The following is a 142071-nucleotide window of genomic DNA, read 5'->3' on the forward strand; positions in this document are numbered from 1 at the left end:
TTTGATATTCTATATATACATATAATGTATATTTGAGACATTCATAATTAATGTTTAGTATCTTTTCTATGTACATAGAGATAAGCTCTAAACTGGGTTTAGGAAGATGCATGGAATCAGCATTCCAAGTTGCTGTATATATGAAAGTTTCACTGTAATCCATTGACCTGTAACTGAATTCTCTTTTGTCCCAGTGACTGAATTCCCTTTTCTCCCAGTGACTGAATTCCCTTTTCTCCCAGTCTGACCTATCCCTTCACTTCACCCTCAGTGCTATGAATAAGGAAAACTACAGCGAGCTCCCTTCTAAAGGTTTTTCCAGATGTCTCCAGTTTAGAAACACTGCAAGAGTGTCAAATCTTACTAAAAAGTACCATGAATATACAAATCCTGTCCAGGTTTTGTAGCCTGGAACTGGGGAAGATTCCCTGGCCAGGGAAGGACAGAGGTCCTTCAAACCACCTTCCTGAGCCTTACGTTGTGTCAGTTCTTGTCAATAAGAAGGAAAACAATTTGGGACTTGCAAGCAACTTTGACATTGAAAGAGATGCATGAAGACACATTTCTCCATATGACCCTGTTGAAAACTGAGAAAACAATTATTTCTACCCCAGTCAGTATAAATACTGAAGGAAATACACCACTATTTTGTGGGCTCCCTGCTGCAACCTTTTAATTCAGTGAGCTTAGTTCATCAAGCATTTTTCTTTTAAACTGTTATTTGCTATCTGTCCTTTCTCTTATCCACTGCTCTTCTGCTGATCCCAACCATTCATCTTTGCAAACAAGGTTGTAAACAGGAATTTCTACATTTGATCCTTCCAGGTAAGTGTGTGCTCAGAAATCCATTCTCAGCATACCACTCACATACACTGTTAATTTTATAAAAAAATAAAATATATGTATATATGGAAATAATAGCAGTGAAGTTTTTCAACTGATTTAGCTAATTTTAGAAGCTGTGGAAAGCAGCAGAGTAGCCACCTCTGGGAAAAAAAAATAAGATTTTTTTTAAAGGACCAGATGTTGCATGGAGGGCAGGAGATTTTACTTTTCATATTCAGCATCTGCCTTAATCTTCTTTGACCTGTTGAATGATTAAGCTCTGGCTAGGCTGTTTGCATTTAGATCTTCTGAAGCCTCCTCACACTGGGAAGGGCTCTGCATCTATTAAGAAGGATTTGATTCAATATTAGCATCCTGCAGATAACTCTGCTGCTTCTTTCTCTCCAAGATAGCCTATTCCCTTTCTGTCACCTGGTCACTGCTGTGTATGGAACAAGCAGCCCACTGAACATTAAGATATTTTCCCTCTGTACAACCTTTGCTTGTAAATTTAGGTCAGTGATAAAAAAAACCAAAATCATTAATACACAAACATAAAGACCAGAGCAGGTGCCTGAGATTTTTGTAGCAGAACCTATCTGTCTTTTCCCATTCAGAAGAGTCACAAGAACAGCAGCTGTGCAGCTGGAAGGACTCTGGGTTCTGACAAACAGCAGCTTTTTTTTCCCCTGCTGTGCCTGCCCCAGACCACAAGATATTGGCTGCCATAATGCATGGAGAACCAGGCACAGAAGCTGGGGTAGGCAAAGAGGGCAGATGAAACTCAGAACTCTCCTGTGGTGATTCCTCATTGCCTGCTACCTGGAGCAGCTGTTCAAGCTGGGGCTTGTCAGCTCTGATTCCATGCTACACCCAATTCTGCCTGTCTCACTAAGATGAGCTATCACTCTGGAAGAGTAAATCCCAGGAAAATTCCCTCAGTGTTGCAAAGCTAATTTTGTACATCACTTCTGTACCAAGCCAGCAGCCTGGGGTGTACTGAAACACTGACAGACTTCCCTTATCCCTGACTAATGCATAGACACCACAATGTTACCCTGTAGTTGTAGCTACTCTGACCCAAAATAAACCCAGCCCTGGAGGAGAATTCTGGTGCATACCAGAATTAAACCTGGCTGAGAAAACAACAAGGAATCAGTGAATGATCTTTAATTCCAAATTCCTTCCTCTAAAAATGAAGCCAAGTTGTTCTGATAGATCTGGTTCACTGAATTCAAGATGCTCTAATGCAGCCCCAGTGGCTTTGCTGCCAGGGAACATGTGAAAGCAGTGTAAGAGGGAAGGCATATGCAGAAGATGGCAGGCAACACCTTGGCTGTTTAAATTCAAGATGATTTGCTTGGGAAAAGCTCCATATCACACACAGGGCAGAGACTTCTTCCATCAGAAAGCCACTTGCCAACAAAGTTAATCTTACTCTTGCACCACACTGACCTGATGGTTCCTCTCTTCACATCTTCCCTGGTGCAAACAGTTCAGCTCTCAAGTGAGTTTTGCCTTGGAGTGGCATTAGAGCTACTCAGGTCAACTTGAGTCTGGAGTCTTTCACAGCCTTCAAGAGCTCTTTCTCTTGGAACCAAAAAGCATTCAGTTGTGTCTGGATACCTGTCTGCAATAGCAGGCAGCTCATCTCATTTTAAGTAGCTCTTTGGGTTTAGGTAACAAGATAGATCAACTTTGCAGCATGCTATCAAGAGATTTATTTCTCTGCTATTCAAAACACAGGTCCCAAAACACAAATCATCAGTAAATCAATTAATAAATTGATTCTCATGCAGGAACACTTAGAAGTAATTAGAGCATCAGACATGCAGACTGATCTCTCACATTGCTAACAATTCACACTGCTGGTATCCAGGGGAAGAGCAGAACTCTCCCTTCTCCCCCCTGCTTCCAGCATGTTCCTGGAAGAAGGTCAAAGATTGTTCTACCTCCCAAAACGGAGAAGTTTTGTGAAGTGGGTTACATTTGTCACACAAAAACCTCAGGTCTGTTGACATCTTTCAGTTTTTTTGTTTTCAACAGTTTGAATTTATCCAGTGAGCCTGGAAGATCCCTAAACACTGATTTTGGCACTAATACTTGGGAATGTTTTTTTTTCTATAGCAAGTTAAAGATAATAGTAATTGCACACAAAGTAATGCAGACAGAATATTTTTTTTTTCAGATCAAATCATTCAACATCAAAAATGCCCAAGCTGGGACTATTTACAGAGTCTCCAGGCAGGCCTCCTGGGCACCATATTCATGTGTTTAAGTAACACCTTTGATGTCTCCTCAGGATGCCTGCTTGCTTTGGTGGACAGGACAAAGAAATTGTTTGTAGCAAAGGTGCTGCAAGAAGCTTGACTGACTAGAGCTATACTGCTGTGTTTCTAACCACAAGGTCTGCTGTGCAAGGGCTGTGTGGAAAAGGTTTTCTTTATCTTTGATATAAGCAAACTCAGAGGAGTGCTCTGCAGACAGTCTAATTTAGCTTCCAGACAGAGAGCTAAACTTCTGAAACATTAGTTTCAAGACCACACAAACTCTTCTCTGCAACTCCTACAAGTGTTTTTAGGGAAAGGAGTAGTAGAAAACAACCTGGGAGACAGAGCACTGTCATTTTTTTCCCTTGCCAGGTATTCAGCTCAATTGCTTTAAGCTAGAAATAAATTATTTGGTCCTGCCAATATTCCTGCAAGCCTATGTACAACGATACCAATCACAGATCAGACCCATATCTAGGTCAGTGCTGTCCTTAAGAGGGACCAAAAACCTTTTACTAACATCTGAAGGAGAATAAGATGAGAATTAAAAGAGCAAAAATGCATTTGGTTGAAGAAATACTTCAACAGAAAATAGCACTAATGTTTTTGTCTCTAAAAGTAGGACATTCAGACATAGTGCTGCACTTAGCACAGGGACAGCCAATGCTTCATCTGCAGAGAAGAGGAAAGCACATCAGGAAAAGCAACATTTCAGCTGTGCTAAAAGCACTATTTGCATAAGCCTTCCCCTTTCACATTCTAAAAGCAATAAACAAGAATTAAACATCATTGCTACAAGCTGCCCTGTACTGCACAGGAGCTGAAGTGGAATTTATGACTTTGATGTTGAAGCAATTTAAGCCCAAATCCTTTTGGCTACAAAGAGACAAGTCACACTTGGAAAGGAAAGGGAAAAGCAGGATGAGAAGGAAAAGCAGGCACAGACAAATGAAATTAGGGACATCCATTAATTTTATCTCCTTGTATATTAATTCTTTACAGGATGCCACTGTTTCATTTCTGGTATCTCAGCCTATTTTTTTAAATAAATTAAAGATTTCCCATTCCATTAACTGGAACTTGTGAGTGTGAAGAGTTTTGTTCATTTGGTACTCCCTTTAATTACAACAGTATGAAAATCAGATTTCTTTTGCACTTCTCTGTGAACATTCAGTAATAAAGAACTATCCTCTATAATTGAAACAGGATTATCCTGGGCTCTGGCATGCACTGTAAACTCATTGTTGGCTGCAGCATGTCTTTAAAAAGATGCTCATGTGCACAGCAAAGTTATCCAAGGATACAGTGCCAGTGAGATTTGGGCTGTGAGGCTTTGCCTGTGTGTAGTAAAACAGGGATCAGAGAATCCTAGAATAGTTTGGGTTGGATGGGACTTTGTGGCAGTTTAGGCTGGGTGCCCCCTGCCACTGCTACATGAGATACACCTCTGGTGTCCTGGGTGCCCACCCAGAGGGGTGGACACAGGAAATGGCGTATTTCTACCCATAAATCCTGCGCCCTATAAGGCCATCTGCAGAGTCATTCTCTTCCTCTTTCTTCCCTCTGCTCCCATGGGAGATGTCCTCTCTTATCGGGTAATGCCGGGGGAGTATCCTCAAGGCCTCTTAGGCCTGTCTAGGCCTAATGCCAGGAGGAGAATGGAGGGGGGGCAGTCTCAGACCTGGCCAGCCTGAGACTTGCCTAGCAGTAGGAGGGGGGGGAAGGAAGAGCCCTGAGGGGTTGGGTAGACCCTCAGGTGGGAGGAAGGGAGGACTGGGAAGCTTTTGGGAATTCTGTGAGGGGTTCTGTATGCTTTGGGATACTCTTTGTCACTATGCTTTGTAGCTTGTAGTTCTCTGTAGCTTCACCAATTCGTTTTTCCATTTTAACTTTTTCCACCACTCTCCAATCCGTTTGCATGTGTCATTCTTTTGTCCCTTTCGGGGCAAGAGATGTTCTGGCTGGCCTCAAACCAGCACAGACTTTTAAAAGGCATCTTGTCCTGCCCTCCTTTAGTCCACCAGGACATCTTCAACTAGATCAGAACCCCATCCAATCTGACTTTGAATGTTTCCAGGGATGGGGCATTTACCACCCCTCTGGCCCTCTTGTGCCTGTGTTTCACCATTGTCAAAGGAGACTCACGGCATTTCAGTATTGCAATTCTGTGGTTTTGGGTGGAGGGAGGAAGGCTTTATGGTTTTGCTGTCTGTACAAGAGGCTGGAAAGCTGCCTTTGCAACCTGGTAAACCAGAGACACAACAGGGACTTGAATGCAAAGCCCCTTCACAGTTTTGAGATAAAAAGATAATTTCCATCTTCTGCTCCAGATGCATGTTAGAGGAACAAGTAAGAGAGTTTTTTTCTTGTGAGGACAAGAGGATCTCAGAGGGACAAACCAGCACTTTATTCATCAGTTGCCTTATTGCCCTGCATGTCTCAAAGAATTTAAAACTGAGCTATCTTCTGCCTTCTGGCCCTTGCAAAAGGGGTTTGAGACCATACTGAGAACTTGTGACCATACTGTGTTCCTCTGTTGGGATGATCACAGTGCAATTCATGGCAGCTCAATTTGCTACCGGATTGCAGGGATTCTAAGGCACAAAACTGAAGACAGATACTCATCAGGAGACCTGAATGCAGCTGGCTTTTCAGCTCTGTCCTGTCTCTTTGGTTTTCAGCAGCAATAAAAGAGTTACAGAAGAAAAGCACTGTAATGCTGCTGCTGCCCATGGTAGAAGATCTTCAGGCAATACACAACAGCAGGATATCCATTGGGATAAGAGACAGCAATAACAAGGTAAGGCAGAAGTACTTCTGAAAATGAACAGGTGGAATGCACTAAGTCTCACCTACTTGAAGTTAAGCACAAGCATTTTTCACACACACCCCCCCAAAAAAAAAAAAAAACCACCAAAAAAAAACCCCAAAGAAAACCAATAATATGAAAGGATGGGAGAGCTCCTACAGCAGGTCTGGGACACAGGGTTTGATGGGCAGGGGGGTTGATATGATGTCAGAATCTTGGGGAAGTAGGGAGGGCTCAGAAGGATAAAGTTTCTAGGCACAGACTGAAGTACCCAGCACAGAAAAGGCTGTTCGGAGGCAACTGTTTAACACCCACACCAAAGCGACTCCTTCCTTTTTTCATTCCCAGCTCCCATCAGTGAGATGAGACCAGACATGCTAAGGATGCTCAGCTCAGCCATCTCCCAGGCAGTGAAAAAGGGCTTGCCTGCCTAGGAAACCCATCTGAGGGGAAAAAAACCCCACAAAACCCTCAGCTGTGAAAGGAAAGCACGTTAAGCAATCAGCACCAAGCCCCTTGCCCATGCTGCCAGTCTGGTTTGGCACACTGACAGCCCTTTGTTCAGTTTCCTTCAAGAAAATCAACTTATCAAAAGGCTATTGAAGAATAACTCTTGCAGACCATTTCCACATGGTCACCTCCTTCCATAGCAAGCAGCCAATGTCTTACAGAAGGAAATCCTGAAATCTTCTGCCTTCCAACCCTTGTCAAGAAGGACATGTCAAAAGAGTACCCAGCAACAGTGTTCCTCAGTTTTCTTGAAGAATTCTCTGACTGCTCTAGCAGATAACCCAGCTGCCATCCTGTGCTCCAACACCATAACAAATTCAATTCACAGTAAACAAAACCCAGGATGAGTTTTAACCTTCATTTAGATGAACCTCAGAGTATTTCCTTCCTGTTTTCCCTGCTCATGTATAGCTACATGGAAATTTCAGGGTGGTTTGGGATTTTTTTGTTTGGTTTGGGTTGGGATTTTTTGTTTGGTTGGTTGGTTTTTTTAGGGTGGAATGGTTGTTTTTTTTCCCCCCAAATAGTTTCATAGCCTATTCAGAGGACTTCTTGAAATCTTTTAGATTGGAAACTGAGTATCACTGCTCTATAATTCACTCTGGCTATGCTCAAGCTATTAACTCCTGATGCAATACAGACTGAAGTAGATATGAAATATTCTGGCAACAGACTGCAGACCTTTCATCTGAAGCCCCCCCCAAAAAAATAGAATACATATCACAGAAAAACAATTTGAACCTCTACAAAATAAAATAAGATAAAAGCAAATAAATAGTGATAATAAGGAAAAAAAAAAAAAAAGATTCTCCCAGCATGTTTTTAATGCTCACTGGTAGGTCCCTAGAGCTGTTCAAGGGTGTTTCTCAGATAAAAGAATGCTTTTAGCAGCAAAAACAGCGTGACAGAAGTAGATGAAAAATAGAACTGAACAAACCAAGGATGCAGGGAACAGTTACCACTGAAATGAAGAAATTTGTTTTCTTTGCCTGTCAAAAAAATCCTTGTAATTTGTTACTCCTTGGAAAGTTACCAATGCTTCAGCTTTACAAAGGGTAATCTTGTTCCATGCTCATTTGTTTTCCAGTCTCAAATTTAAAGGCAACTGAAATGTTTCTTTTCAGTACTGTAGTGCTTGTTTAATTGTGTGGTCAGATTGATATCTGAACAACTTTCTGAAGAAAGAATCAACTGAGAACTGCAAGAGGATGGCAATTCATGCTGCTGGCTTCGTGGCAATGAAAAAAATACAGGTTCAAAGCACCCAAGCTATCAGTGCTAGAAGTGGGGTCAAGCCATTTTTAGTACCAGCTGAGAGCTTCTCAGTTAAACACCCATACTCTGATTTTTTTTTGGCTCCCACCACCAATCAGACACCCATACTCTGATTTTTTTTGGCTCCCACCACCAATCAGACACCCATACTCTGATTTTTTCTGGTTCCCACCACCAATCAGACACCCATACTCTGATTTTTTTTGGCTCCCACCACCAATCAGACACCCATACTCTGATTTTTTTTGGCTCCCACCACCAATCAGACACCCATACTCTGATTTTTTCTGGTTCCCACCACCAATCAGACACCCATACTCTGATTTTTTCTGGTTCCCACCACCAATCAGACACCCATACTCTGATTTTTTTTGGTTCCCACCACCAATCAGACACCCATACTCTGTTTTTTTTGGCTCCCACCACCTGGATTCTGCACACTCATGAGCTTTCCTTGGCCATGATGCACAAGCCTTTGAGGAAAGGGGTTAGCAGTCCAGAAAAACAGTTCAAGCACAACATTGACAGGTTCATCGTGTTCTGGACACCCCAAAGCATAATTCTACACTTTTAAAGAAGTATTTTGACTCTGTGAACTGTCTGCTCGTTAGAAAATTCAGTACTGCAGAAGGGGAGCTGGAAAAGCAGCACATAGAGCAGGCTCTGAAAAGTGAAACACTTCATATGAAGTCACATTAAATGTGTTATTCCACCTAAAATGTCAAAAAAAAAAAAAAAAAAAAAGAGGGAGAAGTGTGAAGGAGGAAGATAGAGAGCAATCAAGTTCTCCACACTGCCCACTTCAGTACCATCAAAGTCTGATTGTCAGGCTGGCTGCTGCTCAGGATGGGAAAGCTAGAGGAATATGAAGGAAAAAGAACAAATAAATCCCTTAATAGCAGCATGGTGTAGAGTGGAAGCCACAAGGGAGTTGCTCTGAGGCAGTCTGTGACTGTGAACTGCCTTGGAAGTGGGAGCAAGGCAGATGCTGCCACTGGCCTGCAGACCTGGTGGTGCAAATCTGAGTGTTCTTTCTGAAGAAGCCAGGAAAAAAAAAAGTCTCTGCAGTTTTGCCTCCCCACAGGAGTAAGCTGCCTTGCCCACAGCAAGTCCCTAACAGTTGCAATGACATTAACTTTGTGCCTTTGCTTCAAGCATGATGTTAGAGCAGAGAGCATTACAGTGTGTGAATGTTAGATGATACATTAGAGGGAAAGACTTAAAACAATAAGGCTGTGCCAGTCTTAGCCTGAGGAGTTTGCAGAAGGCTCCAATTTATTGCAAACTTAATGGGAAAATAACTTGAAAAGTCACACATGGATCTTTTCTTCCAAGTGGGTGCTTAAAAGGAAGCACTGGCCAAAAAAAAAAAACCAAAACAAAACCAAAAACCCACAGCCAAAACAATTAGCCTTTTAAACCCCTCCAACATTTCAGACAGTGATATTTATTTATTTATTAATTGTGTTTGGAAGAAATTCTTCACAGAAAGAGAGATTGGCCATTGGAATGTGCTGCCCAGGGAGGTGGTGGAGTCACCATCCCTGGAAGTGTTTAGAATAAGACTAGATGAGGCACTTAGTGCCATGGTTTAGTTGATTAGGTGGTGTTGGGTGATAGGTTGGACTGGATGATCTTGAAGCTCTTTTCCAGCCTGGTTAATTCTGTGATTTATTGTGTATTTCAAAGCACTTTAAATCCGTGAAGAATGTAGCACAGGTTTGGGTTTTGTTTTTTAACATAAATACTTCTGTATTAACTTCACCATTTTTAAGTACTCAGGTGCAACGTTTTGTGAGCAGATAGATTTCAGGCACAGTTTTCATGGTGCTTTATGAATCTATAAAACACTCAATAAATTTTAAATTCTACTTCCCTTACTGTTCTGGAACACCCATTTTAAAAGTTGCAGCACTTTCTCACATCAAACCTTAAAGCTTGCAACAGGTTTTGGGATTCTTCCACTGGTGCCTTCAGGATTCAGAGGCCAAACAGCTGATGGCACACAAAAAAACCTCCTTATTTAGAATGTGCAACCATGATCAAGAGAAAGATGGCAACAAGTGTTGCAAACAGTCTTTGGATTCCAGGTTTCTCTTTTTTGACTTCATCTTTTCGCAAAGGTTCACAAGAGGAAATCACTGCTCACAAGAAGATGCAGGCTGACTGTGCCATTTCTCTTGAGCCTGCCAGCATTTGCTCCCTCCTGACACTGAATTCAGAAGCCATTTACTCACTGATATTAAGTTAGTAGAGAATTAGGGGTTTTTTGGCGTGTCCTTTCAAACTTTTCTGAGTGATTGTAGAACCTGTAAACTCAGAAGTGAAGTAAAACTGCAAGAGATGAAGGTTTACTGAAGTATTTCATGGAATTTCTAACAGTTCTAGGATTTGTATGAAAACAGTTCAGGAAAAGCACCAGAGAAATTGTTCACTTCTCGTGCAAACAAGCTCAGGGCACCTGCAACAAGGATCCCTAACACCCAGTAGCACAAAGAATTCCACAGAGCAACTTCCAATGTAATCCACTTTGCGCAAGGAAATGAAGACACCAAGAAAAAGCCAGAAACCCACTTCTGAGGTATATTTCAAACAAGATGACTTTTTGAGGCAAAAAAGGGAGACTCAGTGTAGTGAAACTTTCATATCATATCACCTTCTTTATGGCATCTCCTCTAGGAAACAAGTACAGACTGCTACCAAGTATTCCTCATCCTATCTCTTGCATTAGAAGTCCTGTTCTCTATGTCCTCCTGAATGCCATGCAGACAAGCAAACAGCCTCTGCTAGACAACCAACACCTTGGTCTTCCCACAAAGGCTGAGGGTGCACAAGATGAAAGTCAAGCATTGCCTGGAACTGAGGAACTGAGCCACTAGACAGAAACCTTTGCCAAGGTGAAGAGCTGCAAAACCACACAACAGCACATGGGGTTTCACTCCACTGAAGCGCAGCTGAGAAAGGACAATTTAAGAAACAGGGGGAAAAAGGTTACCTTTTTCAGGCTTGTCTAGGGGACTCAGCTCCAGCCCTGTAGCAGTTGGACTTGAGAACCTGCTTGGATAGCAGTATTGGGGAAACCTCCTTGAAATCAAACCAATATGAGTCAGAGGTGTTGCCTTTCATCATTTCACTGCTCTGCAGCTGTCTTTGAATGCAGGAGCAGGTTTCTTCACACTCTATCAAAGCTTAATGATTTGATGGTTGCCTGGTGTTGAGAGCAGGTTGGGGTTGGCTGGTAGCTCTCAGGCATCCCACCCTTGGTCAAGTTCCCAAAGCAGTAAATGCAAGGTGAGGAGGTGTGGAGGTATCACACCTCACCATACAAACAACCCTACAGTGAAGTGGATTCCCACTGCTAAGGACCAGTCAAAACTCTGCCAAGCAGTAGATTGCAGGGTAGAGGATCTGGCAATTATACAATTCCCCTTGGAAATATGCCAAGGACATTTTAAACATACATTTTGGAAATGTATGGGTTGTCTGGGTTGGGTTTTTCCCCCCCTCTATTTTTGGAAGAGGTTATGCAGTTTGTGTAATGGAGGTTATAGGTGAGAGTAAAAAACTTCTTCTGTGAAATACATCACACTGTTTGTCTGACAGCCTGGCACAGAGTGATCAGAGATCAGGAAGGGAAGGAATTTAGCTTCTGCTCATCAATCAGTAGAGGAAGATTACTATAATTAATTACTATAACCCAGCTATTTAACAAGGTATGCTGTCATTTATCAGTGCCCCAGAGCACAGCTGGAAATTTCCCATGGGAAATCTCTTTGTCAGAAAGATCTGAAAGGCAAAACAGGAACCACTTGACTTAATGTCAGAATCTTACCAGGTGAATGTACCTTTACATTTTAAGAATCCACATTGCTTGTTCATTCACCTCACAACAAACATCACCAACAGTGACCTCATTCATGCCAAAGATTCTCCTGCTGCTAATGGCTGGAGCACATCAGGCTTGGCTGCTTGCACTGGGACCTTTGGACTACAGTAGTTGCTTCAGAGCATCTGTTCTGCCATGAAACATAGGGAAAGGGTGGTGACAATTTTAAGGTGCAAGTTTTAAGGTGCATGTCTGAGACTGGTGGTAAAACATAGCTAAGAACTACACTCTGAAACTGAAGCATGTCCCCAGAAAAAAGCTGAACACACCAAGGAGGATTAAAAAGGGAAAGACCTGAACAGACTTACTGCTAATGCATGAAAGAGTCATCTGGGGAACACACCAAGCATAGAATCACAGAGTTGTTTAGGTTCAAAGAGGCCTTTAAGATCATCAAGTCCAACCATTAACCCAACACTGCCAAGTCCACCACTGAACCACACCTACATGGCTTTTAAACATCTTCAGAGATGGCCAAGAATCACTCCACCACTTCCCTGGGCAGCCTCTTGCAGGGCCTGACAACCCTTTCAGAGAATGTTTTCCTAATACCCAATTTAAACCTTCCCTGGCATCTGGCTGCTCTCATGCCTGCCCCAAAGTACAGTAGATACTCAGCAGATACTCACCGTTACGTGAGAGTGTCACAAGTGTAGCTCCCTGTGGTCATTTTACCTCCTGAAACATACCCTAAAATGGGCACTACAAATGCATATTTATGTAAATAGAATAAGATAACCATGGGTGTAATGACAAACTTAAATATCTAGCTGGTTAGATTTAGGGATGAGTCAGAATAATCTTTAAATTACCCTGAAAATCTGCTTCATTCAGAATTAAGAGTTTGTCCATAAATCACTGGTTATATTTCATGCCCTTTTTAAAGGACATAAGTAGCTTTAGAGCCCAGTTGCCAAAGAAACTCACATTTCTAATTACCTGAGTTATAGAAGGAAATCTAGATCCACAAACCACCTGGGCATGTTTTGAAAGCATAACCTATTTACTCTAACACACACGCATCCATGATTCAGTGATGATGCTGTTTCTTAACCCAGAGTTGTTGCAATAGGCAGGGATAACCTAGTCAATTTTCTATACAATGCACAGGCATTGCTGCCACTTCTGCTAACAAAATCATGTTTATTTTGACAGAAGCTGCTGGGAAGCTTGTTGCATACCTTAATCTTGCTGCCTATCCATTCCTCTGCTAAAGATTTGGAGAAGTCTGACAACACACAGCTGAAGAACACTGAACATCTCCTCAGTGTAAGAGAGATGTTTAGGTACTAGAACATGTCCAGAGAAGGGCAACAAAGCTGGTGAGGGGTCTGGAGCACAAACCCTCTGAGGAGAGGCTGAGGGAGCTGGGGGTGTTTAGCCTGGAGAAGAGGAGGCTCAGAGGTGACTTCATTGCTGTCTACAACTACCTGAGGGGAGGTTGCAGGCAGGTGGGGTTGGTCTCTTCTCCCTGGTAACCAGCAGCAGAACAAGAGGACACAGTCTCAGGCTGTGCCAGGGGATGTCTAGGCTGGATGTTAGGAGGAAGTTCTTCACAGAGAGGGTGATTGCCCATTGGGATGTGCCGCCCAGGGAGGTGGTGGAGTCACCATCACTGGAGACGTTCAAGAGAAGCCTGGATGAGGCACTTAGTGCCATGGTCTGGTTGATTGCTTAGGGCTGGGTGATAGAGTGGACTGGATGATCTTGGAGGTCTCTTCCAACCTGGCTGATTCTATGATTCCATGATTCTATGATTCTATGAGATGTTTTTCCAGATCAGCTAAATCCTTTTCCCTCTGTTTATCTCCTTTCAGATCTGTTTATCCTCGTCCATCAGAGGAGGTTTGAGGGGTGTGCTCTGTGGGGTTTGAGTGCAGGTCAGGTGAAGACTTCTCCATGTCACACTTGTGATGTGGGACAGCAAGCTCTCCCACAAAGGACTGACCTCTGCTTCCCCTCCATCTCTTCCCTGGGGTCTCTGAACAGGAGGCTGAGGTCCCCAACTCACTCTGGCACCTCAGCAGCCTGCTGGGGCATAGAGATATGGAGCAGCACACATGTGGGCACAACACAGCCAGAGCCTGCTGCACTGAGGGGCAGAGCACCCACCTTGCTGCAGCAGTGATGGGTCATAAGGCACTAGGGTACATTTCTACCCTTCTCCCAGTGCCTCATCCCACCCTGCTGAGAGTCTCTGCTCCTCTTTAAGGCATGATGCCAAGGAGACAAAATACCATTAAGACTAATGAAGGTTGTGGAATGTACGTATCTCCTGAGAAGGAGGGAGGACCACAGCCTTCAGAAAGGTATCTAAATTGTTGCTAATGATTCTGCAACTACATTATCTCTTATTTCCCCATTTGCTCTCCCCTCCTCTCCAAGCTAGCTCTTTATGATGACTAAAACACCAGGAGAAGCCCTCAGTTTTCCAAAGCATCCTGAGCTTCCTGCCTAAATGAGATGCTTTGGCTTCAGCCACGGCAGCTGCCATTTGCACTACTCAGCCTTCCAGGATGGTTTGGCTCAGCAAAACCCACCCTGAAAACAAACAAACAAACAAACAGAAAGGCAGGAGGGAGCAAGAGATGTCTTCCCATTTGATAAATGCACATAGCTGGTAAAAGAAGAGCTGCACCTTGCCTTGGAGAAAAGTTGTGTGCTCTCAGCAGCTCCAGTAACACGCACAAATCTTCATCCAGGGCTCACTGGGATGGAAATATTTTGCCTTTTCACCCCAGAAGTTTTTACAGTGAATGGGTTTCAAATGTCAATTTATTACCCTTGGGTGGTGTTATAAGGCCACTGGGCATACAAATTGCCAAGCACTGCACAGTGCTGATGGTTTCAGTTCCTTTAGGATACCCAGAGGAAAGCTGCTAAGCCACAGCCACACACCACAGGGTCAAGTTTTCTGATGACCTCTCTCAATTTGACTGCCAGCAGGCAGAACCAGTGTAAGCTGTGCAGAACCCAGGGCAGGAGGAAAGGTATTTCACATGACTCAGTTCAAAGACAAGAAGGGTCAGCAGCAAGAGGCTCTGGATATCCACTCAAATTCTGGTTTAGAGTTGCAGCAGTTTAGGCACTACTTTTGACTTTATGTAATTTTAAATTATTGTATAATCACATTTTAGGAGGAGGGTTGAGCTACAGTAGACATTCATAAGAGGTGGGGGGTCTCATCCAGCATAAGAAATGAATAAAAACTGCAGAAAAGCATTGTGTGCAAAACACAAGAGGCTCAGTTGTTCCTGGGTGCTTACACCACAGAGGTACTAATTACAGTCATTTAATGCTGGCCAGATTGTAGCACTCCATCAAGTTAATCAGCTTTTAGCAGGGTCACAAATGATTCTTGTTTCTAGGTATGCTGTGCAGTGTTCTGCTTTCAGTGAAATGATTTTACATCATTAAAATGCCAATGAAATTTCAGGAAAACATTTTGCAGGTGAAGCATGAGAGCGTTTCAGGGAAAGCTCTCCCAAAGTTTCAGCTGGCTGTTTAAAAACACATGCAGTTAATTTCTGTTAACAAACCACACCTAAAAGATGCAAATCACCTCATGCTGTGGACCTCTATACATCATCCACAGCACCAGATTGTGCAAACCACTCTTTGAAGAGTGGAGGAGGCACTCAGATTTGAATGCATCATTTCTGGAGTGCCAGAGAGGGAAAAAAAAAAAAACAACAATCCATACTGATGAATGAACCACCTCACAGCTGCAGACACCAATGGTGCTTTTCATCCTGACTGCTTCCACCAGCATCCCAGTCTCACAGTATGTCAGAGGTTGGAAGGGACCTCAAGAAATCACCAGGTCCAACCCTCCTGCCAGAGTAGGATCACTTAGGGTAGTCTGCACAGGAAGGCATCCAGGTGGGGTTGGAAAGTCTCCAGAGAAGGAGACTCCACAACCCCCCTAGGCAGCCTGTTCCAGTGCTCTGTCACCCTCACTGTGAAGAAGTTTCTCCTCATGTTGAGGTGAAATCTTCTCTGTTCAAGTTTGAACCCATTGTTCCTTGTCTTATCACTGTGAACCACCCAAAAGAGCCTGGCCCCCTCCACCTGACACCCACCCCTCAGATATTGATAGACATTGATCAGATCCCCTCTCAGTCTTTTCTTTTCCACACTAGACAGCCCCAGGGATCTGTCTCTCTTCACAGGGGAGATGCTCAAGTCCCCTAATCATCCTCATGGCTCTCTGTTGGATTCTCTTCCTCACAGATGACTTGTGCAGCAGTTCTTCTGAATCCCTGATACACCTTCCCTGTATAGCCATGTGCATAGTGATGCTCTGCTGCTACCAGATGCAGAACCTCTAGTTACGGAAGTGCACACTGCCTCCATGACAGTCTGTCAAATTAATGACCCACAACCCAATCATTTATGGCACCACAGAGCCCTGCTGTGGGCTTAGGGTGGACTTTGGGGAGTTTTATGGGTTTGATTTAGAGGCTAAGAATCACAGAACCACTACAGAGATCATCAGGTCCTACCATTATCTAATTCTACCAGGGCCATTACTACACCACTTCGTTGGGCGCCATGACTGGGATGTTAATGGTGTCCTCATAGCCACAAAAAAAAGTGATATTGCTTCAGAAAAAGACTTATGAGCAGTTACAGGTATCTTCCATGTGCTTGATTGCTGTAGCAGCCAGAGCACTTCTTTGGAGTCTCACAGAGATGCCAATCCCACAGCTGCAGAAGCTGCTACATCACTCAGCATTCTTAGAACTGTATTCTTGGGCTTCAGCTTTCATTTAAGCCACTGGTACCCCAGGAGAGACTTCTGGAGCTTCACAGTGATGCTGAAACTACTGCAAAGGTAAATTACTAACAGCCATGGCCTTTTCCTAAAGAACAGACCATTTGCATTTTTTTTTCTTCTTAATCACCTGGGAAAGGTAAATGGATGATGCAAATATCATTCTGCTTTTTAATTCCTGTAAGACAAAAATCAGATTTCACTCTACACATTTCAGTTGCAACATTGTCTATGTAGTAGTGCAGAATTCCATGTTTTAACAAAAAAAAAATTAAAATCAGTTCAGAAAGGTGCCTGCAATGTGTGTTTTGCTTTGGTGACTGTGACCTTTAGAAACTACTCAAGCTGCTGTTTGATTTAACATCTCACCAGCAAACACATTTTAATGCACAGAAGACCATTCTCAAAGTTCACAAAGCTGTTTGCATAGACAAAAAAAAAGACTCCAAGATTGTAACTGGGGAAGGAAAGAAAGAAAAATAACTGCAGGTTCCTTCCAAGTGTAGAGAATAACCTGAAACCAGCAAGTTTCCTCATGTGCTGCCTGACAATTCTCATCTCCTTCAGCAGTTTCTAAGCAGCTTGGTGCAAAGTTCACACAAACCACCAGGAAACCCTCCAGCCCTTCAAAGCACTCTTCTGTTGGATTCAATCCTTCTCACTTCTCTGAGGCTTTTTCCTGCAGCTGTGTCAATGAGCAGAATCAGAGAGGATGTAGAAAGGTCTCTGGTGGACCCAGAAGGTACAAATTGCTTTTGGTCTATTATTAGCAATTCCTGAACTGAGGTCTCTTCAGTTAGAAAAAGCAGCAGCATGGAATATGTCAGCACTGGACATATGAGTGCCTTGGATGGCTGCTTCTGAATCTTTGGTGCTGCCAAAGATGAGTTCAGATAGCTCAGGGGCTCAGGTAGACCCAGAGGAACAATTTCATTTTGAGCTTTTGTCTGTCACCAGCAGTGTTTGAACTGAGGCCTCTGCAACAATAAAAGAAGCACTATGAACAGAACAGTCTCTCCAAAATAGTATCAGCTTTGGGCTTTGTGGGTTTTTTCCCCTTTGCCTAAAATACTTCACACACATTACTGAAAATCCATGAGACCCCTCGTGTTTTTCCCAGCACTTGCAATCAAAAGCTAGGTAGGTTGCTCCTTTTTTGTAGGTCTAGTGGTATAATATTCCTTCAAGTATCTCCAGCTGGGCAGCTGCTGGGTTTATGGATGATGTTTATCCTTCTGTGCTGTTGCATTATTTAAACCTTCTGTCACAGACAGTGCAACTCAGGCTAAATAGCTGAAAACCCAAAGAAAAAAAAACCCTTCAAAATACTATTTTGGGAGGCAGGGGAAGGAAAGATTTAAATATTACTGTGGGAGCCAGGGGGAGAGAAGTTTTATCATGGCTGTATTGGGTTTCACTTTTGCAGCAGCCTACTTCACTCTTTATGTTTGTAGACATTTGCAGCTAAAACGAAGCTTCAGGAAAGAATTACTGATGAAATATTGGCAAGTATGCTGGAAGTGGTTATGCTTATTCCAAGAGGGAAAACTTTCACAGCTCAAAATAAAGAAACAACAAAACAAATAAATCAATAAATAAAAACATCTTTGACTTTCTGCTTTATCCTCACAACAGGGCAGCACAAGCAAGTGTGCAATTGCATTCCAACTAAATGCTAATGTGTCAAAAATAGAATGGCAGAAATAGCTCTCTGGAAAACAAGTTTGAATGTACATCATTTTTCCTGCTCCCAGGAAGAACTTTGTCACCATACCTTGCTTGAATGGGTTGGTGTGGAGGCTACCTGACAGCATCTCTCCCAGCTACATAAAGATGGTTCCAGGAGGGCTGAACATACAGAGCACAGACAATTCAGGGGGCAAGGAACAAAACAGACAACTTCCTTGCCTCACAGGTGGTTATACTGCAGGACTCTATCAAAGGATGTTGGAGCTATGAAGAGTTGGGTTCAAAAGGGCCCTGGATGAGTTTGTGCAAAACAAATGGAACTTGATGATTATTAAAGATGGATTTTGGTGCAAACAGAAGCCCCCCCTCCAGAAGTCCCTGAATTTTACTGGCTGCTGGTAAAGCACTTCAGGACATTTCTACACTGTAAGGGTAGTGAGGCAGATTGCCCAGAGAAGTTATAGATGCCCCCTCCCTAGAAGTGTTTAAGGTCAGGTTGGATGGGGCTTTGAGCAACCTGGTCTATTGGAAAGGGTTGGAACCAGATGGTTTTTCAGGTCCCTTCTAACCCAAACCATTCTGTGACTATGATTATCAAGGTTACCTTGTCCTTCCACTGTTCCCTGGCTCTCTGGGGCTGCCTACCCTTCCTGCCCCAAGAGGATTTCAGTCCTTGGTGAGTACAGCCTTCCTCACAATCCCACACTCTTTCTCCCTGCATTGCTCCTCCTGCCAGCTGGTGATGTGCTGGAAAGGCTGCTCTGATAAGACAACAACACAACTGGAACAAAACAAGTCACTAAGGGAGCCATAAAACCACATTTTTATTATTCCTACACCATAACCAAGCAGATCGATCCTACAACAGATCAAACTTTGCTGACAAAAAGCTTTGCTTCCCAGAAAACCCCAAACAGCATCTCTCACAACATAATTTTCCCAGTCCTACTGCCAGGAGCACCCAGATAAATAACTTCCCAATTGGGATGTTTGTAGCACAGTCATCTTCTCACAGCTGTTTGTCCAAAGAATGGGCTTGAAATATCCACAGAGCTACTCAGTGCTTTGGCACTAAGTTACAAATAATTATTGATTTAGCTTTCCAGCAGGCTCAAGTGCTCAACCTGTGCTCTAGGATCAAGGTACAGATCCCACTCTCAAGTCCTGCCGGGAAAGTAAAGGATTGCTACCAAACTGGTTTATGGCTGTTGTCTTTCCCCCATGGCTGCATCAGCAGCCTTCCACAGAGGGATAGACTTTACCCTCCAGTCTTCTACAAACATGGTGAGGCTGGCCAGCACCTCCCTGCTGGACCTGCTTTCCCCCCAGGTTAGAGCTAAGAACAGAGCACCCTCTTGACCCTAATCCAAGCAACTATGTCAAGCCAATACTCTTCCTGCACACCTCCTATGTACACTTTGTGCCAATGACAATACTGCCAGGGGAAGGTACAAGCTAGCAGTGCCAGCAGATGATTTCCCACACTGTTCATCTGATTAACTCCAGCTTTGTGCAGTGCCAGAGCTCCCAATAACAGGAGACCATGAGGGCCAGCTTCATAAACACCTGCTGTACTTTACAAACCAGACTTCCAGAAGAGATCTCAGTGGTAGGAATTCTTTCTGTATTTAAAAACACCTCCAGGATGAGCAAAAAAAACCAGACAGCTCCTTTTCAAACTATTGCATGGTCACTGCTCTGGTTTCACAAGCTCACTGCACCCTGGCCAGACACTCTCTGCATGCTGCATGCTTATAAAGCTATTATCTAAACCCTGTGGTTTACATTCCCTGGGGATTTGTCCCTGTCCATTTAACACAATATTTATCAGCTCTAAGTGCCATAGGGATAGGATTTTTAAATTATTCCAAGCAGCCCCTACCTAAATTGGCCAAATAAATTGCTAGCATTTTAGGTTCAGTTCATCATGCACATCATTTTGGTGTTGTTTTCCACAAAGGCTCTGAAAATGCTTTGCTGGCTGCCCACTTATTAAGCAAAATAATTGGAATTCAATTGTTAGTGTATTTATTTCACCTCACAAATGACTAGCAGTCATTGATGCACTACTGAACAGGGAAAGCTGAAATCTCTTTACATCTCAATTTCCCTTTTTTTATTTTAATTTTGGTTTTATTAACATGCCTTCTTTTAGCCTTTGAAATAATTGGCAGTGGCTCAGCCACAGACACACCTTTCATGCTTTAAAAGCCCACAAGTCTGGCTCTGCTCACCCTCTCCCACCCAAGAGCAGCCCAGCAGGCATTGATTAAAGCTCTCCTTTGAAGTACCATTGTGCTGATGTCATGGACGTTTCTTCTAACCTGGCCTCCTGAGAGAGGTGATAGCTTTTCACTCTTTCATTTCCATGCAATTTAGAGCCCGTGTAAAGCAAGGAAATGAGAAGTTATGTTTCTGAAAATGTGGAAAAACAACCAACCAACCCACAATAAAAAACCCTACAGACTTAGGTTGTCATTCCAGGACATCACCTCCTCTGTGACACCTGTTCCCTGCTGCTTCTGCTTGCTCACAGAGATCTGGGGAACTTGGAGCTCACCTTCCATGCAGAGAAAACCAACAATCTGCACACACTCTAAGGGAGCCTTTGTTTTATGCACCCAGAGACACTGAGCCAGGGCAAGAGGCAGGCACACACAGCATGCAGCTAACTGCTGCTGGCCCTGGGAATCTGCTCTACTTGCAAGACAACACTTGTGGTCCACTCCACCATGCCTTTGCCACAGCCTCCCACTAAACAAACAACTCACCAGCACACCTTCCAGGACCCACAGGGTCTCTTCCCACAAAAAGCCAGGCAGCTCCTCAGGGAAAAGCATACCACAGCCAAAAATCATCAGAACAGGTATTTTCCCTTCCTGATCCTGACATCTACCCCCCAACACACACCAAACTAATCCAACAAATGAATATTTGCCACTGTCCATAATGCCTGGTAATTCATCCTGCATTTTATACACCTAAAGAAAGAGGCCAAGGAGTAAATAACTGCTTGGAATGTGCAGGACAAGAAAACAACCCACTGCACATAATCAGGTTGTAATGATAAATAATACTACTCATATTTAAGCCATTGAGGCTCTGCAGCTAGTACAGCACCTATGGGATGATGAGCCCTGTCTCAGGCAAACAAGAAGATGCTTGTTCGTGCCTAGCAAAAAGGGCAACAGCCCCCATCAGGGCAGGGAGAAATGAATGCAATATAAGCAAGAAGATTTCATTTAGTATCTGAACTCAGAACACATGAAAATAGGCTATTGGGTCTGGGACTGACATTTGAGGTATTGCTTAGGTCAAGAAAATTTTTCTGGTCCTCTTCATTTGCTGTTGCTCCCCAAGAGTCAAACGTTTCCCCCCATCCCATGCTCTCTATTTCTTCTCCTAATTACAAAGCTGGTTTCCTCCAGTCAAGATACATCAGTGAGGACTGTGACTGATGTAATTACAGCAGCTCATTCTAGCTCAAAAGGATGGCATCAGTTAATCACACAACTGCTGCCCACGGTAACAGAGAGGTCCAAACAGAAAATTAAGTCAAATAAATTAAAAAACAAATAACCCTGATGGCCTACTCACAGGCATTTTATGAGTAAACTATCTCAACAAATCCAATAAATTCTGTAGTTATCTGCTCAATATTGCTTCTATCCCAGTCAATGAATTTTTACAGACAACTTTAGGGAGAAACAATAAACTGCTACATTAGAAATCAAGACAATAGAATCTCAGCTCTTCTGCATGCATAAGAGCCATCTCCTACCAGGTGTTAGGTGGATTGAATTATCTTATCACACAAGATAAAATTAAGTTTGCCTGGCTGGATTCAATTTCCAGTCTATTTATGAAGAGCTCCCATTAACTCTGAAGAGCATTGAAGGAACTTAAGTCTAAGCAGGGAAATCTACAAGCCTCAGAATAGTGGTTTGATGGCTCCTTCTGGTTGCAAACACTCACCTACTAATACCTCATCTGCCTGATCTGAAATACCCATTTGAAACCAAGTATCTCTTTCCAGACAAGTGCTGTGACCATCAGCCTGGTTCTTCTCCATCTGGTTTGCTGTATGACTGATTCACTGAGCTAGATACAGCCTCTGGCTTTCCCTGTCTATAATGCACATTCAGACCACTTTGTCCTGCTCTCTACCCCAATATTTAACTTTCTGTGTGAGGTACAAAGTAACCCTTTAGGAGAGAATCTGCTTCCAGCATCAGTCCCACTGTCTGGAGCTGGATACAATCTAGAGCCATCAAAAGAAACACAGAATGGGGAGGGGAGGGTGGGGAGAGACCTTTAAAGGTCATCTAGTCCAACCCCCCTGCAGGCAGCAGGGACGTCCTCAACTAGAACAGGTTGCTCAGAGCCCCAGACTGCCTGACTTGAATGTTTCCAGAGATGGGGCACCTACAGCATCTCTGGGCAGCCTGGATCAGTGTTTCACCACCCTCATGCTGACTGTAATTTCATACTGGGAATGCTCCAGCCTCCAGTTCCTTCTCTTGGAGAGACTTCTGCATCGTTAGCTCAACACCTATTCATCATCTGCTTCCAAGGGAAGTGCTGAGGAGAGTTGGTAGCATGCTCAGTGGTTACCAAGAACTAAGCTGCTGAAGTATTGTGGTAAACAACTCACCAACAGCTCATCACTTCAACAAGTGGTGTAAAAATAAAAACATTATGAAAGTCGAGCTGCACGAATAATTAGCCTCTTAAACTCTGGAAATGTTTCAGGGCACTTCAGCCCAGGAAGAAGACTGAAAAATCCTCTTAATTAGAGCTCTTTACGCAGCTACACACATGCAGAAACAGTCCAGGAAAACATGCTAGAAAGCTTAAGTCATGCAAGCAGAAGCAGGAGTTAAATTCTTTGTAACTCCAGAACTAGAGAAGGCAGAAAAACTTCATCCTCTCTGCTTAACAAAATTAGGAATGCATGAAAAAAACATTCACCTTTACATTCAACAATCTTCTGAAGCCTCTACAAGCTTTCCTAGGATTAGTTATCCTGATTGGAAACACAGATGGTGCTCGTTTGCTGCAGTCAAGAATTAGGCTACACTGGCCCACGGTTGGAGATGCTGGGCAGGGAAGGCCAAACAGAGTGACTGAAATGGGGGAGGACAAATAAAACCCAAATCCTGTTGCCCAGTTTTCATATGGACCTGAAGTGAGCCAGCACAGCAAAGGCAGTGACACTGCCATCAAGGATCTCTGATTAATAAGGCAGCACAGAATTCTCTCTGATTGATTGTCTACTTAATGCTACAGATTTCCCCCTCATGCCCTCAACTTGCTATGCACCAAAGAGATTATGAAGCCATCCAAGGTACTGATGGAACAAGAATACCTGTGTGATGTTGACAGAACATCATAGCACAGCAGAAAGAAACTATTCAAAGAACAGCTCTGGGGGGAAAGATTTTGAGGCAACAGAAGTGACTTCAGGAAAGACTTCTTTCCTGTGAGGGTGTCAGAGCCCTGGAGCAGGCTGCCCAGAGGGGTTGTGGAGTCTCCTTCTCCGGAGATTTTCAAAACCCTCCTGCATGTGATGCTGGGTAACCTGCTTCTGAGTGTTGGACTAGATGATCTCCAGAGGTTCCTTCCAACCCCCCACCCTTCTGTGACTATGCTTCTGTGTGATTTTCCCTATTACCTTCAAGAGAACATCACCATGGGAATGGAGTAGTTCATTAGTAAATAATAGCTGAGTGACTTAGGATGGCCAAGGGGGAAGTGAAGACTGACATATTTGACCACAGAGCTCTGCAGATGCAAGGGGAAAAACAAATCCAAGTAACAATACCCCAAGAAGTTGAGAGTCATAGAGCAGGTCAGAGGGCAGGTCACTGTGTGTGAAAAACAAGCCAAGCCAGCAGCCTAAGCCACCAATAATTGCCAAGCACCATGCTTACAAAGGCAAACAGAAGAATAGTTGTGTGTGTAAACAGCTTAATTAAGGCATTTTTTGATTTCAGTATAACCCTGCAGCCTGCCCCTCAAAGCCACCAGTCTGACCTGGCAAAGACAACAGAGACACAACACAGAAGTTGGGTAATTAAGGCTCCAGCTCATTAGCTCTGCCTTCAACCCTCAGGCTTAAAGTTTCCCTTTTTGTGAGGAGCCATCAGCTCCATTAAAGGTAACAGACAGCCCTTGTCTCATAGACCTGTTTCTCTTAACACTGATGTGAGGTTCCTATCAGGACTTTCTAACACCTCTAACAATATCAAGGCTGTGGTGCTCTTGACTCTCTGTGTTGTGACTCAAGGAAGAGAGCAGACTTGGCAATACTGTTAGACACAGGTCACAGTTTCAAAGTGATTTCTCTCTAAGTGACTTCAGGAGGTGGCTGGGGGAGAGTTAACTGCCATCAGAGGTTAAGCAGCTGCAGCCCAAAACTAAGTTATAATATCCTCACCAGAGCTTCAGTGATTTTGGAAGCAAGGTTGACAAGACATTAGAGTGGGTTTCTGGTCCAGTCTCCCTACAGGAAGAGCAGGAGCAAGAAACACAACTGGTGCTAAGATAAAGACCATATCACAGCCTCTCAGAATGAGGGCCAGAACCAACAAGCCAGACCTTTGCTGAGCTTTCCTAACTTCTCCTATGATCATGAGACAATGCTCTGTTTCCATAAATTCAAGGATTCACAGCCCCTCAGGGATACCAGTTACACCCTAGGAAAGCAAAAAAAAGACACACCCCCCTCCTAAAAAAACCCAACAAACAAAAACCCACAAAAAACCAAACCAAACCAAAAACATACAAACAAACAAACAAAAAAACCCACCAAAAAAAGGGGACTTGATCTGGGCTTAGACTTGCTGGATCAAGAGCAACAAGATAAAACTCTTGACTCTTCCTAAAAATAAGACACATTCCAATTCAAAGTCTGTCAAATAAGGAAAAAAAAGGTAAAACATAGGACAGAAGAGACAGAAATAATACTTTCTTCCCAGAGAAAAATATTTTTTTCTAAACATTTCCCTTAGTCTAAGTCTTCTCTAGCACCTGTTTGACACAATGTATTTCAACTGGGGACTAATACTGATTTTAGGAGGAATTGAGAGGTAACACAGAAATAATTAGAACTAAAATAGTACAAGAGGTGTGATACTCAAAACCACAAGAAAAGGTACAGCTTGTTCACAGTAGGAGTTCTTCCTGTAAAATGACTTCAAGTGAAGACATCCCAGATGGATTTCAGGGTCTCACCAGTGGCCTCATGCCCATACATTTGGCTAGGAAAGGACCAGCTCAGTTCAGCATGCCAGCTGGGGAAGCCAGGCATCAAGTCATTCTTCATAAATGCTTTGAGATTAAAACATGTTGTCATCTCCTAGCTGAGAAAGAATGTTGCAACACTACAAAAAACCCCAGTCTTGAAAGCAAAAAACCCCAACAACCAAAACCACAAACAAAAACAAACCCCAAAGAACATTTCTAAAGGTTATTTCTCTGTTCAGTAAATTCAATATTAAAATTATTTCATCTTTTTAACTGAAGACCAAATCAATTGCCCTATGCTTGCACACCCCCACACCCAGACTGTCAGCTGTGATCCCCACACTGGCAGCCTCATAATCCACAGCTGTATATCAGGCACCTGAACCTGACAGAACAAGCTGGTTTGGCAGACTTCCTTTTTATGGAGGTTATCTAGAGAACAGTGACCTTTAAAGCAAGCAATTTATCATGTTTCCTCCTACAAAGTAACTCAATACTACAGCAGTTCTCTGACTTCCCAATCAATAGGTTGTAACTATCAGCACCACAATCAGCTGCCCAATCTTTATTTTTTTAATTTTTTTTTGCCCATTTTGTGGCAGAGCTGGATGGGTGCAGCCTTTTTAAGATAGTTTGACAACACTGAAAATGTTTTCAGCTTGACAGTTTTGTCTCTGTGCAGAATCCAGGCAGGGCAAAGAAAGTGCAGAGCCTTGAAAACAGAAACCACACCACCAATATGCACATAGTGCCACAAAAGAGGACTTGTGGAAATCTTGGTTCCTCCTGCAGATTTAGTTTGCACACAGAGGGACAAATTGTGAATTCCTGGGGAAAAATCTTCCATGAGAGGATTCCTGGGAAGTGTCAGCTATGCCTCTGTTGTCCCAAGAGGACTGGAGCAAAGAGGAAGGAGGACTGGAGCCCCTCTGATGACTTGCTCTGTACTATCCAGGCACAAGAGGTCCCTGTGGGCTCTCTAGAAATTTCTAGATTAAAAAAAATTAAATAAATAAAAGACAAATCTGTAGCTCAAGCTGTGTGGTAAGTCTGTCAGCTTGTGTTTGTGGTTTTATTTTCTTTAATAAATGCTGCCTGAGTTAAAGAGGCTGAGACATTATATTTCATAACATCTCTGCTAGCCCAGTCCATGGCAAGGGAGTGACAGCCATGAAGTAAGAGTAGTTAAGGGTTCCCAGGTGGTATAAATTGTGATTGCAGAGGGCTTAGGAAGGAAGTCCAGAGTTTAAGTAGCATACTTAGATAACAAAACAGTTCATCCTCTAATTTCTATATTGAGACATTCAAATTACCTGTTTTGAACATCAATAAATAAGATGCTTACTGTAGCTGAGTTAATACAACTGCAGAAAACTCAAGGTCTGAAGGTTCCTAGAGGCTGAAAGCCTGATTTGGCACCATAAAAATGTAAAGAATTAACTCTGGTCCTTAATATTCTTTAGAAGTTTGTTTGTTTTAAATAATAAATGGGTAGGATTTCTTTTTAAGCTTTAAAAAATTGCTGCAAGCCTGTGTTATACCAAAGTGTTCAGTGAGTTCCAGGAAAAGTAATGTGAGAACTAAGGTTTCACTCACTAAGAAGATTTGGCTTCAGGTGAGACAAGAACATTTCTTACCTAATCCTTTTGCTCACACCTGAAGGGAGTTAATGCAAGCAATTAATAAAACTAAGTGGGAATTTTTGTTGTCATGTGGAAAAATCCTACATTTCATTTTCTCACCCTCAATCACAAAGAGAAAATAATGAATACAGACCCTACTTCCTTCCTCTCTCTAGGCTTTTGGCTTTAATATGTTAATTCAAGTAAGAGGTAGGCAGTTGAAATGTTTTTGTTGAAATTCAACACTTTTTCATGCAAATCACCTTAAATATTGATTATTTTTATTTAAAGGACATCAGCTGGGAGATTCTAACAAATAGAGATGTGGCTGGTGGTGGTGGTGGCTGCTGTGGTGCAGGGCACCCTGCCTGCCTGCCGGACTCTGACCCTGAGGTGAGCCCATGGCTAGCATTGGCCAGCAGCCTTGCTGGAATATTCAGTCCAGTTCTGGGCCCCTCAGTTCAAGAAGGAGCTCAAAGAACTGCTTGAAAGAGTCCAGCACAGAGCCACAAAGATGCTGAAGGCAGCAAAACATGTGCCTGCTGAGGAAAGGCTGAGGGAGCTGGGGCTCTTTAGCCTGCAGAAAAGGAGCCTGAGGAATGAGTTCACTCCTGTTTATAAAGATGTGAAGGGCAGTGTTGGGAAGACACAGCCAGGCTCTGCTCACTGATGTCCCATGATAGGACAAGGGGCAACGTGTGCAAGCTGGAGCAGAGGAGGTTCCACATGAACATAAGGAAAAACTTTTTCACTGTGAGGATGACAGAGCCCTGGAACAGACTGCCCAGAGAAGTTGCAGAGTCTCCTTCTTGCAGCCATTCAAAACACACCTGGATGCATTCCTGTGTGACCTGCCCAAGTGCTCCTCCAGTGGCAGGGGGACTGAAAGGGATAAGGTCTCTCCCAACCCCCAACACTATGATTCTTTTCCTCTTCTCATACCCAGATTTTTTTTAGTGTAGTGTCTAACCAGAGGGAAGTACCCCAGGCCCCAGACAACCCTATCCCTTTGACTTTACATACAATTTTAGCAGTGCTTGTAGACTTGGTATGTATTTGAGTCCTGATAATCAATAATCAACATTTCTCAGACTATTGCATTTCCTACAGAACACTAAGTAAAAGCTTTATTTACTTCATAATTTAATTATGGACATATAGGGACTACTTGCTTTTCTGGCAAAGTGTGACAACACTGATAACTCACTAAAATAAGAGAATAATTCTTCTAATTATACCATGGAATGAATATCCTTTAATAACATCCTTTATTATGAGAATAAATACATAAAACAAATGCAATATATTAGCCACATTTCCTCATATACATTCAGAATAGAACAGGAAGCTAACAATAGGCATAATCATCAGAACTAGTTGAACAAACCGATTTTTACTAAGCCAACAACACTGGAGGACAGCTGGAAAGTTTAATAGCAGGCAAAGAAGATGGAATCTCAGTGTCTCCTTCTAAAGACACACTGAAGGTGTGAACTGATGGAAGTTGCTTAGCTCCGTGCAGTGGCTGTTTGAGGTTGTTCTGACTGCAGCTGCTTCCCAAGGTATTCCCTGAAATGCAACAAAAATTAGATTGAGAAACACTCCATGGAGCACTGGAAGTAGGATAGTGTCGGGAAGGAAGGAGAGAAAGAGGAAAAAAACTTGAAGGTTGGAGTTATTCATTCAAATAATATCCACTGTCAATAGTCAACTGGAGCTACTCTGAGAGTACCTCTCTGAAAATATGGTAGGAACCAAACATCAACAGCACTGTCTGGAAAAAAAAAGGCCCAGTAGTAACCTTTAGAAGTCCTGACAACTGTAACAGCACACCCACAAAGCACAGACTGTGCTTGCTGACTACAGATACTAGAAGCTGTGGCAAAGCATTTAAAACAATCTCTTCCCAAACTCCATCTGCATAAACACAAGCAGTACCAAAAGACACACTGACAGCTCAACACATAGGCTTAGCAGAACAGTCACTGACTGAAGAACTCCATGCTTAAGCTGGAAAAAAGAAGAGATCACAGAGTCACAGGTTAGTTTTGGATGGAAAAGACCTTTGAGATTGTTACATCCAACCATTAACACAGCATTGCCAGGTTACCAACTAAACCATGTCCCTCCACATCACATCTACATGGCTTTTAAATCCTGCCAAGGATAATGACCCCACCACTTCCCTGAGCAGCCTATTCGAAGGCTTGACATCCCTTTTGGGGAAGAAATTGTTCCCAAAACCCAGTAAGATATCCAAGCCAGGCCCACTGTACACTAACACTTGAAAGCATTTCCTCACCTGCATTTTGAAGCAGACTAAAGTCTCTTATTTCATACCTATCCTCTTGACACAGGAAGAAACAACCCACACAACACATTTGCCTTGAGCAACAAGGTCTGAATTCTATGGAAAAACAGTGCACAACTCTTCTGTGAAAGCAGCTCACCATCCCACAGAACCACAAAGCAGCTCTTCAGTACTATCTGGGCTGCTGCTTGTTATAGAACAGCTTCAGCAATTGTTCCACTGCATCAGCTGAAGGAGAGGTCTCAGGACCTGTGAGATGCAGGTGTTCTTTTTCCATTGCTGATCCCACACTTAGCACCACAGTTTCTCCTCACTGCACAAGTATTTCAACCTACACAGGTTAAACATAAGTAGCAGTTCAGGGAAATTATGTTCAGAATGAAGCCTTTAAAAAGAAAGCAACTCAAGGACTATGCACTTGGCTTTATTTATGAAAGAAAAGAAAGGAAAAAAAAAAAAATCAGTTCTTGCTGCATAATTCAAAGCCTAGTTTCCAGCTCAAAATCCTGTTGAACAGCTGTTCCCTATACATTACAATTCCTGATGCACAAGGAGGTTTAAAATCACAACTGTAGCACCCAACAGCACTTCTCAGCTGTTATTAAGTATTCAGAAAAGCAACATTCCTATAAAGTAAGAATACTAATGTCAATCTTCACTAGCAAAGCAAATAACACAACATCAACCCATCCTTATCCAAAGCAGATGCAGCGGGCCCAGCCAAGCCTGCACTTAGAATTCACTGCATGCAGACACGAAACAATTCAGTATAAATTTATGAGAGCACAAAAATACTACCTCTGCACTGCAGAAAAGTGTCAAAACATGCAAGTGTGGTACATCATTTCTGGGAATAACTATGAAATCCTCCATTTCTCAACTCAAATTCAGGTCAACAAAACTTAAACCCCCACATTTCTCACTTCCTTGGTCATTCAGAAGTCTGTCAGTGAGGGGTAAGTAATTTCCATTTGCAAATTAATCTTTTCACTCATACTTGAATAACCAAGTGAGATTCTTTCCCCCCCAGCAATTTCCTTTTTTTTTCCCCAGGCCTATCTTCAAATACACATTCTCTGTGGTATCCAAAGTGGTTTTTTCCAAGAAGAAAACTTCAGAGGTGTATACATGAATTTGTTACATATCAAATCATTATTCCAGTTCATTGCCTCATTCTGCTTAATTTAATTGGTGAAAGACATTGACACCCTCAAGCTAAGATATATGTAGGAGTCACAGTAGCTGCAAAAAATGCTTGAAGGGCAGTTAGGAAAAGGCACAAGGAACTGCTCCAACACACCAGCCACCAAATTCAACAAGTATGGAATAAAGAGGTAAGTGTAAGCTGGCACAAGACCCTATCTGAAAAATTTATACTGATTTTCAGCTTGAGCAAAGGACCAATACTGGTAACAGACAGCCTCTGATAGATGGGGAAGTTTTCAGGTACATCCAACACTCTAGAGGGCATGAGCTAGAATGAGCAAGCCTTTCACTTTAAGGAGCTCTCCTTTTAGTATTAAGCTGCAAATTCCAATGCAGTGAGATTGACCTATCCTTTAAAGAAAAGAAGAAAGTTCTTCTTAGCAGGCAAAGGAAGAAAGGTTGAAGCTTAGAAGAAATTGTGAAATTTTGATATTCTTTTTCTAATTACATTTATTTTGAATCCCACTTCCAATTTATTAAAGAACTAAATTACCTAAAAAGGTATTTGATGATCTTGAACATCTCTAATTTCCAGCTTCTTTTAGCAGACTGAGGTTCTTGAGAGGCAGAATCCTCTAAGTCAGGTTTAGGTTGGAAGGGACCTTAAAATTCATCTAGTTCCACCCCCCCTTGCTTCAATCACTATGTCATTTATTAATTTTCTTTCCAATACCATACTTGATCATGCATCAATGATGCATCCTAACATGATGCAGCTCCACATGTCAGCTAGCCCTGATACTGTAACAATTCTTTTACTGCTGACCTCTGGTCCCCAACTCTCAACAGCACTGCTTCTGACAGAGCAAGAAAGCACAGAGAATAGATTAGTTAGACATTAAGTGATGCTGAAAAGATACCTTTGTTCCCTGCCTCATCAAGTGCATGATCAGTTAACATGTGAAGCTAACTGGAATATTTCATCTTAACTCCCCCCAATCTGCAAAGCTGACAGCAGATACTGCTTTTGCCAAGCTAGCTTCACCATCTCACAGAAAGCCTGACAGCCTCATTTATCCTTGATTTCAAAATCCCTAAGGAAAAGCCAGCTGAGCAGCCACTAGTGAACTATTCAAATTACTCGGGAGTGAATTGTCTCCAAGTGGAGTTCTTAGCAGACTAATGACACAGCTGTGCTTTAAGCAGAGTGACACTTCAGCTGCCCCCTGACACTCCCTCACTGCAGGTACCAGAAGCTTTCCTCACTCTGCTGCTCCAGACACAGCACATGCACCAAGCCTCAGCCTTATTAGAGAACCAGTCAGCAAACAATGAAGGAAAAAAAAAAAAACACCACCACAAAGACAGAGCAGCAAGTGACTGTCAACTTCATCCAGCCGACCAGCCCATGAGGTTCTGCTGCTCCAGGAGATGAAGAACAATTGTACTTGCACCCCCTTAAAATATCAACAGAGAAATGACAGCTTAGAGTGGAGGGAAGGACCAAAGCAAAGAACAGTGCAGAAGATTGGTCAGGCAGGTACTCTGCAAAGCAACTGCCAATTAAGTACTCAAACAAGTGCATGCCTAAATTGCAGCCTGAATATTAAACAAGTGAAATAAGTTAAAATACACTGTTGAATTACTCATGTGACATTCAATCATGCAAGGTGAAGCCACTCAATTCAACTGCAGCCAGAACACAAAGGAAAACTAACGAGGATCTTGCACATCAACATCAACTGCAGTCTTACCACACAAAAATGTTAGCCCCCCCCCGAAAGAAACCTCTCTTGAATCCTCTCTCTGCACCCAGCATTATTTACTGTTAGCAATGTGTTAATCTTCACATACCAGTTATGAACCATCAGCTTCTGCACAGCCAGCAGTGCGTTGTAACGAACTTGTTGGTCTTCATGATGCATGTGGTTCATTACCAGCTGTTTGCCACCAAGCTGTTCAATCACCCTGAAAGAGAAGAGAGGAGCAGGTTTCCTTGCCAGCACTTCAGCTTCTGGGTAGATATCCTATCAAACCATAAAAATCCTAGAATGCTTTGGGTTGGAAGGGACCTTAAAGATCAAGTAATTCCAACCCCCATGGACAGGGACACCTTCCACTGGACCAGGTTGCTCAAGGCCATTTCATTGCATTAAGAGGGTAAGTTTAAGTCATTTAATAGTTAGAACTATTTCTTTCCTAATAGATACATCTTGCTGACATATTACAACTGCAGTTCTCTTATACTGCCTACCTGAATTGATATTTTTTAATTTTCTTTCAGGAATTCACAATATCTGGAAGTATTTGCACTGGACTCCTGTTGGCTGCCCACTACCTACTTCCATAAATTAAACAATAATTAATCAAGAAAGAAGCCTTTTTCAGAGAGGGTTATTAGCTTTACTCAGCTTGCTAAACAACTCAATTTTGGCCTGACAGGGTTGGCAGGGTACAGCACTAGCTATTATTTAGGAGGAGAATAGTGTCCTCCTTTCCATAAATGGATGAAAACCAGATCACTCCATTTTTTGCAAGAATAAAGCTCTAATCCATCCCAGCACTACCTGAGCCACTAAAAAAAGCTTGTAATCACACTGTCAGCTATTAAACCACCCACCTGGTACTCCTCATAGTGCTTTTTGCCTTTCAAACTGTACTAGAGCCACAGCTGTTCCTGTTCATGATGCAGAACAGGCTGCTAAGATACAACTTAGAAAAACTCCACACTTGAGCTGCATCTTCCACTGCAGACATCAGTATTCAGCCACAGCATTTTAATAGCTACACCAAATCCCCCATGAAACCCTGATGGAATCTTGTATTCTGTGTGATGAATAGACCATTTCTTGAAAAAAAGGGAAAGCAATACACTTAAAACACACTTAAAACCAGGAAGCCTACAAGAAAGCTGGGAAGGGACTTCTTACAAGGGCTTGTTATGATAGGATGAGAGGGAATGGAGGAATGGATTGGAGCTTGAGGAGGGCAGATTTAGACTGGAGATTAGAAAGAAATTCTTGATAATGAGGGTGGTGAGACACTGAACAGGTTGCCCAGAGAGGTCATGAATGCCTCCTCCCTGGAGGTGTTCAAGGACAGGATGAGGCCTTGAGCAACCTGGTCTAGTGGAAGGTGTCCCTGCCCAGGGCAGGGGTTTGGAACTATATGATCTTTAAGGTCCCTTCCAACCCAAACCATTCTAGGAATCTATGAAGAAGTATCATCATCCAGATGCCTTTGCACACTCACCATTTTGGTCTGTCATAATAGAGAAAGTTTGGAGAGAAACTGCAAGGAATACATAAAGTGATTACTCACGTATGGGTTTTTTTTTTTTATACCTCTTCTCTCACAGGCCACTGAGTAGCTACACTATCCTGTGAGGAAGATACTGCTTGCATTACTCTTCACACCTGATGCTATCCTTCTATTCTAAGCCTCCACTAGCAAACTGCTTTTATTACTGCTCTTCTCCTGGCCAAATTAATGCATTACTCTGGCACAACAGGTGTGTTTTTTAAATTGCAGAACAAATATAAAGATATAACATGGAGAGAGAAAAAAAAAGAAATTCCCATTTAATTTTGCAAGTCATTCAAAACCATCCTGGAGTCCACAGGGAACATGATCCATAGATTAATAGAATGCTTTGGGTTGGAAGGGACCTTAAAAATCATTTAGTTCCAACCACTCTGCCACAGGCAGTAACACCTTCCACTAGACCAAGCTGCTCAAGGCTTCATCCCTCCTGGCCTTGAACATCTCCAGGGAGGAGACATCCACAACCTCCCTGGGCAACCTGTTCCAGTGTCTCACCACCCACACCGTAAAGAATTGCTTCCCAGTCCACACCTCCTCTCCTCAAGTTTCAATCCATTCCTTCTCATCCTAACACTATTAAAACATCTAAGGACATTTCATGCAACAGGACTGCATTCAGAAAAGTACAATTTTAAGCTGGAAAATGCTCACCAAGAACTCAAGTAGTCAGTCATGTAACAGATCAAAAAAAGCCTTTATGCCTGCCTGAGGCTGCCTCACATTTCTAATCATCAGTTAAATATAAAACTACTGCACACAAAGGCAAGACTCTGAAACACAAACAAGAAATTTCTCCTCATCATACACCTGATAAACACTGAATGCTGAGGAACTGAAAGGAGGTTAAAAAAGGCATTAAACTGGAAAGCTCCCTTATGCTAGGAGCATGGAGGAATCAACATGAAATGTTAAAATCCTATAACCACAAATGGTAATTGAGCACTTCAGGTGACAGCACATCACTAAAATTATGGCTGAGAACAGGAAGAGTCAAAGAACAGTGTTACCAGTCTTGCATAATGCTGCCTACTGGTACAAATCTCTTCCCTTCCCTGGGTTTTAGACTTAGAAGACTACAAATCACATGATTCTACTGCTGTCAAGATAGCAGACTACACAAGAAACGTTCATGACATTGCCAACAAGTCTAGAAGACTATTCTCATCTTCTCCATCAAAACCTATGCAGAAACAGACCAGTCTTTCCAACAAAAATTAAGTCATATCTGCCCTGGGGGGACTAATGAGTATGATTGCTGTAAAAAAAGTAAAGTCCCATTTCTGTTTCAGTGGTCTCTTGACCTTTGAGATGCCAATTATTCTAACATCTTAGCACACAGATCTTTAAAACAAAATAAAGCAAGAATATGTAACAATTCCTATCTGTGTCTTTTGACAGGAATTCATAGAATCAAAAAATGGTAGGAGTTGGAAAGTATCTCTGGAGATCACCCAGTCCAAATCCCCTGCCAAAGCAGTATCACTTAAGGCAGGCTGCACAGGAACGAGTCCAAGCAGGTTTTGGAAGTCCGCAGGTTTACAAGAAGCATTAACACTTGCACTCAAATGTGCATTTATGTAGCTAAGAGAAAACATGCTAAATGTAAGCATAACTTGCAGTCCCTATGTAACATCCTTTGATATAAACAACCCAAAAAAGCCACAGGCAGAGTCTGTAGCTAGTCTCAAGTCACAGCATTTTCCTTACCGTTTCCCACGAGGATAGTGTCGGACATATTCTCCCACATCATGAGCAGCCACAGCCAGCACTTGTGGGTCATCAGAAACCTCCAGAAGTTTTGTCAGGATTCTAGGAAAGAATTTAAAACACTCAAGCCCCAGGATTTGTTATGGGTTTTGTCATTTAAATCACTGATGGCTTAAAATAGGCAAACCTGTAACCACAAAAATGCTTTACAAGTCAGCCAAGAGGAGAACTTTTTCCATACCTCAATTGGTATAGCTGTTTCTGAAGGGAAAGCATGAAAAGAGTCACCAACACAAATCTGCATGCAAGTTCAGCTAGCCATACTCCCTCTCACCATCATCAATACATCTTGACCAGTAAAGGCAAATAAACAATTCTGCTTTTGAACAAAATGAACCACACATAAGCAAGGACCATACATGCTAAAAAAGGCAAGATGTTCTGACTTGCTTTCATTCTAGACATTACTTTGTGATTAAATATTAAGCATGTATTAGATACACAGAAAATAAAGAATTGTGACACTCAGGACTTTCTGAAAACTCACTTGAGTAGTTCATAATTCTTCTCATTCAGTCTCACAGCATTCTCTCGCCAAAACTTCTCAGATTTGTGTACAGGACTCCACTCCAGCCTTCCTGACTTGAGCTCAGAACTGTACTCATCAAAGGAGCTGCAATACAAGAAACCTAAATGGAATGTTGGGTAAGCTTCCATGGACAGCTTGAACCACGTGCCAAAGCCCGCCCCTAGCAAAACAAAGCTGGAGCACAACTTGCTATGAGTGTTTGGATGCCAGCACTCTCTGCAGAGCATGAGAACTGTCTCAGAGTTTAGCACTTGGGAAATGAGGAAAGGTGTGAAAGGGAAGAGAAGAATTTTTCAAACATACCCCTTCATCCACCCAAAACACAATTCCTGGGGTCAGGGGGGAAAAAACCAACTACACAACCACAGCATTTGGGATTTTAATTGGCTGTTTTGCCTGGTTTCCAGGTTTCAACTTCCCCAGTCAAGGAGCTCAGTCCTTGCCTTTCATCCCAGTTTGGTGTGAACTACAATATACAGTTCAATTTACACACAGGAGCAAAAGCTAATATAAGAAGAGAACTAACACACTCAGAATTTGAGTTCATCTGAACAACAAACTGTATTCTAATCAGGGAGTCTTCAGCTTAGATCAGAAACTCCTGTGAGAAGTCTCTGAAGTCCTTTAACAATTTATCAGTTGCAAAAAATCACATGTTCAAAAGGGGATTTTTAATAGTCACCTTGTCAAGGATATAAAAGAAGGGAAAAGGGAATTCTGGATTGAAATCCAAATGAAAAAGGAGGTTGGGAAGAAAAAAATGGAGGTTGGAAGAAAAAAATGGTTGGGAAGGAAACGGGGGGCAGGAAGAAAAAATACAAAGGAAATGCTCAGTAGGAAACTTTTCTATATAACCAGCATCTCTGCACAGTCTCCTTAACTAGCATTTACTTATCAATTCTGTATGTTATTGAGCCTTATAAAAGATATCAATTACCAATGTTTAGGTAATTCCATTTTTTTCAGTTCACACTGCAAAGCATACCTAAGGTCCTGCACGCTCTCACCAAGCTTGTCCAGTAGAAATTTGATGTCCTCACTTATGTCTTCATCATCATATTTCTGCTGATCCAAGTTCTCCAGCTGCTTTAAAACTTTACACTGAATCATGGCAAGAGCATATTCTTGGCGAGTTTCTCTCTCAGTAGACTTCTCTAACAAATTCTAGGGAAGTAAAAAAAAAAAAAAAAAAGTATTTATGTTGTTTAATAAGAGGTGACTGTGAAACAAAGGATGCTTAAAAAATTCTTAGTGCCACTTTTCATTAGTACTAAGTGACAAAACTGACCACCTCCCAAAAATAATCTCTCAAAAAAAAAAATCAAGTATGGGTCCAGCACCCAGAGGCTGCTTTACACCTAGATTTAGTAACAAATTGACTAAGACTGGCCTTACTACACAGGAGGACTATTCATATCTGTCACTACAGCAGATGAAGAGTAAAAAAAACCCAAACAAAACACAACAAAAAACAAACAAACAAACAAACACAAAAAAAAATACCCACAACGTAAACTAGAACAACCAAACCTCTGTCTTGCGAGGTAGAAGGGCTGAAAAACACAACCACTACTGCATTCCATCTCAGGTCATTTAGACTATTTTCCTCTTAGATGGCAACACCAGAAAATATTAATTTACCTGCTCTGATCATTTTTCACATCAAATCAGACTGACTACAAAGATTATGCCAAAAAAAAAAAAAAAACTGCCTTTTATCTGAGGTTATCATAGAATGGCTTTGGTTGGAAGGGACCTTAGAGATCATCCACTTCACCCTCCCCACCATGGGCAGGGACACCTCTCAACTAGACTCAGGTGCTCAAGGCCTCATCCAACCTGGCCTTCAACACCTCCAGGGAGGAGGCATCCACAACCTCCCTGGGGAACCTGTTCCAGTCTCATCACCCTTGTACTGAAGAACTTCTTAAGATCCAGTCCAAACCTACTCTCAGTCAGTGTCAAACCATTCCCCCCTGTCCTGTCTCTAGACATGCTTTGAGCTTTGTGCAGCAATGAAAAGCTTAAAACAACACCACCACCACTATCCAAAACCCCCAAACAAACAAAACCAACAAAAACAAGCCCACACAACAAAAAAATCCGAAGTCATCTTTCCAACTCAAGAGTTACCATCTGGGTGAGATCAGCTTCTTCTGAATTTGGGAATATTCCAAGCAGACATTTTTTATTCAAACAGAAGCTTGTTGGTAAGATTGGAACCGCAAGCACAGAATGTAACAATCAAGTTCCAATGTCATTTATTCATTACACTTCCACTCAATTTAATTAGCTTCAAATTATGTTGTTCAATCAGAGCTAGCCACCTGCACTTTCTGATAAAGCTGAAAACATGAATTTCATATAAAACACCAAAGTTCTTAATAAACAAAACATGTGTCCACACAAATCAGCCTTAATAACTACCAGATAGAAGCAATGAAACCATATACAGGGAACATGACTGCATCCATCACATTCATGTTACAGAACCATTACATTTAAGACTCCTAAAACCTAGTGGAAGGTGTCCCACTCCATGGCAGGAAAGGTGGAACTAGATGATCTTCAAGGTCCTTTCCAACCTAAACCTTTCTATGAATTCTATGAATATCAGATGTGGTATTAGTAAGGCAGGACACTGCAAATCAATGTTACAACTTGCACACTGAAAAATCAGTCACATTACTGCTTTTAGTGGCACAGTAAATTAGCTGTAATGTGCCAAAAACCCACCCCAAAACACTTCTATTTCAGCAAGAGAAGTCAGAAGTAATTTTCAGAAAGTAATGCAAAATTAGAGTGAAAAGTGCTAATGAGAGCAAAAGAACAAAGAATGGCTCTTAATAGGCAAAAATACTCCAAGTTCAAGAAGCAGGTAAAGTTTCCAAAGAACTCTTAAGTAAGAGAATCATAAGCAGACATAGAAGCTACCCCAAATACTATTACCCAGCTCAAACCATTGTTGAGATATTCAAGGTTTTTCTAGTGGAATAGAAAGGATATGTCAGAAAAGCAGAAACAGGAACACGTGAGTAAGAATCAATCATAAACGACCAAGTGACAAAAGAAAACAAAGGTACAAAATGAACTACGGGGAGGAAACAAATATAAAAAACAAGTATGAAAAAAATACATTTCAATAGCTAAAGAGAGAAAGTTATTGATTCTACGTAGTCAGAGCACTGGGTTGCTTCATAGAAAGAAATTACATTACATACTTCAGGCAATTAAGTCCCTAAAGAGATGAGACATGTCAGATTAGGAGAAAACGGGGAGCAAAAGAGACATATGTGACTGGTCAAGACTCATGGGGCACACCTTCAGTAATGCACTGGCAGCAGAGATGATTTAGGGAATCATCAAGCAATTCATCTATGACTCCATAAACTGGCCTCATAAGAAAAGGGCTATTTTGGCTTTGCTTCCTATTTTAATTTTGCTTCAGAACTCACAGCTCTCATGTCTAATTTCTAATCTATTATATCCTGGCTGCCACTTTATAACCTCATTTTCACACCAACCCTAGTCTTTAATGTTGGAGAAAGGAAACAGCTAAGTTAATTTCCCCAAAGCCTGTAACAGAAGTGACTTATTCTTTCTTAGTTTTACTTATTAAAAGAACTTGGCTTCATTTTTGTCTCATTTTGCAAATCACACAAAAAAAACCAAGTAGTAACAATTATTTGAATGTCTCCAGAGAAGGAGACTCTACAAGCTTCCTGGGCAGCCTGTTGCAATGGTCTGTAACCCTCACAGAGTTTTCCCTATGTTCCATCATTCCTTATGCTCCAGCCTGCACTCATTGCCCCTTGTCCTATCATTGGCCTGGCTCCATTCTCCTGACATTCACCCTTCACATGTTTATAAACGTAACGAGGTCATTCCTCAGCCTCCTCTTCTCCAAGCTAAAGAGACCCAGCTCCCTTAGCCCTTCCTCAGAAGGGAGATGTTTCACTCCATCTTTGTGCCTCTGTGCTGGACTCTTTCAAGTAGTTCCCTGAGGTCTTTCCTGAAACGAGGGGCCCAGAACTAGACAACGTATTCCACATGCAGCCTCACCAGGGCAGAGTGGAACAGGAGGAGAACCTCTCTTGACCTGCTAACCACATCCCTTCTAATGCACCACAGGATGCCACTGGCCTTCTTGGCAATGAGGGCACACTGCAGGCTCATGGTCATCCTTCTGTCCACCAGGACCCCCAGGTCCCTTTCCTCTATGCTGCTCTCCAACAGGTCAGTCCCCAGTTGATAGGGCTATTCTTTCCCAGATGCAAGACTACACTAGCCCCTGTATTTCATTAAAAGTCTCCCTGCCAAGCTGTCTAGCCCTTTGCACAACTGCAGTCAGACACTCACCCGAAATGCTGCCAGGATGATCCTAGTGACTTTCTCTTTGACTGATTCCTGAAGAATATCCGACAGCACGGGGACGATATTGTACCGACGGAGATATTCACACATCTGAGGGCTGAATGCCAGCAGCCACACACAGAAAATCATCTGATACTGGAGCTGGAAGCCACATTTGTTGCTCAAGACTCCCATAATACTGAAAAAATTAACAGAGCAGACATTAAATTTTTAAATGACTGCATAGATTGTATTGCTCCACCTCCAAATACTAAAAGATGGTTAATAGGAATTTATTGGAAATTGTTGCTGAGGATGAGGATACAATTCCCAATTCAGTGTCCTGCACCAGTATTCATCACTGCACAAGCAGCTTGTTCAGAAAGCCATCCTTTAAGGATAAAACTCATTTCCTCCTTAGCCTTACAGCTACAGAGCAGCTTCTCCTAACGTGAACTGCTGTGGTACTGTATTCATCTCCAGGTTCACCACAACACTTTTCCCAGTAGCATATTTAGAGCATGATTTGTCATTCCAGGAGAAACAGAAGAACACATAAGCTACTCCTTCAGAGTTAAAGCAGTAAACTCCACAAAACCTATGCAAATGGAACTTATTTCCTTAATTCTGCTCTCCACAGGAGTGCCCAAAATGAACTGACGTAGTCTCACTTTAACAAGAGAGTTCTCAGAAAATGGTTTATAAATACAACAAAGCACCACCAGAGAAGCAATATCGTAAGATCTCCAAGAAGAAATCATGCAGAAGCTTTGTTGAGCTGAAGCAATTTACAAGTCCATTTGAGAGAAGCAAACCCAATTTAAAATGAAACAAAACCAAATCCAAACCCAAACATCCCAAACAATTACCAAGATCACTGCTGTCAGAATTAAGACAAATTCAAACCTGTCAGAACACAGGCTTACTGTAATGATTTAATAGTTTATTAAACAGCTTCCTTGGTGAAAAAGTTTCTTTTGATCATGTCACCTTGACACATGCATACACTTTTGAACTCTCACCTCACTGGCAACTTTGATTTCTCTCAATTTCAGAGCACAAGGATTTTTTTTTTTTCCCTTCAAGTGCAAATTGTATAGTTACCAGCCCCAATAGAAGCACACATGGCAAGAAAAGTGATTTGTAGACAGCCATTTTTTAAATAGGATGAGTGACAACATCCTAGCCTCCAGCAGAACTATTTATGAAGAGAATCTGGATAGAATAACAACATACTGGAAGCCATATGTAGCAAAAACAATTAGCTTAGCTCTAGAATGTTTCTCCTTTCACTAATATTTTCAGATAGAAAAACTCCAAACTGAAAGAAAAGGCAAAGCAGCAGCAACTCATCTTGTTAGTCTTTGTCCTACTAAGTGAGAAACAGAGCACCTTGAGCTAGGCAAATGGCTGCATTCCCCTTCAGCTATTTATTTCAGCAGCAATTCATGAGGAGTAAATTAGCATTAAAGCCTCAACATTAGTGCCTATATCTGCAAGTTCAATTTATTTGTATTCATGGTTGAAAACAAATAGGTTTTGTGTTCAAACAGAGCAGCTGTCTTTGCAAGAGAGTTCTGTTCCAGAAGAGCTCAGTGGGGAATGTGTCATTGTGTGTGCAGGTACAGCAATATAAAGTGAAATAAATGCTCACCAATTTACTCCATCTGCTTCTACCCACGCAAAGCGATATTCATTGACCCTGAGCATCAGCTGCAGACATCCAGCAACACACTGGACATACTGGGAACTCTGGGGGAAAAGAGCATTATCACTGCTTACAAAAAGAGTACTAAGTGCTCAAGTTCAATCTTCTCACCAGCATACTTTCCTTCACATTCCTTCAGCACACTTCCAAGTTAAAGACACTCACCCTTATGATGCTTTGTATCTCTGCATTTAAAGAAAAAAAGTCACAAAACAAGGTGGGAAGCAAAATATAAATGAAGTTTTAAATAGGAATGCAGTCTCATGCATGTGATACCACTTTACATTATCTTAGCAGATTTTTACTGCCCATCTGAACACACCTCCTTTCAGCAGCTATGAATTAAGACTGTCTTCTGTTTGATTAAACTGCCAGAGTCCTTCATCCACACCATCAATTTGTTGAACACACCATTTTGTTGAACAAGCTTTGCTAAATAAATCAGCAAACTGGTTACCAAGTTCAAAGAACTTTGCCAGAGGTTATGGTAAACAAAAAAAGGATTCTTGGGCCCAGGTTCTTCCCATTCCCCTCCTCCAACTCAAAGCAGCAGAGTACATCATAATTGTGTGTTTTCATAAATTCATACAATGGTTTAGGTTGGAAAGGGCCTTAAAGATCCCCCAGTTCCAGCCCCCTGCCATGGGCAGGAATACCTTCCAGGAGACCAGGTCACTCATGGCGTCATCCAACCTGGCCTTGAACACCTCCAGGGAGGGGGCATCCACAGCCTCCCTGGGCAACCTGTTGCAGTGTCTCACCACCCTCACTCTAAAGAATTTCTTCCCAATCTCCAGTCTAAATCCCCCGTCTGCAAGCTTCAACCCATTCCCTCTCATCCTATCTCTACAAGCCCTTGTAAAAAGTCCCTTCCTAGCAGGCCCCCTTCAGGGACTGGAAGGCTGCTATAAAAATCTCCCTGAAGCCTTCTTTTCTCCAGACTGAACAGCCCCAACTCTCTCAGGATGTCCCCATAGGGGAGGCTCTCCAGCCCTCTGATCATCTTTGTGGCCTTCCTCTGTACCCACTCCAGCAGTTCCTATGGTGGGGACAACAGAGTATGCCACACAAGTACCATGCTTATCATAATGGGATGTATGCTGATACAAAAGACACTACTAGAAAAGCAAGTACACAAAATCATCCCCAAAGTTTAGCTTTACATTTCAGCTTTTGTCTTCTTTTCCTTGAAAATTGAGCACAGATAAGAATATTAAGACTAAAACTTTCCCACCAAGAAAATGTTGTCAGATACACCACTGAATTCTATTTTCATCCTATAGGAACAGTCACAAAGAATCATTAAATAGCTTTTCATCTTTTAAAGCATCTACTTTATATGTTTCTGTTCAGAAGATGGGCTGCAGTTCCAAAAATGGAGCTTGGTCAACCCACTGGCCGTCCCACTATAGCAACACAAAGATCCCAAGGTACAACAGAAGTGACATTTTCTCCTCTCTTGCTCAGATTCTGGCATTAACTTCACTAATACTCAGATATGTTGCTGATAAAAGTGTTGGAAGTTTTTGTCTTTATAGAAAGGCTTTACTAAGCCTTGAAAGTCTTATGGGGTAGATCACTCAGTCAATGCAATGCCAAACTTCTCAAACATTTAACTGAATTCTTATTCAGACAATCCCATATGAAAAGAGAAAGAGACAATGAAAAGAATTCAAGACAAAGATCAATTATTTTCTGTTTCTCACCAGAGACCTTGACACAAAAACTGAGTCTGAATGTCAAGATTCAAATCATTATAGAGAATATTCATTTCCCTGGGTAGATATTCACACACCAGGCAAACACAACAGCCAGACAGCCCTCCCACCTCAAATAATGTATTAATTTATCTGCATTGCCAGGGTGCTACTGAACTTGGCTTTTTTTTTTTTTCTCTTCTTTTTTAAAGTCTGTCATAAAAGCATTCTCCTCTAACACAATTATAATTGCAATTTCAGGATAAATCCCAGCCTTCATTTCCTGCATCTCTAATTTACTCTGAAATAAATTAGTTAGGATCTGCCTGGAAATCCTGTACAAACTAGATCTGAAACCATAACACTAATGAAGTCAAGACAATACTCAGCCAACTTACATTACCCTTACAACACATCTGCACTTTCAGTTCTACTGCTTTGGACCTTGCAATGGTGAAGTACATCCATGCACTGCTACAGTACACTGAATACAGATTTCTGAGCAAGTCAGCAGTGCTCACAGATCCATACAAGTGGTGGTGTGTGCTGTAGAACCATTTACTCCTTCAAGGTTGCATGACCAAGGGCTGTCAGCCTAACAAAACCTAGCAGTGTGGCACACACAACCGCACATGAAATACTGATGTAGTTCAGCCTCTGTGCTCAGGCCATAATTTCAAACCTTATCCATGGTAAATGAGTAACACTCCATCTTTTGTATTTTAAACCTCAGTCAGGTGTAAGTTTAAGAGGTTTTCTCACAAGGGAGACGTTCCACTCCCTTCAACATCTTTGTGGCTCTGTGCTAAACTTCTCAAGCAGTTCTCTGAGGTCCTTCTTCAACTGTGGGGCCCAGAACTGGACACAATACCCCAGATACAGCCTCACCAGGGCAGAGTGGAAGGGGAAGAGAATCTTTCAACCTACTAACCACACCCATGCAACGTAACTACTGATGCAAAGAGGACCATCCATTTCCCCCTGAATTCAAGCTACTCAGATGTGAAAAGCTCACAGCTTTGAAAGGACTCCTGTAATTTCATTTCACACTACAGAGGGCGAGGGGTAGCATCAGCTTTAAAATCTGATGTGCCCCAAGTTCTGCACAACTGAAGAACCAAAAGCTTCTTAGTCTCTGGTTTCTGATAGTTCAGTGCTAAACAGTCAGTATTGTTCAAATATCAGTTCAAGTTTTCACAAAGAATCCTAGATACATCTTCAGCTCCAACAACTCAAACCAGCTTATCAAATGCATCCTTCCACCGGCAGCATTTTCCGTGGAATCGCTGGTTTAAAGCTCCTTTTGTTTCTTGGCGCCACCACCTGGCTGTCCAACAGTTGTGACTCCAGGTACTTCCCATCACCCCGACCAGAACGTCTCTGCCCCTTAATCCCAGCAGTGGGTATCACCTGCTCAAAACCGCAAATGGACAGATTTCAAAGATCTACTCACATCACTTGTGGAGACTGCTCCTGCTTCCACAGAACCCCCTGAACCACGCAGTTTCTACCACAAAAAGAAACAGGTCAAATCAGAGCTGTCCTCCAGCCTTTCAGGCACTTGTTACCAAATTCCTTTCAATTCTCCCATCTCTCTAGTCACAGAAACAAAAGATTAATCTACTAGATACTCTTCCTGCTCAATATATTGTGATAATATATTGTATTCATTTCCCCCACACAATCATATCTAGCAGAATATGCTTCAGGCTGATCCTAGTGTATTTAGTTTATCTATTTTTTATTATTAAGTGTGGATTTACTCAAGACCTTTATCCATCTTCATCTTAGAATAACAAAACTTTTCTTGAACCTTCCTGAAGTAAACTACAACTTTAAGATTCTTCCTCCAGATTAAAACAAAACCCCATACAAAACCAACAACAAAAATCCCACAGCAACCAAAAAAACCAAACACCACGAAAAACCCAAACACAAACCACAAGAAACAAAAAAAACAACAAAATTTGTTTCTCTCCTCTCCAGAGTCCTCTTCAGCTACAACACTACCTCAGGGAATGAAAAAAAAAAAAAAAAATCACTGGGTTTTACTAAAGATTTAATTATTTGAGATTTTTCCCTTCATACATGGGAGAACAATTCAGCTTTGAAGGACAAGGCAGAAGTAAATGAGCTTATACTGAGCTCACATCAAAAATACTGTCCAGATAAGTGAAGATTTATATAGTTTCAGTAGACAGGACTAAAATAGAAAAGCTTTTTATTACAATAAACTGGAACAATAAAGTTTTGAGATTAGCATTTTTCTCCCACAGGATTTTTATTCCCAGCAACAAGTGCTGAGGAACAAAACAATACAGGGAAACAAAACCAAAAACATCTTTTTAGTGTCAAAAACAAAACAAAAAATGTTAATCAACAAAAAACATGACAAAAAGGCTTATTTTTATTTACATTTTGAGGACTACAATAGAAAATAAAATTTATTGTTTTACATGTTTGAATAAAAGATAGTTAGCTTTAAAAATGACAAAGTAAAATTTCATTTTAAAATGCAAATACAACAAACAAACCAACCTTGTTTGAACATCCTTGAACAAAGTTTCCTAAGCCACTGTAATGTTTATAAACAGCAGCAGTTTTTTACCTGTGAACTGAGCTGAGTTTTAATCCAGTTGAAATAGTAATTCAAGTCACTGCCTTCCATAAGCTCCCTCCCCCAAGCAGCCAGTTTGGCAATAATTCTTGCTGCCTGAAAAAGAATGCAAATCAGATTTTTTTCAAACACAGCAATTTCAGGATTCAGTGAGATGTCCTGCAAGCTCTGGAAACCAATTTCAGGTAAAAGATGGCCCTGTACAGAAACCTCCCTGTTTTATATGCAGGGATCTCTTCATCCTAGTAATTCTGTCTGTTCAGTTTTCTGCTGCTTCTACTTCCTATAACTGATTATTGACTGGGAGCTGTGATAAAAGTTCTTTTCCTAGTTATGTCTTACTGTGCTTAATTCTAAAATTCCTGCTTTCCTGAGTTTTTTAATCCTGTTCTAATCTCCTCCCAAAGAAAAAAGAAAACAGGGTAAATAAATAATGTCACTTTTTTTTCTGGTGCTGAAGAGCAACAAAGCTGGTGAAGGAGAATAAGTCTTACCAAGAGCAACTGAAGGAGCTGGGGCTACTTAGTTTGAGGAAGAGGAGGCTAAGGGAAGACCTCATTGCTCTCTACAATGACCTGAAAGGACATTGTAGAGAGGTTGGTGCTGGTCTCTTCCCACAGGTAATTAGCAATAGAACAAGAGGGAATGGTCTCAACTGCATCAGGGGAGGTTTAGACTGGACATGAGGAAAAAAAAAATCTTTTCACAGAAAGAGTGGTCAGGCATTGGAATGGGCTGCCCAGGGAGATGGTTGTGTTTAAAAGTTGTTTAGATGTGATGCTTGGAGGATATGGTTTAGGGGTCAACTTTGCAGAGCAGGATCAGTGGTTGGACTTGATCCCAGGGGTCTTTTCCAACCTCAGTGATTCTATGATTTTCTATGACGTGGTTAAGGGAAGCTCGTCTCAAAACTGACTCATCTAGATTGCAAGAGGAAAACTTTCCAGTCCAGGTAGTAATTCAGCTTCAAACTCTAACATCTCCTAAAGAAAACTAAAGCCAGCATTTTTTTCCTCTCCAGAGACAAGTCCACTCCAAACTTACCATATGCACAGTGAAAAGATCTTGGCGGTTCAGCATGGGCAGGAAGTAGGACCACGCAGTGTTTTTACCACGTTTTGCATAATCAAAGAAGATAGAAACACGCTGATGGTTCTCCTGTAAGAATTGGCAGAAGTGGAAAGCTGACAGACTTGTAAAAGGACTGGACAGAAAGCAGTTCTTTGTTCCTCTGGCATACATTATCAGAGTGTAGCCTGGCTTGTAACAGCCCATGGAAATTGCTCGGTTTGACAATTGTGGATCATTTCAGCACTCCACCATTAAGGTTCATTTCAGTTCATTTCAGCACTCCAACACTAAGGTTAGCGATTTGGGTGGGCAGAGAACAACAACTCTGAAACAATAAGGTGCAGCTCTGATCTCAGCACTCGCTGAAGTCAAAATGGATGCATCCTTTTGAGCAAGTAAAAGGAGAAATGAGAGACAAGCTAACTATTGTCATTTTCCAGAGGAACACTACTCTTCATCCAATCCATTACGCTTGAATTAAGTCCACACATCATCTTCCATGTATTGCTATGCTCACAGAAAAGCCTGCTGTTGAACTTGGCTGCCTGGGCTACAAGTGACTCTGGAGCATTAAGCTAGCCCTGCTTCTCCATTCCTCTCCATAGCAAGAGAGCTCTTCTCTCCCAGATGAGGCTGCAACTGAGTCAGTAGTTCTCAGGCAACCTGCGTATCTAGGAGAGGACACAGCCACCAGAATTCTGTTCTCCAGGGCTTCCAGGCTGAACTAAGTACCTGAACCTGGGCTCTGTGCACAGTTTCTTCAAGCATTTCACCTAATAACCATTGTGAAATGCAACTGTTCCCACTCCTCAAAAGAGACTAGATAAGAGGCCATGCAAACCTCAAGGACAAAGAGCTCTGCTGTTTCCTAGTAGCCCAGAATAGAGAGAGTCTTCCAGAAAAGGCTATACCTGGATTCTTGCCTTTTCCTCAGCATTTCCATATACTTTGTTGCCTGGTGAACCATACACTTTTACTTTAAAGAGATCTCTTCCCAAGTCAACCTACTACAACCAATAGACACCTCCTATCAAGGAATGCAAAACTGTCTGAAACTCTGCAATTGGGAAAGTCTCATGAGAACAGCATCTCAGACTCTACTACCTAGTGATTTTCATTTTCCAGCTCCCCTAGCTGAAGGGCTTTCCTCCATCGATTCAGCACCCTGTTATTAACTGTATGGACCAAGACTCAGCCAGGCAAGCTTGCTTACTGGGATATGATCCATTAAGCACAAGATGTATCTATGATCCAAACAGTGGCATCTTACTAAGCATCAGATTTCACCAAAAGTACAAAAATTACTGCACGACACAGGCTGCACATTGCTGTCCTGATCACTGACTGGGGAAGGTTGAGTGTCATTAGCTATCTGACAGCCACAGCCCTTAACAGTGATTAATGCCCTAGAAGGAACATGTCAAAAAGCACTCAAAAATCCTCATAAAAATTTTTGTTCAGCCTATGACAAAATTTTTTAAGGTAAGATGTCAGGAACACAGTGCCTTGGCGGAGAGCCTCTGCTCTGTGAGGATGGGCTTGATGAAAAATGGCAGTTTAATCAAATCACAGTTAGCATCCACACTTGTGCTGCACAGTCTGGCTAAAAAGATCAGAAATAACTACGTCAGTGAGTTCAGTTTACAACACAGCTAAGGAAGAGACAGGTCTGGAAGCAGAAAAGCTGAAATAACTTCAACATGGTGCCTGTCAGAAGACTGGTCTGGTTTGCTGCTAAGGTGCTGGATAAAAACAAGGGGGAAGGAGTAGAGAACTGCCTGAAACACCTAGTGCTGTGCCATCCCAGGAAGCTACTGACTACCCCCACAAAGAGGAAATCCTGAACATCTCACATCAACAGTTGAATAATTTAGCATCTTCCACTTCTGTCAAAGCCTAACACAGCTCACTCAGGTGGTACTGCTGCCTGCACCAGCTGCAGCACAGGTTCTTAAGGATTTCACAAGCAACAGGCTGTGCAGTGTGACAAGGTCATTAACCCAGAGAAACTGTTCCAAGTACTTATCATATAAATAGAGTAAGAAATGTTTCCTCAGGGAATGCTAACATTTCCTCCAGCATGCAAAAACTCTCCACCTTCAGTAATAAGCAGAATGGTGATATTTTTATAAGGCAATCACATTCACTTCACTTCTTCCAGCCACCCAAAGAAATCTTTCTTAAAACAATAATCAAACCTGTAAGTACCACTGGTGGGACAACCCTAGACACCTGGGTAGGCTTCTGGGGTGCTCCAGACACTTCAAATGATTTTTATAACCTCACAAGGAAAGCATAAGTAGACAACAGAAGAATCACAGACAGTCATTAGCAACACAGACAAGAGCTGGTTACTGTTACCTATGGTAGTTTCTATAAGTTTCAGCTACCCAAATTAGGTTGCAAATATTCTTTATCTCATGGAACTGCAGCAAACATCCTTGCTCAAAACAATTTCACTGAAAGAATGAGTGACACTATGACAGACTGCATCCTTGAGCACTTTCTCACTTAAAAAAAATCTTTGCAGGTACTGAATTAAGACTACTTGGCCAAAGACAGGAGACTTCACACCCACTGTTGTGGATTCTTCTGTCTATGCAGCCTGCATGAAGCTCAGCTAAAGACTCAATGGCCAATATGCTGCTTTCTGACAACAACCTTACACCCTGAACCTGTGCAACCAAGGGTTCAGAAGGCAGCTCTGACACCATGCTCTACCATGTGAGCATGACCAAAAGAACACCTAAGTCCCATTTCAGCCTTGTCTAGTGGAGACATAGAGGGTTAGGAAGCCCTAGGATGATGACATACAGATGCCTGCACACAAGCCCTTTATGCCAGCAGCAGGATATCCCTGAATAATGAAATCACAGAGAACTGCAAAAACCAGTGCAGCCTTTCAGCTACTGAAGCTAAACTTCTGAAGTGAAAGAAGCATCCATTTCACACAAAAGCAAAAGATACCCTGTGCACCAAGTATTTCCAGCATATGAACACAGATATGCAAGACTAAGTTGCCCATACAACTTCAGGTCAAACATTTAATTTCTGAAGACAAGAACTGAATATTTCAAAGAATATTTTTAATACAGTTTGACAAACACCTGAATTAAGGCCCCGTCCCTGGAGAAATTCAAGATCAGACTTGATGCAGCCCTGGGCAGCCTGATCTAGTTGGAGGTGTCCCTGCTCACAGCAGGGGGGTTGGACAAGATGACTTCTGAGGGTCCCTTCCAACCCAATGCAATCTCTGAATCAGGCTTAGGAAACATTCAAACATGCATTTAAACATTTAAACAGGAGAGATTATTGACCTACTTGCAGCATATCATCAACCATTGTCAGAATGTACTGCACTGTCTGTTCCTTGGAGATATGAGTCATCAAGTTTATAAATGTTTTAGCACACTAGAAAAATAAGAGAGATATTAAAATTAATATTAGCAATTGTCTTCAGTCCTTTTGATAATATAAGGCAGGACTTCATTAATTCACAGTTAAGTCTTACATAAGCATTGAGCATCCCAAAATCTTATTCTACTGCAGTAAGAGATGAATACATTTGACATATTACAAAGAAAATTTTCTGTCACCCTTCACAAATTGTTTTATGGCTTTCAAATGAAATAAATACTCACTAGTGAAAGTCAGCAAGATGTTTTGTTGAAAGACTGATGAGGAAATCTCCATCAGTGTGGGTTTTTTTCCCACCAAGTAAACTGACAAAACCACAGCAAACTTGGACATGGTATAAGAAACTTTCAGCAGGGACAAGAGGTGACTCTCACCCATTCAATTCTATGCAGTGTAGACAAATCTTTGTTCTGTTTTCTGCCTCCTGAACAACTCTACAGTTCCAGTAAATAATAGTCACAACACTACATTTTACACTTCCTCCTTCCCCTTCACCAGTCAACTGAAAGACAAATGGAAGTCTGAACTGCCAGACTGATTATACAATGGCACATAATGTTCACAATTTATACTTTTGTCACCATGCAAATTATGGTCCCTCACATATAGCAGGGCCATCTACCAATCTTCCATCAGCTCTGTCCAGTGCAGGTATCTCATCTCTCACCATGCCTAAAATGACACTAGACATCTATGCAGCAGTCAGTGGACTCTGGTGCTAGAGCTATATGACAATTGTCCAGCTAGCTGAGTGGAAATCTCACTGGCAGTAGCCCACATGAGTCAGTCAGATGACATTTAATTACTTAGTAGGTTTTTAAGAAGAATGCCCACCCTATGTGTAGGGAAAATAAATAAATAAATACATGACCATGATGGCAAATTTTGTATTTTTCCCATAACATCTTAACTGCACGCAGCCAACAATAGGATAGATTTGGTACAAAACCTTCCACCCTCCTCCCCAAAATACAGATTATTAAAAGGAAGTTACTTGATTGCCTTCTGTTTGCAACAACTCCTGTTTTTCTTCTGGATTTCTTTTCTGTTCAAATTTTTGAATAAACTCACAGTCTTCACCTGAAATCATCTGCCCTCTGAAAGGCAAAAATTCAAACTGTAAGCAACATGAACAGTAAGTTATTGCAAACTGTGCTGGGTTTAAGTGACAAGGATCTGGTAGCAGGAGGGCTGCAGGAGTGGTTTCTATAAGAAAACACCAGAAGCAGCCCCCTTGTCAGACAGGTTCAGTTCCAGGGCAGACCCACCACTGGCCAAAGCTGAGCCACTCCTTCATAATAGATTTTATTAAAGAGTAAAAACCTGCTGCATAACAGCAGCCAGGAGAGAGCAGTGAGAATACATGAGAGAAATAACTCTGCAGACACCAATGTCAGTGAAGGAGGAGAAGGTGCTCCAGGCACCCAAGCAGCGATCCTCCCCTGCAGCCCATGGTGAAGACCATAATGAAGGTTTTATTTTCCAACCTATATGAAGCGCTTCAAAGGATTTAACAGCTTTGTAAACATGCTTTTAATCTTTCATCAGTGATTTCATATATCTGATTAATAGTTTTAGGAGTTTCTAATGCAGCCATTTCCATTAATCTCATTTTTCAATTGAAATAACTGATAAAAACTGATCTAAAACCATAAAAACATTAAAAAAAAAAAAGAGTAAAGCAGCCTCAGACAGCTGCTACCTGTTACTACAATGCTATTTTTTCCCCTCACTCCCTCTTCAAAGACTCCTTCAAGCAAACAATGCAAGCAACCAAAACTTCCCCCTTATCCTTCTCCTAACGGCCATTTTTTTTTTTCATTTTCCACAATGTGTCTACACAGCCTTTTGTCAACAGATAAAAGTCACTTGGACTTGAGACACTAAGGCCTGCCTTTGAGAGCACAAGCCACAGGAGAGTAAACTGAACCTATGCAAGATTTAGAAAGCATGATTTTCTAAGACAATCAGTTTTAAAGCCTCTTGGTCTTGAGATGATTCAGAAACTTGTGATTCCTTCTTTTTATTATGCATTTCCTCCAGCAGCTCTTGTTCCTTTTTTTGTTTGAATGATTTAACAGAAGTCATTCTGGAGGTTGGGAGGGGGGTTGTTTGGCTTAATTTGGGGGTTGTTGAGGTTTGTAAATATCAAAATTTGATGGTATCTACAGGAAACATGAAAGCATCATGTCAAGGCATAACTTCCTTTATCCAGGGAACTGCAGTACTTCACATGTACCTACAGGACATTTATTTTATGCAAACAACTGTTTTAACATTACAAAATTAGAACAGCTGAATGTACTTGCTACAAGATCAGACAAATTAAAAACAAAATTAAAACAAAAAAAGCCACCACACTCCCACACACTACAAGTGAGGAAGCTTCTCCCTTTCTTCTAAGGCAAGGCTGGCTTTTAAAGTCCAAGATATTTAACTTGCTTTATAAGGTTCCCCTACTCCTAGGAAAATAGATGTTTGTTTTTTTTTTAACATCAGAATTCACAGGCATTAACACAAAGCACTTGAAGACACATGGGGAAGTAAGAACAAATTATCCATCAGGTATCTCACCTGATTAAATATGAAGTCTTATCAAATGCTGTCTGCCTAGAGAACCTACAGCGTGCTAAGATGCAAGTTGCAGTCTGACACAAGTTCACTTTTTTACTGCCCTTAGAAAGCAAAAATCAAATTTGCTCCAAGCAAGCTAACAGCCTCTACAGACACTGTGACACTCTAAGGCAAAGGCTGAAAGCAACCACACAGGACAACTGCAGAGGGCATCACCACCTCTAAACTCTTAGAAGTGTCAAAATCCAAAGGTCTGTACAGAACTAATGGACTCAACTACATGTAGTTAGACCTACACTTTGCCTTTCACTGTTCCAGATTTTCCTACTTTCTTCTTTCTCAGACAGAAACCCTAACGGGAATTCAACACAAAGTGTAAATTTTAGCATAAAAAAGAAATTCTTTTCCACAGCTGTCATACCTAACTATTTCACTTTTGTGCTAACAGTATACACATAAAACATCCCAAATCATCAGTTGTGTGTTAGCAGCTTGTCATTTAGTTTACAGTTATAACCTTCAGAGATGGAATATATAATATGCCAGTTAATCTTTAGCTTGAACTGACTCCACAAGTCAGGCTACTACAGTCCAACCAACTACTAGCAAGCCATTTGAGTTTGCACTGAAGAACAGAGAGAGCAGAAAAGAACTTCAAAATGCCTTCCCATGTGACCCAGACTCCAATGCTGCTGTGAGTGGTGCAACCTTTAAAGCATCTTATACATATAAAACTGTCACAGACAGATTAATCTCACTAGCCTGTTATTATAACCTGAAACCACTGGAGAAGCAGTAAAACAAGACTATCCCATACTCAGACTGAGAGCTAACAGCTGTACTCCCACTTTCATCCTAAATAACTGAAATCTACTGCTCACTTGCCACTAGGACAGCTCAGGAACAGCTGCTCCTGATTCTCCAGGACACACTTACTATCAGATGGGTAACAGGGCATGCAGTACCAGCAATACAATTTTATTCACACACAAGGCATTTTAGCAACACAGATAACACACCTGTATGACAACATTTACTGCAAACTTTTATTACATCAGTGCTTGCCCAATAAGGATAAAACCAAGACCAATGTTTGAATGATAAGGAAAAAAAAAAGTTTTACCACACATTCATGCAAATATATTTTTTTAATTACAACATCCAGTTCACAGAAGTAGAGTTCCCTTTCTTGTAACAAATCATAAGACAAATTTTCCCCAATCATTTCCATTTAATGCCAACTTTTTCCAATGCTTTCATGGGCCCAAGAGAGAACGTTCCTCGCTGAAACCTAATGTCCCAATGTTACCCAAAAAGTCTAACATTGAAAAAAGAAAGGAGCAAAAAAGGAACAAATTATGAGTAGTTTTTACTTACTGAAGATATGACTGCCAGTTTACTTTGTTTGCCCGAACCTCAGCAGCTTTGGCAGCAATGATGTTTGTTGGGACAGCAGCATCTACAGCACCTCGGATATCCATCTTAACTGGTAATTAAAATGTACCTACAAATGCAAGCCAAATTGGAGACCTCTTATTAAAGAGCAGAATTTATGTCCAATACTTTAAAGGAAAATCTGTTTCAGGTGTCTCACTCTATAAAACATCTCTCCATACTTTCTGAAATCAAAGTGTTATACAGTAGCTGAACTGTGACTTCTCTGAAACAAACCAAAAGTAAGTAAATTGACAACCTAAAGTGTAATCAATTACAAGTTTGCTACAATCAAAGATATACCCCATTACTAAATAACTCCTAGTCTTGTATCTCCAAGCAATCAAATCAAGTTATTTGAACTAAACCCATTTTTCTGCAATGCCCAAGTAGCCCTACAGATAACAGGAGCCATCTTCCTTCCAAATCAGGACTGATGATAGGATTTAAAAATTCAATGTACACTTCCCCAGCCCCCAGTAAATTAGGACTGATTTTGTTTAGGTATTTGTCTAAGAGTCCTTAGACACTTGAACACGTGAACAACAGCTTCAGAAAAGAAATGCAAGTTATATAAACTAAAAAAAAAAATTACATGGATTAACAAGAAAATTCAAATCATCGCTATTCAGAAACCAAACTGAAAACTAAATACAAACACAAGCTCTTCATTGGGACATACATTACCACTCTGACCTTCACCACTTCTCCTTTCTCCTTCCTTCATGGGTTAATCTCCACCTGACTTTGATGCCAAAACAAGAAGTGTGTTTGCAGAGGCTTCAGACCCAGCTGGAGCAGGAATTCCTTACAGTTTAAACTGCACCAAGCCCCTTCAGACTGATTGTTTATGGACTTTTTTTTGCTCCCTTTACAGAAGCAAGAGCAAACTGGTACATTCTGCCTCATCCTTAATAAACATACTTCGTTTGTATGACTGAATGAAAAGATGATTATAACAGGAAAAAAAAAAAAAAAAAAAAAAAAAAAGAAGGAACTACCCTGAACAAATGAAGCAGCAAAACTCTCCTTCCCGTGAATCTACTTCAGCGAGCACACGACCATAAAGACAGCACCCTTTACTATGTCCTTCAACAACCACTGATGATTTCCCAGCTCTTACATGACCCAGACAGAGCCGTTTAAACATTCCTCGGGCCGCAGAGAAGGGCAGGGTAGGTCATACCGGGTCCAGGAGTAGGCAAGCGATAGAAACTAACCGAAAAAGTCGAGAGGCGCCTAGGAGAAAGGGGAAGGGAACAAAACACTTGGCCCCTGTCCTGTCGCTCCCTACACAGGCCCAAAGACAAAATCGCCTCCTAAGAGGGCCCAAACCCTTGACGAAGCCACAGCACCAGACAAAGCCCTTCGTGACGGTCCCGGGCCCAACAAAGCCCCCGTGAGAGGCCGTGCGACAGTACACCCCCACCCCGGGACCCCTCACCCTCCCATGCCCGCGGCGAACAGGGCCGGAGACAGCTCCCACTCACCCCAGGGGCACGCTGGGCGGGTGAGAGCTGTGGGAAGGAGAAAGAGAAGGCTGCGGGAGGCCCGGGGATGCCCGTGTACCCAACGGGCCCCGCCGCCGCTCGCCGCAGCTCTCCACAGCAGCTCCGTAACGGCCGCCGTCATGTGACGCCTCTTCACCTGACCGCGACGGTGGCCTCCGAGGGACAAATCACCCCCGGCGCGCTCCGCCCCGCTGCTGGGTGCAGGCGGCCGTTAGGGTGCGGTTACCGGCACTCCCCAACCCGTGCCGGGCTTAGGAGTTTGGCGTTAGTCGTGTGTGTGCGTGGCTCTAGGCGTTTAGTGGTGTATTCGTGTTTGAATGTGTATTTATACACACACATATATACATGTGTATATGCATGTGTTTTTATATGCATATATTTTATAAACATATATTTATTAACACAAATATGTGTGTTTTCGTTTCAGGTGCACAGATTTATTTGTAGGCACACACACCTGCCTCATCCCTGGAATTATTTCAGGTCAGATTGTCTGAGGCTTAGAACAACCTGCTCTAGTTGAAGTTGTCCCTGCTCGGTGCATGGAGATTGAACTAGATCATCAACCAGAAAGTTGATTTGAATCTGATCTTTATTTCAGTGCTGAGTGACAGAATAGAGACTTATTTTAATCAGTTCCTCTTTTACAAGTGTTTGTAGCTTCTATCCCTGGTATTTTGCATTTCCTGCTTCTGCTCTGCCTTTTTATGGCTTGTCTCACTCGTCACTTGTGTTTGGAGTCCAGCATCAGGCATATGGAAGAAGCACATTCACCTTTTCCACAGCCATTTCAAACCACATTACAAATGATGAGACAAACAAAACCAGAGCACAAAGGGCTTACAAGGAACACGAGTTGCAGGGATTTTTAAATGAGACTTGCAAAATTGCAGAACCATAGAATCATTTTGGTGGGAAAAGACCTTTGTGATCATTGAGTCCAACCAGTATCTAATTCTACTAAGTCTGGTGCTAAACCATGTCCTTCAGCACCACATCTCTGTGTCCTTTAAATACCTCCAGGGATGGGGATTCAACCACCTCCCTGGGCAGTCTGTTCCAGTGTTTGAGAATCTTTTTGGTCAAGAAGTTTCTTCAGTAATGAAGGCATCAAAAGCCTATGCAGTGGTCCTACAAGCCCTTAGCTAAGCTGGAGACACAACAGGCTTTCCTTCATGAAATTTCCTCAATTGTCCACAATGATACTTCTGCCCAACCCCCAAAGTGTCCCAGCACTTACTACTGACAGCATAGTAAGTAGAGAAAAACAAATTCATGGTTTCAGTTTGGTGCCCAGTGTGATCTTTTATTTAGAGCCTGCTTTAGGTCATGTGTTCCTTTTCATAGCAGATTTTTTTTTTTTCTGAATTGTACCACCTGCAGGAGTCCAGCACCATCCATTCAGTCTGGGTAAAAGGACAATTTGCCATTTGCAGTGGAAATTTGATATTACAGCAACATGGTAATTTTTCAAGAGAAAAGAGCTTTGAAAAGCTGTGGTTTGGCATGTTGACTTTGTCATAATGGCAGCCCCTGGCTTTACTGTTCATTTCACAGGTGGTTGAGAGGCTACAGTAAAAAATATTTTCTGTCCCCTTGGAGTGAGGTGTAATGGATGAAATCATGCATTTGCTAAATTGGCAGAAAGAGAAAGGCAAAGAGAGGAGAAATAATTGCAATAGTAATTACATTTGATTTTATTTTAATAGGATTTAGAGGGGATTTTTAAGGAACTACCAAACTGTAAACATTAAATTTGTGCCAGGCAAGTTAATAGAGTTCCTAGCAGAGGAATCAAATTAGTGAGCACAATGTGCCATATTAGAAATGTGAACAATATATTGTTCTCAGATATACCTGGATAATAACATCCTTAATTCACATATTCTTCTTAATCATGTAAGAGAATAAAGAAAACATTACCAAAGTCACTGCAGCTCGGTAAGGGACAGACATGTCTTACACCTCTGCAGGAGCTCTTCATGTGTGTGAACAGGGTTAGTACTTGGAGTATTTCCAAAGGGATTCGGTGAGATGCATCTGCAGGTGCTTAAAAAAAAAAAAAAAAAAAAAAAAAAAAAAGGCAATTCTGGGCTAAAAGGAACAGTCTGTGCATTGATTCATAGCTCTTGAACACTGTATACAACAGAGGGTAGGATGACATGATCAGCTTTCACAGTGCAGAAGGGTCATCAGCTGAGTGCAAAAAGAATCTGGCTGGAGTCTGTGTCGTTCGGAAATGTCTGAGAAAGGAGGTGAAGATAGTGAAAACTCTGCCAGTGCTAGTGCTGCTCCCTTGGCAAGTGCACAGTTAAGCTGTGAAACACCTTGCCAGAAGGTGGTGGGAATGCTGCATTTTTACTTATGCTCTTATCTCCTGTCTGTCAAACACTTGGGCACATTTGACAACTTAGTGTGAATCCCATGAGACACTGTGTTAAGGAATTTCACTGCAAGGGCAGGCTTTGAGAAAGAAAAACATTACCTGGTGATTGCAGGAACCAGTCTCGTGTGCCTGTCATCACTTGGACAGCAAGAGGCAATCCTCAGCAGCCAGTACAAACCCATCCTGTGTCATCAGCTTTAGAGAGCACCTCATGGTGCTTTATTCATGCTGGCTGAATCTCTGAACTGGATCTTTCTAAAGCACTGTAAAAGTGCTATGCTCTTATTTCTGGCAAGCATCTCTCCCTTAGAATTCAGGTGCTACAAACCAGTTCTCATTTAGCTAATTTTGGTCATATCGGTGCTTGTCCATGAACTTCCAACAGCACAGCTTCACTTGAAGTTCCTATATTTAGATGACTTCATTGATATGTGAAACAGGGAGAAAAATGGAAAGCATGTCAGCATGCAGGAACAAAAGTCATCAATTGCCTAGATCACAAAGAATAAAAGTGTTCACCAGTTTAATACAAGAAAAAAAATGAATGCAGATGAGTCATCCTCACAGTAAGACTACAGATAGCTGAATGTTGAGAGCATTTTTCTCCTTTCTTCCTTGTAATAAGAACAATATATCATTGTCTTTCACATACCCTGCAAATTACAGAACTTTGCACACCTGCCATTTCACCTTGCAGCATTCTGTACATCACCCAGCTGTCTCCTGATGTACAGCTGTACAACTTTTTAACTTGTACAGGAGAAATGGCTTGGAAAGGTTATCCAAGCAAAACATACTTTAGAAGTTCAGGACAAGTGATCACACTTCTCTAATTCACAAAATGGTATTGACAAATAAAATTTAAAAAAAAAATTAAAAAGGCAAAATTGGCAGAATTTGGGAAGGAGAATATTTTCAGAGTGGTGTCTGTACCCTACAAAAGCACAGAGCCTGCCCTTGTCTCTACAGAGTCTCCTGAGAACTCAAGCTTCTCCTTTTCCATCCCTCCAGGGTCATGTGGGAAGGAGCAGCATGTACATTGCATCCTCAATAGGATGCAATAACTAACAGGTTATTGTAATAAATATTTTTTTCCCCCCTGGGGAATCATCAGGAAATTGGAAGTACCATGCAGAAACTGGAACAGAAAGGCCAGCACAAAACTATTTATAGCCTTAAAAAAGAAATGCAACTGAGGTTAAAATAGTAGAGTACAGTAGGGAGTAGAGACAAGTGTCCCTGTCTCATGAATATGCATTTCTGTATTGGAAGCTGGAGGATCTCTGAGTCCCTCTTTGCAGCCTGCAGATTCTCTCCTCCTCTCACCATCAGTCTCTGCTGCTTTGTACCAACATCTTGTCTGGACAAGAGGGTCCACACCTAAATGTGCAGAAGGAGCATTCCTCTCTGGGAAATTGCTGCAGTACCAGGTGAAATAAAGCTCACCTCTGGGTTAATACAAATCAAAAATTTTAAAACCTCAGTAGATCCTCTAACTTTATCCTCTCACACAAGAAAAGGCTAGATCAGAGCATTAGCTTCTTGGAGGAAAAGGAAATGCTGAGCTACACAAACAGAAGCCAAAAGCCTGGCAGCCTTCCCTGTAACACTAAGAGAAATAATCTATTAATAATCTACCTGGAGTCTTAGTCTTTATATTTAGTTTGTGTCTATCCACAGACATGGCTGCTGCTCATGTAGTGTCTCCATTGGGGCTGGAAGGATTACCAGTAGGCCATCTGTTCAGTGGGTGAGAAAACCCATGATTGACAAGTGCCACTGACCTAAGACTGACATCTCCATTTGGTGCTGCCTGCAGAGTATAGCTATGTGCTGAGTTGCTTCTTCCTTCAAGCCCTAAATGAAATACCTTCTCCCTGAGGTGATAAAAATGTGCTTCTTGATTGTTCCAGCCTGTTTCTCTCACATGGATTCAAACACTCTGTGCCTGCCTTCCTCCTTTTCAACTTACTAAAATCTGTGGGGTCGCAAATCTAATCTCTAAACTGGCACAGTGCTGAGGCACTGCATATATCCCAAGGCAGATAATCCTGTTTGTCTCCACAGCTGTGGAAGCTGCAGGAAGAACAGGCAAGCTGCAAGAGGCCCTGGCATTTGCCCACCAGGAGAAGGACAAGCCATCTCTATGTTGTTGTCCTTCAGTCCCATGTCTGGGATTTGGTTTTGTTTCATCGTTAAATAAAGGTGGTGCTTTGCCAAGAAAGGTCCTTGTGGAACTGGATTTGGGAACAGCCTTTTCATTGCTCAATGTGGAGGCAAGTTTTGCTCTACTTCAGGACTCACAGCTACCATGCAGATAACTGCCAAGCAAAGGAGACCCTCCAAAATGAAGATGAAGAAGCTATTAAAGCAGCACAGTGGCTTTTCAAGGTAAGGCAAAATCCAGCATTATTCACATGTCCTGAAGGAGGGGGGAAATGGTGCATCTGAAAAGAAGCAGAAAGTGTTCATGTGGTGTACAACAGCCACAGACTGTTTGTCACCAAGACATGGATGTTCAGCTTGTTTGTCTTTATTCCTGAGCCTCTGCCCCCTGTTCCTCAGCATGCTGCAACCACAGTGACAAAGGGGGTGGTGCTCCACCTTCCTCTTAAGTGTCTGCTTTCAAACAACACATTAAACACATCCATCTCACTCATAAAAATGAGTCATACTTTGTGGAGCTAATCTGTGGTTAGAAGGGTGAGGGGAAAACATGTCACTTCATGGTGTTTAGATACTGAATAGCTCTGCACTTTTTACTGATACTACCTCAGATTATTTGTATTGGGAGTTAACCAAAGAAGACATCCCAAAGAAATCAAACACAGCATAATACTAAAATCTATTAGGGGTACTACTGTAAATCCCCTTTACTGAACCTGTGAAGCTGAACAATTTTCTTTAATTAAAAAACAACAATCATGCATCCTCTGCATTTTGTCCAAAGCCTGAAAGCTGCCTGAAGGGTGAACCAACATTGCTGATGATGAGCAGCACACCTCTGTGTAGCTCTACAAAGCAAGGGAGATGGGTGCAAGAAACAGTATCTTATTAAAACTTTGGTGAAGAAGCAGTGCACCCTCATGCATGGTAGGCAAAGTAAGTGATAGCAAAGTCCCATGCTCTTGGAACCACAAAATTTGAGTGTTTTTCAGACTAACTTAACACCAGAATGGAGAGAGACTAAGGCAACCAGTTGAGGTTGTTGGCAGTGTTGGTGCAGGACAAGATGGGGGAAGAAGCCACATTGCATTTCTGCCCTAAGGACATTCAAGTTAAAGCAAGAATTGGTTTCCCCATCTCATCTCCTTAGCCAATGCACATCCATTTCCAGGAGTCCATTTCACTTGAATTACAGGAATACACTCACCAGAAATCCTAAATGGCTTTCACTGCTTTTGCTGAGAGGAAATAGGCAGCTTTGACACTACCAGGAAACTGCTTCTGGTCATGAACACTCCTTTTAGACTTTCAAATCATTCTGCCTCATTATCTGTCCATTTAGCACAAGAGCCTGGGGACTTCTTAGCCCTCTTGAAGGCAGAGAGGGTTTTATCACTGGCACTGTGGCTTCTGAATTTAACCCTTGGTAGTTACAGTTTCCAAAACTCTCAGCCCTTCACAACTTATATCCCCAGTCATGTCCTTTTTAGCCATCCCTTAATTCATCCCAGGTGAATAGTTCCTTTCAGCTTGGTGATCACTTGGATAGATCTCACCTGAAACTGTGGTTTGTTGCAGAGTCTCTGAACACATGGCACACAGGACTGAGTCAGGAACCTCACAGAGGACAACTTTTTATTTCTCTGCTCTCCACAGAAGGACCCAAATGACACTGCAAAATTCAGGGCCACTTACTGTCCACAGTTCCTTAAACACCAGGGTTGCCAGCTTCCCTTCTGCTATCTGTCCTACTTTGTTCTGTGCTAATGTTTCTCATGGCTTCAGCTCCACTGGTGTGGCTTCCTCAGGTAGCAGGGACAGCTCTGGGACAGTCTGTAGCCATTTCATGAGCTCAGCTGAGGTGAAATTGCTGTCATGTGGAAGCTCTTGTGTAAGGCTACATGCTCTGGGGGAACATGTCTCCAGTGCTTCATAAACCATAGCAGCAAATGATCCTTTCCTATATGTAATGTAAGCAATGTTGCTGGCAGTTAATGAGTCCTCAAGGACTGTGTTAGTGATAGGAAGTTAGAAAGCTTACCTGTCTAGAAATGTGTCCAGCCCTAAAGCTGGACAACTAAAATAAAATGCAAGCTTCTTTATCTCACATAGGAAGTCTTTTTTTTACTGAGCCAGGATTTCCTGGCTAGGAAAGCAACTTGAAATTTGTATGGTTCAAGACTGCTTTGTCACTTACACCCCCATACCAGACAAGATCACATTAAACCTTCTCTCTTTTTTTTTTTCCCCCTGGTGGCATTGAAACCTGTTGAAAGTCCAGATTCTTTCTGGTAAAATGTTTCCCTGGGTGACTCTGGTTGCTATAGATAAACTGTGTCCTTAGACCCTTAATTTGTATGTCTGACAGAGTCTTAGATCAGACTGATGCCCCGATGCTCATTAGTTCCCATGTTCACTTCCACCTTAGGTAAGGTTTTGAATCTGGTGCTTCTGAATGTGAGCAGTGGCTGCTTCTGAGAGCAAGTCATTGCCTGATTCAACATGTCAAATAGTGAAAAAGTTGGAAAATCAGTTAAATGGAGATGTTAAAAACTAGACAAAACCAAAACCAAACAAAAAATAGAAGCTGAGCTATTAATTAAATTGAGGTGTTTAAGCAAAACCAAACCAAAACAAAACAAAAAAAAGATGAACTATTAATTAAATTGAGGTGTTAAAAACTAAACAAAATCAAAACCAAACAAAAAAAAAAGCTGAACTATTAATTAAGTTGAGGTGTTAAAAACTAAACAAACCCAAAACCAAACAAAAAATAAGTTGAACTATTAAGTTGAGGTGTTAAAAACTAAACAAACAAAAAATAAGTTGAACTATTAAGTTGAGGTGTTAAAAACTAACCAAACCCAAAACCAAACAAAAATAATAATATTTTAAACCAACTGAAAAAAAAAAGGCAAAAAAAACCAATAAAAAACCAAAAAAACCCCAAACCACCCAACCAAAACTATCCAAACCCAAATCTTTGAAGAGGATTACTTGAATTAGGTTTGTTTATTCCTGAACATGCTTTCAGAGAGAAACCGAATTCCAAGAGAAATGTTTCTGAAAAGAGGCAGGCAGAGTAAAAAAGCCTTTTTAATTCTCTTTGTGACATTTAAATTAACTCACTGAGTTGTTTATTTCCGATCTCCATTTGCATTGCTTACAAAACCTTTCCCTCTGACATGTTTGCCTTTTGATTTATAAAAGTGTTAAAAAGCAAAAAGTGAAGCAACTGCTTTTTTGCTTGTCTGGACACAAAGATACAAGGGCTTCCAGCTGAGTGTCCCTGAAGCAGCAGCCCTGGTCTTGCTGTTCCTTGGCAGGCAGAATCCAGCTCCTCTTGAGATCTGCATTACCTGCCAGGGCTTTCTTTGCTTTCTTCTCTGAGATATGAAGAGAGGTGAAGAAAAGCCTAGCATTAAGTGCCAAGCAAAGGCAGAGAGCAAGTATTAAACCTCCCTGAACATCAACCTGTGATACCTCAGTGCAAGAGCATTGCCTTTCTGCTTGCCAAGCCCTACCCATTTGAGTTCTCTGTGGGAGACCAGGCAGAAACCAACATGGCCCCAAGCACACTGCCTAGAGAAGCAACCTGGGGGAAGTATGGCATCTTCTTCCCTTCACCCAACTAATCCCAGCTCTGCAGAAATCCTTTGGGTTTGGAGGGGTCAAGCTTTATTCCATGAACTCCATGTAATATGGAAGTCGCTTGTGACCTCTCAGAGCTCATCTAAATTATTCAGCAACTGCTGTGAATTGTGGTTTGGTTGATAAGATAGGGATCCATTCACAGGCAACTCCAGAAAGGTCAAAAAATCATATTTGCAAGGGACAACATGCCAGTGACATGACTACACTGCTCTGCCAAGCACTCAGGTGGCTTCAGGTGCTGTCAGTCAGTAGTTACTGTAAAAGGTCCCTCTGAAGTCAGATATTTTCTTTGTCTTTTGCAAGAGTAAGAAAAGTCCTGATATGAGTAAGTACCCTCACCTTCCTTCACTCAGTGTAATCTCTCCCAAGAACATTTTCATGTCAGGAGTGTGTATTTGGTGAAGTCTGTTTTTCATACTTACTCAGGGTAGCATTTGTATCTTAAAGCTTGTGACTGTGTCATGGGGTGTTAGGAACAAGCAGTAACTTATACCAAGAACACATTCTTTCTGTTCTTCTGAACAGGTGTTGTGCTTACTTAAATAGACTGAAGCATGGCCTCATAGTCACATTTTGTATCTACTTTTTATGTCTGAGATGGGCAGGGCATGCAAACTGTGTGGCTGTGGATTCAGTCACTTGACAGCTAACATTCCTCAGCTTTGCCAAAGGAGTTATTCTTACGCAGCAGATGTAAAACCAGAAACGTGTTTGATGTTCTGTTTTATTCAGGAGCAGTGTTTCAAAGGAAGACAGAATTCTGGGACATCACAATGTGCTATTAATGGGGCACCCTTTGGCAGGCCTAGCCCTGAAAAAACACAAAAAGCTCAGCTTGCAGCAGTGCATAGAGCTCATTTTCATCACTTGCTTGCTACCCCTGGGCAGCCTTGCAGAGACTTGTCATGTTTGGTTTGGGATTTTCTTCTCCCCAAGTCTCCTTTGAATGTCCTTAGAATCAAAGAATCACAGAATGGTAGGGGTTGGAAGGGACCTCTGGAGATCATTTAGCCCAACCCTTCTGCTAATGCTAACGCGGGTTCACCTGGATCAGATTGCCCAGGATCACATTCAGGTGGATTCTGAAAGTCTCCAGAGAAGGAGGCTCCACAACCTCTCTGGGCAAGCCTGTTCCAGTGCTCCACCACCTGCAAAGTAAAGAAGTCTTTCCTTGACTGTAACTGAAGCCTCCTATGTACTACTTTGTGCCCACTGCCCTTTGTCTCATCACTGGCCACCACTGAAAAGAGCACAGCCCCATCCTCTTGTTCCCAGAGATACTGATCAGCATTAATAAGACCTCCTCTTGGTTCTCTCCAGGCTAAACAGCCCCAGGTCTCTCAGCCTTTCCTCCTCACAGAGATGCTGCACTCCCCTAATCATCCTCATAGCCTCCATTGGACTCTCCTGTCTCTCTTGAACTGGGGACCCCAGAACTGAACACAGTATTCCAGGTGCAGCCTCACCAGGGCAGAGTAGAGGGGGAGGAGAACCTCCATTGATCTGCTGACTACACTCTTCTTCAATCACCCCAGGAGACCACAGGGTACATTGCTGGCTCATGGTGAACTTGCTGTCTACCTGCACTCTCAGGTCCTTCTTCACAGAGCCACTTTCCAACAGGTCACCTCTCACCAGTGCTGGTGCAGGGGGTTGTTCGTCCCCAGGGGCAGGACTCTACACTTTGCTGAACTTCATGAGGTTCTAGCCTGCTCTCATGGACCAGGCTGCTCAAACCATTAAAAACAACTCCTTTGAATATTAATGTGCTGCAATCTTTAGCATAATACTATGAATGTGAGAACTGGTGAATGTGGCTTATGCAGGAACTACTCTATCAGTCAGAAAATGTTTGCTTTTTTACTGTGGGGGTGGTTGAACAGTGGGACAGGTTGCTCAGAGGGGCCTTGAAGTCTCCATCCTCAAAGGTATTCAAGCACTGCTTGGCACAGTCTTAGGAAGCCTGAGCCACAATCTGCAGAAGCTCCTTGCAGCCTCAACTATTCTGTGAAACAAAGAGCTCTTCACTGTGTCTTTCTTTTTAAACTGTTCTGTAATTACATGGCATAATAATATTTAAAGCTTTTAATTCATAAAAGGTTTTTCTTTTGCATCCAGAAGCTCTGCTCTGAGAATAGGTAGCTACTGCTCAGCGTGGTCTAGGAGCCAATAATAGCTGCAGAGACAGCAGTCGGAGAGCATTCTTTTGTAAAAGTTGTCAAAATAATAATGTACTACACATTAATAGGTGGATTGCTTGCATATTAATGGTGTGCAAATTTTCTAGTCCTCAGAGATAATTTGTCCTAATTTGCAATCATGTGTTTTTCCAATTTAGAGATTTACATATTTTACCTTTTAAATAACCCTAACACTTCCTTTTGAAGCTGTGCACCTCTGAAATGGAAAAATGGAGAGTTCTGGGCTGATTAGGATATTCTGACAGAATGAATTTAATGAAGACAAAAGCCAAAAGATAAACTGCTTTTGCATTAGTTCTGGAAATTTATCAGCATAGCAGTTCCAGGCTGACTGAATGACAGAGGCTTTCATTCATGTAAGGTGACCTTCTTTAAGTGAAACACATAATGTCACACTGGTTAATAAACAACCCACTCAGCTTAAATCTAAATCAAGTCATTTGAGATATGATTTACAAATGTATTCATTTCAGATATCCTTCCACCAGCAAAAATCAGCAGTTGAGGTAAAGAATACATTGAGATAAAGTGGAGAATACAATTAAGATAAAGAATAACAATTCTCTGGAGGACCAAGGAGGAGCTCTTAAAAAGGTGCTAGGTTGGGTGTCTGAGAGTCAGGAGGAATTGGCATTTCCTCTGTGATTTGTCCCTCACACCCAGAGAGGAACGGGAATCTCCTTTTAGGCATTCCTTGCCAATCCTGGAGTTGAGTATCCCAAACAAGCTTTGGCACTCGCACCCTTTGTGCTTTTTGGTACTTGAAACTTGTGCTCAGATTTGCACAGATGTTCAGTCTCCAGCAGGGAAGTGGCTAAGTTGTTCCTCTCTGTCCCTTGGTCCTGTCTCTTTCACTTGCAAATTCTTGTTCCACTTATTTATCCACATTACCCAGACTTCTGCATGTCAGTAAGTGGAACATTTACACCACCTACATATTATATAGGTTCTAACTAAGAGAGTTAAAGGATGTTTCTCAGTTTACATCCAAATCTTCTGGTCTCTTTGGCATGGCATAGCTGGATATTTCCTCAGTCAGAAGACTGATAAAGTGAGTCATAGCCTTAAATGCCAAACTAGCATTTCTTTATGTTCACTGCAAGGTTTGATTCTGAAAGATGGTTGCTATTTTTATGCCAAACTAGCCCTCCTCACTGCACTGTGTTCATCCTGCTCATACAGACCCTGTGCAGATAAATGCATGTGCTTCATTTAAGTACAAGAATAGCATCTGCCTGGATGGTTTACCTCACCCACAGTGGCATGCTCAGGCTATAATACTGCTTCAGGCTCATGAAAAAGCTGTTCTCTGTCTCAGGCATCATACTGGCTTCTAAGCAGGCACATTTTAAACAGAAAGAAAAGCCAAACTCCACTGGATTCTTACCCTCCTTTCCAACTCATCAGGAGAAATAAATTAAAGGTGTTACAAACCAGAGAAGAGAGTCTAGGCTACTGCAGATGGAACGATTTCAGCCCCACTTTGCCTAAAATATTAGGTTCAGTTTTGGGCCCCTCACTACAAGGACATTGGAGGTACTTGAGCCTGTCCAGAGAAGAGTAGCTAAGCTGGTGAAGGGTCTAGAGAACAGGTCTTGTGAGGAAGAGCTGAGGGTTGTATAGTCTCCAGAAGAGGAGGCTGAGGGGAGTTCTCTTTGCCCTCTTCAACTACCTTATAATCTTTAGCAGTCTCTCATTTCCCACTCTTTATTCTTTTTTTTTTTTTTTTTTTTTTTTTTTAAGGAATGATACTGCTTTTTAGCTCTGGTGTCTTGTTCTCCACCTGAGTCTGTGAGTTGCATTTCCTCTCATCAGCCTTTTTAACATGGCTGCACAATTCCACCAATTCCTCCAGTTCAAAATCTGATCAAAAGCCAACGGCAGAAGTCAGAGTGTCTTCCTCAGGGACCTTGTCAAGCTGGAATATTACTGTGCAATTGGGCTTTCAAGTACACTTTGAACTACTCTGAAAACTCAAACTGTTCAGGACCATTGGTTCTAATTTGCCTCATTAAACTTCTTTTTGAATCAGCTCTGGAATGTAACTCCAAATTACTTTCTATACTGAAAAATTGCAGTCTTGCCAGTTTGGGATTCTTTTCTAACTATGTTTACTACTTATCAAGCATTTATGAGCCTGTGTAATAATGAGGTCATGTGTGACCCAGAATATCAGGAGTGTTCCTGCAGGTCATTGTTGGATAGGTAACTCTTGAGTGACATTGATACTATGAAGACATTTTTCCTTTGCTAATCATGAAAAGAGGAAAATATTTGTGTCCTCAGTTTTAGTTCATTTAATATCCATTATGGGCAGAGACCAGGAACCCCAGTAGCAGGAGGAGGAGGAGTTCTTTGGCACTAATCCCTACTCGTTGAGGTTCCCCGTTCAACTTATAGGTGCAGAGTGACACCTTCTGGAAGCTTGTAACGAGAGTTACTGAGCAGCATCCTTTCATGGGCTGGAAAAAAACAGGGTTTTAGATGCATTTTTCCTGGTCAACATTTTCCCCAGACCTTTGCAACAGGTTCTGTGATGTCATGAGGACATACATGAACAGAAAAAAAAAAATGTTGTGATGGTTGAAGTGTTTGGTTTAAGTCAACCCAAACCTGCAGGGTTTTGAAATTATTCCAAATAATTTAAAAGGTTGGGGGGGGGGGGAGGGGGGGGGCGGGGAAATAGAAAGAAAATAGGGGATAAAATGGGAGATGTGTGTTAACTGCGTGATGCCATTACATTTGTAACTGTTTATTGGCATACATAAGGTGAGAGGGTCTGGCAGAATGTAGAGAAGCTTTGATTTGCCAGAGGTGGCAAATGAAACTAATGACAGTTTCTTAATGCAGTTGTACCTCAGCAAAGAGTTCATTTTTGGTATGTGTCATATTGCAATTCCTAATTAGACCTTCTCTGCCCAAGCTGCTGGCTTCCTGGGTAGTCTATCAATCTGCCAGCAACTCTGAGTCACCAAGGATTTTAAGCACGTGAGCTGTGGCACAGAACTCGGTCAGAGGGCTCATGAACCCTGCGGTGCCTGCATGCATCATCTGGACTGGGGCCAGAACGGGGAGCAGACCTGTCACAGAGCTGGCTCTGATCCTCTGAATCCCAGAATTCAGCCCTATTCCTGGCAAATATCTCCCTATTTGTAATATTTAATTCTACATCAAAGATTATTTATCTCTTAGCTTTCTTTTCCTTGGAAGTAGCAAAGATGTGATATGTAGGATTGGAGAAGAAACAGGGTTGTGAGCAGAGACATCAGAGGCTGATTTCAGACTTCCCAAGACTTCAGAGTAGAGCCTGACTGATAGAAATACTGAGGCTGGGAGTTTTGGCAGAATATATATCTGGGATTGGCCAACCCTGAGAAAGTACAGCACCCTAGAGAATAACTTCAGAGTGCTGAAATAATTAGCAAAGTAGTAAGTGAAGCCGTTGACAGCAAATAATTCTGGATACTCTGACATCTAATCCAAGTCCAACCATTACAACAACTTTTCAAGCACTGCTCCTAACATGATGCAATCACAGGTTTTACTGTAGGACCTTGAAGAAACTGAATCCTCCAGTAAATGACTAAGAGAAGCTCTGTGCTTGACATGTGCCACTGAATGGAGGAACTTCCCAGTGTGACTTTCACAGGTGGCCTAACACACAAAAAACTTCTGCTGGTGAAATAGTGCATTGCTATTAACGTTGATGAACAATCAGGCAAGCATCCCTGCATGTGGGACAAGTGAATGCTCTGTGGAGCCATGCAGCTCTATGGTTAGTTGTGCATGTTTGAAGACTCCAGTTTATTCTGCCTCCCATCAACACTGAACCTACATCTTCTGTTTGAAGTCAGTTACTAATAGACCCATCAGGAAAAGTCATCGCCACCTATAAGAAACTGAGGGTGAAAGAATACAAACAGTTAAAAGTTTAACCACACTGTTTCCCCTAATACCCCTGGTGCTGTCCTGAATCCTAATAGTGGTTACTTAAAATGCATCTTTTAAAAACATACATAGATATTTTACAGTGAAAGTTTTTGATGAGAAATAAAATAAAACAAATACCAGAATACTGCTGATATATAAAGAAAACCTAAGTTCAACTAAAGACCCTGAGACCCCATTTTACTTCTGTATCTCCTCTCCCAGCAAAGCCCATCAGTCTTCAATGTAATTTGTAACAAGTGCACTTTCATGTCAAGGAAAATAGCCCAAAAAGGGCTTCTTATTTTCTGTTTGAATTGCTCCCTAATTCACTATGAATCAGCTCCATTCAACAGTCCAGAAATTCTCCATTTCACAACTGAAGTGGGCAGGAAACACTAAAATAGACTAGAACCCGTGAGCTGCTCTACAAACATGTATGACCTCTCCTCGGGCAAGGAGCAGAAGTTCAGGTAGGAGGCTCCACAATCTGTCCTAACACCTTAAAACAAAACAGGCTGCAAAAGGGCCAATATGTGCATTGTGTCACCTCCTGATGTGTGACTGCAAGAGCACTGGAGTGCAGTGTGATTAAAAGACCAATATGTGTTCAGTATTACCCTTCTTGTAACCTGTTCTTAATATTCTCAGGAGAATAAATTTAAAAACAAACAAAACCACCCAAATCCCAGGTGTCATACAAGTTTTCAGTAGTAATATTCAGCAGTAGTAGTAGTAGTAGTAGTAGTAGTAGTAGTAATCATAATAATAAATGCAATAACAGGTTTCCTAATTTCCACAAAGGCAAAATTAGCAAAATATAGTAACTAGGCTGATCTGCATATAAAGAGAGCTCTTGAAGTGCCTCCATTTTAAACCCCATTTCAACAAAGTCCAAACCTTTGTTTATGCAGTTCTGTCTTATGCAGCTGGACATCAGCCTGCACCCATTATTCAGGAAGAAAGAAGAAGATGCCTGTTTCACCAATTTTGAGAGGACTTTAGGCCTCCAAGCCACACAGCTCTTTCAGGATTTAGGTGTCTGTATACATATGCAATGATGCAGAGCTACCTACCTACAGAGCTAGGTAGAGATGTCTACGAACTGGAAGATGCTCGGCTTAGGTGGCTTTGTTTGTCTGACACAATTCATTCTAGGAAGTGTGAGCACCATCTTTTTATACAATACTATGCACTAGCACTATGTCTCCTTAATGCTGAAAAATATACCCATCTTTAATAAGGTGTTATGTGATTATGAACCTCCTGAGGGGAATTTGAAGGATGGAGCAAGGCCACACCTTCCAAAGGGGTTACACTGTACCAGCTTGTTAAACCTGTCCTTTTTCAGACATTCCTGCTAAGATTTATAAAGTCACCCACCTGGGATTGTAGTCTAGAAAAGGATTAGAGGAGTCACATCCACTTAGTTGTCTGAGAAATCATTGCCCACCTAGCACAGTAACTAGGAGATGGGTTCAAAGGCCAGTGGTGTTTATAAATGTTTTGCCTTTGGTTTCATGTAAGACTTGTAAGAACCCTGTTGGTACACTTACTGAGACCTTCTTCCCTTTTCTCTGGCAAGAAGTGAGGGGGTATCATTTAAGTCTAGTTGTCAATCTTGCAATGCTTCCATAGGTCGTGTCTGGACCTTGACAATTGCAATTCTGCACAGAAGTGTGTTTAGGATATTTAACATCCCAGCTGTGTGCTTTGTGCCACAACCAAAAGGGCAGAGATCTACAAAAGGGCTTCTTGCCACTGAGTGGGGGAAATACTAAGTAGGGTGGTGGGGCAGTAATTAAACTTTCTGGTTTTTTCTGCTCTCCTGGGAACATTGTCCAGCTTCCACTCTAGTTCACCTCTCTGAAGAGACCTAGGGGAACTCAGTACTGCTAAGCAACAGCAGTCTCTCCTTCTGTGCAGGAATGGCAGCTTTCCCTATACGTCTTAGCTCTAACAAGCACCTTTCCCTGGCACCACCAGCAGCACAGTTGTGTTCTCCCATAGCAATGGCAGTGGCTTTGGCCTTCAAGGGTGGTATGGTCGCTGTGGGAAGGGCTTTCTTCACACTGCAGAAAAACTTTGTCTCTTTGATGTCAAGAGATCAGTTGTAGGCCAGAAATGTTTTGAGAAGGGCTGGGCTTTGATGAAAAAGAGAACCCAGCAGAGGAACAGGAAAAAATCACTGCTAGAGGAACGGCCAGTGCTATCTGGCCCTGCTTCGGGCTCATGCTCTACTAGGGCGGGTTCTCCTTCCTGGACCACGACACTCACAAGGAAGGGGACGATCTGGCTGCGGTGCCGCGGTTGAGGAACCTGGACAGAGCCGGGCCCTGGACAGAGCCGGGCCCTGGACAGAGCCGGGCCCTGGACAGAGCCTGGCTCGTTCAGCACCCTGGACAGGAACCGCCGCCGCCGGCCCGTGGCGGGGGCGTTCCGAGCCACGCTGCTCCCAACGGAACCCGGCCGCTGTGGTTGGCTTTGGGGAGTCGTGTGGGGTGCGTTTTTGGGGGGTGCTCCTTACGTATAGGCTGTAATCGGCCAGTCTCGTCCCCTCGTTCTTCTGTCCCTCCGGTCAGCCGCCCAAGGGGCACCGGCTTGCTACGAGAAGACTCCTCCAGTCCTCACCTGAGGGGCCAGATTAGAAAAGTTAAAAACACAGCGAGTGCCTGCGTGGGGCTGAGGGGCAGCCCCTAGCACAGACTGGTGAGGGTTCAAGTCCGGTTACCACCACGGATGAGGGCTTGGCGCGGGGCTGGGCTCTGCAGGGCTCCCGCCTACCCCCCGGTAACGCTTATTTTGTGTTTTTCTTTCTCTTTCTCCCTCTCCCCGCCCCGTCCCCCCGCTTCCACACCTCCCCCGCACGCCGCAGCCTCCGAGGCCTGCCGGGCCCCTCGCCCCGCTGTCAGCTCTGCTCTCCAGCCCCTTCCTGCGGCCGCAGATCCCCGCTCGCCGGCCCTGCCCGCGCTTCGTCTCGGCTCCCCGTCGAGACGCCTCGGGGCCCCGCTTCGGCCCCGTGGGCTTGGCGGTCCTGCTGGCCGGGAGCGGGGCGGTCGTCCCTTGTCCGCTCGCCGCCCTGCTGCGGAGCCGCTGGGCTGAGCCTCCGCCGGCCCCCGCCCCGCCGTCGCCGCCGCCGCCCAGCCGCCTCCCCCCGGAGCGCCGGAGATGCCCGGCGTGCCACGGAGCCGCCCCGCCACCGCCCCGCGCTGCCCCCGAGCCGCCCGGCGCTGTGAGTACCGCTCCTGGGGCCGCGTCCGCCCCTTCCTCCTCCCCCTCCCCGCAGCGGGGAAGTCGCTGTCCGCCCACATGCCCCAGTCGGCACCGGCGTGGGAGTCCCGGGGCCCTGGGCGAGAGCCTCGGGCTCCGCGGGCAAAGCCCGCCGCTCCCTGCCTGCCATCTCCATCGCTCCCCGGGTCCGCTGGCTCCAGCACGGCGGCTTCTGCGGCCGCCCTGCTCCGCACCCGGTACGCAGGCGAGAAGGGAGAAGCCCCGACAGCAGGGCTGCCCGCCAGCTCCCCCGGGAACCGGGAGCTCAGCTCCGGGAACCGGGAAAAGCGTCCATGCAACGGATCAGTCTCGGTTTTTCAGCAAGACCGTGCCGCTCAGCCGGGAGACGGCAGTGACACAAACCAGCTGCAGCCGTCCCGTTAACCCTTGTCCCGCCTCTGCGCCCTCCCGCAGACAGCATTTCGGACTAGCCGGGGTATGCGGTGGCGGGACGTTATCGGTGAGATAGTCCGCAAAACGCGGCGGCGTCGGTAAAAGGGCGCTTCTGGGGGTGGGGTGAGCCAGGGTGAGCCCCGAACCCGGCGGTCCCAGCCCATCGTCCTGCGTGGGGCGGGCACACACGTTCCCCGGGACCGCAGCTGGGTAGCATCGTGTCCCGCTGTAACGGGAGAACTAGCTCGGGAGAGCCCGGTGAGGTGTGCGCCTCTGGAAGACAGGAGGCGGCCGGGGAGGAGGGAGGGAGGGCAGTTCTGTCCCTGCGGTTGCTTAAAATGCGGGCGCGCCCCAATCCTGGGCTCTCATTTAGGGCATCTGTGCCGGTTAAGGCACCAGCACAGAGTCCCGCGGAGGCACTGCCGCCTGTCCAAGCCCTTCCCGCTTCTCCCCTCCTCGCAAACACGCTCTTTTCACACTCTCATACCCTCACACCGGGTTTTCTGCCATTTCTCACCCCCAGCACTGGCCCCATGGCTCTCTCCGCGCCCTCCCCAGTACCCCGCCGCGATGCGGGCTCTGCGGTGGACACCCCCGTTGCAGATCTCCCCTGAGTCGCGTCGGCTCCCGCTCTTCCCCTCGTCGGGGGCAGCCCTGTAACAGCCCGCCCCGTCGTGCAGCGGCCGGGAGCGCGGGCTGCCGGCTTAGCTTCCCCCCGGTTCTGGTCACGGCGAGCGAAGCCCGCCCGCATCCGCGGCCGGTACCGTGAGACGAGCTCGCAAGGGCCGGGCGCATGCGCGGGGCTGTCGAACCTCCGTCCCCGGGCTCCCAGCCCGCCGCTACCGGAGGGGAAGAGGGCGAGGACTCCCGGCGCGGCCCTGCCGCCGACACTGTAAGTACCGCTCGGCCCTGCCCGGCGGCTGCCGAGCACCGCGGCACCGCGCCCCGGGCAGCCGCGAAACCCACACGGCAGCCGGTGCCGCCCGGGGATAGCGGGACTGGACGGGCAGCCGCCGGGGCGGGGGAGCGGTCGTGACCGCCCTCCACGAGAGGAACCGGAGGGATCCGGCGCAAGAGGCGCTTCCCCTGGTCTCCGAGAGGATTGGGAGCCGCAAGCCGGTAGTGCATCCCAGGGCAGGGCAGAGGGAGCACCCGACTGCCTCCGCAGCCAGGGCACCACCCCGACCCGCGGGCTCAGTCCCGCCGCCGCCTCCCTCTCCCCAGCGCAGGTAACAGCTCGGCTCCCGCCTGGCGCCCAGGGCCCTTCCTCCTCTGTTCACGAGTGAGGATGCTGATACGGCGGCATCCAGCATCGCCACGGCCACCCCTTCGGAAAGGGGCCCCAGGTTCCCGGGGCTCTCGGCTCCCTTGCGAAGTTAGGGATGAGCAGCAACAAAAGGCTGTTTCCTTAGCGGCTCTTCCAGTATCCGCGGCCGCAGCGATCAACCCCCGGTGGGAGGAAGCTCTTCCTGCGCCCTGTCATTAGTTAGCGGCAGGAGGTAGGAGAAAAACAGGTAATGAAAGTTGGATACAGCAGCAGATACATGCCAGTACCAATTACAGGGATCTAATATCCATGTCACTGACTCGATGCAACCCTTCTATTATCCCCTTTTTGCTGTTGAGAAATGTAAGATGAAAACTTGGGCTGCAGCACCCTTGGTGCTATGGAATGATGAGGGCTCTCCTTGTCCCTCTGTGCCCCAAGCAGAACTTGCAGCAGCAGGTCCAGTGCTCCCTGGGACCAGTCCTGTGGTGCCAGTTACTCCATGGCTGTAGTCCAGCAAACCCAGTACTACTGAGCTACTCACTGTGTGACAGCACTAAGTCTTACAAAATGCTCTAAGATAGAGAACAGTCACTTTATTCCCCCTTGAATTTCTTATCTATCCCCTTCCATCAATACATATTGTGATATCTTCATTCTAGGTCCCAATGAGTTAATAATGGAAGCACCTCCTTGAATGTCACACACCTCTTTAACCCTAGGAAAGAGCTGCATGTGTTGTTCAGGGTGAGGAGTGATAGCTGAGGGCTCAGATTAACATACCAGGAAGGAGGTTTTGGAGTATTAAGGTTTCTGGGTCTCTTGGAGTGCAGGTCACAAGTTGGTGAAGCTAAAGCGCAGGCAATTAGCAGTACTCAGTCACTTACAGACATCCCCCTCATCCTTTTGTCACTAAGAAAAGTTATCCCAAGGAGGCAGCAGGTGTTGGGAACACTGTGGAAGCCACCACAGAAGCAATAGGATTCTGAGGAAGAGGTTCAGGACTCTGAACTTACTGTTTATGAGCACGTTTCAAAATCTGGCACATGCAGGTGAAGCAAAGAACTGCAGCAAGTATTGTGTGGAAGTGTCAGCGTGCTCGGGCACACTCTGACTGGACTTCAGCTTTACACTGACTTGGATAACAATCCTCAGGCTGACACTGTTCCAAAGAGCTCACTAGGCAGCAAGTACCTACACCAGCACCAGCCCTGCTGAGCTGACTGGGCAGGGAGTGCCTACACCAGCACCAGCCCTGCTGAGCTGACTGGGCAGGGAGTGCCTACACCAGCACCAGCCCTGCTGAGCTGACTGGGCAGGGAGTACCCACACCAACACCAGCCCTGCTGAGCTGACTGGGCAGGGAGTACCTACACCAGCACCAGCCCTGCTGAGCTGACTGGGCAGGAGGTACCCACACCAGCATTGTTCCTGCAACAGCAGCCAGCATAGTACAACCCAAAGCGAACTGCGACAGTCGGCATCAATAGGCAGCGGTACATGAATCACTATTTCATGCACTCTGGGGTGACTCATCCCAATTCAAACCAGCTTCCCGACCAGTACAATGTCAGTCAGCTCCTCACATAGTTCAACATGAGTCAGATCTCAGAGTACAATGTGCAGTGAGTCACCAAGTAACACAGCAACTCCATGTGACTCCAGCACCCAGTGCGCGGTGTTGGAGCTGCTGTCTGCTCTGAGTCACTTCATAGTACAGTAAAATGGGCTTTTTGGAGACCATTCATAATTAAGCACAATGCAACCAAGTCCTCAGTAGGAGATGATAGGAGTGAGCAGAGCAGTCTGCTGCATGCACTGGATTCACTGCTTGCATAGTAAAGAGGTTTGTAAAACATTGGGACAAATGATTTTTTTTTCATTTCTTTTTTTTAAAGAGAACTGCATAAAAATAACTAGAAGCAAATTACTCCCTTTGACATGAAAGCCAGCCAGAGCAGGGCTGGAGCAGCAGTAAAACTCCCAGTATTGGAGAAGCTTGGGGGATTTTTTGGCTTATTTTTGCTTCTGAGAGCTGATCAGCCAGTGTGAACTGACAGACATCCACCGGGGCTGACTCCAGCTGCCACAGACAACATGGGATGCCAGCAGTCTGTGCTGTGCAGAGGAGGACTTGACACTGATTTAACTTAATTGCAGTTTGCAGTGACCTGGTTTGTGAAGGGACTCAGCATGGGATGAAGTTACATCCATATTCTCACTCCTGCTGCTCCACTGTCACAAGCAGTGAGCTGGATGGGAGCAACAGGTTGCTTAGGTTGTTTTCTTTTTTTGTTTTTCCTGTGCAACTAGTTAAAAATTCTGTCAGCTCTTTCCCGTATTACAGGGAAAATAATGACAGAGGCTGACCCTGCTAATTGCATGTTAAACTAACATTTTCAGGGAAGTCTCTGGTGATAAAATCCAAAGTAAAGAAATGCTTTACAACACTACCATAGGGCACACAGGGCATCCCTCTGAGAAAGAAATTAAAAAAACAAAAATCCCACTGAACCCCCCAGTAACTACATTTCTTAACAAGAAAGTCAGATTTCACTCAGAATAAGACTTCAGTGCAGAAAGTTTCTGCAGACAGTGGGCTGATCTGGCAGCCAAATGTGCAGCACTGAATACCAAAGAAAGAGAAGCAGGAGACATCAAAGCCTTTCATGCAAAAAGACCTCAGTTCCAGGTGGCATGATCAAAGCACCATTACCTGTTACTCTGTGGCATGATGCACTTTCAGCCACTCCTGAAACATAAAGCCATGCACTCAGCTGGGTGGATGAACCCAGCTCCTCTAGAAGAGTAAGTTAAAACAAACAGGTGAAGGCATTAAATTTCGGGAAATTTTACATGAAAGCATCCCAAAACCTGTACCTGAAGGGGACCTACAAGAAAGCTGGGGAGGTACTTTTTACAAGGGCTTGTAAGTGAGAGGACAAGTGGGAATGGATTGAAGCTGGAAGAGGGGAGACTGAAACTGGAGATTATGAAGAAATTCTTTACAGTAAAGGTGGAGAGACACTAAACCATTCTATGACTCTATAATATGATTCTATGAAAACTGTTACTTAAACTCACAGAAACTTTCTGTTGTAGTTTTATCCACTTAAGCCTTTGACAGACTCAAGTGCAGCAGTGACTTCAGAAGCTGCTTTATTCTGTGGCTGCCAGTCTCCTCTCTGCTAACCTCTTGCATGTGTAACCTCTCCACCACTTCAGTCACCCACTCCACAAGATGCCAAATCTCCAATAATACAAAAAAATCACCTCCAATAGTACAACTTTCACAGAGCTCCTACTTTTAACTCTCTGAGTAGCAATGCAATAACTATGCCTAAAGCATGTGGGGGTGAGTTCATTAACACATTCTAACTCCTCCCTACCTAAAATAGGGCACTGCTTGATGCAGAAAGACTGTGTCAGATTTGTCAATGGAGAAGAAGCGCCAGCATCCAGCTTCCTCTTCACATGTCAGCTGACAAGAACTGCTGCAGGCTTCAGCAGGAGTACACTGCAGCCCCAAATATTTCTGGACAAATAAAACACAGATTCAGAGATTTACTTGGAGCCTGACCTCAGTTGCAAACCTATTATTTGTATGTAAGTACAGACTCTCTTCCTTCCACCTCACTGGTGATCATTACTGGGGGGATCCAAAGAAAGAGTAGCAATGTCAAGAGTTGTATATCACAGAATTGTTTTGGTTGGAAAAGACCTCTAAGACTATCAAGTCCAACCACTGACCTAACATCACCATGGCCACTAAGCCATGTCCTGAAGTGCCATGGCCACAGGTTTCTTGAACACTTCCAGAGATGGTGACTCCACCACCTCTCTGGGCAGCCTGTTCCAATTCCTGACCACCCCTTCTGTAAAGAATTTTTTCCTATCCAGGCTAACCCTCCCTGGCACAATTTCAGGCCATTCCTCTCGTCTTATCACCTGATGTTAGGGAGAAGAGACCAACCCTCACCTCATTCCAGCCTCCTTTCAGGGAGTCGTAGAAAGCAATGAGGTCTCCCCTCAGTCTCCTCTTCAGTTTAAACAATCCCAGTTCCCTCAGCTGTCCTCATAAAACTTCTCTAGACCCTTCACCAGCTTCATTGCCCTTCTCTGGACACGCTCCAGCAACTCAGTGTAAAGCTCAGTGACACCAAGAGGTGGCTTTCATTGCTTTAATGGAGTTGGGCTCAGGCTTGAAGTCTTTCCTGGAGAATAACTGGGCTATGAAGATCCACATCTGTGCACTCAGTGTGCTGGCTGTCAGCTAGTGTTACAGCACTGGGCTTCACAGGCTCTAGGGCTACTGAGAAAGCTGTGGCTACACAGATCAGCCCCAGGGACAAGTTAAGGTTTGCACACCTGCCCAACTGTGATGTGTGCAAGGAGGAAACACTGTGTCCAAGTAATTATGTTTAAGTAACAGAATCCTGCCACTTTGAGCTGAGAAAATGTCATTGTGCTTTAGCATAAACTAAGGATAAAAGTGTGAAGCCATTGTCTACAATTCTTTTCTGTGTATTCCTCAGTCTGGTTTTATTTTTTTTTTTTTTTAATTTGATTGAGGTTTGGTTTTGTTTTTAAACTTGACCTTTGTGGCTTAGGTTTTACATATTCCTCCTCTATTCTCTATTTTCTTGGTAGCCCACCTTTCTCTTAAGAGATAAGCAAATACTATAATAAATGTTACAACTAAGCCAAATATAATCTGAAGTGCTTTTAACCAGGGAAATTATTTTCATTCCTGACCTTCAGCCTCCTTTGTGTTTATAAGGTTACATCCAGAAATGCCTCCTACTCTGAATGTCAGATAGGCACAACTTGGAGTGGAAAGGGTATGGCAGACATGCTTATTCCTCAGCATCACCCTTAAGGCACACTGTAGTTTGTCCACTACTGTCAAAAGGAGCTTTAGAGATGCCTGCTTGAATCCCTGGACTCTGGGTTGTGGGTTTGTTTTTTTTTTGGGGTTTGTTTTTTTTTTTTTAATGACTTATTAGAATTCAGTAAGATGAGCATGTACTTTTTATGTGAATCATAGATGCTGCCTAGCTAGATAAGAAGCAACAACATGTGCCATTATTTTTCCACTATTTTTGGTTCATTGCTTTTCATGGATAATTTTACAATGGAATAATTTGCTGTTATCAGTGCAGGGAGGACTGCTTTCTCCCTGGAAGATCCAGAAACACCACACCTAGACCCCACATTAGATTGACTTGAAACAGTGAACCCACAAGAGCTGGCCTGATCAACTCAAATTCCTACTCCCCTTTCTCACCTATTTGAATAATTGGTGCTCCACATGCTGGATTTGGACAGTTCTGTGGATTCCTCCAGAATATAATCAGGATTAATACTTCAAAACTGAATGTATTAAAATTAAGGTGGAATTTTCTCTCATCATGAGATATGGATGGCCCAAAGAAAACATCCCTGTGTTGATGGACATATTTGTATTTGACTGTCCAGGGAAATTAAACAGAAAATACTTGACACTGGCCAGTGGAAAAAAAATATAAAATCCATTTATAGAACACAAAATTGTTTCAGTTGGGAAAGACCTCTAAGATCAAATCCAAACATTAACCTAAGACCACCATGGCCATTAAACCATCTCCCAAAGTGCCATGTCCACACATTTAGATCCATTCTCTTGAAATGCACTACCCATAGTACTTGCACAGAGGAGTAAATTACTTCCTGTACCTTACCACAGCATTCCTGCTAATACACCACATCCTAATCAGTTTGTGATCCTCTCCAAACCTCTACATACAACCTCAAATACACAATTTGACTGTCAACTACCTCAGGAAATCCTTGCAGGGTAATCATTAAACAGCTCTGCAATTCAAAAGCTTGGGGTTTTCCACATTTTGGAACGAGGGAGGTGATGGAGTTTTTGGAAGCTATATTCTTTTTCTGATTCTCTATTTCTGGGCATTTCAGCATCACTTGTCAGATGAGGTCTACAGAGTTACAAAATGGGTTATTTCTATCTATATTGTTGTTATGTTTTATTCCTCCTGCAAAACAGGTGCATCTTCACCTGCTCAGCATGTCATGTGGTTTTTTTTTTTCCTCCTGGGAGAGTGGGTGGTTCTCACAAAAACAAAAACTACCAAGCTCTAGAAGAGAGAAACAAATTCAGCATTAAAAATAAAATTATAAAATCCCCCAACCCAAACAGCAAAATGTCATCCTGCACTCTGCTAAAATAATCTCCTGTCATCTCCTGACGCTCCATGACAATGTCTGTGCATTCTCCCTCCAGGTACAACAATTGCATTTCCCAAACCTGGCTCAACACTTCAGAAAGGAAGGCAACTTTTAACCCTCCACTGTTTGGCTCATCAGACTGTTTCAAGTCTGATATTCAATGCCAATTAAAAATAAAATCAAAAGTAGGAGCAGCTGATTGTAATTCCCAGACAATTGTCACAGCCTCAATAGAAGGTTTAGCAACCTGCAAAAACCTCCACACAAAGGCATCTCCTGGCACAGGAGGGCAGCTAGTTATGGATCAAAAAAATCAAATACAGTCTAAATGAAGAAAAACTCCTCTTTGTACAAGATGGCATTTCATCTGCAAAAGACACCTGTCACCTAGGCATGGCACAGTCCTCAGCATAACAGGGAGAGCAGAGTGCTGCAGAGCAAGTTTGAAGCTCAAAGAGAGATCAGAAAAGGACAGGGACTTCAAGGGACCTGGCATCTCATTAACACCACTACTGTGCACAATCTGCAGAATTCAGGCTTCAAAAAGGTTTCCTAGAAAAGTGCAAAACCCACAAGCAGTACTTCCTCGCGAAAGTGTTTCATGCTGTCTTCAACTGAAGGAGGTGACCAATGCTTTTCATATTAAATATTAGCATCCAGTCATGTGTGTTCTCCATTAGTAATTCCTCACCCTACCAAAAGCACTGAATTCGTTCTTGAGAATAACATTTAAAAACCCTATGGCAGTCAGAGCTGTAATATGGAAGTTAAGTGTTGGCCCTTCCCCTTTGCTACAGGGCAACCAGCAGGTTTGAGGCATGCTCAGCACTAACTGAAGGGCAGACTTTCATCAGAGCTCAGGTGTCTCATTCAAGCATCACCAAGTCTGTGCAATGGTTAATCAAGAGGGAGAAAGAAAAGAAAGGGTGAAAGAAAAAAAAAAGGCTCTAACTGCCTCAGTGCCATTTTCTTTAGGACTGGTCTCGAAGTCAAGACCTGAGGAAACCCTTTTCAGCTCCTAGGCTTATACACCACTGTGCTAAGAGCTGCAGCTCTCTCAGACCCCCCACTTCCACCTTTTCCACCACTTTCTTCTCTTTGTATTCCCACCCATGTGCAGAATTCATCAACCCTTTGCCTTCCATCACAGCACTTAAATGAGTGACTCTTCCAAAAGTTTCAACTCCGAAGAGCTCCTGCAAGAAAAAAAAAAAAAAGAAAAAAAAAAAAAGCATTTAGCTTTTCAGTTCCTTTGGAGCTGTGTCCTTCAGCACTTCTTGGTAAGACTTTTAAAGCAGAAAGGAAAAAGATGTTTCTTACTTGTCCCTTCTCTTGCTGCCTTGCAGCCCATGGGATCGGAGCGGATGGAGATGGGCAAACGGCAGATGGCTGCGACCCAGGAGACCCCAGGTGCTGCTCAGGCTCAGCACAGCACAGGCAACCGAGGGTCCAACGCGTGCTGCTTCTGTTGGTGTTGTTGCTGCAGCTGCTCATGGTACCTCCTCACATTCATGCCTCTGGGGAACAGAACAGCGCGGGAGGGAGCAATAGCCAGCACAAAGGACAACATAATGGCTCCGTCCCTTGAGTCGCTGGAGGTCAGGCTTGATGGGGCTCTGAACAACCTGAGCTAGTTGGCAATCTCCCTGCTCACTGCAGGGGGGGAGACCAGATGAGCTTTAATGGTCCCATCAAACCCAACACATTCTATAAGCCAAAAAAAACCCCACCTGGGGTGTTCTCAAATCCGAGACTGAGATGACTGTGATCCAGTACTGGACACAACCTTCTACTCAGTTTTGCTGCTTTTCCCCCCTGCCATTGAAAAACTCCCTGCACAGTTACCTCTGTTGTACTTTTGTTGTCAGGACTGTGTAATGGAAAGTCTGTTTCGTGCAGGACTGGTTCTCCCTCAGCCTCGAGCTTCACCAGGGCTTCCAGTAAAAGCTGAAAGCAATACCAGAACATGTCACTGCTTTAGATTTAGGACTGGGACTTAACAAGCAGCACAGGCTGTGTTAAATGGAGTGAGGAGAAGGTGGAAGAATCTGGAAGTCAGAAAATGAATAACCAGGTGCTCAGCACTGTTCTTTTATTTCAAAGGCAACTGCAGCTGTTGTCATTAATTAGTGTTGCCAACTCATGGCATCTGCAACTCATTTGAAGTTAATCCTTAGGATCAGACTTGAAACGTTGTGGGTGTTTGCTGAAGATGAGGAGTGAAGCAGAATGTAGTTCAGAAGAAATCCCAATACAAGGTGCTAAGGAGGAAAATGTATCAGGGAAGCAAAGCAAAAGAGGAAAAGGAATCACTTGATTCCTTAAATTGATGACGTGTTCACCTCCTCTCTCTTATCTGCTTCTCCAGATCCAAGTGAATTCATTCAAAACTGAAGTAAAGCTTCCCATACTCAAAAGTCCTGTATGTTTGGGGCCTGTATCAGTGCTAATTAATGGGTCAGACCAGAACTTGCATTGAAATAAAGGGAAACCAAAACCAAAACAAAACACAGTCTTAAACAGCCACAGGAGTTCAACCAAAACACAGACAGCAAGCTGAATGCTTCTTAAAAATGCACTATCCACCACATTAACCCCTCCCTTCAGAGCAAGCAAACCTGGCACTGAGGTGACAGGAAAAAGTCATAAAGAACCTTGTAGCCCATGCTAGGAATCTATTTCACCATTACTTTTCTCCAACAGCACCAGCTGGTAGCAAATGCTTTGGAGAACACCATTAGAAGGCAAGGGAAGAGCAGGCTGATAGTCCCTTGCTGTTGGTACTCAGCTCCTCAGAAGCTGGGATCCCAGATCTGCCCTCCCTAATGCAAACAGTGAATGTTCTGTAAGGCCAAAAAGCTACTGGGAGCTTTTTGCAAGATGCCAAGTACTCTGGCTCTGATCCTACTAAGCTTTTCAGCAGGTGCGTAGAGGTAAACTAAGGTAGAGTTTAAGTACTATGCCTGTACAGGATGAGAGTTTGCCACTCTGCAGAGCTGAATCTATGTCAAAGCATCCCATAAAAATTCCAGTGTCACCTGAAGAGTTGTCCAGTGCAGCTGCAAGTGGCTCAATTTAGAGCTGCATTACACAAACTTGGACTGGATGCTAGGAACAAGTTCTTTACTATGAGGGTGATGGAACACTGGGACAGGTTGCCCAGGGAGGTGGTGGCTGGGGCCCCATCCCTGGAGATATTCAAAGTGAGGCTCGAGAGGGCTCTGGGCAGCCTGATCTGGTTGGGGGATATCCCTGCTGACTGCAGAGAGGGTTGGACTAGATGGCCTTTGGAGGTCCCTTCCAACCCAGACCATTCTATGATTCTATGAAGCACAGTTTCCATAAAAGCACAAAATAAGGCAAATTTATCTACCAAGTCAGAGTGCATAAAATTTGCATTTTTGTCTTTTAAATTGGTGATAAAGTACTTTTTCTGCCATTTTACCTGATATTTTACAGGATGCTCATTTTCCTGTGCACCTCACTGTTCAACCAGTTCAAAGAAAGCAATTTACTCTCTAGGGTGTGTGAACGTACCCAGATTTTCATGCTGCTTAAAATTCCTATCGGCATTTCAGAATCATCTGGGAAAGCAGCAGAGTCTCCAAGCACAGAGCAGCTTGGTTTAGCTTTAAAATAATTTCTGACTTTATTATTTATTTTCTTTTGGGAGAACAATTGTTTTCTAGTAGCAAGAAATGCAAAACAAACCGTAATTAAGCTATTTATATTCCCTATTCATAGAGCCTTCCCTCAAAATAGCTCAACTGCTTTGAACAGAAAAAAATTATGAATAGGAATAAAAATAAGTCTGGATGAGTCATGCAGCTGAGTTGCTGAACATCCAATATTCAGCATACTCTTAATAGTAGATTTAGAATGAAGAAATGGTGCTCAGAGCCTGTCTTCACTCCCACAGCCAAAACTCAACCTCCAGCCTCTTACTCCTCCAGATCCTGAGCAGATGCAGTATTGCACAAGTCTCTCTTTTTTGTTCCCCTGGACATTTCTAGGGAACAAGCCTACCTGCAGGTCATTTTCTGAGGCATGGCATCTTCTCCTAAGGAAACTTCTGTTATTTCTTTTTTTCCCCCCCATTTTCTCCATCATTATCCTATGTAGACAGTAATCCTTTCTGTTGGACCTGCTGGTCCCCGCCTCAATCCAAAAATACATCTGACAAGCACATTACTTGTGTGAGAAATACATAACAGATCATTTTTTATATTAAAAAAAAGGCCAAAATCACTGATAAGAAGGGGACTAGAAGACTGAGCCCTAAACATCCTGAAAGAATAGAGAACTAATATTAACTACTTTTTTTTTTTTTCTGAAAAGGTGAACTGAAATAGCTAATTGGTTTGAATATGTGGCTCAGATGTGGCAGAAAACCACCCCCATTGTTGCAGGACCTGCTCCCCATCTTAGCAACAGGAAAGCTTCCCTATCTCTTCACTGCATGGGCTGCCTTGGCAAAGAGAGAAGCAGGTCCCTGCAGATGATGGACTAACAGAAAGCAAGAGAAGGAGATAACCAGTAAAGAGTAAAACTGCAAATAAGACAGTTGTGAGTTTAGAAGGCAGAGAAATCAAGTGGTTTTTAAAAACTGCCTTACTAGAGATAGGATCATAGAACAAGTAAGGCTGGAAAAGACCTCCAAGATCATCAAGTCCAACCTTCTACCCAACACCTCCATGATGTGAAGTGCCACATCTACTCTTTTTTTTTGAACACCTCCAGGGATGGTGACTCCACCAGCAGCCTGTTCCAATGCCTGAGCTTGCAGGAAAGAAATTCTTCCTAATCTCCAACTTAACCCTCCCCTGGAACAGCTCAAGGCCATTCCCTCTTGTCCTGTCATTAGTTACTTGGGAGAAAAGACCAACATCAGCCTCACTCCAACCTCCTTTCAGGTATCTGTAGAGAGCAATGAGGTCTCCTCTCAGCCTCCTCTTCTTCAGGCTGAACAGTCCCAGCTCCCTCAGCCTCTCCCCATAAGACCTGCTCTCCAAACCACTCACCAGGTTTGTATGAGATAAATAAGATTCTTAAGGATGAAGGCAACAGAAAGGTCACAACATTAGCATTAGAGCAAACTAAGATACAAATGAAGAAATTATTTATTTTTTTCCCTCTAGAGGTTATAACTGGAGAACCCATTTATGGAAATTACAGTTTATATATATATTTACAATATATATATGGAATATATACTGGAATATAAATGGCAAGATATTTACAATGAACAGAATTCACCAGGACCTTTTCTCCTTGACAAATTTTAAGCAGCTTTATTGAATGTATGTGGTCTAGTGGAAGGTATCCCTGCCTATGGCAGGGATGTCTGAACTAGATGATCTTTAAGGTCCTTTCCAACCTAAACCATTCCATGAATGAATTCTGTGGACAGTATTAGGACTTCATAATCCTTGTGGTTCACTTCCCACTCAAGACATTCCATGAATCATTTTGGTGTCTGCATAGAAGGTCTATGTGATCCAACACTGAACAATGCTCAGCTACACTCAGTTTGCCAGGTGAGAACAAGTGTAAAATGAATGTCAGAGCACAACTAAAGGCAATGTTCTGTCCTTTTAGAGGTGTCTTTTTTGGGGGGGTTGTTGTTTAAGTATCAGAGGAAGAGCATCTGAGGTACATTCAGCCTCTTTCTGTATAAAGCTGACAACAATTTTGTTTGCTCCCTTGCAGTCTTACTGTTAGAAATCAAGAAGAAGAGAGGGCAAGGAGAACATCTCAGGAACTCCAAGCAGAGGGCATTCCAAACTGTGAGGAAAGGTATGGTCTTTACTATGGGTTCTGTCAAGTTAAAATGAAACAAACCCAACAAACCATGCAAAATAAAGTGAATTACCTGAAATTTGTAATTTCTGCTGAATTTGCAGCCATCTGTCTCTTACCTCCTAAGGAACCAAAGGACTGATCTATAATCTTTTACTTTATTTACATGAGGATGTAACCACATCCCCATTTTCATAACATGCCAGATCAAAACCAGCACTGTAATCAGTCTCCACTTTTTTTTCTGAAATAATCTTAAAATATATCCTGTTCCCACCCAGCAGCTATGTGAAGTCAACTGGCAGTGCTCAGCCTTAAAAAAATAATGAGGAGCTTAGATCCTCCCCACCAGGGGTAAGGCAACTGTCTCCAGAATTGCTCCACTAGTTAGGAGCCCCTGTAAAACTGTAATAGACGGGAGGGTACCTTTTGTGGGGTTTGAATCATTGTTGCTGCCCCATGAGGGTGGTGAGGTACTGGAACAGGTTGCCCAGAGAAGCTGTGGAGGCTCCAAGCCTGGAAGTGCTTAAAGCTAGGTTGGATGACACCTTCAAAAAGCTGCTCTAGTAGGAGTTGTCCCTGCCCATGGCAGAGGAACTGGAACCAGAAGTCTTTGATGTCCCTTCCAGCCCAAACCATACTATGATTCTTTGCAGGTACTTTCATTCTGCTTTTAATAATGATTCAACAAAGTATAGAAAAAACACCTAGCTGTTGCAGGGACTTCTTTGTTGCAATTACTTTGAGCAGTAAGCTGCAGTTTCTGCATCAAAGCACTGGCAATCCCCTGCATCTGAACTTTTGATAAGGATGCTTCCAAAGAGCACCTTATTAATATTTACTAGAGATTGTACTTGGTGAGGAATTAGAGCCCCATCCAGGAACCTTGCGATAGCAGATACCTCAGGGCCAGCTGCAAACAGCTTGAGTAACAATCATTCATTTCTCTCTTCTTGTCTTCTCCTTCCTTCTCAAGCCCTGCTCCTACTCTTGAAGAAGTGAATGCCTGGGCTCAGTCATTTGACAAGCTGATGCTTACCCCAGCTGGCAGAAATGCTTTCCGGGAATTCCTCCGAACAGAATTCAGCGAGGAGAACATGCTCTTCTGGATGGCCTGTGAGGAACTAAAACAAGAATCCAACAAAAGTGTCATTGAAGAAAAAGCAAGGCTCATTTATGAAGATTATATTTCTATCCTTTCTCCAAAAGAGGTATATTCCTTTCCCCAATACGTTCTTTGGTGCTGCTTTGCACAGTGAGTTCTAACCTGCTTAAAGCTACAATACTCAGGGAGAACTTTCCCTCCACCATGCTCCACTGCCATCTAGCAGAGATTTAGTGGAAAAAGGCAGACCCATCGTTGAGGTGAGATGGTCAGAACTACTTCCACTGGCTGCAAGAAAGCTCTTCCTATGTTACCCTGGCATGAAGATGTGAAATCTTTAGTTTGAGGCACAAGTAGAGAGATGATCACTTCATCCTTGCTCAACTTGAATTTTGAACAAATGAAGTTTCTTTTTCCTTTGCACCAGGAAAGGGCTGTGTGCATCTCTCCACAACCACAGTAAATCCACAAGTAAAATGTTTACAAAGCACAGAGGGCAGCTGACAAAATGTGGCATTGAACACACACACACACTGACTTGATGAAAAATTTCTAAACCTCTTGTCACTTGGCTGCTAGAATATGCTCCAGGTTCTGAAGACACCTCAGTTCAGCTTGAACAGAGTCCTGCCTAGCAGGCTGGAATTCTAAACCCTTCAATATCAAAATACCAATATATCAAAATATCAAATATCAAAACTCAAATTTCATTGCATGCGGTGCAGGCTGCAGGCTGAGGGAGCTGGGGTTGTTCAGCCTGGAAAAGAGAAGGCTCTGGGGAGACCTAATAGCAACCTTCCAGTACTTGAAGGGGGTCTACAAGAAGGATGGAGAGAGACTGTTTACAAAGACCTGTGGTGATAGGATGAGGGGCAATGGCTTCAAACTACAGAAGAGTAGATTTAGATTGGATATCAAGGACAAGTTCTTTACTATGAGGGTAGTGGAACACTGGAACAGGTTGCCTGGGGAGGTGGTTGGAGCTCCATGCCAAGACATATTCCAAGTGAGGCTCAACAGAGCTGAGTTGAGAATGTCCCTGCTTACTGCAGAGGGGGCTGGACTGCATGACCTTTGGAGGTCCCTTCCAAGGCAGACCATTCTGTGATCCTCTGATTCTATTTGCTTATAAAAACGCTGTGTAAATCTAGTGAGTCTGTTCCGGTAACACTAATATCTTTCTACAGAGACTAAAGCCATGCAGACAAGAAGATGACCTTCCTTGTATAGAATCATTTTATAGCCATAAGTGTGGTTCACATCAATTCACCCTGCTTTTTAACAGAGGGATTTGATTAAGCAACAGCTTCCCAGGTTACAGTTTCCGTCTGCGTCATCCTGCTGACTCCAAATTCAGTCTCCTTGCCACAGCACTAACTCCCAAGGAAACCAACTGTCACAAAAAATTACAAATCCTCTCTACTACAGAGCAGGAGGCTGCTCTGGAAATAGTCCCCCAGTCCCTCAGGTTTCAGTAATAACAAGATTGCATGCAGCCTTGCTCAAAGGAAAAATTGCTTTACTGAGTGGTCAGGCATTGGAACAGGCTGGCCAGGGAGGTGGAGTCACCATCACAGAAGGCGTGCAAAGAATGTGTAGATGTGGCACTTTGGGACACGGTTTAATGGTGATGTTGGACTGATGGTTTGACTTGATGACCTTAGAGGTCTTTTGCAACCTTAATGATTCTGCCCAAGAAAATGGTGAAGTCATGAGGCACTTTGGGATATGGTTTTGTGGGCATGGTGGTGTTGGATTGATGGTGGAACTCGATGACCTTAGAGGTTGTTTCCAACCTTAATGATTCTAAGGAAGGTCACCTCAGCAAGAATATTTCTCTAACTGCACTCAACCATTAGCACCCTCAAATCTCAAACAGTCCTTTTGGCCCAAGTACATTTACACCCTCAAATCACACCAGCTGAAATGGTTAAAAACAATGACTTTTTCAGGTCAGTAAAACTAATCTGAAGCCCTCAGGTGTACCCTTCACCACCACTAATGATGTGATTTTGTATTTTCATACACAGGTCAGCCTGGACTCCAGAGTAAGAGAAGTTATCAACCGAAACATGCTGGAACCCTCCCAACACACCTTTGATGATGCACAGCTTCAGATTTACACCTTAATGCACAGAGACTCCTACCCTCGGTTTATGAACTCTGCCATTTATAAGGACTTGCTTCAGTCCTTATCTGAAAAATCCATTGAAGCATAGGATTTCTTTTTTTTTTTTCTTAAATGTATTTATTCTAAAACCAAACAGAACTCTGGGCTACACCAATCCACAGGGAATTTAGAATTACTCAAGAGATTTACCTGAAAACAACTCAGGCAAGTTTTGAGTACAGACTGAATGATTTAAACACACACAAGGCTCTGACACAATCAGCTGACTACCAGTTTCTGATCCAATTCTGTGTTACTTTGCAAAAGAGAATGAAGAGAATGAAATGAAAGTGGTGGTGGTCAAAAAAAAAAGCAGTATTTTTTCAAAGGCAGCACAAAAAACTCAGGCACAGATCTGAGGTACAAATGCCAAGGGAGCATGACAAACGGGATTTTATTTTCAAGTGGAGTGTTAAGTTTTCTTGAAAACCAAACCAGTTGTCCCATCCCTGCTGTGATCAAAGGAAAACCAGCACTGTCAATATCTGGGTGACACTACAGAGTATTTCACACAGTGTACAAATTGTACCTGGCACAGGCACACTCCACTTGTCTTGCTGTATTTAGTGGGTATAGAGTGTGCCAAAGGCAATCAGTATGGCAGCCTCCAGTTTGTGAGAGCTAATGGTTGAAATAATGCTGCCTACAAAACCCTTTCACTGAAGAATTGTATTTTACCACTAGAGTCTGCTGAAAGTGTTTTTAAGTTCATATTGTTGATGTTTATAAAGTTAAATTATCTACTGAAGAGGAAAAAGAATCTGGGCATTTAAATTCCCAAATAAAGCACAAGAATTCTCACATGTTCTTCTCTTCCCTTGGCAGGTAGATGTAAAATCCCTTCACTATTGGCTCCGGAGAGGATGGCACTGTCAACCACCCTGCTTTTGTACATATTAAATTCTCCCATTACCTGACAGACCTTGTAAAGTTTCTATTACAGATACACACATTTTGAATAACAGATGAAAGAAGCTGGAATTATTCTGTTCTGATCCATCACTATTCCAGGCTGTCTCAGAGAAAAGCAGCAGCTCTATCCACTAATAAACCACATTCATTTGCAATATCCCCAAAGCATTACACTTGATTTCTGGTCAGATCTCAAACTCAGTTATCAACAGGGACTCCTAGGAAGAAAAGAAGTTGAATCTACATAACCTATGTGTAGATTTGTGATCAGACAAACTACTTTATTTTAAATTGCAAGATTCAGTACCTGAAGGGATCCTACAGGAAGGCTGCAGAGGGACTTTTCATAAGGGTGTCTAGCAATAGGACAAGGGGGAATGGTTTGAAGCTGAGGGAGAGTTAGTTTGCACTGGATATTAGGAAGAATTTCTTCAGTAGGAGGGTGGTGAGACTCTGGAATAGGCTGCCCAGGGTGGTAGTGGATGCCCACTCCCTGGAGGTGTTCAAGGCCAGATTAGATGAGGCCTTGAACAGGTGAGTCTAGTTGAGAGACATCCCTGTCTATGGCAGGGAGGTTGGGAGTAGATGATCTCTAAGGTCCCTTTCCAACCTAAGCCATTCTAAAACTCATTACAACTCCACTGTATTAAACTTTGGAGTTTATAGTGGACTTCCATCAAATTGAATGTTTTCCTGCATTTAAGTAGACCAAATGACATGTATAGGTAGGAAAAGAACATACGTGGAACAAAAAGAAAACAAAAGTACCCCTAGAAAGGAAGTACCAAGCACAGTTCAGTGACATTTACTGTAGCCTTTCTAAAACCTACTCTTTGCCTAAATCCAGCACTATGAAAAGCACAAAATGGGGACTTGCTCTGAAAAAAAGAAATGGGAATAACAAGGCAGAATTTAGGAGATCAATTTAATTTTTTCATCTATGGACTCAGCAGGAGCCATGTTCTTCCCTGACTGCATTTGCATTATTAAAGAAATAATGATGAGGGTTTTTTTCATTACACAGTACCACAGGAGAAGACTCAATACGTGGTAAGTTAACAATAGCTAAGGACCAGTTTCCAACATCTCCTTCCAAGACCAAAACACTATTGAACACAAAAACAAGTAAACCAAAAAACTTCAGACAGCAAATCAAAGCCCTTTTGCCCTCTGTACGATGAACAGTAGATGAGTAAATTAAGAGGAAGCCTTTCTACCAGTACTTCAGACATGATCCAGTTAGTGGTCACTGCTGCTGAACATCATTGGTGCTGGTTATCTCAGCTGAATTTCCAATAACTATACCCAAAACGTTTTCAACACCATTTCAGTTCACAAAGTATTACATGACAGACAGTGACTTCAGCAGAACAACTGAGATATGTGGGTGAGGCAGCAACATGGGGGGGGGCTTGCAGCCAGATGCTGTGCCAGTCAGGGAGGGTAAACTGCTCCACAACGACTGAGCTGACAAAGTTTAAGTAGGCCATGCTCAGCTTGCTGGAAATGTCAGATGCATGCATCAAAAAAAAAAGGAAAAAAAAAAAAAAAAGAGGTTCAAAGTGTGTCACTTCATTTCTTTTAAGTTCTCCCTCTTTGCCTGCAAGGACACCTCATTAAAAGCTGGAAGACAGACCCAAGGCTCACACTTTGTACCAAACAATACATCCTACTGTTCTGCAAGAAAAAGGAAGAAGGTGCAATGAAATCAGAGGGGCTGAGAAAACTCCCTCAGTTTGGGCAGCTGTATGGTTCAAGGCAGATTATTCAAAGAGGAAAATAATGACTTCTGAAGCTTATTTTCCAGGTGCAATTAAAAAAAGGGCAGTTTTCATTTTCTGCACTACAATACCCTGAACATTTGCAATGCACTGTTCCCCCTCCCTGAAAAACCTGACTCAATGGTAGTGCTGTGGTTTAGCTTTAAGTTTAAACCCAACAGCAGTGGCAGAATGCTGGTCCCTGGACTCCCCTGGAGTATCTTTTTAACAACTCAGGCCCCCTAAGACAGAGGGGTTATGTTATGTGAGGCTGTTGAATGCTCAACATAATTGCAAGGGGAAGGAAAACCAAAACAACAACAAAAGGAAAACTAGAAAAAAGTAAAGGAAGAAGAAAAAGGAGAGGGGGAAGGTGAGAACAATGGGAGGGAAAAAGGAAAACTGGGGGACAGAGAGAGAAAACTGGGGGAGAAAAAAAAAAAAGGAAAACAAATCCCCACCAGCAAAGAAGACAACTTTTAACCACATTTCATTACTATCTATTTGGTCAACATGCACAAATCTTTCTCAGGCCAAAAGTGAGCTGAACTGAAAAACTTCTGTAGGCAATGTGTTGCATGAATAGCAGGAGAAAAGAACCATATTGACACAAGATATTATTTATAATTCATCAAGTAAGAAATTATCACAAAAATCAATTTATCTTAGCTTGAAAATAAGCCCAGGTGGTTTGTCTTGGCATTTATCTAACTGCAGGATATCATTAAGCTCTAACAACTTTCCAGTCCACTGGTATTCTTCCTTCAATGCCTCCACTTCACAAACCAGTAACTCCCACACTGCTGAAGATTGCTCTTTCCACCAGCCTGCTAAGCACTATTAAAATTGCATGGGCTCCATCAGCCAACACATTGTGCTTTACTCTGACCTTTAAATTCCAAAGTCATTAGCAAGATACAAACAAAGGATAAAAAAAGGCTATCTGTATCTCTATCCTGAAGGGCTCTACTCTCTCAAGATCTATCACACCAACATCATGCACTTATGCACAAAGGATATCTGAAAAAAAAGGGATGAGAAAGACAATGTGAAGGAATTTTCAAACAAGATTGCTCTAAGCAGTACTTAAGAATGTGTTTTCTGCCAGGAAAGGTATCAAGTAATTTAAATTACATTAATGAAAGATGTTCTGTACTAATGTTGTCACTAAACTGATTCCAAACCTTTGAAAATGGTAAAACAAGTCATGATTAGTGATGAAGTTGTCCAGGCTGGAGAAGGCTCTGGGGAGACCTAATAGTACCTGAAGGGGGCCTGCAAGAAGGCTGCAGAGGGACTGTTTACATATGCCTGGAATGATAGGATGAGGGGCAATGGTTTGAAATCAGAGAAGGGCAGGTTTAGATTGGATGTTAGGAACAAGTTATTTGGAATGAGGGTGGTGGAACACTGGAGCAAGTTGCCCAGAGAGGTAGTTGAGGCCCCATCCCTGAAGATATTCAAGGTCAGGCTCAACAAGACTTTCAGCAACCCTATCTAGTGGAGATGTCCCTGGTCACTGCAGGGGGGTTGGACCAGACGACCTTTGGAGGTCCCTTCCAACCTAAACCTTTCTATTTCCAACTCATTTGTTATGATTGCTACCATCACACAAGAAATATTTAACATAGAAAATCTTTTTTGCTTTACACTTAAGGAATTTTTTCTCCAGGAACCACGCACATTCTTACCATCCCTCCATGAATCCTTTATACATTTACAGGACAGACTTCCTCAGCCCTGGGCTTCAATAAATTAAATAATAATATAAATTTGGATATAATGAAAGAATTTCAGCTCTTCTGAAGATGTTGACATGGTTTTTCTTGTAAGCTCATTTGAAAACACCTCTAAACATGTCCACTGTTAAAAAGCAGGCTCCAGTAAAGCAGTTTTGATATCATTCCACATATAGAAAAGACTAAAACTTTGGTAATTTATTCTCACCTGCAGGTCTACGATTCACACTGGATACTCTACTTTTCAAAATTCAATTGATGAACAAAATTATGTCATTTATGTGAAGTGAATTTACTATTACCTCCCCAGCCAATTTCTACTGTGGTGAGCTGGTCAGCTGCTGTTGCTGGCAGGGCTACAACACAATGCCTTTGCTTATTTACAAAGTCTAACCCAAACTTGGTTGTCAAGCACATAAAGCAAAACTGAACACTAAGATTTGACCAACTATTTTAAGACATTCCTAGAAATAGTAGCTACTGTTAGAACATGAACTCCATGCTTTGGGCAATAAAATATATTGCATTGATCAAAGCTGGTTACTTAAAGAAGCTTAACTAACCATTGCGAAAGAGGTCATCATATCCACTAAATAGATTTCCAAACCCCATGACCACAGATTTAGTCCTAATTCAGAAACAGCACAGACAAACTAGAGTTAACTAAATGGTGATTTAGCCAACAGCTGAGTTTAATGTAATTAGGTGAAGTTAAATACCTTTTCTCTTTGCAGAAGTAGGGAACACAGATGCGAGAGACAAATTCCATTTTTACAACTGAACAAATGTGAGTGGTAAAATACAGATGGGAGGAACATGTATGTTCAGACCTCAAAAAACATACAGCACATTATTCACAGAGTTAGAGAAAAAAAACAAGCCAATTAGCAAAATGTTTAATTGGTAAAAGTTTAATGTCAACTTACTTATAAAAATGAAAAAATATTTTAAACATTCACCATACAATTGAGCAACCTGCTCTACTGACTATCAGCTAGAGGAAAGCATTTAAGGAAGTGATGATTGTGTCAAAACAAAAGGCTAAATTCAGGCATGGATACTGCTTTGAAAAAAAAACAATTTTAAAAAAAGGAAAAAAAAAAGAAAAATAAAACAAAGCCAAACCCCCTCTCATTTGCAGGAAGCTAGATGCTTAGCCTAGTTTTTAAAGCTAATTACAAAATCCTCTTTCATACTGGTCCAGATGTCTCGACAATTTCTTCTTCTAACAGAACTGTCAAAAGAAAAGAATTTTTATGAGATCTTCATACAGTTTATTTCTAAATCTTTGCAAGAAGAAACAGAAACATGGCAGCATATTTAGGATATGCAAATCACCAGCTAAAGCATTTGCTTCTATCACAACAACTCCTTCACTCAAGCATCTTTGTAAGGGCACTTTTGTAACCACCACCTTACAGGGAGGGGTTTGAAGAACAAAGAAACTTTCCCCAAGTACTGCACCAAACAATTTCTAAGACTTATAAATTATTTAGGCATCTTGTAGTACAAATTGGAACAACAGCCAGTAATAAGATATGAAAAACAAGGGGTAGCATTTTTTTTATGCAGTTATCTTAATGTATGCTGTGCAACATGCTGAGCTGCAGCATTCTTAACACAGCAGAAAAATAACAGAATGAGGATATCGTGCTTCAGCTTGCCTGCTATCACATCTGAAGTTGTAAATTTTACATGCTTCTCCACTTGATTGGACTACCAGTGTCCCTCAGAATCTTTTATCATTCCTATTTCATCGACTTAAAAAGAATAAAGCAAAAAATAAAACACTTCTCCTGACACAGGAATATGGCAAGAGTCATCTGATTTTTGCTGTATTTTGCAAAATGCATTTCTGAAGGTCAGAAATGTAAAACAGAGACATGGCAGAGGAGAATTTAAAAGGGGGTACCCTTTCTTTACAGAAAGAAACAACATAATGTCTATAAAGGCTTATTCTCATTGAAGCAGTGATTAAAAATAGCTCCAATATTCTTAAGTGAATAAAGAGAAAGCACAGTGATTAACTTGCCACTCATTCGTATAGCAAAGCAGTGTTGTAACTAAATGTCACGAGGCCTCTCGGTGTCCTGACTTCTCTTCCCCTTTGCCACTGTCCTGCTTGTGTGACCTCACACCTTCAGTCAAAAATAGTTTTCTAATCTAAAGCTATTTTGCAATACCAGCACATAGAATCATTAATGGCCTAAGAAATAACCAAAGGTTAACAGAAACTCACTTGCCATTTCCTGCAAACCAAAAGGGAGCACAGAGCCTGGCTGGCAGCTATCAAACACACAGACCAGTCTCACAGTCTTACCTTCCATCTGTTTCCACATTCATTGCAGACAACAAATGTTGTCATGGGTTCATCAGCACTGCGTGTTTGAACCTTTGGCAAAGGCAAGAGCCAAGGGGAAAAAGGAAAATTAGGATTTTCAACTCTTGTTTCTCTGTGTGTTCAATGCAAAGGTTTAAAATCAAAGTTAACATTAAGGGAACATCTGGATAAAAATAGAAGTTAACTTCCCATCTCAATTGAAACCTTGTTTTGTCTAGACACTAAAGTTATCATAAACTTGTGCTGACAGATTCAGTAGCACTAAAAAGTCAATTTCAGCACAGAAACTGTGCACATAGTTCTACGAAAAGGTTCTGCAACAGAACTATAGGTTCAGTTCAGCTTTACATATATTTGCTGATGCAAAGGCTTCGAAGTCTCATGATTGAAAAACATCTTTCTACCTAAAGCATCTGATGCATAGTATCAAATTACAAACACAACTGATCCTATGATCAAAATCACATGCCCTGAAGCACTGTTAAACAAACTAAAGCACTTCTTGCACATATTTCCAAAGTAAACCAGGAAAGGGTTGTAAGAAATCAAGGTCTAAAGTTAAATGGCAGACTACATATTAAAAAATATCCATACTGATAGAACGGTTTGGATTGGAAGAGACCTTAAAGAATATCTAGCTCCAACCTTCTGCCATGGGCAAGGACACCTTCCACTAGCCCAGGTTGCTCAAGGCCTCATCAAACCTGACCCTGAACACCTCCAGGGAGGGGGCATCCACAACCTCCCTGGGCAACCCGTTCCAGTGTCTCACCACTCTCATTGTAAACAATTTCTTCCTAATCTCAAATCTAAATCTACCCCTACCCCAAGCTTCAATCCATTCCCTCTGATCCTATCACTACAAGCCCTTGTGAAAAATCTCTTCCTGGCTTGCTTATAGGCATCTATATACATCTATTTTATATGTACATATCATTATTTTCTGGTATTTATTCCCTCTGTGCAAGAATATTACCCACACAAAAACCAGTAATTAACTGTCCTCCACATAAAACAATCAAAATAAGATGTAGTAGGAAGAATCAGCAAAGCTGAACATTGCCAAGAACCTGACATTTCAGGCTATAAAGCTTGGATTTCCATTAAGTCTTTGGTAAATAAACACAACAAACATTCTCTAAACAAGCACACATCAAACTGCCCTCACATATTTTGTCATTTGATAGCATTTTGTTAAAAGGCGGCTCTGGAATTAAAATCTTTTTTCCTCTGACAATCTTTACACAGGATCTGCACCTTGAAGGGGGAAAACAAGGAGTCTGGGTAATCAGTCATGTACCTGGGTGTATGTACAGTTCTTCTTTTTGCACTTGCCACACGTAAACAGATCAGTTTGGGTTCCTCCTGTCTTAGCCATCTGGTGCTCTCTGATAGCTTCTTTGGTCAGGTTTTTGCGCATTTCTTTCAGCTCATCGCTTGCCATTTCCTGTTATGGACAAAGAGCAGAGAGTTTACTAGAGATGTTCAGTTTCAAACAGGTTGCTATCACTGTGTGAGCCTTTGTCATGTTTTCATTAGAATCCATGAACAACTCTACTGAAAGGCAAAGTCATTTGACACATTTTTCATTTTACAAGACTTCAGCTGAGATATTTCACAGCACAGAAGCTACAGAAAGTTTAAAATGTTGGGGATTTTGTTTGTTCTCTTTTTTCCCCTTATGTTACAGGCCAGCACATTAAGTCCAAGAGAACTAGTTCCAGACCTGTCTTTACTTACCTCTGCTGTCATCTTGGCAAACTTGTCAGGAGGAATGTTCCCACACAAGACGTTTTTCCTCAGGTTAGGATTCTTTGCATCCTTGAGATTCGCTATTCTACTTCGTACTCTGTTTTTGTATTTCATATCAGTGTTTTTTAATTCCTGAAAAATAGGTGCTTTGGATTTAAGGAACACAATAAGCAAGTACAACAGAGCATTATAGAGGATTCCTCTTTTGGGGTAACTTTTCTAAAGCAATGTACTTCTCTATGGAGATAACAACCTGCACTTCATCCCAGCCAGCAGCTCCATTCCCGTTCAACAACAGGGGACTTCACATCCCTCTGAAGCATAATCATAGCTTAGCTCATGGTCCATGAAATGGGCAGTAGGATCTCAATTGAAATTGTGAAGAGTCATCCATATATTTATATCCAGTTCCTTGACTTCATCTGGAGGATTAACTCATTTCATAGATTCATAGAATGGTTTAGGTTGGAAGGATCCTTGAAGATCATCTAGTTCCAGCCCCTCTGCAATGGGCAAGGACACCTTCCACTAGACCAGGATGCTCAAGGCCTCATCCAGCCTGGCCTTGAACACCTCCAGGGAGGAGGCATCCACAACCACTCTGGACAACCTGTTCCAGCGTCTCATGACCCTCACTGTGAAGAATTTCTTCCTAGTGCCTAAATTTCTAACCCAAATAGTCAAACACTGGCAGCTCACTAACAGAACTTCAAAGCAGTTTTTCAACAGAAAGAGGAAATTCCTTAGCAGGAATGGTGACTGACTGCAATTATCAAAGTTAGAATCATGAAGCCCAGACTATTTCTATGCTTAAGAATACCCCTACCAAAAAACCCAACGCAACCCTAAAATCAAAAGAATCCCAGATCTCTGCTCTGTAACTATTGCCGCTACCAGAAAAATCTTTTTTGGAAATCCCAAACTGATTTAGAAATAAAAGTTGGGGGGGGGGGCAGAAAAAGACATTAGAAAAATATTAAAACTGTAAACAAGATAAGATTTAAAAATAACACAGAAGAGCCCAGGATTTTATGTCAAACAGCTTCAGTAAGATATAATATTGCTGCTGCAAGGAAGACATACTGCACTGGAAGAAACCCACACACACTCACCTACACACATTCCTACAGGTCTTAAGGCAAACAATTTAGGTTGAGCTGATTTTTTAAACCCTGTGTTTCTGCACTGATGTTCTGAACACAGTTTGCTAACTTCTATTTCAATATGTAGGGCAAGGTAATGATTTTGAACATTACCAATGCTTTTTAAAAATACTTTTCTTCTAGAGCACGCAGATGTATGACAAAGGATATCTTCTTCAATCTGGGAACCCAGCTCTTCCTCATCAGCACCAATAGCAATGTAATCATCTGAGGAAAACAAATGTGAAAATATAAGCAACCTGAAAGCCCTTTTGAAACTCTGAAACCCAGCAAATTACGAAACAACTGCAGCGAATTTTCCTTTTGTATATGGAAGTTGAATTTACTGTGCACTTATCCTTCCAAAATTTTGTTAACTGATCACCTGGGAAAACAAAACGAGCTAAATGGCAAGTTTACAGAAGTAGAACAACCTTGAATCTTTCACACGAGCACAGGATGTTAGGAGTTGGAAGAGACCTCAGGAGATCATCAAGTCCAATCCCTCTGCCAGAGCAGGACCATAGAATCTAGTGTAGGTTGCACTGGAATGCATCCAGATGGGTCCTGAAAGTCTCCAGAGAAGGAGACTCCACAATCTCTCTGGAGAGCCTGTTCCAGTGCTCTGTGACCCTTACAGTAAAGAAGTTCTTCTTCTGTTCTGTTGAGAACTTCCTGTGCTGCAGTTTACATCTAGTGCCCCTTGTCCTATCACAGGGCACAAGTGAGCAGAGGCTGTCCCTTTCTTCCTGACCCCCAGCCCTCAGATATTGATAGACATTTATTAGATCCACTCTCAGTCTTCTCTCCAGACTGAACAGCCCAGGTCTCTCAGCCTTTCCTCATAAGGCAGTGCTCCAGTCCCTTAATCATCCTTGTAGCTCTCTGTTGGACTCTCTCGAGTAGATCCCTGTCCCTCTTGAACTGGATGCAATATTCCAGGTGGCACCTCACTAGGGGGAGAAGAACTTCCCTCAATCTGCTGGCCACACTCTTCTTAATGCACCCCAGGATACCATTGGCCTTCTTGGCCACAAGGGCACATTGCTGTCCCATGGATCACTTCTTGTCCACCAGGACTCCCAGGTCCTTCTCCACAGGGCTGCTCTCACCTCCTAACCTGTACTGGTGCAGTTTATTATTCCTTTACTATTCACATGAATAAAAATCCTGACATCTAGTTGCAAACACGAGTAGTAACAAAATACTATACAGAAAGATTGTCAATATTCTAATAAGGCTTGGCACACACCCATCTCCACAGAATATCTGTGGGTAGAACTGACTATTATAAAAAGAAAACATTTTGTATTGTTTCATCAATCCTTTCAATCCCCACAATATCAGCATAAGCAATTAATGTTTTGCATGCATTAAAAATGCAGTAATTAAGTAACAGAATCAATATTATTAGACACTTGTTAACAATGCAAAGCAAAGGCACGTCATAAAACATGCAAATTACAAGACATAAACCACAGCAATCTTGAAGACAATGCAATACTTGGCCTAAAATGTCTCCAGATAATTGTTCACTGTTTCTGACCAAAACATTTACTCTCATTTCTGAGATAGCTTAGGAAAAATTACATCCACTACACATTTTCCTCCTCCTCACTTTAACATGGCTGTACTTCACTGAGTAATCCAACCACCATTTCTCCTTCCACCTCATGCAGAAGGCCCCAAAACGAGAAAATAAACTCAGTTTTTGTGAATGACATTAAACCCATGGATGTATGTGCTGTAGAAAGTTACATGACAAGAAGAGGTTTTGAAAAAACAGCTAAAATAAAATAGAATTCTGAATACTTAGATGCAACTTTCTGGTTACAAATTATGCTAGAAGTCTATGAACTACATATTTAGTGGACCACAAATTCATATAATTCAGTCAGTTTTGATTACTCTCTGCATCTGAATTTATGAGAACTAAAAAAAAACAATAAAGGAGTGAGATGGATAAAAAAAAAATTGATCATTCAGAAGTCTGTTTACATTGGGTCAGGTTGAAGTAAGATAAGAGAGGAACAGGATTTGGATCCTAAGTTCAGGTACAAGAGAAGTACATAGAAGAGAAAAATTAGGTTATTCTGAGAAGTCTAACTTATAGTTTGTTCCTTATGTAGAATATAATTTGTCACTTGAAAGACAGCCAAGTGTACATGAGAGGAAAAAAAACAAACAATAAAAACCCAAACCTGAAAACCAAACAACAGAACAGTCAAGGAATTCACAGATAGCCAAAAGGCACAAAAGTAGAGCAATGCAAGACTCTCTCGTTGCAAGTATTTCAATGAAACTTCCAGATTAAATCATCAGCCTCCAAAACCAAAACCTGAAGGCCCAGAGTATCTCTGGTGCAGGAATTTTCACGTGTGGCAACCTCAGAGGTGACAAAAACAAATAGTGGCTTTTGCAAAAAAAGATTTTAAATAGATATTGAGAAGTCAATAACCTTCCTGAAAAGAAGCTCCACTCTGGGCAAGATATCAAGTGAAGAGATGGCAGAGCATGTCCTGTATCACCAGCAACAAAAATGCATGTCAAAACATTCCTGTGCAGTTGAGGTTACTTGCAACTTTAGTGAACCCTCTAGGCATATCCACACAAATGGACATAAACAGGGTTTATTCTTCCCTACGGGGCAGGAGAAAAATAGAGTGGGAAGGACTGAAACGGAGAAGGAGGAAACAGTTAAGCTTGAAAAATGCAGTCTACAAAGCTCACCTCCTGTTCTGAGAGCTGCAGAGAGCATTTCTCTACATTTCATTCGTACAGAATCCGAAGTGCTTGGAGCCCGGGGAAAAGAAGGGATGAAAGAATTTGAGGGAGCACTAGCCTCCTCCTTCCTGCTGCTGGAATTGCTACTTGAACTGCTAAAAAGAAAAACAAACAAACAAACAAACAAACAAACAAACAAAAAAAAACCAAAAAAACCAAAACAAAACAAAAAAAGAAAACTAATATTAGTATCTTTTCCCTCTCTTCAAATAACTTTGTTCCAAGGCAAAACATAGGTCTTTTGCTATATCCATTTGATGGCATTCCAAAGAAAGAAGACAGGCAGCCTCCCTCTTTAAAGCTCCAGAGTCGATACCATTTGAAGTGTCTTTGGAATACTCACCAGGGTATTCCCCACAATAGAGACACAGCAGGTATTTCATTCCATTATGTGGCATGTAAGTTTTCATTCTCAGTTCTCTATATTTAACATAAAATCTTCTCTCCCATGGGCTTAAAAGAACCAGAGAACATCAGACTGGCATTCAGTCTGCAGTGAATACATTGCACTCAGTCTGCTCACTGCACCAAAGCGGTAGCATGGTCACAAACGATTCATCTAGCTTTGCAAACTGGAAACCAAAAAAAGTTTCCAGCTTTGTTGAATTGGAGGTTAAATTCCCATTTGAAAACAGCTGCTGGAAATAGATTCACTAAGCCCAGAAATGTAGAGAAGAAATGGGCTTGGAGATAGTGTTTTGCAGATGAACGTGGGCTCATTTTTCTACTAACAGGTATTTTGTGTTTACCCCCCAAAAAAAGAAGTGCTGAATGAAGTTGTTTACTAAACATAAAAGCTAAGAGACAGCATTAGCGTTCTAAACCTCTAACAGATGCAATTATCACAAAGCTGTGACTGGAAGCTGTTTTACAGTTCTCAAAGCTCAGTGCTGGTACTGAGAGTGGAAGAAGCATCTGACAGATGAGACAATGGAACAAACAATAACTAGTCTGGCCATATCCAGACCTGTGGCTTCCATCCTTTTCTCATGTCAGCAGCAGCAGGATTTACTTCCCTAACAACACATCACTTCTTGTACCACTCTACATGTTTCAGAAAAGAACATGGAAGCTGTCTCTAATATGACAAATATGGACCAAATTACTTAATGGTAATTTATACTGAGTGAGATTATTTGTGTAGTCATGAAGAATTAAGCACCTTTCTTCTCTTGCCTCAGGGCTGTTTTGTGAGGAAGATGCAGGCTCCTTTTTCTTTTCTTCAGAATCTTTGTCAGTTGAAGGTCCATCTGGAATTACAAAACAGGAGAAACTCTTTCACCTAGAAATAGTAAATGATTTAAAGCAGCAGTAAAATATCTTTGATGATTTCTCCTGAACCAGCTGGAAATGCTATCAGCTCCCACTCTCTGCTTCGACCTTCTCTTCAGTACAGCCTTCCACTTTCCAACACCCTCCCCAACCCAGCAAATGGAAAATATGACAGCACTTCAGATCCTTCAAGTCCAGCATCTGCTTAAACTGGCAGAGAAAATGTAATGTATGAAACATGATGAAAAGTCTACATGATGAAAATGTAGTCTGATGACTTAATTTTGCCAATTCTGCTGCATGAGGTACAAAACTTCTTAAACTACTGCATCAAGTCTCTGAAGTTTGTCTTCCATGTTTTAAATGCAAGCTCCTACTAAATGCATGCCCTTCTTTTTAATCACATTCACAGGATTTCTACCAAAGGACTGAACCAAAAGAAAATATGGTGTGAAAGCTACCATGGCTGCCAAATAACATAAAGATTATTTTCATGTGCTTTGGAAAGAGTTTTCCGGACCTGCACATGGTGTTTTCTGGGATAGCCCTTAAATTATTTGCCTTAGTGTTTAAAAATACTTGATTTTTACCTTTCCCATACAAGCTATGTTTAATTATGATGTTATAAAGGATAAAAAGATGAAAATCTTTATTCAAAAAAAGCAGTCACAACATGTAACTTTAGCCTAGTGAGAACACATACACCCTTCTCTTGCAAAGAGGAATTAAAGGTGGCTAAATTGAGCTTCTGCTTTGACATGCTTTCTAGAAAGGCTGATTCTCACTACTGCCTGCAGAGAAAGCCTGGAGAACTGGCACCACTCACTGACAGATTTTGTGAATTCCCCTCTCCAGGTCCCCATAAAGCTGCCATTACACTTCTAAATCCACAGACTGCATTATTGGGATAAGCATGCATAAAAAAAGACTTTAAAAAGAACTAAAAGGAGATCAAGAGAAGGAGGGTAATCTAGTAAGACTAAGGGCTTTCCCACAGAGATGTCCTAAGATGTTGAAGCATCTAAAAGTATCCTCATTTCCAGAAAAGCCCCATCCCCACATCTCTCACAGGAACTTTGTGTTATGGAACACACAAATTCAGGTCCCTTATTCAAGCACTAAGCTTTCTTTTTTTCTTTCCTAGAGAGAAGCAGATTACTGTACTGGTTTATTTTTAATAGAAACAATTTGCATGTAAAGCTACAGGGAAAAGATATTAAATCGAACGGGATTTAAATCCTCTCCTTAACTTCTCAGTTAAAGAATTGGTCAAAGCAAGTATCAGTTCACTAAAAAAAAAACCAACAAACCATCACAATAAAAGGAGACCAAAGACAGCAGTACTGGATCAGACCAAGCACCCATCTACTATTCTATCTCCAGCTGCACCTTAAATAGATGCCTACAAACAGTATAGAAACCAGGCAAGCACACAAAAATACTTCTCCAGCAGAGTATTTCCCCAGCCTTCAAGAGCCTAGGATTTTAGTGATTTCCTCACTGTTTATAATTTCACATTCAATCCTTGACAAATTTCTTCACTTAATAAAATAAAATAAAAAATTAAATAGCAGAAATTAAAAAAAGGAAAATTAAACACAGTAGATGATGCAGTTGGACTGATTGTCTCTAGTAAGCCGAAGATGTTATTCCAAAATATCATAATAGAGATAAATTAATCAACTATTCTCTATAAAAAAATTAATTTCACAAACGAGGCTATAAACTGAGTGGATCACAGAAATTCTCTGCTGTGACATCTGAAGTGCACAAGATGAAGAGAACAAAAACAAATTCCATTTTTAACATGTTCATGTGACTTCTCTCTATGGCAACAAATGCTTATATGGTATGTAATTTAAAAAACTATTCTAGATAGGCATGAAATCTCATCTGCCTTCATGCTTTCAGCAGCCAACTGTACATGATCACCTTTGTCAGATGCTTTAAAGCAAACTGACAGGTGAAACAGGTATCTTGGGATACAGCTCAGGTTCTGCAGAGCAAGCAGCAGAGCTGCCTCAGAGCTGAACTCTGCTGCAGCCAGCCCATTAACCCCCATATATTTTTCCTGGCACACAAGTAGTCAGATTCAGAGCTGACCTAGGTATCTCCTGCTTCTTTTGCATCAAATACACAGCTGTGGTACAGCTGGCATGTAGTTTTAGTTCAACCAACGTGTCCAGCACCATTTCATCACAGAAGGCAGGAACCTGGAACACCTCCCAGCACCCTCCCTTGCTTCTTCCACTTACAGAGGGTAAGGTACATGTGAGGCAGAGGGGTAAAGCAAGAGGGAAAAGCACAGCTCTTCCTACACCTGCAGATCAGTCCATGCAAGCATGTCTTAAACCAAGGTCATACTTCAGCAGCTGGGACAGCTGGACCATCATAAGGAAATATGTCTTCAAACCTACAGCTTCTTTAATCACTAAAAAGGAGTTTATAGGTATTTTTGTTTAATCCAGTTTCAGAAATCAAATTACATATATTCTCTGTTTGCTTGAAATATTCTCCTGTTTAAATCATTCCCTCTATGGATCTTAAATTGGAAAGCACCCAGGAAAGCATATCCAGTGTCAAGCAGTATTTACTCTTAAGCTCACACATTAAGAAGGATTTCTTATTTTATTAAAACACTGTATTGACAAAAGAAGAGAATGCAACTAACAGCCTGCCAGACAACATTTCAGCTGTCCTCCAGGGAAGGGATAAAAAAAAGTATCCTTGAGAAACTAAAAGTCTCTACTAATTAACTTATTTTACATTCAACAGCCAGACTCTAATGCAAAGGAAGAATGACAGCTAATGGGAACCACAACCAACCATAGAAATTCTAACAAAGAAAGATGTAAAAAATGGCCCTTTTGTGAGATGTTTAAAAATGCCAAAAAGCAAAGGATTCACATCACAACGTCTACAGACTATCATAATATTATCTATTACACAAATTACAAGTTGCTTAAAGAAGGACAATTCCTTTTACAACTGCATACAGCTACTAAAACTTAACAAAACTGTTTTTTAGAAACAAATCGAAGTTTTCATCAATTTTAAGACTGAGAAATGCTACCAGTTTTAGCTACTGTTGTTTCAGAAGGCCACAAAAAAAAATAGGCTTAAACATAAGCTTATTTTAATATTAATGCTTCTTTAAGATACAAAGAATAAGATAGGAATACAAATTAATTAATCATTCTGCATTTCCTGTTTGGCATAAAAACTTACTGGAGTTAAGATTACTTAGAGGTCTGCACATCGTTCTTCACTTTTAGGGTTCAGTGAGTAATTCTTCAGTGATGGATAATGTTAAATCTTTTAAAGAATTTTTCAGGTGTTGTTTCTCATGTAAAGGAACACTCCTCATAACTTAAATGGGTATGCACAGGCTCATCAGCTGTGTAGCACATGCAATATACTCAGCTACTTGGCAAAACAACTGGTGTTTTTGCAAGTCTGGTGTTATAACTGAACAGTATTTTACTCTGAGAGCAGTATTTGCTTCCTTATGTAAATTGTGACCAACTTGGCTGTGTGGTTTAACGTTGTCTTGGTTTAACCCCAGCTGCCAACTAAGCACCACACAGCCACAAACGTTCTTACGGCAGCATCTGAAAGTGATCTCCCACTGCAGCTCACTCAGTGAGTCACTTCAGACAACGCTGGCAAGCTCTCTGCTGGGCAGCTTCTGACTCCCCTAAATAAAACCACTGGCAACTTGGCATGGCTCTAGCCAAGCCACAAACATCTGGTGATTCACAACCTTACTTTGACTTCTCCTCACGTTTCCCATGCATTCTGAAAACATTAAGTTCCGACAGCAATGAACTTCAACAGCGCATGCAGCCTGAACAGTCAACAATTCTTGCCTACATTCAAAATGTCATTTATAAAAATAACTCACAAAGCCTTCAGATCTCTGAGTACAATGCTTGGTAGGATTACCAGCTGTCCGCTTCTGTTGCCATCTTTGCTCCATACCACTCTACATGCACTACAAACAGCACAAGCGGAACTGATCTCTCAAGCAGCTCAACATAGGGCATTTCGTATTCTTCTGAGAAAGTCAAAACTAATGACAAAACAGAATAAGAGCACTTTGTAAGATTCCCACCCATACTTCACACAGCCCAGACACCCTACCTTCCACAGTTACGAGATTTTAAGTTCTAATGCATTACTGAGTAGTGCAACATTTGCTCTTCTGTGCCTTATTACAAGATCTGTGTTACAGTCAAGGAGAGTTTAATTACTGAAGTTTTGAACACAAGCAGAGTTGTGTTTTCAGGAACAATTTGATTTTGTCTTGGACTTGATGATCTTAGAGGTCCTTTCCAACCTTAATGATTCTATGAACTATACTAGACCTAAGGTCTAGTACAGGTACAGACAGTAAATCTGTCCTGTTATCAAAAGCAGAGCATGAATAAAGGTCACACATTCACTGCCTCAGGGAGACAGTATTCAATTATGATTAATGTCAAATATTTACTATTTGATTGTCAGTTCCTCAGATGTTTGACTTCACTTGCTGAAAGCAGCCTTAGGTAGAGTCTCCCAACTGTCTTAAAACAATCTCAGTACAGCAAGACATGAAAATGGGAAGGTCCACCTTGCAGCTGCACCTTACTATCCCCACAATCCCTGCAGAGGAAACAGAAACTGCAAACAGGCTGGACAAAAAAGACAAAACACTGTCACAGTTGAAACATAAGCCAGAAGAAACTAATAAAACAATCAGTTCCCATCTGGACAGATCTCAGCTCTGGTCTCCTGGATAGCCACTCCAGCAGTTATCATAGAATGGCTTAGGTTGGAAGGGACCTTAGAGATCATCTCCAACCTCCTTGCCACGGGCAGGGATGCCTCTCAACTCAAGGCCTCATCCAAACTTGCTGTAGCACTGGAGAGCATAAGGACACACCTGGGCAGAAAGGAAGCCAGGATGACCTCTTTCAGCAGCAGCCTACACACAGGTTGTGATCAGACACTACAGTCTCATTCAAGACTCCTACAGCACAAACACCCTTTGGTCCTCAGGTAGGAGTAATACTCCCTGTGTTTCACCATGTTTGAACACTTTAAGGTCAGTCAGCTGTAAGTAACAACATATTAAGACAAGTTTTAACTGACTTAAGATACTCTACTAGAAAAGGTTATTTTTACTGTCTCAACAAATAAAAAGCAACTCCTTTGCTCAAAGGACAGTGATATTCAGAAGGGTTAATCCTCTCCAAAAAAAAAAAGCATTATCTAAAGCTACTCCTAGAAGCTGAGAATTGTGGGAGGAAGAGGAAAACAAAACAAAACAAAAGGGTATTTCCTCTACTTTGTTGCCTAAATTAAGTTGGAGCTTAAAAATTTGGACTTTATAGTGGGGAAAAGAAAACCCAAACAACAAACAAAAACACATACAAAACCCAAAACCACAACCAAAACAAAACTCCACAAAATGCCAAAGCTGTGATATAGCCTTATAAAAAAATAGATTAATAACTTCAGAAGTAGGTCACACAATCCAGCTGCTGCTTTGGTAAGTCTTGAGAGTAACTCAAGTTAAACTTCAAGTCCATTTCTCCACCTTTTAGGCAATGAATACAGTTGAATTTTTAAGTTCTAAGTTGAATTTTTAACCTAAAACCATTATTTTTTAGTATTTATCAATGAACTCTAATCAGATAATTTATAAAGTATGCATTTGATTTTATTATAAAGTCATTATGCTTTAAAAAGTATTTGATCAGCATATTTATTATTACCTAAATTTAATTACTAAAACTCACCTAGTTAGAATTATCTAACTTTTTTTAACATAAGTTAAAAAATATCTCTGCTATAGAGGTTGTTTCTTCTTTCTAAACCATAGAAGTTGAAAGCTGTGACAAATTGTCCATTTCTACATAAATATACTCTTGGATACAAAGTTATTTCTACACCATTTACAAGAGAGTAATGAAATATCTGATAAAATACTTAGTAAGGAGGCTGACTTCAAATAGCAGGGGACCCTAACACCTGCTGGTACTTAGTATATTCTTCTGGACAGAATGCCAAATATTTACATCGATAGAAAATAATGTAAACTGTTTTCTATTTCAAAATTTTAATCTTGGTTTGCCTAAAATTAGATAAAGAAAAAACACTGAGTACAGCACAGTGTATGAACAAATATGCCTGGACAGTTTGAGATTTGATTGCTTTCAAATACATTAAGTGCTACAAAATAGCCTTGAATGAAAACCTGCTAACAGAAAGGTTTCATTAATTATGCTTGTTGCTTTAAGGGAAATTAAACAAGAAATATGAACTCACTAATCAGTAAGTTGTTTAAAACTCTGAACGTTTTAGAATGTGCAAATCTAAAAGATTTTTAACTGTTTTTTTTTCCCTCTTCACAAACTACTTTAAAAGCAAACTTCAAAGCCTCCATATTCTCATGCAAGAGTTTGCAGAAGTTCTTCAGGGTTCCTGTTACATTTGACAAAGGAAATAGTCAAGAGCAGGATCGTTAGTGTTTAGTACTGCAGTACAGTCACTCTAGCTCAACAGCAGGCAGCAAGACTTCAGAAATGAGTCATATCACAGAAGCTGGCTTCTTACTGCTTGCCAGCTCTAGTAAAGACACAGTAACTTTTTTTCTGAACAGATTTTCACAGTAATGCATCAGTGATAGTCAAAGAGTGAAAAACAACTACATCAGTGCAAAAAGTCTCAACGCTCACACAGGAGCACAAACATATCTAAAGCAAGGCAGTGCCAAGGATGTGCAGTCAAGACTGCATACAGTTAAAACATGCAAGAGCGGGGAAAAAGAAGTTTGTGTGGCCATACCTAACAGTTTCTTCCACGACTTGATCAGAGATTTTGCTAGAGATGTAACTTCTTCATCTGTGCTCTGCTTGCGTATCGCATTCACTGACATTCCAATTCTGGTAGACTGCAACAAAAATAAAAATGTAAACTATAAAAAGTGCCATAAAGACACTTTTAGAAGCAAACATTAAAAAAAGTCAAAATGCAACTTTATGTAAGTATGTTTCTTTGGGTTTGTGAGGGTTTCTTTTAAGACTATCAGGGTGAAATATTGCAAGCCTTTACAAAACTTATTCTAACAACATGGACATTCTAAAAAACAACACAACAATATCACCATTTGTCTCCATCACAGAAAGCTGGATGAAAATCATATACAACTCAATGTTATATAGATTGACACCAAAGGTTCTAGCCTCAAAGCTTTATCTTTCTGTGTAGCAATGAGAGTATTTGTATCTTGGCATAACCAGAATTTGGTGACTGCTTCAGAGACTTCATACTCATACAATCCCATTTGTTGGCTGTGGAAGAAGCTGTAACATCAGTTGGGAAGGACCATTATTTAGGTTCCTAATAATTTTAGCAATACTGAGATTCATTAAAATCTTAAGCCTAGAGGGTTCTGCACTTAGAAGGAAACACTGAAAAGAGCAAGAGTGAGAGGCTTGAAACCTTTGGCACTACTGCCATCTATAGAGTGAGAAGAAGCTGCACCTGCAATCCACTCCTGTTAGGATTGGGAAGATGAGGACATAAATTTACCTCAACAGCAACAATGGTTTCATTTTAGAAGAATTCTGCCATATTAATCTAACAAGCAGAACCATTCCAAGCTTTCAGTTTCATGAGAGAAGCAATTAAGAATAGAAATGAGTGTTTTATCATTTCGTGTTTTGCTAACTAAATTTTCTTACTTAACATGCTCAAGTTTTCTGCATTTACCATTTATGGCACTCCCTAAACATAAAGCATTCTACTTACTTTTGTAGCAGTTCATCATAAATTGGCTTCTCCTTTAAAGGAAAATTGAAATCTCTGTGGCACGCTAAAAATGGAAATGATTTGTTCCTGTAAATTACTCCTTACAACCCACACAACACTTTTTGGGGCACCACTGATGTGCTAAATGACTGGAAATGTACTGAAATATTCAGCAGCTATTTTAGCAAAGGAAACACATCAAACAGCCTCAAGTCTGAAAACAGCTCTAAACATATGCTTTGGATTAAAAAAGAAACACCCACATGATTACTCACCTGTAACTAAAGAGTTTCAGGATGGACTCTGCTCACTCAGACTAACTCTCTTGATAATTGCAACACATAACCTTGAGAGTATGTTCAAACAAGAAGTAATTTCCTGTTGAACATAGGAAGTTCCACCTAAACATGAGGAGGAACTTAACTTTAGATGAGGATGATGGAGCACTGGACCAGGCAGCCCAGAGAGGTGGTGGTCTCCATTCAAAGCTCACCTGGACACTGTCCTGTGCAAACTACTCTAGGTGAACCTGTTCTGGCAGGGGGTTGGACTGGATGATCTCCAGAAGTCCTTTACAACACCTATCATTCTGTGATTCTGTGCCTGGAACTCCATAACATATTCACCATACCTGAATGAGAAAAATAAACCTACAAAAAAACAACCCTCCATTGGTAACTGGGCACAACAACAGCCTGTTCTCAGCAGCAAAAGACAAGACACCAACCTACAGGTCTCCCCTGCAACTGCAAATGATCAGTGTTATCTGTTCAAAATGACTGTGCTTTAATGACAAGCCAGCTGTCAGCAATTGGAATTTCTTCAGGTTTCCAGCCTATCTGGAACTGACCTTGTAACAGCCATTTAAAGTGGAAAACTGGTATTTTTTCCTAGCCCCGTGTAACCTGTGGAAATGCTTTTATCTCTGTGCCAATTTATAAGTGCGCAGATACATGAAAATTTTCCTCATCTTGTTCAAAATGCATTTTTAATGGACCATTCTGCCCCACTCCAAGTTCTAGAACATTTCTGCCTGCTTTCTGAGAGTAAAAGGTTCAGAGACAGCACAAGTCAGCTGTTTTTATCCCTAAAGCATTCACACTGTAGGTGAAGCAACCTTCAGTTGGCACAAGCAACAGCGAGCATAAGTAACCTATGACTGAACCAAAATGAAGCCTACAGTGGCAGCTGCTCTTCCCTAGAGCAGATCAAAAATATAAGGAACACAGGTGGGGAAGAAAAAGCAACCACTGAAAGAAGCAGAGGTGTTGCCAACTTTAAACTGCGTGAGGGCAGAGAATTGGTGAACACAGACCACAGCAGAGCCAAATTAACCCCTAAGGAAGAACCACCCCCAGGCTCCCAGATCTCCTCTGCTCACCAATGAGCTGGCAAGAAGCAAGGACTGTAGATCACAGCCTAGCTCTGCATAAGTGTGTGCAATTTCCAGTAGAACCTGTTTGTTAAAATAAAGGCTGTCTGTCTTGCTCCCTGTTCAGCTGTGCACTGCCCACAATTAGCACAGGGACACTGTGCCTGTAATGCTGGCTGGCTGCTAAACAGATTTGCAGTGCTGACCACCAGATACGTCACATGTGAGGAGGGCTCCTGGCTCCCTGCCTAGCTGAGAGGGATTGGCTTGCTTACATAAAACTCATTACACATGACACAGTTGCATTGTCTGTAACAGCTTCACCTTTCTGTGGCAAAAATCAGGGAGAAAGACCCAAAACACAAGCACAAGTTCAGGCTACTAGTGTGTGCCCAGAACAAGAGGGACATGGAACTGTTGGAGCAGGTCCAGAGGAGGCCACAAAGGTGATCAGAGGGCTGGAGAACCTCTCTTATGGGGACAGGCTGAGGGAATTGGGACTGTTCAACCTGGAGAAGACAAGGCTGCTCGGAGTCCTCCATTCCCTAAGCAAATTTGGGAGACTAACATAGAAAACTGAGAGCAGACTTTACAAAGTTATAAAACTTTGATCAAAAAATAAGGTAAATTTGAGACTAAACACATTGCTAAATGCAATCTTATGCAGCAGAACTGTTTTGAATACAGCAATGGATACTTAAAACTTTAACTATGCTCAAGTCAATCTACTATGCATGAACATGCTGAAATAGCTCAACCCTTTAGACCTACTGTAACACAGAAAAATCTTCTTTACAAACTCATATGGTGCTCACTCCAATACAGATTAAAAACAGCTTTTTACCGTAAAATATTTCACTCAAAAAACCAGATACCTGTTATATGAAAGGGAAAAATATGCTTCTTTCAAGCAGGAGAGAAAATTGGGACAAAATTAATATACAACTCCATGAAGATAAAGTCAGGGTCACCCAAGAGCCTGACAAGGCAGAGAGTTCAGTTTGTTTATATTCAGCAAGACTAAGGGCCCTCCTCTGTTGATAATAACTCTACTAAGGTTTTCACTGCAACCAAAAAGAGTAAGTTATCTCCTTGTACATTCTTCAGATCCTCATGATTCAAGGGTAAAATCGTTCTGCTGTTCTGTTTAAAGCTTCTCTTTCTAGGCTCATTCTTCACACTAAGCAGAAAGGTTTTGCAAAGCAGCACTTACAGAATTTCTGGAGTACTTGCAGAGAGGTTTTGCATTCCAAAGGCAAAAACAGTATAATACAAATAATTTCTATTAAGACCTGCATAAAGAAACTCAAAAGAATCAGGTTAACAGACAGGGTTTCTGTGCTTTGTTGTTTTATGGGGGGCTTGGGGGTTGCTGGGTTTTATTTTGAGCTTCCTTTAAGGAAGGAGGCTGGCCACAGAGAAGCAAGTTGCAGTGTCACAGCAGCCATGCTCACTCATGCATGAAGGTGACACTTCCAAACTCCTGGTCTCCTTCACAAACAGTATTACTAATAACATATCAAGTACATTCTGCAAATGTATAAAATGTATAGGATGCGTGTCAAGAATGACATCGCTACAGACACTTAGATTTTAACTTCACAGCTAATTCCCTGTGACCATTAATTGTCACTTAGAAAAAAGTGACTCCTCAGTCTCATTCAATTTAAGTGGCTGCCACAGCAGATCAATTTTATATTTGCCTCAATTCCTATCTCTGAACATTTTCAAATAATCTAGTTACTTTGGAACAGAAGTTGTTTGCTGTTTACGTGACAAACTCTGAAACCTGACCTGCAAATGAAGTTCAGAGTTACTTTTTGAAATAATGTATAAATAATATATCAAATACTATGTCAGAGATATAGAGATATGCAAAATAAGAAAGAATATGCCTGCAAGTGAGAGAGGCTGTACTACATCACCACTCCTTAAGAAATACACTACTCAGAGTTGTGAGGGGGAAGGAAATAGTCAAATACAATTTGCCTGAAGGTATGAACTATGCTTTTCTTCACTTAAAATCCCAAACCAGAACTACCTACCTAAGAAGGTAACAGCTGTAATCAGGTGCATTTTCCTTCAGAAGGAAGGAAACAGAACCTAAGATAACATGCAATTTAAGTTTATAAACAGCTTTTCCCCTTTGTCCATGACAAAACTGATGGTTTTCCACTTAGATAAGCTTTAAGAGCTTGCTACTGGAAGAAAACAACCTAAGTGCCCTAAATCAGTGTGAAATAAAGACTAGTTACCCTGCAACAATGCTGATTCTTCCAAGGATTTTCTACACAGGAACCTACTTTAATATGGCAAACTTCTTACAAATTTGCTGGCTTCACCTTCATCACTGTGGAGTTAATATTTGCAGCATAACCACAAGAGGAAAATCATACCTGTAACAGCTCAAGGGTCATGGGAATATTCTTAAGCTCCTTCAATAAATCAAGAGCTCCAGCCTGCCATGAAAGAAAGACAAAGAAGAAAAAAATAATAATAAAACCAAATCAATTTAGTGGCTATCAGGTACATTAAATATAGTATCAACACCATGCTCTTATCTGCCTTCAAGGTCTCAGACTGGATTAAAAAGGTCAGCTCCCAATCCACCCCCAGAACAACTCCAGGCATGTTCTGTTTCACAAACTCTAAGGATTAACAGAAATCAAAGTATTCATTCAAAGACAGAGAAGTTCTACCCCACGTAATTCAAATGCCAGTTAAAATGTTTTGTCAATTACTACTTAACCAACACACATCCTCCTTAGACAACAGCCCCAAGGGTACTTCACTTAACAGCATCAAAAACAAGCCAGACAACAACAGTAATTCATGGCAGGGGGTTGGACCTGATGATCTCTGGAGGTCCCTTCCAACCTCTTAAGTACTGTGATATACAAAACTTCTCCAGTTATGACCATAGAATTTTAGTAGCAATGATGCAAGACTGGGAACTGTGATGCTGTTTTCAGGTTCTAAATCAAGCTAGCACACTAAACCACTTCATTCTCTAACCAGCCATAAGCATGGTCTCCTCTGAGCAAGCATAGATTCATGTGAAGCAAGGCAGTTATCTTCACTGCTGCAGAACAAAATCGAATCCAGGAAAATTCTTAGCCAAAACTGAAATTAAGGATAAAAGTCAATGTGCCACTTTCAACAGTATGACTTGATAACACTTAACTCCAACAGAGCTATCAGCAAACTGTACACAGCACATGACTTGAAAAATAAACAGAGGCTTTTGTAGTCTGCAACTGCAGCACACTGATGATACTGCTAATGCAAAGTACCCCTACTCCTCTCTTCCCCTCATCTTAGAAGTTCAAGCCAAAATGTCTTTGCCTCTGCAAAATCCCTTTCCAAACCCTTTCAATTGTTTCCAAGTGTGTCAAAACAACTTTATTATTCCCAGTTTATACATTTTCAAAAACTAATAACACAATACATGAACAAATCATGCAACAAGTCAAAAACCTCAGGTACTCACTACACAGATGTTACCTACATTTCATGCTGTTTTCTGAACCAGATTACCAAAATGTCTAAAGCACTAATGCCTTCTAAGCCTTCATTCTTCACTAATCAATTATATTAAGTGTACCAATAACTAGATGCTTATAAATTGAGTTTAAACTCACAGCAACTAAAAAGATTTTTTTTTGTCATCACTTTTTAGCATAAAGTCAAATGCCCTCTTTTCTTCAAAATCAGAGGGGCACAATAAAACTTGCAGTTCCTCTATTTCTAATGGAAGATTTCTCTGTTCAAAAGAGCCCAAGCATTTAGAACATTATCATAAATCTTCTTGAAGAGGCATTTCTATGATTTCAAAGAAAATGAAAAGAAATGCCCCATTCTACTAGGCTGGTTGCCTTCCAGTTTACCTTGTTTGAACTAACAGAAGTTAGCTTCATACAGATTTAGTAGATTCCTGCCCTCAGATTCTCTCAGTTGATCAGACTTATGTTCCATACTCAGGTTTTAAAGCTATGCTTCAGGCAACAGAAAACAGAGCACATCTCTAACTGGACAGCTCTGCTCTCTTCATTCTATTCGAGAAAGCAAACATTTAACAACATGGGAAATTTCACATTTTATTCCTTAAACTCACTCAACTGTTCTTGATTTTTTTAACCCATGGGTGCAAGCATATTTTCCATACCTATTCATTAGAACAGCTTAATGAAAGAGAAGTGTACTTACATACAAGAGAAGCTGGAAAGGAAAGGCACTATGTGTGTTTTAAGCTATTCTGAAGGAGAGGTAATATCTATTTCAAACACATAACCAATATTTGAAGCAGCAGCAGAAACCTGTATCTCAGAGTGTATTAAATCATAGAACTATTAAGGTTAGAAAAGACCTCTAAGATCACCAAATCCAACCTTAATGCAACACTACATTATTGTTTGGCCCTTCAAAAGAACTGCATCTATCACTTCACTAATGCAGTTATGAAATCTGCACAGCTACAATTAAATCCTCAGTCAACACAAATCATCAGGAGTCTGACTCAAGAAGAGTGTCTGCATTTCCAACTCAGAAAAAAAACCAAAACAAAACAAAAAAACACCAAACAAACTTTGCCACAAGCCATGGAGTCACCTTTTCTATGAGAGATGAGGCATCTCTTCCCATCTGAGTCCTGACAACTTCAAAGGGAAAAGGTTTCCAAGAATTTTTTTTTCCCTGTTATGGATGGGTTTCATCAGAGCTTTCTTATTTAAAGCCATACCAAACATCTGTTCTTAGGAAGTAAACATGGAGAAAGGAACATGAGGGGCTGTCAGGAGCATCGTTATCCAGCAGGTGCTTTTGTAAGAATGCATTTCTCAATTCAGCCTCATCTCTGTGAGACAATGAAGAACCTCTTCATAGAAATTATCTTAGTAATACTGCTAAAGGTAGTGTTTTACCTGCAGGGCAGGATTAGGTAGAAAATGACATTGTGCAGTTCAAGAATACCGTATAGATGACAAAGACTAGAAAGAAAAACAGGTCTATCTCCTGGGTCAGATACTGATGTACTTCTTCTTCTGTCAAATAACTAAGGGTTTTATCCCACTTGGGATAAACTCTCACATCTCCACTATCAGCCACGAAAGTAGCTCAAGGCCTCAGCCTCAGAAAGTTTTGGAGACAGACTCAAAACAACAACCCTCTTGTTCATGATCATGAGCTGGAACGAAGGAGCTCTGTTCCAAAAAGCATCCAAAAATCCAACTGCTTCTGGTGCTTGTTCCTGGGACAAGGGTGAAGATGAAGACCCAGCTGCTCGCTCCAGCCCAAGCCCAGCCACGTCTATTGTGCTGGGCCACATCAGACCTAGGCTGACCCCAGTTAAGGCACCATGCTGCTCCCTGAAGCTATGAAAGTTAATGAGGTTACACACATTAGAGCATGAAAACGTGTCTCTAGCTGTTGCTAAGAAATACACCTGGACTCCAATTACAGTTTGGACTCCTCAGCATCCCTCCAGACCACAGAGAAACCCACTGTGGTCACCAGGAGCATCTCTAGTATTGCTGCAGCACTACAAACATTCCTGTATTACCTGGCAGTTGCCATTTTCGTAATTGCCAGAATTTGTCCAAATAAAACTGAATTCAATGTACTTTATCGTTCTCATTACCACAATATTGAAACACTTCACAGTCTGTATGCTTTCACCTTTTCCACACTTCACAGGAAAGAGCCACTGCTTCAGTTTGAGAATCAGGAAAGTGAGGCAGTAGATTCTTTTGTGCTGAAAAATGTGGGTAATAAAAATAGAAATAAGGAGGAAAAAAATAATCAAACAAATAAACGTTGGCTGTAAAAACTTTTCTGCAATAGACAAGGCTCCTGTCTGTCTCCACATTGTATCATTAGCAGGTTCCAATACATCAGAGTTAAACCACACATTAGAGAACATCAAGCAGATGACACATAGCAGAGCATGGCCTGTGCCTACTTGGAATGAATTTGGGTGGATTCTGAACAAAAATAAATTCCACTGGTTTAATGCAATCAGTATTTCCATCAATATTAAAATATTATTTAAAAAAAAACCACTTTATTTCATTATCTTCAACAGTAAAAATCTTTTATAAGCTGAAATTCCCCATCACTTACTTCTGAACTACCAGTAACACTGAGCATTTAATGCACAATCATAGCATTTAGGAAAAAACCCTTTATCTATTAAAACAGTAGCTTGCAGGAAGAGCAGCAATCACAAACGCATAAATTACAAGAGAATTCCACCTGCTAAAGAAGTAGAATAATTTATTATATGCTACTACATGTGTAACCATAATAAGGTGTGCAGCTGTTGCTGGTTTTGCAGGGATAGAATAAATGTTACACTGTATCTAAGTAAGTTCTGTATTAGAGGCATGGATCAGCATAACACTTGAAATAAACTAACTGAATTCTACCCAAGTTCCACCTCTGCCCTGAGGCAGAAGCTATTCTCTGAATTAATAATTGCAGTTAAACAATGATACTCATACTTTTGTTTCACGTTAAGTAACGAAAAGTGGCTCACATCCCCCCACCTGCTTCAGAAGTTTGCCCACGCAACTCCGCCCACCCTGCCAAAGCTGGATTCGGGCTCCTCATTCATATTTTAGTTTGCACATCCCACACAAAACTCCAGCCTTCCTGCCTGGAAGCGAAACCACCCATCCAAAGGAGCCCGACCACCTCTGCGGGCCTTCTCCACCAGCCGCCTGCCCTTCCCGCGCCACTTCGCATTCTACTCTGCCTCCAGAGAGGCCTACATTTTTATCTTAATGAATGGGCAAAGGAGAGAAACGCCGTTTAGAGTCAGATTAGGTCGGGAATCTCGTCCCGGCCGAAGGCGCCGGGCCGCCGCCGCGCTGGAGCAGGAGAGGGCACCGCTTCTGCCGCGGCTGCTGCGGAGGGCGGCCGGGGGCGATCTGCCGGGGAGTAAGAGGAGAAGACAGCCCTCCGGTTGCGGGCAAGCCGCGCCGGCCGGTGGCTCCACATCCTCCTGCAGCGGAGCGGTGATAGGGGAGAAATCGCAGCCACTCCAAGGCCGCCAGACAGCAGAGAGGGTAACGGAGGCGGGTGAAGGGCCCCCGGCGCCGCGCGGCGGGAAGGGGGAAAAGCCCCGGGCCCGCGGTAACAAGGGAGCGCGGAGCTTGCTGGAACCGCGGTGGGGCCAGCGGCAGCGCCTCACGGGCCAGCCGCCTCCCGTCCCGCCCCCGCTCACCGCGTTCTTCTTCTGCACCATCTTGTCCATCTTCTTGGCAATGCGGATGATTTCGTCCTCCGTAGTCATGGCTGCGGCAGCCCGAGCGAGGCCCGGCGCAGCGCGTATGAGCTGAAGCGTGCAAAGCCGACCACTCCTCTCCCCTCGGGGCGCGAGAAGCAGCCAGAGCCACCGCCAAGGTGTGCGGGCAGAGGCAGAACCGGGGGCACGCCGCGGCGCAGAGCCCCGACCCAGCAGCCAGAGCGGCGCCGCTAGGCAGCGCGCATCAAGCACCGGCGGTAGGAGCCAGGCAGCGCTGCTGAAGGCCGAGACCAGGAGCGCGGCAGGCGAGCTGGGGGGGCGGTGCGGTTCGGATCGGGGGCTGAGTCATAGAGCCCAGCCTCAAAAAAGCTCAACAGAACGACAAGTTAAGTGCTCCATGATCTTACAATGCCTCGTTCTTTCCAGCTCACAGAGTGGCTGCAAACGCTGGCGTCGAAGAGCAGAGCTGAAAACCTGATAACAAGAGTGGAAGTTCCTCGGGACTATAGAAAGGTTAAAATAATCATAGAATGGCTTGAGTTGGAAAGGACCTTAAAGATCATCTCGTTCCACTCTCCCTGCCATGGGCAAGGATGCTTCCCTCTAGACCTGATTGCTCAAACAGTCATGTAGCCTGGTCCTCCAGGGACAAGGCGTCCACAACTTCTCCGGCCGGCAAGTTCCAGTGTCTCACCAACTTCACAGTAAGGAACTTAAACAGCAACAGGACACAGTAACAACTTGTAGGTAATGCTCCATTCCGGCTACTTCACATAAATCAGTAACAGATTTGGACAAGCTATCTGTGATGGCTCTCACACTGTCACAGTATTTCCCGTGGGAATTTTAATACTAAACCCCCACACCCCTAGAATGTAAATGAAGGATCACCTTAGTATAATGCATTAAGTAATAGCGTCATGAACTAGGTTATTGGTGGCATATGCTTACCAAAATCTGTGATGTAAAATCATGCAATTCAGCACATATAATTTGTTATTTGTATTGGGTATAAACTGCTGCTGTTTGAGCTAATGAGGTGCTGGATAAGCAAATGCCCCTCCTGTGTGTTGACTGGCTTTGCACACCAGGTGGAAGACCCCTTTTCTGGGGACTCCAGCATGGCCAGACAGTCAAAGTGTGCTGTCTGTGCCTAAGGCACCACACAGAACATGGCAGCAGCAATGTGTTTCCCATGTTTAGGATTTTCTTTGGCTGTCAGAAGGCTCAGAATTACAGCAGACACTTGATTTTGTTGGCTTCACGTGGATGGAAAAATCACCTCTTCCCTGTAACAGAACATGTTTTTCTTGAAGTCTATCCCTAAAGAGTTACTTTTGTATACAAGGGAGTGAAGATTTCAAATTATAAGGGTGTGGCCTGAGTTAGGTCAAGTATCATTTTCCAAGTCTGGTGTTTGCAGTATGTTAGCAGGTTCATTTTCAAAGCATATTCACTTTTTCAGCTTAGAAGCAGTAACTGAAGGCATTTAAATATACAACATATTGAAGAAAATGTTTTGGGGTTTTTTAATGTGACATTATTAGACTTCTCTATTAGAGCGCAACCTCTACTTATTTTTACGTAGACTGAAAATATTTAAGCCATTTAAAGATCCCACCAAAGGACTTAAAACCCTGTAACATAGCTAGCAAATTACTTCAAGCAAAAGGTACTTTTATAAGTATTTATAAGTTTGTATTCATGAGCAGAGAACATTCAGACTCCCACTTTTAGACTTCCTATGTTGATGGCACAACCAGCCTTTTAAGAACCTTGGCCAGCCGCTGAGGGAAGTCTCCCTTCACAGGGAGAAGGGTAAACCTCCCACTTGGAAGCCTGAAGCAAAGTTTACTACACCTCAGCAAACTGGTTAAAAGTTTCACAAGTTTTGCAGAAATAAAAAGGAGGTAATGGGTTGCCTTTTTTTTTTTTTTTTTTAGTAACTGGAGCTAAGAGAAAACCATTATCTACTGATTCACTTTGTGGATGTCCATTAAATTATCCAAGTCCTTCATTTAAAACAGCTTTAATCAGCTACATCAAAGGTACTTGTTTCACTCAAAGAATTAATAAAACTTCCTATCCCAAAGGCAAAGGGTGGTAACATGAGAGTGGAAAGGAATGAAAAGGTGGGAAAAAAGAAAAAAGTAATTTATTTTACAGCTATTATTCTTCAAAGAATCCCATTTCCAACCTAACCAACAGACTTTATGAAAACTTCTTGAGAGTCACCTTCTTCACTTCCATCATTGCTCTCATACTGTATTTGATAAAGTTTAACACAACAGGACATGGCCTTTTTCTTTTACTATGATAATTCAAGGCAATGTTTATCCTCACAATTAACTCCTCAGGAATGTCAGGGCTGAAAGTAAACAGAAACTCATCATAAAAAACTCTACTGACAAATTTACTCTGTACAGTATTGCATCTTCATTGTTTCTAACTGTTCTTATACCCTTAAGTTGCCACAGCATATTCACATCCAGCACTTCATTCCCACACATTCCTGAGCTTCCCAGCTCACAGTCCATGGAGACAAGCAGCCTTTCAGTTGCTTTAAGCTGTTAGAGGGAGAGTCTCCCTTTACTACGTGTACACTCTATTCCCATTCAACTTTCTTCAGCACTTCAATCTCAGGTTTAAAGTACCCCACACCACACATACCACTGAGCAGCCTCAAATGTTACATTTATCTAAACACCACATGTAGCCCTTGACCCGAAAACTGCTTCTTGAACAAATATGCCAAGAACTCAGTATGAGAAACCCAATATAACTTCAAAGGCTCCCTGACAGCACTCAACCCCAAGACAAAGGTATAGCAATACACAGCGAGAAGACTGTACTGACCTAAAATAAGGCTAGAATAAGCTCTTTTCTGTCCTACACTAAAGCTACTAAAAAAGATTTTAATTTCTTCTACCTTTCCAAATTACTGAGAATTCCAAGAAAACAAGTTTAAATAAAATTAACCCAGAAGATGAAAAAAAAATCCAAGGCATCCTTATCATTCTCTCAACAAGGTGGCAAAACATACCTTGGTGATGTTCTCCTTTCTTTTCAGCAACTACAAACCATCATCCTTTTGTATTATGGCAGCATGCATACATTAGCACACAATAGTTACAAGAAGCCTCTAGGTGACTGTTTCATAGCACATGAAAATTGACTTTTTTCAGGTAAGTATGGAAAGTATCTTCAGTATTTGCCCAGACTCTGACAGAAATTTATTTCACAATGATAAAAAAATTGAAAGATATTCCCAAATAATTTCCCAAATTAGGATTTCTTATCATAAATAAAATGAGTAAACTAAGTAAATACATCTTAGATGTTTACATTTAATACAAATGGCTTATACTTCATAACACAAAGAGTTAAGCATTCAGTATTTCTTTAAAAAAATTTAAGATACACAGGCCTTGTACATATGGCTTCAATAACATCTTACAGTTTGTTCCCAGTGATGTCCATCAGCACAAAGAGCACCTCCACACAGAAGATGCATCCAAATGACTTCAATTAAGTGCAGTATACACCATTAGAAAGAAGACATTTTAATCACCAGTCCCAAGATCAGTTTCAGAGTACAGGACTTTTACCAATCTACTGTGTTGTAATTATACAAGGTAAGAGGAAGAGACCAAATCATACAACACTCACCACAGTGCAGACTCCACTGCAGGTTGACCTCAAGAATGGCTGGAAGACTTGACTTGTGATACATCACACAATATATTTATTTTTAAAAAGTGGGCAACATATTCCAAGAAGAAGTCAGACTTCTGACTGCACAACACTGCAGTCAAATTTAAGGACCAGTTTGGAATTAAAAACACATAAAAACACAGGCAGTTAGATACCTATTGAAACAGACCAACCTGCAAGCAAGGTATTTTGGTACCAGTGTTTTTGTAGGCTTGACAGACATCATTACTTTTGGAGGAAACTCTAACATTACAGAAAATAAACTTTATTCACAGAATGGCTTAGGTTGTAAGGGACCTCAGAGATCATCTACTTCAACCTTCCTGCTATGGGAAGGGATGCCTCTCCATTAGACTCAGCTGCTCAAGGCCTCATCCAACCTGGTCTTGAGCAATTTCAAACTGTAGTTTAGGAGGAGAGGACACTGACATTTAGAACACTGACAGTCCAACTTCTCCACTGCAATACAATATTATTAAGACCACTACATCAGACTGAGCTATCACTCAACCTAAAAATTAATGCAATTACAACAAGAATCCCAGCATCAAACCACTTTGGGTGGTGAAGAAGTTTGGCTACAAGAACACACACAGAGCTTTGCAACCAACTGGGAAGTTACAAAAGACAAGAGCTCAAGATACACATTGTAATGTAGGAGGAGACAGTTGTCCTTCAAGTTTCCTCTGCCTTCAGGGCTCTTGAGCATCCCCCAACTACAACATATACACACTCCTGCAAAAAGAACCATGAGGTGAATCCTTCCTAGAGAAATTCAGAGTAAGTCACATTTATTTACTTTGGCAAGACAGCTCTTTGTAAATAAAAAAAGCAGCAAAGCAACAGTATAAAAATAAGTAAAAGTCTGAGAATTTGAACAAAGCACATAAAGCATTGCTAGAAAAACATCTGAAAACACCGTGGAGATGACAATTGAAACTGACTTGGATTAAAATGCTCAAGTACTAGAAGATGACAAGCTGCAAGCACAGTTCACCAAGCTGAAGTCAGTGTTAGGAAGCTAACAAAATAACCTGGGACTGATCTCATTTCAACATCTTAGAAACTTTTTAAACTCATGCTAACAGAAGAGAGATTATGTAAAATGAGCACAGAGTGGATCGGAAGTTGAACAAGAGACCTGAATTATCAAATAATTTACAAACAGATAAGAAAATAATAATGGAAAAACTAGAAGCTTGTACAAGAAGATGAGGTACATAACATTGTTTAGGCAAGAGAGGAATGAGGATAAAACTAAGAACTAGGACAATAACATGGAGTTTGCTTACCAAGCTGGCAATTCAGCAAGACTACAAAGTTAGCTAATACAATGTGGGAATGACTCCAAGCTGGGACATACTGTTTTTTCAACAGAAATTTGGCACAACTACAGTAAGAATATTATGGCTTCTTCTGTGAACTAAATTAACTGAAAGACAAATTGGCAGATCTATGGAACAGAGTGACTGAGGGAAAATACTAATTAAACTTCAAAGTTAATAGACATGCCCTCTCCACCAGATGGAAGAACTAGAAGTGCTTCAACACCATTTAGATAAAACCTCCTTGGCAATTTTACATATTAAGAGATATTTAATAATCCAACGAAGATGGATTAGAAAAGCAAAACAGCTCCCTAAAATTGAAGTGTAATACATATGGAAAAAAAAAACCTGAAAACTGAGAACTTGCACTAAGTAAGTCAGATTCCTGGCAGCAGCTCTGTTACAGAAGGGATATAAAGGTCTAATTCCCCACTTATGCATCTGTACTGGCAGCTGGCTTGGATGTAAATCCATATAAACTGTAAGAGAACCACCTGATTAAGCTGGGAGAGGAGAAAGTACCTTAAATGCAGGTACTGAGCTGACATAACAGATGCATCCAAAACAGGAATATTCTTTGCTTACAAACATAGTATAGAACATTGTTATGCAGCATACTCTTAAAACTGTAGTGTGTTTTGTAAACATTCCTAGTATGATGACACCCCTATGAACTCCACGAAAGAACAGCTGTTTCCAGAAGTAAATTGTGGCTCTCAACTGCAAAAAGCTTAAGTGTGCATCAATTTCTATGACCCAGTATGCTCTATAATTTTAAGCTTCTGAAAGAAGAACATTCTGTGCCATGTAGGTTTGTTTTTTCCCATAGTAGGTCTTCATATTCCTAGGCTATATTGATCTAGAGTAGAACAATTATCTGAAAAAAAAAATTCTTTGTTCTTTTTTTCAAAAAACAATCCAGTCTTAACATGCAGTGAAAGAAAGTATTAGATGGTATCAACTTAAAGTTTAGGTTATATCCCAAATGCACTTATATTGCTGTTAAAAAAAAGATCAAATCAGTCAATAACTGCTACAGATCAGACTTCAACAATACACAACACTACACAGCTATGTTGTTTTCAGTTACTCCAAGCACACAAACAAATCACAACTATATGCTGGAATTGTTCACATGAAATACATAAACATTTCTACACAAATGCAAGCTACAAAGACTAAAGCACAAGAGGAACATTTAGTATGAAACCAGGATTTTTTTTTTAATGAAACTCATATTAATCCTTTGCACTTTTTCAGAATTCTATTCCAAGTCAGCATTTGGCATGAGATTACAGTAATCAAGACAAAGACACTAAGTGACAAATGATGGTCTAACATAGAATAAGTCCCTTTAGAGTTTCCACAATATCCACCTAGATGAAAACAGTTAAAAAGTGATATGGTTTAAACATAACAAATACCTTCACTGATTTCCAGCCATTTTAGAAGAACAACTCTCCTTATCTGGAGTAACAATTAACATTTAATATTTAAAGCTCTGTCCTTGACAGCATTTCCTCTACTATCACATGCCCATTATGTTACATGTTGTGTACTTTATGTATCTCCTACATAAAGCAAATATTTTAATATGCTTTCAATGAGTATTAAGAACAAATCATGTCTAGAGTAAAACTAAACTGGTCACATTTATGTTGCTCACTTAGATTTAGTTTTTAAATTACTTGTACAAGTAGTTAAAAATTCTGCAATCAATAACCATCGGATGTCTTCCATCAGTATGCTCAGCTTACAGTCTGTCACTGTCACCAGCTGCCTCATGCACATAGTCCCACCAGTGGATGCTTAATAGTGAAAAGATTATAATTTCTTGTACATGTGTATTATTTAATCCTCATCCTAAGTATAAATTTGCAACACAGTAGCAACACTGCAGGTACAGAAGTAATGCTTCCTTATCAGGCATATGAAAAGATTAACACTCTACCACAGTTGATGCTGGTGTGGGTATAGAGAAGGCTTCTCATGTATCATTTCAGTCAACAGGAGGTAGATGTTTGTCTATGAACTGTTTTACATCCATCATCTCCTGTTGAAAGGTGAAAGTATGGATTAGTTGAAGCTCCCTACTAACAAATTCAGCTACACCATGTTTAAACTCTTCAGTTACAACAAGCAGCTGGGCTACAAATATTGAGTAATTAGTCACTTGATTAAAATCATACCACTGCACACAACAAGTCAAGGCTGAGGACTCCTGAAGGCACTGTGCACTTGAGAGGCTAAAATACAAGCAAAAAAAGCAAATACTACTTTATTTCTCTCAGAAGTAGAGCAGACAAGCTACAGACTAATTACCAAGTTATGTGAATATGGACAGGAGATGAATGTAGCCAATGCTGTGGCTTTGCGTATACTGCAAGCTTTTGCAAGTTAGCAGCAGTGACAGGCCAGCAGCTCCTCCTCACCATTCAGAGGTGCACCCTCATGATGCTTCCTTCCTTAAAGAGAAGCAATACAGCAACTAGACTGGGAAACCAAGCCACATGAAAAATAAAGGTTTATGTCCATGTTGGGAAAAAGAGCACATTATTAATAGATTTGTGTGGTAACTCAATATTATCACTACCTAAACACAACTCAGTACCACTCTGTAGTGTCCAAAAGAGGTTGTCCAAAGGCACATTGTATTCTGATGCTTCAACTCATTACAGCTGCAAAACTGAAGCTAGCAGGTTTTTGCCATTTTAGCAAGTTCAAATGATTCAAAGAAGTTTCTGATCGACTCCAGAGCTGGTGCAAGAAGAGAGGGCCACAAGACCATGAGTAGAGGGAACTAGTCCACCCCTTTCCAGCAGTAGCAAGCCGCTACATCAGCACAGCTTCCTGCTGAGCCAGAACCATAAACACAGGTTGTGAGGCTGCCTCTTCTCTAGCATCAACCCTCCCACTCCATTCCTTCAATGTCTCCATCCATAGAACTATTAAGATTCTTCTCTCCAAAATACCGAGTTGGATTTATGCTTTGAGAATCTGCCTCCTAATTTAGTTATTACTTTAGTAAGCATTTAGTAGAAATTAGGACAAAAAGTAGTCTTTTATAGACCAATTAGCCTAGTCCCAAAAATACAATCTTATGACTGCCTACTAGTCATAAACTTGTCTCAGAGGCTTTTTCAGCTTGGTATTCAGTTACTCAGTAAAGTAAGTCAGTAGCATCAACCACTTGTTAGTAAAAAAAAAAAACAACCAAACAAAAACACACACACAAAAAAGAATCAAACAAACAAAAATCCCACAAAACAAACAAACATAACTAACCCCCAAACAAATACGAATTTGTTTTAAGGGGAAAAAAAAAATAACCATACCCAGATAAAACTTTGCATATTAAGAAAGTTACCTCAATACATGAGCTATGCATCATGCCAGAGTAAGTCCTGAAGGTTACATTGGCTGGATTTATCATACTCTTTAGCTTCTCAACAGTAAGGGAACCAAACATTAGAGGAACCAACGGGTCACAGTCCCCATGGCACTGAAGAACAGCAATCTCCTTGTTGACACCACTGATAGGGCCCTGTCAGGGGTGAAATTGGAGGAGGGAAGAGAACAAAGAGACTGTAAGTAGAGGCAAGTACAATCTTTGTGATAAAACAACTGTGGCACTATGCCTTGTGGCATGGCAAGTAAGTTGAATTCTGAAGGAAAAAAACTCACAATGTGTAAGTCTACAAGTTCCTTATGAAATAAGCTCTGTGGCTGACAACAGATGAAGTTCGAAAACTTGCAAGTAATGTTTTGGCACAAATTTCAGAACAGAAGAATATGAATCCTGGCCAAGTAAAAAACCTGATACTTTGTTTAAATATCCAGTTTCTAATAAGATAGTACCTTGCAGATGGAACAAATGGCAAACAGAAAATTCTTCTTCAAGGGAAATTTGCTGTCTGCTTTAAGTTTCCCAGGAACATCATTTTAGGCACAGACAGCTACTCTGTATATCCAGTTTCTCTATTTGTCAAATTCTAAAAATCCAGGGCCCTATTTTAAAAAACTTCTGAGTTACCAAACAACCATCAATATTCAGCAATAATGATGACCTCTAATTGCTGCAGAAGATACCATCTTCAGATATGCTCATTCCCCAAATGCAAATTAGCTTAAGAAAGAAACATAAATAAATACCTGAGGAAAAGAAGCCCGCAGAGGAAGCCAACAGCTGAGGGCTACAACACCTGCTAATTTTTGGTGAGTTGTAAGAGCTGTATACAGTGACAAAGCACCTCCCTAAGATAAACAGATAAAAGTGTTACAATGGTGATGATCATGCTCTTTCTAATGCTTGCTTCAAGATCTTTTGTTTCTCCTTTAAAAGTCTTTTCCTATTTCAATCTGTTTTTTCTTAGTACCAACACTAAAACCACCAAACTCACTGTAGCTAATAGCTGGGAAAAAAAGAACAAACAAACAATCAAATAAAGCAAAATTGCTCGTAACAGTGTTATCACCACTTTAATACTTACATTTACTTGCACACAGACTGGGGAGTTGGTGTATGGATAAATTAATCTATTAACCTATCTACCACAGGTGTCTTACAAGTATGAAGAGAAGAATTTCCCAAATGAATCCAGACCATCAAATATCTATAAAATTTAATTTAAAGTACCAGTGAAGCTTCCAAGCAAAGCTACCTTATCACAGAACCATACAATCATTTTGCTTGGAAGAGACCCTTTAAGATCATCAGGCCCAACCATGAACCCAGCACTGCTAGGTGACCACTAAAACACATCCCTCAGCACCACATCTACAACTTTATGTGCATAAAGGCTTTAACTAAACTATTAATCTTAGTACTTTTATCCCACATGCATGTCCATTTTCTAGTGAATGGCAATTATTTGTAAAAAAATTTTTAAAATTATTTGTTAAGGTATAGGAAAATTGACAGAAGTACCTAACATCAGCTGTTTTCAACTCAAGTGTCTGGATTTCCCACATAAGGAAAGTTAAGTTACTTCCCTAGAAAAAGGCAATTCTTTCCAACCATACCTTACCTGAGAAAAGCCTCCCAGAATAATTCTATTAGAAGGAATTCCATTTTTTACTTCTTGATCTATCAGTGCTTTAACTGCAACATAAATAAGGGACAGTAGTTAAAAAACACTCTGTTCTGTAGAAACTCTAGTAGAGGAAAGAGACCTTCTCCCTGATATCAAAAGAAAGTTACTGAAAGAGCATCTGGTCAGCTAGACATTAACAAGTACCAAAAGAATTGAAGTATGAGCAGAAACTCCAGTGCCACTGCAACATTTCCAAAGACAAAAACATGCAAGTCTCAAAGCCCCACTGCCAGGAAGGTGGCATCCTGTTCTGATTCCAGCATTACAATTGGATGCTCACATGGCTCTAATGTGCCCTGCTACTCAGAATTTAAAAATAAACAGAAAGTACACTGGTTTCCAGTACAATGTGTACAATTCATATTTGAGAGTACAAAGTGTTTATATTGGTGAATTACTCTACTGATACTGTTCTGACAACAAAGCCACAAACCAAACAATGCACTTAGCTAAACATTGATCAATAATAATACAATATATATATACCACTTTCCCCAGTACCTTTATCTTTGGAAAATCTGTTTCAGATATATGATTTATTTTTATTAAGAATACATAAACATACTTCTAAGACATAAAAGTATTCCTAACCATACCATTCTCTGCTGCCTGCTTGATCCCAGCTTCATCTTCCTGTGAATCTGGAGAAAGTCCAAGGATATCAAACCTTAAATATCAACAAGAGCATTACTCATTAGAGCACGCATCCCACCTCCTTAAAACACAAATAATAAAATTGGGATATTTTCCAGATGAAAATGTTAACTGAGGTATTATTTAGTACCACACACCCATAGGTTACAAGAAATGGTGAACAATCTGTGAATGTGGCTAAAAGGCCAGATTTAGTCAACAGAGCTTTTCTGAGTTTTGATACCTCAGTTTTGATATTTGCTCAGCAGGAAAATCAATTTATCAGTGGCATGTACAAAATTAAAATATTGCTTGAAGAAATACAAGAAAAACAAACACAAATTACTTGGAAAAACAAAACAAAACAAAAAAAAAGACCAAATCATGATCTGAGGAGGATCCATTGAAATCTGCCATATTCTTTTGTGTTCTCTGAATAGAATGGATGTTTTCAAGAAGAGTTTCTAGATATGCCACCAAATATTACTCACTAGTAGCAATAATATTTCTACTCCAAGGCTCTACTACTTCTGACTGAATTCATATGCAATACAGACAACAGACTAGTAAAATAAAGGACAGAAGCAAAGCAAAAAGCTGTTTATACTTATATGTGATTAAAACCAGCTTGATTTTTAATTAAGAGCCAGTTCAACCCCCTAGGTATCCTTTGATTAGAATAGCCTGCAGTTGAACAAATACTTACCATGATGGCATGGCCATGTTCATGTTCAAAGACACTGGCATAACTGGCCTAGAAATGAGAACAAACACCACTGACATACATATTGAAATTTCAGGATGCAGATGCAGTTGTCATGGAACTACATATCCTCAATCTTACTAACGTGTCTTACTAACATTGACTGCTTTGTAATGTGTCTAAAAGAAATCTCTCTTGAAACCTGCCAGCCCAAACACATTTAATATTCAGGGTTGAATTACCACTAGTGGAGGGCAATCAAACATTAATGGGTTGCTTTTTACAAATATATATATATATACATATGTGTGTGTGTGTGAGTGTATACATAGCATATATGTATTTATTGAAATACATAGGTCTCATGTAATTACTTCCAAGTAACACTTATTTATCACAGTTCCATACACAGGCTCACAGCAGCCTCAGAAAACTTAAAGAAACAGCCCAAGGCAGCACAGTGCTGGACCCATGTCTGGCTACATACACTTCTCTCAGCAGCTCAATCTGCTTAAGTAGCACCTGCCTTCACCTCAGGGCTCATTCCCACCCTTCTGCTGCTCTAAGGCATTTTCTCATCTGTACCAGGACAACGTCAATGGACCATGCCACAGATCAAATCTGGCTGTCATAATAATCTACTGAAACTGAAGAACATTGTGTGAAAAGACTGAAGGAAGACAAAGGGCAAGCAAAGAGCACAGCAGATACTGCTAAGCTCCTTTTGAGCAGCTCAGCAAAGCATGGTCATGTGGTAAAATAAAAAACTCACAGCCCAGTAATCAGTCATGCACCAAAACATTGCTTACATATCGCCCTACCACCCCTTATCTGTCTGCCAAGACTGCTGGAGCAAAGAATCTGAATTTTGCGTTAAAGTAAATTAAGGTTATACTTAATTGGCTTTTCTATCGTTAAGTAAGTACTAGATAGAACTTAACACTTTATTTACTGATTGCTTAGTGGGCTCAGAAGTACTTCACCTCTAAAATTGCATCATTTTCTGAAAACAGGAGTATTTTGCGACTCTTTGAAACATGCTGTACTTAACAGGGAAGTTTAACCCAGGCTACATGAACCTGGTTTTAAGAAGTACATGTACCTAACACAAAGCACATCAAGCAGTCAGTAAAATACAAGAAAATCATTCTTGTTAAGACTGGCTTCTAACAAATGACTGTGGGGGAAAAAAAGAAAGCAACAAACTCAATCCATCGAAAAAAGGTCAAAACAATCTAACTTTGTACATAAAACTTTCCAAGGATGTTTTTGGTCTGAAGCAGCAACGTGACTAAAAATGCAGTGTTTCACACAGCAGTTCCTAACAAGGCTGAATATTTAAGTAGCATCAACATTATTTTAGAGTGGCTTCTTATATGAACACAAAATGCAGCTATCCAAATCCCACCTGACTTCATCACCTGTGCAAGTGCCTTAATAAGTAACTCTACAGAAAAACACAAACCAGGAAAAGTTCAACTTACGCATGTGGGCAAATGTATTTTACGTGAGGGCTTTTGATCCCTGCAAGTGCTTCTGACCATCCATGCCTGGCAACAAAAAATATATTAGAAATGGCATTTGTTTTGGCTCTTATTTCTCTGTGGGTGCAACAGCACAGAGCAAGTATGAAACACACTGAATTAGATCACTATAAACACACTTTGAGACAATTTTTACCTCAACTGCAGTGTGCACTTAAAAGGGGTGTTCTGTCTCAGTATTTGTTGCATATGCACAGCACAGGAAACTTTATCTCATTTGACTATCATAGCTGTGCTACAGCCACAGAAATACCACTTTGGCCTTAGGCAAAACCTGCCCTGTGTCTGCCTGGGTGTATTAACCTTAGTGCTACAATGTAAGACGAACCCAGGTATCCTGCTTCCAGGCAGCACTAGCCCGGAGGGTGCTTTGTTGCTCCTGCAGCTTTCATGGCCAACTTTGCTTTTTCTGAAGCATGTTTCTTGATGTGGGACATTAGCCAACCGACATCTAAGCTGACTCCACATGGAGCCAATCTAATCAATCAGACCTATTAACTCTGGCTCAGTTTGAGAGCTCTCAGATTCAGGCAGCCCTCAACAACCCTCCAGACTGCAGGTAGCTTTTTCATCTCAAGCACATGCTGTGTGAATACACAGAACAACCACAGATCTGCACAGCAGATGAATTATCCAGCTTCCTACAAAGCACAGAACTGGCAAGCATAATTTAAATAAACAGCTCTGAAAGACTCGCTCCAGGGCTCATCTGAAAATGAACCAAGCTGGACCCAATGCTGACTCTTTGTAGAACCACTGCCCATGCCTGCACTTGGCCTTCCAGAAGACTCAGCAGTACCTGGATTTCCTGATTTTTCTCATTATTCAGTATTCCTACCTCACCCACTAAATAAGATACTGCAAAGTTGATTCTAAGCAGAATATGCTTTTAACAAATTCAGCAGTGACACACAGTTGAACTAACTGGAGCAACAACAGACAAGCTATAAAAGCATGTTTGGTTTAGTCTGAATTTTAGTATCATCCTGAAAAGCTGATGTATGCCACTTGAAGTTAAAAAGACATCTCAAAGACAGCACAGACATCAAAAACACTGTCTGTGTATCCCAGTCTGCTTCCTACTAATACTTCTAAACATACTATCAACAAATTGTGGGTGATATTACTTGGAGTATTTGCAGCATCACAGAAGGCCAAATAAGAATCTCAGAGAGAAATAAGCCTGAGAAAAACTGGTTAGCTAAGAAACTGGGGAATTGGGGATTTTTTTTTTTTTTTAGCAAACTATGAAAATTAATTTGACAAATTTGGAAACAACATTGTCTACACATTTACACAGACTCCTTAGAACAATCCTCTACACTGTACCTTTTGTTCAGATTTTGACAAGTATGTATCAATCTTTAAATGCCATTTTTAAAGGAGCTAAGAGAGAAAAAGAACATAACCTCTGTTAGACACTTCTCAGAGTAAGAAAAAAATACAGTTGGTAACGTGAAGCAAGCAATTTAAACAGTCAGGTGAAGGAGAACAGGTCAATTTAAACTGGAGGAAATCACAAACTGTTAATTAGTTCCCTTCACACAAATCGGTTTTGGGTCACTACTATGTTTTGGGTTTTTTTGAATAACCATGGCAGTGTGTCAAAGGCAGTTGTAGCTTGTCTGACCTGCAGTGGACTGGAGGAACAAACACAGCTAAACCACCATCTCTCCATAGAGATATTATGACTTGCTAAAGGTGCCCTCAGTGCACTTAAAGCTTGAGACTGTGCATTAGCTTTGTCACCAAAATGAAAATACTACATTTGTGCAAGGGACACAATTTATCTAAAAGGGAAATCTCTGTGTCGTTTTCCTCCTTGCCAAAACCAACATCAACCTGATTTGCAACAATCCAAATTCCAAAGACTCAAGAAGATTCTGCAATCAGTTGCTGAACACTTGGTGCCAAGATGAAGACAGTACTGCTGCCTCAGCTGCATCCTACCAGCAGAAAGGAAGAGGGATAATGCAAACAAGGTGGTGATGCATCAGCACAACAGATGAAAGCAAACATCTCCACTTGTAGACTCCTACCAAGCACACAGACTCAACTCTTTTTAACCTATTAAGTGTCCAGGTTACACAAGTTTCTATTTCGACAGCTGACTCTTTTTTTCAGTTCTTCAGAAAAAGTTTATGTTCCAGGTAATAAAAAACAGAGCTCTTAAAAAACACGTGTGATTTTGCCCATAAGGGAGTATAACAGACAAAGCATTCATGCTACTTGTTGTCAGTATCTAGTTGCCAATTCCTATAAGGTCTTCCACCAAAAAAAAAAAAAAGTTTCAACACAGTCCTAACTCATTAATTCAATGGCTTTAATGAACATATTCTTATAGTGGCACACACAAAGTTCAAATGGAAACATTTCACCACACCTGGAAACTCTTGTACTTCTGCTTAAACATGGAAATAACAGGAACAAGGCAAAGGAGAGTATTTCACAGCCTGTTTGGGAGGGGGTTGGAGTCTGAAGATTTTATTTCAGATAATCTATAGACATTAGGTGACTGCTTAGGAGTTTGCTTAGATAAATCAGGTAAATGTGGATTTTAATATAACTACAACATACTGAAGAAGAAATGATGGACTAACTGCACCTGCTAGCAAACCAGCAATCCAGAAACCCAGGAAGGAAAAAAAAAAAAACAAACATACTCTCAGACACAGCAATAACCAGGAATCCACTCTCAGGAAAGTCAAAGATCAGAAACCCACAGACTTCTTTCTCCACCAAGTTTTTTTTTCAAGAACAAAAGAGGGATCACATTTAGACCAAGTTAGGCAAGATTGGAAAGAAAGAAGAAAACGTTTTTGAGGATTTAAACAAGGGAAATTTCACATAAGCAGTTATCATCATCATCATTCCAGCATATATGGACTTTCATCTTGTTAGCTGCCACGTCCAATTAAGGGCAAAGTAAGAAGCTTAAGTAACTTTTAGCTGCTCACATCTTTAAAACATGCAGCCTTATATCTGCAACTATAATAATTACTAAGTATGTAATAGATCAGAATACACACCCGGTATCTCCCAATCCATGAAGAAAAATGACCTAAATGAAAAGAAAAAACAAAACAACAAAAAACCAAACACAGAGTAGTGCAAGATCAGTAAACAATGCACATAGCCAGAGTCCCTTAACGCCCGCTCACGCACACATGGCTCGCCGCTCGACCGGACTTTAAAGCACACTCTGCTCCGTTCACTTCCCATTCCAGCCCACCCCACCCAGGCCTCCCCGCCGCCATCAGCGGGCGCACCCCTCCCTGGACCGGCACACGGCGCGGCGGGGCCCCCGTCGGGCGACACCGGTGACCTTCTCCTGCCCGGCGCTAGCTCCAGTCATGGCAGGAAAGTAACGGGAGAGACCTGTCAGCCTGCCCGGCCCGGGCCACCGCGCCCTATCCCATCACACAAGCGGCAGCGGGGGTCGCGCTTGCCTTGAGCGGGGCCGGGCCTGGCCGTGGCCTCTTCCCCAGACCTCGGGGCGACTGCGGCTGCCCTTCGCCCGGAGCCGAGACCGCGGCAGAGAACAAAGCGGGGCGGAAGCCGCCGCCCGCCACAGCTGACGCCTGACCGCCGGCGCCTCCCCGTGCTCGCCTTTCCCCCGCAACCCGCACTCACGGCAGCCGTCGCCTTCCTGGCGGCCGGGACGATGGCGGGGAGCGGCGCCGACATGTTGTTGCCGCACATACACCGGGCTGTGAGACGGACAGCGGGACAGCAGCCAGGAGCGGGTAGGCGGGCCGGGCGCGGGGCCAGGAGGGCGGGGGAAGGCAGGCGGGCGGTAGGGTGGGAGGGGCGCGGGCAGACGCGCGGCGAGCGGGGCTGCAGCGGCAGCCATGGGCACCGGTGGCCTGTTCGTGGGATAGCCTGCCCCGCCACCTTCCCCAGACCTATTGGCTGCCTCCGGGGTGGCGGGACAGGTAGGGCTCCCGGGCCGGGAGGCGGCTGAGGAGAGCTATTTGCCGCCTCGCAGCGAGCATGCCCGTGAGGTAAAATGGTTAACGTGGCCTCCGCTGAGCCGGCGTTGCGACTTTTAATTCCCGCTGCGGCTTTCCTGGGCTGGGCTGTCCGTGTGGGAGCCGGCGGCGCTAAGTGCGGCCTGGGCGCTGCAGCCTCCGGGAGGGCACTGTCGGCGGCTAACAGCTGCTGGGGAAACCCATCCAGGGAAGGCCGGCCGAGACCTGCCCGGTCTGCATGCGCTGCTTTAAAGCTGACTCTGGCTTTGCGTTTCCAGTGGGTGCAAGGAGGTTGGACTGTCACCTCTAAAACTGCCTTTCAAGTAGCCAGATACATCTGCCAGATTTCATTGCACTTTTATAGGGTAATTTGTACGTGTCTGTGGTCTGAGTGTTTCCTGTAAAAAACATTTTTGTGCTGTATTTATAAGGCTTAGGGGGAAAGGGAAATTACAGTATTCGTAAATAGGTAAATAGAAAATAGTAGGTCATGGGAAACAGGAAAACCAGCACAAATACAGCAAACAGCATTGTTAGGTGGAACTCATTTGTCCTCATCAGATCAGATGCCTTCATTACCAAATTTAATCTCTTGGTTTACAGCCAAAGAGTCAACGATTCCTATTCATCTTGAAATGTATCGGGCTATTCAAGCAGTCTGGATTGAAATCACTGGATCATTCCAGTCCATTCTGAATACTTAAACCAACTCTAAAGTATGGCAAACACATTTCTATCAAAATGAAACACTTTGTTCTTTGTCAGAGATCTCCCACAAAGTCAATCTATTCATTGTATTTGCCTGGTGGTATCTGGCTAACATGGATGCTGTTTTGGCAGCTCAAACAGCAGCTGAACACACACTGCACTTCTTTTACATCCATACCAGGCAGGGAAGTTTTTTTCACAAAGCTTATGATCAACAATGTTAATAATTTTTATCATCATAAAATATATTTTACAGAGATAATATATTTTAATTGGAGAAGCCTTAGCACCAACAGTGTTACAAATATACAGCACACACAGTATTAATGCCAGGGAATTCCTGCTACTGAGAAAATTTGGTTTTGTTTCTCTCCACTTCAGAGTGTGTTCTTGTCTCATGTACTGCACCCAATTAAAATCTGTTTAGAAAATAGTTCATGCATAAAAGTTTCCTAAAAGATTGAGAGCTTCACACAGTATCAGTGATGCTGAAGCCAGCTCTTGCTATATAGCATCCCTTTGGGACATGAACAAAGCTTTGTCTTTCCTTTCTACCATGCTATTTACCATGTAAATGTTGTATCTGTGAGGTGGCCTGCTAATGAACCACCAGCCTAGGAGGCCAAGTAGTCTGCTCATGATTAGACCAATGTTTTAATTTTTTAGCCAGTATAGCTGGAATGATTTTACCTGAATTCCCAGGTGCTGCTAGGATGGCTCAGGGTCAGTGGAGAGACTCGAGTGCTGTGTGGATTTGGCACAGGCGAGTCACACACTAGCAGGAAGGTCTAGGTGGGCATGGGGCAGTATAGACAAAAGTCCAAGGAGCTGAACTGCTGATATCCTGAAGGAATTGCTGGGATCATCTGAATTAGAAAACTTTAAAAACTTGTAAGCTGACTGTCTCTTTATTGAGGTATCTATCATATTGGTGATACTTTTCTGCCTAACTTCGAGTTTCTGCATAGTGAGAGCTTCCCAGGGTGAAGAGTGCTCCAAACTGTGGATTTTTCCCTTAATGGCTGAAATAGACTTGGACAAGATGGTCAGCCATACCAGCATTTCATGTGTATTATTACATTGTGGGTTTCATTGATTTTTCTGAAGGGAGTAAGAAGCTGTACAGATTTCATACTGAAACTGGGAAATTTCAGCAACGTGGTTTCCATTTCACTCCTGTTTGCTCTCAGAACTGGCAGAGCTGTTGTGTGACCTGTTCTCCAGGGTATAATCTGCAGCAGACATTCAACACCTCAGAAGGTTTTTGTCAAATAGAGAGGTTTCAGGACTGAAAGCAGAATGTTAGACTGAGGATTACTGGGTGACTTTCACAAGGGGAACCAGCCTTTCTGCTCTGTAATTGTCAGCAGCAGCTTCCAAAATTCAGTGCCTTACTCTGGTAAGCCTCCACCCTTCACCAGAGTAACCATCTTCCCTCCAGACCAATATACTGATTGAAAATGCTGTTATCATTTTCCAGTAGGTTCACTTTCTAGATTAAATTATTGAAAGCAATCAAGTACTGCAGCACGACAAGCCTCTAATATTAATGTCCATTTCCAGTAATAACCTGCCTTTAGACTTTATGGATTGACACAGGGCACTGTGGTTTCGGCAGATCTGTGAGAATAATAGAAAAATTGATACCGGAAATGTGCAGTTTGGCACCGACACCTGATCTGTCGGTATTTTTAGCTAAGGCATGACTCGTAGAATCATAGAATAGTCGGATAAAAGCGACCTCCGGGATCATCTGGTCCAACCCTTCTCGGGAAAGATGAAAAGCAGATCCACGTTAACGTTTAACTCTCTGCAGCACCCCCGTTCTCCCAGCACAGCGTATACGTGGCCGCCAGACTGGGTCCATCTTTCCCCGTCGCCGGCCCTGAGGCCGCTTCACCTGGAGGCGGCACCGGTTTTCTTGGCCCGGGTACGTCGCTGCTCTCCCTGGTCGGCGCTTCGGGCGTCGGTCAATCGCCCTAGCGGCGTTCACGGGCCCGGGGCCAGCCCCCTCCGCAGCCCCCGCCCCGCCGGCTGCGCGACACTGTTGGGAAGGCGCGGGAGACGTGGTTTACGGCTCTGCCGTAAAGCAGCTCACCCGGGCGAGCAGTGCTCGCCGCCCTTGGGAGGTGAGCGGACATGAGCGGGAATGGTGGCACCAAGGCCCTGGAGCTCCTGCGCTCGCTGCCCAGGGTGTGTCTGGCCAATTTAAGGCCCAGTCCGGGCTCTAAAAAGCGGGTGAGTGTCTGCAGCTTATCGGGTAGGTCGTGGGCGCGATTTCCCTTCGGTAGCGGGCACGCCCGGCCCTGGTGGTGCTTGCCTTAAGGGCTGTTAGAAGGCTTTTGGGGAGGCTGCTCCAGGCCCAGGAGAAGGCGTGGAAGTGTTGTGTGTTTTGGCTTTGTTCTTGTCCTTCACATGTCTTATGACTGCTGCATGTGGCCGTTCCCACCGAGAACTGACCATCGTTGAGGGAGAAAGGAAACAGTAAAAGAAATACTCAATACTAAATGTTTATGAGATGGGGTAATCTATTGGAAAAGGAAAGGTTAAGAGGCTTAAAAAGTAACGAGATGTGATTCTAGCTCACGATTCTTGTTGCTATTGCTTTCTCGAAAATAAAGCAAAATGTTTGTTTCCCCTTTCTCCTTGTAAAATGATAAAGGAGTAAAGAAAAGAAACCCGTCTGGTTTGGGGAAAAGATCAGTAAACAAAGAGATGAGGTTCAAGGGCTAAAATCATAGGAATAGAGAACTAACTGGGTGCACCATGCAGCACTTTCCTGTCGGTGCTCAAGGCTCCCTAGAGATGACTACAAAACTAGTGAGTGCTGCAGAATTGTAAACCTGTGGTGAGAATGGAAATTCTCATCTCCTGTAGCTCTTAGGGGTACCCCGCCAAGTTGCTCTGCTGGGAGCTGTGAACACCTAGCTTGGCCAGGGTCACGCAGCAGCCCTGTACAGGAGTGGAGTGGTGATTTTGAATTTTTTTTTTTTTTTCAAACTAATGTAGACTCCAGAACTTTCCAAGGCAAAGCCACACAACTGCATGTCAGCATAAGAGGCTGTGTGAGTAAAGGTCCACAGGGTCTGGGGATAAATCCGCTTCCTTCAGTGGCAGGGATGGTCTAGACTTGAGTTTTCTGCCTGTAGTTCAGTGCTCATTAAATGCTCCAGAGGTTGGAAAACTTAAAAACATACTAAAGAACATAAAACATCAAGTTCTCCATCTTTGTGGTGTTAGGCTAGCAATCAAGTACTGTGATGTAGCGAGCAGTCACCTTACACAAGCTTTGTTAGGCCAGAGTGAGCTGCCACTGCTTCATTTAAT

The 142071-nt window shown here is 42.0% G+C and overlaps 5 protein-coding genes across 12 annotated transcripts in view; 2 read left to right on the forward strand and 3 right to left on the reverse strand.

Moving 5' to 3' along the window:
- Positions 1-28226: 28226 nt before the first annotated feature.
- Positions 28227-56380, reverse strand: ATP6V1H (ATPase H+ transporting V1 subunit H). The gene is made up of 14 exons (XM_054394611.1): positions 56350-56380; positions 54803-54929; positions 51846-51948; positions 50756-50845; positions 47408-47521; positions 46355-46459; positions 45200-45253; positions 41996-42093; positions 40348-40540; positions 36974-37152; positions 35947-36072; positions 35400-35501; positions 32223-32336; positions 28227-28480 (listed from the first exon to the last, which is right to left on the reverse strand). The coding sequence occupies exons 2-14, from the start codon at positions 54904-54906 to the stop codon at positions 28420-28422; spliced, it is 1443 nt and encodes a 480-aa protein (XP_054250586.1). The 5' UTR covers positions 54907-54929; positions 56350-56380; the 3' UTR covers positions 28227-28419.
- Positions 56381-61024: 4644 nt separating this feature from the next.
- Positions 61025-90985, forward strand: RGS20 (regulator of G protein signaling 20). Of its 2 annotated transcripts, XM_054394595.1 has the most exons (6): positions 61025-61147; positions 63404-63406; positions 83209-83357; positions 87572-87658; positions 88638-88872; positions 90797-90985. In XM_054394595.1, the coding sequence occupies exons 1-6, from the start codon at positions 61025-61027 to the stop codon at positions 90983-90985; spliced, it is 786 nt and encodes a 261-aa protein (XP_054250570.1). The 2 variants fall into 2 exon arrangements, with proteins under 2 accessions (XP_054250570.1, XP_054250569.1); XM_054394594.1 differs by lacking the exon at positions 63404-63406.
- A 5561-nt stretch (positions 90986-96546) lies between these two features.
- On the reverse strand, positions 96547-121098 carry TCEA1 (transcription elongation factor A1). 2 transcript variants are annotated; one of them, XM_054394593.1, is made up of 10 exons: positions 121030-121098; positions 116204-116266; positions 111470-111575; positions 104529-104616; positions 103313-103461; positions 100754-100810; positions 99429-99583; positions 98989-99135; positions 97668-97739; positions 96547-96581 (listed from the first exon to the last, which is right to left on the reverse strand). In XM_054394593.1, exons 1-10 carry the CDS (start codon positions 121096-121098, stop codon positions 96573-96575), a joined length of 915 nt encoding a protein of 304 aa, XP_054250568.1. In that variant the 3' UTR covers positions 96547-96572. The 2 variants fall into 2 exon arrangements, with proteins under 2 accessions (XP_054250568.1, XP_054250566.1); XM_054394591.1 differs by lacking the exon at positions 96547-96581 and having other exon boundaries at positions 97656-97739.
- Positions 121099-124396: 3298 nt separating this feature from the next.
- LYPLA1 (lysophospholipase 1) lies at positions 124397-137767 on the reverse strand. 5 transcript variants are annotated; one of them, XM_054394765.1, is made up of 9 exons: positions 137699-137767; positions 137095-137126; positions 134006-134071; positions 132525-132572; positions 131782-131852; positions 131120-131193; positions 130245-130346; positions 129460-129594; positions 124397-128145 (listed from the first exon to the last, which is right to left on the reverse strand). In XM_054394765.1, the coding sequence occupies exons 1-9, from the start codon at positions 137765-137767 to the stop codon at positions 128092-128094; spliced, it is 651 nt and encodes a 216-aa protein (XP_054250740.1). In that variant the 3' UTR covers positions 124397-128091. The 5 variants fall into 5 exon arrangements, with proteins under 5 accessions (XP_054250740.1, XP_054250738.1, XP_054250741.1 ...); XM_054394763.1 differs by having other exon boundaries at positions 129460-129636; XM_054394766.1 differs by lacking the exon at positions 132525-132572 and having other exon boundaries at positions 129460-129636.
- A 3097-nt stretch (positions 137768-140864) lies between these two features.
- The window catches only part of MRPL15 (mitochondrial ribosomal protein L15), a 6878-nt gene continuing 5671 nt past the window's right edge, over positions 140865-142071 (forward strand). For both annotated transcript variants that reach the window (XM_054394697.1, XM_054394698.1), the window contains exon 1: positions 140865-140982. In XM_054394697.1, the coding sequence (XP_054250672.1) occupies positions 140884-140982 (99 nt within the window). In that variant the 5' untranslated portion in view covers positions 140865-140883. The remainder of the gene's footprint in view (positions 140983-142071) is intronic.

This window comes from Indicator indicator, chromosome 31 (assembly GCF_027791375.1).
Source record: "Indicator indicator isolate 239-I01 chromosome 31, UM_Iind_1.1, whole genome shotgun sequence".
Taxonomy (NCBI): Eukaryota; Metazoa; Chordata; class Aves; order Piciformes; family Indicatoridae; genus Indicator; species Indicator indicator.

Coding starts and splice junctions, on each gene's coding strand:
- ATP6V1H (XM_054394611.1), bottom strand. CDS start 54,906: ATGGATATCCGAGGTGCTGTAGATGCTGCTGTCCCAACAAACATCATT. Junction 42,094..45,199: donor GAGCAGTCTCCACAAGTGAT/GTGAGTAGATCT, acceptor CTTTTCCCCCAG/AGTTCCCAGTATGTCCAGTG. Junction 28,481..32,222: donor AAGCTGATGGTTCATAACTG/GTATGTGAAGAT, acceptor GTTGCATTTCAG/GGAATACCTTGGGAAGCAGC.
- RGS20 (XM_054394595.1), top strand. CDS start 61,025: ATGTGGAGGCAAGTTTTGCTCTACTTCAGGACTCACAGCTACCATGCA. Junction 87,659..88,637: donor ATTCCAAACTGTGAGGAAAG/GTATGGTCTTTA, acceptor TTCCTTCTCAAG/CCCTGCTCCTACTCTTGAAG. Junction 88,873..90,796: donor CTATCCTTTCTCCAAAAGAG/GTATATTCCTTT, acceptor TTTCATACACAG/GTCAGCCTGGACTCCAGAGT.
- TCEA1 (XM_054394591.1), bottom strand. CDS start 121,098: ATGACTACGGAGGACGAAATCATCCGCATTGCCAAGAAGATGGACAAG. Junction 100,811..103,312: donor TGCAGCTCTCAGAACAGGAG/GTGAGCTTTGTA, acceptor TGTTTTCCTCAG/ATGATTACATTGCTATTGGT. Junction 99,136..99,428: donor TTGCCAAGATGACAGCAGAG/GTAAGTAAAGAC, acceptor TGTCCATAACAG/GAAATGGCAAGCGATGAGCT.
- LYPLA1 (XM_054394763.1), bottom strand. CDS start 137,767: ATGTGCGGCAACAACATGTCGGCGCCGCTCCCCGCCATCGTCCCGGCC. Junction 132,573..134,005: donor AAATACATTTGCCCACATGC/GTAAGTTGAACT, acceptor TCTCATTTCTAG/GCCAGTTATGCCAGTGTCTT. Junction 131,853..132,524: donor AACATGGCCATGCCATCATG/GTAAGTATTTGT, acceptor TTGATATTTAAG/GTTTGATATCCTTGGACTTT.